This window comes from Zootoca vivipara, chromosome 2, assembly GCF_963506605.1.
Source record: "Zootoca vivipara chromosome 2, rZooViv1.1, whole genome shotgun sequence".
Taxonomy (NCBI): Eukaryota; Metazoa; Chordata; class Lepidosauria; order Squamata; family Lacertidae; genus Zootoca; species Zootoca vivipara.
The window spans coordinates 103329781-103447269 of NC_083277.1; the positions used below are offsets into that span (position 1 = coordinate 103329781).

Sequence of the window (117489 nt, forward strand, 5' to 3'; positions counted from 1 at the left end):
CAAACAGAAATGTTTCTTATGTGAATAAAAACAAATGTACGTTAAAGTCTGTTTTGTTCAGACTTACAAAAGAAAATTCAGTGGGGTGCTAAGGGTCTTGGAAATAAGCAAATCCCACTCCCAACTCTCAGATTGAAAACACCCCTCCAGTACTAATTGTCCCCAGTACAGGCAGCTTACGCATGTTCAATAAGTGCACTGCACAACTGTGTATACATGCATCACACTGAACCCGGAAGTGACCGGGAAACATCATAAAGACATCACTGAGATGTCACTAAAAGAGTGGAACAGGGGCAGGGCGGGTGGAATGAGGTGCTTGCAGGATTTTTCATTGACATGTGCGGTGCCTCAGAACATAACCCCCATGTAAATGGGGGCTGCTTGTATCTAGTATTTGCAGATATCTGGCACCTGGCAGTTTCCTTTAGCTATACAGTCGTACCTTGGTTTCCGAACAGCTTAGTTCTCGAACGCCGCAAACCCAGAAGTGATTGTTCTGGTTTGCGAACTATTTTTGGAAGCCAAACATCTGGTGGGGCTTCTGCGGCTTCCGATTGGCTAGAAAACATACCATTCACTCTCCCAAACTAAGCTAAGGCATGCTATAATTTTCTGACCAGGGTTATGTTTGCAAAGCCATGGCAACTGGCCTGCAGCACACATGGGTTCACGCATCTCCTCAACCAGGTAGGGATCACATTCAGGTGCCTTGTTCTATGCCCCCTTGACAGGATGATGCCAATTGTATATGAGACAATGTGACTGTTGGGGCAGGGATATTTGTAGCTGCTTATTCACCTGTGCAAGTACATAAGTACAATTTCTCCATTCAGTGCATTTAGTGTTTCTTTTAACCTGATCGTTTTTTTTAAATCTTCCTGCTTGCAATATACTTTTTCAGCCATTAGTAAGCTGGATCAAACGGAGGCTTAAATAAAGAGTGAGCTTCTTTTAAGTACAGTCATTAGAGTTAGGAGGAAAAGCAATTATGCATAATAGGGGGAAAGACGCCAAGAATCTTAAACTCACTGACTTGTGAAATGTATGTGGTTTAATGGTTTTTAAAGACATGTTCCATATATAATATGTTAATTGACAGGCCAATTAACTTCATCCATCATTTTTTCCCAATGACAAACAAGTAAACAGATGGATATTTTACCTCAGAGTGAACAGGATACACCATCTTCTTCAATATTCAGAACCATTCTGTACCTTTTTATAGAACAATTTATATATCCCTCTGAAAAAACATACGAACGCCATTTGCAACCTTAAAATCTTAAAACAATCATGCCAAAGTAAAGCCACTATAAAATTTCACCGAGAAATGTTTCCAATTTCCCTTTGAATAGCTATTGGTTTGGTGTTGCTGCTGGTGTGAGGCACAAACTCCTTTTCCTTACCCTCCCTCCATGTCAGTTTCTGGCTTTACAGCAAACAATAGTTTGCCAGGTTTGGACAAAAGGTATACCATGGTTTACCCCCAAACAAGGAACAAAAGTTTTAAATTCCCAGTCATGAGTTGGAGGGGAGGAAGAATGCACTTGAGGGCTTGTGTCTGCTTATAATGTTAAACCAGTTTAACACAGCCTTCCCCAACCAGGTGCCCTCCTGATGTTTTTGGACTCCAGCTCCCATCAGCCCCAGAAAAATATGCCCTGAGATGACCAGGAGTGACAGAGTCCAACAACATCTAGAGGTCACCTGGTTGGAGACAACTCCTTTAGTTCTCACCTGATTTGTGTGGAATGCAAATGTCTCCCTTTAAAACAAAATTTTATACTTGCATGATGTTATGCTGAAGAGCAATAGAGACAATATTTTTCCCTGGCCATTTTTGTTTTCTTAAAAAAAAAGCAATGTATGTAAAGGTTACCTTTGTACAGTACACATAGCCCTCTGTGCTCCATCTCTAGACAAGCGAGAGGCATTATCAGAGTTCAAGGATGCAATCGAGCAAAAATACTCGGGGTGCAAAGGTGGGCCAACACGATTAGCGAGAGCTCAGCAATGGAAGAACCAGACTGAAATATCCCGGACAGTGGCACCGGGGGGGGGGGGCAGAGAGCAGGCGGGGGCGGGGCTGGCACATGTGCCAGGGGCGGGGCGCCCAGCGCAGGCAGGGGACAGCTGCAATGGCACCCCACTGGGATTGCGCTGCTGGGGGCAGGGCGCTCCCCCCGCACTCCTCTTCCTCCACCAGTGACCCCGGAACATAAGGGGATATAATACCTGGCATACAGCAATGTCTGAGCGTCTCACCAGACACAATTAAAAGCATAACGAATAGAGACACCTTCCAAGAAACATGGACCCCTTTCTTTAACTATGTTAATGATCAAAATCAGTATCTTCTTGTACCAACAGCTCAGTATTCTCAGTGCAGAGTTTACATTAAGTAATACAGTGGTACCTCTGGTTAAGAACTTAATTCATTCTTAACCTGAAACCGTTCTTAACCTGAAGCACCACTTTAGCTAATGGGGTCTCCTACTGCCGCCACGCCGCCGGAGCACAATTTCTGTTCCCATCCTGAAGCAAAGTTCTTAACCTGAGGTACTATTTCTGGGTTAGCGGAGTTTGTAACCTGAAGCGTTTGTAACCTGAAGCGTTTGTAACCCGAGGTACCGCTGTATGTTTGAATGTTAAATGTGTAAGTGTATGTCTAAAGATGATGGATAAAACATACTCCTTAGATGTATGGCGGATAAGTGTTTAATGGTTATTGTATTTGTTTAAAAACACACAGATATACAGTATATACATGTGGGTCAGTGAGGCATGTGGCCTAGAGAGCGGCAGTTGGCCTGGGGAGATAAAGGGGCCTGGAAGATTAAACGTGGTCCCTGGTGCCTGGGTTGAGGTTCCCCAGCCTTGTTTTAGGAGCATTATTTTCAAGGAACAAAAAGGCACATGAAAGAGATAATACTGTAGTTCACTTCCGCAAATGCTGTGGAAATTAGGAAAACAAGTTAATTAGAAAAGTAAATTAGCAACGAAGACATGTAATTACCCCTCTGAAATAGAAACAGTTTCTAGATATGAGAAATGACTGTACCCTAAAAAACAATTTGCCTTGGAGCCAGCTAGTGGAGAGGTGAGTCTCAGCTTAATACTGAGTGGTGCCCTTGTTCTGGTGTATGATCTAAGCCAGGGGTCAGCAAACTTTTTCGGCAGGGGGCCAGTCCACTGTCCCTCAGACCTTGTGGGGGGGCCGGACTATATTTTTTGGGGGGAAATGAATGAATTTCTATGCTGCACAAATAACCCAGAGATGCATTTTAAATAAAAGGACACATTCTACTCATGTGAAAACATGCTGATTCCCGGACCATCCACGGGCCGGATTTAGAAGGCAATTGGGCCGCATCTGGCCCCTGGGCCTTAGTTTGGGGACCCCTGATCTAAGCATTGTTAAACCTCCCAGGAATAGTGACTACAGTGCTGTCAATTTAAACATATATGTGTGAATGGTTAAGTTGTCAAAAGGTACAACAGGGTCACGTTTACTTTCATATGAGGAATCTTTTTTAAAGATGAGCACATTCGCTAAAAGGAAAGTTGAACAGGAGAGCTAAGAGGGTCAAAGCTCTTCAAGATGGGTGGAAGTTATTTAAAACCATGTCAAGATAGAATGTATACCTAAGATTAGGAAATGTATCAAAAAGTACTGAAGGAATGCTGGTGTGGTTAACGAGCAGAGTTAAGGAAGCTTCAGAGAATTAGACTTCTTTTTAAAAAATAAAAAAATAAAATCTGATCCACTCACCAAATGAGGAATAAACGGAAGAGCACAAATTATGGCAAAACAGGTGTTGGTAATAATGCAAACAAGACTTCAAGGAGCAAACAGGAAATAAACATGAAAACAGACAACAGAAACTTATTTAACTGTATCAGAAGCAGAAAACCAGCTAGGGAGACTGTTGGGCCACTAGATGACACTTGAGTGAAACTATTACTGAAGGGAGATTGCAAAGAAGCTGAATGAATTCTTTGTGGCAGCTTTGGCAGCAGAAGATCTCGGACAGATACTTCCGCCTCAGCGACTCATTCCTTTGCACCTCCCCTCAGGAAGGCACTCAAAGAACCCGTCAAAAAGAAGCGATGAGAGATAAAGTTCTATGGCAAACCACCAAATTAAAAACGAACAAGCCATCAGGTCCAGGCAGTGCATCCAGCCTGGAAATTCAAATATGAAATTGTTGGGTCTCCTCACATGAGTATACGAAACTTGTCACTAAAATTAGCTTCTGTCAGTGCAGCTAGTCAGTGCCACAGATCATCTTTCTGAAAGGGTTTAGGGATGAGCTGTGAAGTTACCGGTTTGATGCTAGAATTCTTAGACATATGGGCCCTATTCAACTTAGGTCCAAGGTGTCAAAGGTTAGTTGCTCCTCCTCCTAGGAAAAACAACAACAACTGTGACATATGAACTCACCTGTGGCTGCATTAGGCATTGCCCATACTATGTGAAACCCATTGCAGACCAAAGGACTAGAAGCCTGGAGGCATGGTTTGCTTTTTCAACAAAAGTTGAGATTGTCAGGTAGCTGAACATTACATGCAGTAGTCAATTCCAATCAATTTTTAGGCGGCATACAAATAACTAGAATAATCTTTCATCTCTTCCCTTAATATACTTACTGGAAATGTGCTGAAATTGTTAATTTGCTAACTGCTTCGGAATAGCTTATTTATGTCATTACAGAAGAGTAGTCTAGTCTAATACTGTAGTGTGTGAGACATAAAACACATTTTTCATCTCTTTATGCTCAGTATAATTAGAATAAAGTGTTTAAGGATGATTTATTTCCTAATAAGTGGCATAAAATTAGATAGGAAAGATATCAAAGCCCATAGGAGATGACAATAATCAATTACACTGATGTGCTTACAGCTTCGGGGCATTCTTAGATGTTTAATTCACACATGCACACAGCAGGGACATACAGCTAAAAGCTTGGAAAGGGCACAGTAGGAAGGGGTGGGGGAAAGCAGTGAGAAATTAGAATCTTAGCCTTTGATGATGGCCAGACTATATCTACTTCAAAAGCTTTATTTGAGGAAGCAATGATTTCTATTCAGGTGGAGGGAGGGGAGGGAAGAGAAGTCCCTTCTTTATTCTAGCAACGCCTTGCACAAAAGTATCTTTCAGGAAATTTTCTGGACATATCCCCTTTAAGCTCTGAAAGAAGAAAAGCTGCATGTAATACCTTGTTGGAAGAAAATTCCACCAATAAATGTGTGACAAATGGTTGAGAGTAGGAGACAGTTATTCTGAATATTTAAAAGTATTTTTTGCTCTCCTTTCAATACCATAGCCATTTCATCTCTCTCTCACACAGAAAACACTCAGGTGAACAACAGCTATCAAGGAGGATGAGGCTGCCAGGAAGCCCAAAGAAAAACTAGCCAGTGGTCCTATGATCCAGACAAGATGTCCATGTTTGCATGTCATGGTAAGCCATACAGTATGGCTTACTGTGCTCAAATGACTCTTTCAGCTCCTCCTGGGAGTTAACAAATGGCAATCCCTGTCTTAGTGTTATGTCTGAACTTGGGATTGTGGTTTGTTTTGCTAAGAACACAATGGACAACCCTTGGCTCACCCATTGTGATTTGTTTGTTCGAGTGAAACAAACAATGACCCCTGGCCCCAAACTAAGCCAGGGGTCAAGGGCGTACCCACCATGCGGCAAGTTAGGGCAGCTGCCCTACTCTAGAAGCAGGGCTGGTGGGCAGAGGCGGAGCACAGCCCGGCGGAGCGCGAGTTCGCCATTCCCGCCGCACCGCGCCGCACCCTCCCTCCAGCTCCCCGTCGCGCCCTCTGGCAAGGCCAAGCGCGGCGGGGAACCAGAGAGCGCGGCGCGCTGGGCGGAAACGCTGAACTCGCGCTCCGCTGGGCTGGGCTCCGCCTCCGCCTACCAGCCCTGCTGATAGGGAGGGGCACAGCCCGGCGGAGCGCGAGTTCGTCGTTCCCGCCCACTTTGTGGCCCCTCCCCTTCCGTGCCTTGGCCCCTCCCCTTGCCCCCCCCTAGTTTTGATCCTGGGTACGCCCATGCCAGGGGTTGTGATTTGTTTCTGGTCAGCAGAAGTGCAAAGGTGCTAAACTGGTTTAAATTCCATATTGCGATATCGGTTTCATAATTTCTGACCTGGCAATGTATTGCGAATCATGGTGTGTGTGTGTGTGCTATGCAAAAATCACAATGTGGAGGAAACCATGAAGCCAGTCAATGCATCTTCTTTCAGACATCATGGTATATTGGTATAGCACGCTGTTTCGCTGGTGATATATCACAATGTTCTGCCCATAGCGATTCAGCAGACTCCTCCTGATCATCGAATCATAGAGTTGGAAGGGACTCTCAGGATCATCTAGTCCAACCCTCTGCAATGAAGGACTATGCAGCTGTCCCTTACAGGGATCAAACCTACAACCTTGGCATTATCAGCACCATGCTCTAACCAACTGAGCTAATGAATGCTCGGTGAAAACTCCTCTATGATGCCCGGGCTTATGCAGGCAATGAAGAACATTTATTTCCATAGTCGATGGTCTCAGATTTTAATTTTTTTTATGTGCTTTTATTATACTGTAGGTATTATTGCAAGCCACCTTGATATTTTTTATGACATACTGATGTATACATATTGTTATAAATACAGAAATTGTATAACTTCCCTACAAACAAATCAGAATGACTTTTCATTAAACAGCTGCCATCATCTAACTTCCCTGCAAACTTTGTGCAAACAAATCAGGACGAATGCTCAGTAGACAGGTCAACTGCATGCAACCCTAGTTAATTAGAATGAGCTCTGTGCCCATCCTTCTTACTGGCAGAATTAGCAAATACATGCATATTTGCTTAATGTGGATAATTTATATACAGGTCACAAAATTTCACTTCTATTGGCACAAGCTTTAGCTGCTCTGGCACAGATTTCTGACTCCCCCCCCCCCCCCAGCACAGAGTACACAAAGCCCTAGAGTATATGCCAAAACAATGAATCTAAATCTCTAAATTAGAGGGTTGTGAGTATATCCTGCAATAAAACCAGTGCAACTGGTTAATCCAGAACAGATTTGAGGAAGACGGCCAGCAGCATTCCTCAAGTCAGTGGTCCTCAGATATCTATGGTCTTATAAAGTATAAGCTTCCTAAGAAAATACATCAATCAGTACAGTATTATCAACCTTCTTATTGCTTCAACATACTGAGATGCTTTGATGAGTCTGGATTTGGAAAGAACTAGCTGTTTTTAAAATGACAAGTCTTTATCTATGACATTATTAAGAATACCAGCACAGAACTCTGTTTCGGTAAGAATTTTTCACACTTGAGATGGGTCCATTGATAGAGCACATGCTCTGCGTGCAAAATATCCCAGGTTCAATCCTTGTGGCATCGCCAGGTAAGGTTTGTAGAAGGGTGGGCACTCTTTGGTGAGAGAATGCCAGCAGGGATTTAAAATCACAAAATAGGCAAAGTCTTAATGAGTGATATCTTATGCTGCTGTTGTGCTCCTTTGGGTTGATGGACATGTGAAAAGTGTGCTTTATTTCGGGGTTAGGGGTGTACTTACTACTGCTGATTTTTGTTGAAGTTTTGGGTTTTACTGGAAGTTTTGGCCTTGTATTCTGCTTTATAATTGTTAGGAATTGTATATTTATTTCTTACTGCATAATCCCAGACACTGAGGTCCAGCTCCAAGGGCCTTCTGCCAATTCCCTCACTGAGAGAAGTGAGGTTACAGGAAACCAGGCAAAGGGCCTTCTCAGTAGTGGCGCCCACCCTGTGGAATGCCCTCCAATCAGTTGTCATGGAAATATACAACTATCTGACATTTAGAAGACATCTGAAGGCAGGCCAGTTCAGGGAAGTTTTCAGTTTTTGATGTCGTATTGTGTTTCTATTTGTTGGGAGCCGCCCAGAGTGGCTGCAGGAACCCAGTCAGATGGGCAGCATATAAATAATAAATTTGTTGTTGTTGTTGTTAGTTTTACTCATATATAGGTGGCCTATAAATATTTTAAAATAAATTTTCAAATCTGCTCCAGAGGGTTGAACAGTACATGAGGGGAGAAGAAAGGAAATCATTCTCTCTGGCAAGCAGGAATGTTTGTGCTGATGGAACCATCTCCTTAGCGCAACATTGAATTCCACCCAATGATTGCACTAAGAGTCTTTTTGGTCTGGTGTTTTACCAATGCTTGTGAGAACCTGGGGGCTCGAACTCACAGGGTCTTATCCAAGCAGTGCTAAACCTTTGTTTAACCTTATGTGTGGCCACAGCCCTTGTGTTATTTCTGCTTATTTCCCTGTGGTGATCTGCAAGTTACCGCATATGAGATGATGTCGAGAAATAAGGCTGAAGTCAAAGTCAAAGGCATGTTTTGAATCAAAAGTGCCGCACATTAAACGAGATAAATGTTAATCAAAGGTCAACCACTTCAACAAGAGGAAAGACTATTATCAAGCTGAAACCTGGAGTATCTGTGTTTGTAAAAACCTGTTACAGATTCTGTCTGCTCTATGGAGACAGTATCATTATAATTTCTAAAGGAGCTCCAGTGCTAACTCTCCTGCTCTCTGATTCAGACTCAGATATGGCACGTTGCCATAGTCACTCAATCTAAATGCGTTTGCTAAACTGCAATACCTTTCATTCATATTATTTGTAACTCAGAGGAAAGCGCTGATTGACTTGTGACTTCACTGCGCAATCAGACCTCAGAAAAGAAAGAGGAACAACATTTGAAAATTTCTTCCACGGGGCTCGGCTGCATGACAGACCTTTTCCTGACACTCCCCACCTCACCCCCCAAAATATACAGCTTCATTAATGTGTGACTCTGAAATTCCAGATCTCCCCCAAAACTGATGCCAAAGTTTTGCGCTAGCTTTGTGCTGCGACTCTGCATTTTGTGACACCACCACCCCAAACTGAATTATTGACAAAGCAATTAGGAGTCACAAGTTAATGCCAGAAGTTCCAACGTTGTCCGATTGACTCCAAAAGTGGTGTGTTGATTTTGTGCCATTTATGCCGCAAGCCCCACTTTCTGCACAGCCCCTCCCCCAAACCGAGTAATTTGCACACAAACTGGGGGCCATAGGGACACCCCAAAACCCAATCTTGTCTGATTGACTCCAAACTGGTGCAGCTGGGATGAACTGGGATCAGCTGGGATGAGCTGGCAAGATGGCTAGAGAGCTGGGATGAGCTAGCTAGAGAGCTGGGATGAGCTGGCTAAAGAGCTAGTTGTCGGGGGGGCATCCATCTAGACATCTGGGGCCTATCTGGGGCCCAGCCAACTAGATGTCTGGGGGGGCCAGCTGTCTAGACATCTGGGAGACTGTCAGAGGCCTGGCTAGCTAGATGACTGGGGGCCCAGCCATCTGGATGCCTGGGTGCCTGTCTGGGACCCATCAGGGGGGCGGTCATCTAGACATCTGGGAGCCCAGCCATCTAGATATCTGGGGTACCAGCTGGGGGCCCATCTGTCTAGACATCTGGGAGTCCTGCCATCTAGACATATACTCTGGGGATCTGGGGATCCTCTGTCTAGACATCTGGGGGCCTAGCCATCTAGATGTCTGGGGGCCAGTCTGAAGGTCAGTATGGGGCCCCGGCCATCTAGAGAAGACAGTGGGCAACAGCTATGGCATTAAGCTCTGGGTGGTCTCCTTCCACATCAGACAAGGTGAGGTGACCATCTACAGCAGCAAGATGCTATGGAACAATGAGAAGGTACCGTAAGTTCATTTGCTTTGTGGGATTGTGGCTTGAAGGTGGCTGATCTACACAGTCTGAAGCTGCCAGGTGCCTGATGATGCACCTGGTGGAAGCTGGCCGATACTGGTGGGTGGAAGCCAGTGGAGTTTGCATTTGGATGCTGCTGGATCTGTGGGTGGAAGCTGGTTTAAATTCACCTTTGGAAGCCTGTTGACAGAAGCTGTGTGGATATTTGTGCGTTGAAGCTGGGGCTTGTATGTAAACGAACGAGAGTGGCTGATGAGTGGAATGTGTCTGTGTGCGCATGAATGGGGAGTTTCAAATGTGCTTGAGGTGACTCGTGTGTCTGGGTGCATTCAGGGGGTGGCGTGGGTCACCCCTCCATATGTGGTGTGCCTGGGAATTATATATTCAGGGGGTGAGGGAGGTCACCCTCCAGGGTGAATGGATGAACCAGTGGATATTCACGGGTGGAAACCTGTGAAGTCAGGGGTAAAGTTGCCAGGCAGTAGCGAGTGGAGGTGCCTGGATGATGATGCTGTCGGATGGTAGCCATCCCAATCACTGAGCCTGTGGTTGGCCTTCAGTGATCTCAGAAGCCTGCAACGTTTTTCCAGAGAACAACCACGGAAGTAAGGAAGAGAACCACACCTACAATACACAGCTTTCAGTGAATTCTAAAGAGGCGCCTCATTACTCTGGCTGTTGAGACCCAAGTTGTGTGTGTTCATAGAATCATAGAGTTGGAAGGTACCCAAGGGTCATCTAGTCCAACCCCCTGCAATGCAAAAAACCTAAACTAACCAAAGCATCCATGACAGATGGCCATCCAACCTCAATAGGCCCACCATATTCCTGTGACTGTAATCTAACTGCTTTTAATATTGGTTTTAAATTGTTGTGAACAACTTTGGGATCTGATGCTGAAGGATAGTTAATAAATTTAATCACCACCATCAAATGGGAGGTCAAAGACACCAATGAAATACAGCTAAATCATACTCAGTTACTGGATTCCAGACGTCACAGGTCAGACAACACCGTCTTCTTCCCTTGTTGCAACTTTTTACAGCTTTGCTGCTTCCTGACACATGGCACACTTTACAAACTAGTTCAGTGGATTCTCTCCCTCTCCCTCTCCCTCTTCCTTCCTCCTCATTTACCAAAGAGATTTCAAAAAAATAGACTCTACCGCTTTTGCATCCCCTTTCTTCCAGGACTGAGCAGCTGGAGGTCATCTTCCGGCTAGATTTTCATATTCCTCTCTCAAGTACATTTATGTGTGGGAAGCAAGGAAGCATCATTATCATTTCCACTCATTTTCTGCAATTACTCTACTTCTCCAGTTGTCTTGGTAAGGCACTGCTTGTCCCTTAGAAAACAGGCCTTTGCCAAATGTAAATGAAGCTATCCAATCTCTTCACATGCAGGGCACTCTCACCTCAACTTGGAAAGCATCCGGTCCACAAAGGTTTGCATAGGAAAACCTTTGCAAAATTTCCAGAAGCAAGCATGTAAAGGGTGTGCTATGAAGACAAGGTCATCCAGCATTAGGCATCTCATTCAAATGTGGAGTATGGCAGCTGCCATTGGTTGTGAAGCACATTACAGTGGTACCTTGGTTCTCAAACACCTTGGTACTCAAACACCTTGGTTCCTAAACGCCGAAAACCTAGAAGTGTTCCGGTTTCCGAACATTTTTTGGAAGCTGAATATCTGATGCAGCTGTCAGCTATTGTTTCCGGGGTGCTTGCATCAGTCAGAAGCTGTGACTTCCGAACATTTCGGAAGTCAAACAGATTTCCAGAACGGATTAAGTTTGGCGCTTTTATTTTTGCTATTTATTTTGTGTTTGTTTTTGAGGCTCTTTCAATTAATTTGTTTTTGTGACTGTGTGGAACCTAGTCCAGCTACTGATTGATTGATTGTGTGACTGCAGAAATGGATAAAAGCCCCTCATCCAAACAATGACTATCAGTGCAGGTAAGAAAAAAAATTAATTTTAAAATCATCTACAATACTGTCTTGTTTATTTTATAGTACAGTACATTGATTATTGCTTTCATTTTATGGATCAATGGTCTCGTTAGATAATAAAATTCGTGTTAAATTGCTGTTTTAGGGGTTGTTTTTAAAAGTCTGGAACGGATCAATCCGTTTTGCATTACTTTCTATGGGAAAGCACGCCTTGGTTTTGGAACGGACTTCTGGAACGGATTAAGTTTGGAGGAGAACCAAGGTACCACTGTAGTTTCCTTCTCTATGTAAGCTATAGGGGATGACGCTTCTCAATGTCCTGATTTCAGACTAGCAGCATTCCTTAGTTTCCTTGTGTTGCATTTAGTAAAAGAATTTCTTTTGCTGACACCCAACTCGCCTCTTGCTGTAGCTATACACACCATCTAAAGCACAGCACTACGCCCTGCAAAGAATCCTGGGAACTGTTGTTCGCTGGTCCTGGAGGTATAATCCCCAGCACCCTTAACAAACTACAACCCGCAAAAAGTCTGGAAGAAGTCATGCATGACACCAATCCTAAAGGATCTACACTAGCTAGCTCCTGGTACGTTCTGGAGCACAATTCAAAGTGTTGGCGTTGACTTTTAAAACCCTAAATGACCTTGGAGCGTCTCCACCCCCATTATTCAGCCCAGACAATGAGGTCCTCCTCCAAGGGTTTTCTAGCAGTCCCCCACTCAGGGCCATCTTAAGCATGCCCGGTGCCCTGGCGCCGTGGTGCGACGGATCCCTCCGGCGCCCCCCCGGCCCGTTTCCCAGCGCAGCGGGCGGGCGCAGCTGCACTGCGCCACCCAGCCTGTCGTAGGGCCGGCCCTGAGCCAGGGGGCGCTGCACGCCCCCTGTTGCGATGCCGCTGCGCTGAACAGCGGAGGCGCGCCTGGGGCAGCCTCAGCCGTGCCTCTCAGTGGGCGCAGCAGCACCCCCGGTGGCCTGCCGCCCCGCACCACCGGGGGCGGGCCTAGAGCCGGCCCTGCCCCCACTTCTTGAAGTGAAGTTACAGGGAACCAGGCACAGGGCCTTCTCAGCAATGGTGCCCTCCCATCAGATGTCAATGAGATAAAGAACTATACAACTTTTAGAAGACATCTGAGGGCAGCCCAGCATAGGGAAGCCTTTTAATGTTTATTATGTCTTTATATGTGTTGGAAGCTGCTCAGAGTGGCAGGGGCAACCCAGCAAGATAGGCGGGGTATAAATAATGAAATTATCATTACTATTACTATTATGTATAGTGTATACACAGTGTGTGTTATATGTATACAGTGCATTGTTTTAAAAATGAAAACCGGGTACCAAATTGGCCACTAAGTACCAACAGCCAAGCACACCTCCTTCCTCTCAAACTTTTAGCGCAATTGTCTTTCAGTTGAAAATGAGCAGTGCCCGGGCACGGCCTAGGTGCGCGTCAAGTCCCGCGGCAGAAGGAGAGTACCCTTCCAAATTTCGGAGTCACAACGGCGCAGTCCTGAAACAGTATCCTCGAACTCCCCAAAACTAGGCTGCCACCTGTTTCCTGAAAAAATCCCTCCCTTTCGGGGGGGGGGGGAAATCCTTCATCTTACTGGCCCTCTCCCTTTATGTCTCCTCCGCCTAGAAATATTTCCTTCCGTCGACTCACACTTATAGGCGAGCGCCTCGAGGGCTGCTGTTTGGAGAGGTGTTGGCGCGCGCGTAGCCAAACTCGCGCTCGCTTCTCACCCCTCCAATCGCGCGTGTGGGGCTTTTTGCCCAGCGCCTGTGGGGCGGGGTGGGGTGAGGAGGCGGAGCCTGAGCCGGGGAGGGGGCGCCTCCCGAGAGCCCTCGGAGACGCCCCACCTCCTCCTTCGAGGAGTTGAGGCGGCGGGAAGAGGCGATTTGTGGCGGGTGCCGCCTTGCGCGCAGCACGCTGGAGAGAGCGCCCGCGGCCAGGCGAGGGAGCGCCCCGACCCAGCGCCGCCCGAGGGGGCTTGGCGGAGCAGCCGCTGTTCCTCGCGCCCCCGGAGGCGGAGACCTTTTGGAGGAGCACTTTCTTTCTTTTCTTTTTCTTCTTTCCTCTTTTTCCTTTCGGGCCCCTGGGCGCGCCTTTCCCCTGTCTCCTCGCCCCCTCCCCTCCGCCCATGTCTTGGCTTCCTCGCTGCGATCTGCGTCGATGGAAGGAGGGAGGCGAGGGGGAGCCGGAGGAGGGGGAAGAAGGAGGGGAAGCCGCTGCTCGGGCGCGGTGGGGGGAAGGCAGTGCTCGGCTGCGTCTGTGTCTTGCTGCTGCCCCCTGAGCCCGTCGGGGGGAGTATGAAGCACCATGGTGTGGTGCGACCGTGGGGTCCAGTTGCTGCTGACCACGGTGGGTGCCTTCGCCGCCTTCAGCCTCATGACCATCGCCATCGGCACCGACTACTGGCTTTACTCGAGCGCCAACATCTGCAACGGGACCAACATCACCACGGACGAGACGTCGCCAACCCAACCCAAGAAACTCAAGGGGGACCTAACCCACTCCGGGCTCTGGAGGATCTGCTGTATTGAAGGTAGCAGCCGGGGTTGGGAAGGGTTGAGCTGTGGGGCGTGGTGGACGGCGGATGGAGAGGGCTCTCGGCTGCTTGTGTGCGTGCGCGAGCGCGCGAGCGCGCGTCGCTGGGAAAGAGCAGGCGTCGCGAAACAAAAGAAAGAAAAGATTCGGGGAAAGTGTCCAACTTCCGCGGCTTGGAGTGGCGGGCGAGAAACAATGGAACGCTTTCACTCGAAACAGGAGGCTGTGCGGACGCTTCCTAGGAGCGTTCGCCGTTTGCCAGGCGAGGGTTTGGTGACGGCAGTTCCCCAGCCATATCCTTCTCCTCTCTCTATCTCTCCCCCCCCCCAGTACACACCCTCCTCCCCTCCACACACCCTCCCCTCCAGATGCAGCCGGCCGCAGCCGAGTTGGTACCTCTGATCTGATACTGTCTGGGAGGGAGGATGTTGTTGCCTTGGCAACCGATGTCTCTCTGATTGCTATGGGAACCGGACATAGGGAGGTGATGCTTAGCCCTGGGTGTCTGCTTCTCTCCAACCCAGCGCTGCCGAGTCGTTACCCTTTCCTGGGGCACTTCAGCTCACACGGGGAGTGAAAGAAAGGCAGCAGGAGGAGATCTGGGTTTTTCGAGGGGAAAGTGCATGTGTGTGTGGCGGGGGTGGGGAGGAGGAAAGTATTCTGGTAGCACTATTTTCTGGGGTTGTGAAAGCAGAACTGTCACTTTATTCGTGCATGCGTGCCTGTGAAGGAGACGGAGGGAGAGCAGTTCCTCCCGCCCTTCTAGAGTACATATCTGGGACTTACAATGGGCTTTCTTAAGATGCTCGCTTTCTTTAACAGGTCGATGTTTTAAAGATGAAAGTACATAAATACAAAACAATCGTTTTAACTTAGTGCCGGGCAAATTCCAGGTTATGGGGGACTCTTTATCAATATGCCTTTCGGGGGTCCCCTGTCTTCCCTGCTACCTTCCAGCCAGCGCAAATTCCCCCACCTTCCTGCCAAGAGAGAGAGGGCAAGTGGAGGTGGCAGGTGTGCACATTCTCTCTCTCTCTCTCTCTCTCTCTCTCTCTCTCTGGGTTGCATGGTGGGGATAGCAGAGGATTGAGCCCATGGCACTGCCGAGAGAGAGAGAGAGAGAGAGAGAGAGAGAGAGAGAGAGAGAGAGAGAGAGAGAGGAAGTAGAACTTGCTCTTTCTCCCTCCCCCCTGCCACACACACACACACACACACACACACACGGTGCAACAACACCCACCATTATAAAGCCCAAAAAGAGAGCAGATAATAAGCCAATGGGCAGATGCAGATGATCACTCACAGAGCTGCCACCCTCAGCTTCTCCCCTCTGAGTGGCATGTTGGTTGGGATGGGCCAGCTTGTGAGTCAGTTCGCCACACTGAGCTGCCCAGAAAGAGGGGGGTGAGTCAACAAGAGGAGGCTGCCGCCACAGCTGCTCCTCTCACTTGCCAGAGGAGCACCCCTTCTGGGGCACGGCAGCAGTGGGGATTGGGCTGACTCCTGCCTCTCCCAGGTACAGGGTGAAGGCAAAGTGAGAGGAGGAGGAAGCAAACAAGCAAGCAAGCAAGCAAGCAAGCTGTCCTTTGCAGCTGGCTCATATCCTTGCCCTCTCTCTCTCTCTCTTTGGGTGGCACAGAGGGGAGGAATGGGCCCTGTGGTGCCACCCATAGTGTGTGAGGGGAGCAGAAGGTGTGGCTGGTTTCGTTCTGCTTTTTCACCCTATTCCCTCTCTCTCTTTCCCCCTCTGAGCAGCAACGGGGGGGGGGGGAGAGCAGCTTGGTGTTGGTGGGCTCAGTCAGTCCCTACTTCCTGTTGGCCAGAGGGAGGGTGCAAGTGAGTGAGCAAGATGGCTTCCCACAGCCAATCAGTGAGTGAGTGGAAGTCATGGCTACACCATCGCATACTCACCTGCCTTTACTCTCCGGGTGCCACAGAGTTGGGTTTTCTGGATCAAGCTCTCACCAACCGGAGAGAGCAAGAAAGTGCAGGTCAACTGGCAAGAGGGTAGGGCATGAATAGCTCCTCTCCCTTTTATGCCTGCGCAATCTGCCTCTAGGCATAGCAGTGTGGTGGGGGGCTGTGCCCAGGAGGTCCAGTTGTCTCTGTTTCAACACAGAGAGAGAGGGGGCAATTGAGTAGGCAGAGGCAGTTATTTGTGCTCTCTCTGGGCAGTGTCGCAGGGTGAGCGAGGAGAAGGCACTGACAGAGCAGCCACATTTTCTTTGGCTTTTGTGTGCTTTCCAGACAGCCCTATGGGTTCCATGTCTCCCTGCTAGGCTGCCCAGAACTGGGCTAGCAGCAGAAGCAGCCCTTACCCTCTTGATCATACGCTCAACACCAGTGCTCTCTTATCTCCCTCTGGGCAGTGAGGCAGATCCAATCCATACCATTGTACCTCCTAGAGGAAGAAGCTAACCATAGGTCTTTCTTCCTTCATTCATTCCTTCCTTCCATCCATCCATTCCTCTTTTATGGACACTGGGGTGCCAACTTGAATAAAATATTGGAGAGTCCAGGTAAGCCCTGCCCTGCATAATCAATCACATAACGTAGCACATGCACAACATTTGGATGGCAATGCCCATCAACTTTGTGTGGGGAGGTCCCCTCAAATATTATATCGGAGGGACTGACGGGACCTCTGCTCCTAGAAGGTAGCTCCTATGATGAGCACATGAACAGCAGAAATCTGCCACCTGACTCTGAGCAGGAGGAGAAGGGAATGGGGAGGAGGGTGTGTGTTGCTGCTGCAGTTGGCACAGAGATGCTGGCCCCCACCACCACCCTTTGAGTCCCATATTTCCCAGGGACAGCTGGTCCAGCAGCCAACACAAGTTGGGCTCCCTTGAGATCCTGGAGCCTTCAGCAGCCACCCAGCAGAGCCTACTACTCCGAGATGTCACCACCATTGACTTATAATACAGAGTGAAGAAGCCTGAAATCTCAAACACTCCCCACGCCCATTCCTTGCAATGAGGCTCTCCAAGTTTGCTTGCACGGAGATAAGCCCCGGATGGTCAGGAGATTCTTCTTACAAGGAAACACATGGCACGTTGAGAAAATACAGCATTGACAAACTGTGCAAGCCTCACAGAAGCAGCATCTGCTAGCCAGATGCACAAGCCAAGCACCTGACTCTCTGGAAATACGACACATATCCATCCATACTGCATGCAAGGGTTCCTTCTTAAGGAGACGCCACACCCCAGCAGCCCTTAATATTTCTCCCCATTAAGAGAGGGATGACAGATAAGAGAGAAGCTTAGAAGGGAAAGCTGTTGACTTTTTACTTGACTTTAGCTCGTGGAGTGGAGTGGGGGGGGCAGCTTTTCTTTCCACATGAACGCACTTGCCGTATCAGTTTCAGTGCACCTAATTCAGTCGTTGCAACTTAGCACACACAAACTTTGCAAGCCAGGTTCCCCAGCTTATTCTAAATGACAGACGGGTAACACAGTAGCACAAACAAAGCTAGGAATAGTTCAGAGACTTTCGTTCATTTCGGGAGGAGGCTAAGCTGGGCTTCTAAAGCGCTATTCATGCTGTGTGTTTTTCTGCAGTGATTTAGAGACATCATTGATTCCTGAGCTTATTTATTCAGAAGCGACATTTACTTCAGCTGAACTTTATACCCAAGGAAGCATGCAATAGGGTAGTAGCCTTAGCCTACAGGAGAAATGATTATTCAGGCTGCATAAAACCAAAAGCTTGTGATTTATTCAAGAATGTTGTATTCTTTATATATGTACGTTTTGATTTAAAGTAGAGGTGGGTGCATTTCTGCTTGCTTACCTTCTTAAGTAGCCCAGTTTTCCCTTGCACTTTTGGTGAAAACTCAGGAAGACCTACCCCAAAGGAATTTTTCCCCAACCCTCCCTGCTAGTACCCTCCTCTCCCCAGTCATACCCCGTCAACAGTAATGAGGGAGGGCGGTGTGGGGAGATTAAGCAGTGGAGAAATGATTTATAAGACCTGAGCACAGGGGCGGAGGAAAGGGGTGCGGTGGGGGTGGACTGCCCTGGGTGTCTTTGCTTGGGGGGGGTGACATTTGACCTGCAACTCCCAAGCCTACCCTGAGCTGCCGGGGGAAGGGGGGAGCTGCAACGCTTTGCCGGTGGCCTTCCCCCTTCATTTTGACAGCTGGGAGAGGCTGTCCTCCATTGGCGGCTCGCTCCGCACCCCGGCTCCAGGGCACGCATGCCACTCTGTGCACCCAATCGGCTATCCTGTGCCTAGGAGGGCACCCTCCGTGCCCTGCGCCCCTCGGGAGTGCGCCCGACCTGGGCAGCGTGGGCATATGCTCCACCACTGCCTGAGCACACTTGCAGTGCATCAGTTGTGCCTCGGGAGTCTGGGAGTTTCTTGTGTCTCTGAGATATGTAGGGAACTCTACTTCCCAGCTCCCACAGTTGCAATTGATGCTCCTAAGGAGCACCCAAGTCTTGAAGAGACCCTCTGCTTCTACAGAAACCCTCCACACTTGCCCTCTCTGAGGCCACATCACCTTTGCTGGGATAAGCTCTGGGAGGGGGCAGGCAGTGGAAGTGGAGACCACTTGGCGATGTGGAATGCTGATGCTAAGGCCAGTCGTTGTCTACTATATCCAGATTTAAGGGAATTTGACTTTGGCTCATTGTTTTCACAGTTGGCAGATGCCATTTCTTAACCCCCTTCCGTCCCAAATTTCAGTGCCATCACTCAGCTGGAAGATAACTTGAAATTCCAGTCTGGAGAGGGAGGAAGATTTTGACCGGATATGATCGAATCTCAAGGAACCAGACTTTTGACTGTTGAGTGAAATGGAAAATGTGGCATTGTTTCTGTGAATTCATGTCTTTGTGGTAAAATGAGAAGTCATCCAATGGGAGTCAGCTTTGTCCTGGGTTTTGCCAGGTTGTAAACAGCCAGGACACAAAACCAGTTCTAAGCTTCAGCTGCAGTCACTCAATAGCAGCCAACAGATTGTACAGACTCAGTGTACAGGTTCTAGTGAAGCAGCATCAGATATATATATATATATATATATATATATATATATAATCACCAAATGGCACCTGACTCTTTTGAGGTCATATGGTGTGCGGTGTTTTGTTTTGTTTTGTTTTGGTCACAATATTTTCCCCCAGTAATGGGTAAATTTGACATCAGCAGTAGAAGTTCATTCTCTACAAACATCTAAACAAGTTAAACTTTATTCAGTTTCAGAAATGTCTTATTTGAAATTCAGACTTGGCAAACACTAGATTATTATTTTTAACGCTGCAGTTCTGTGTGTGTCTTCTCAGGAGTAAGTCCCATTGAGTTAACTGGGGCATATTCATAGGTATGTCAGTAAAGGATTGTAGCCTGAATTATGGATTTGGTAATTACTTTCTGCAAATCCATTATATTTCTGTATGGGGCTGTTAGTTTTGCAGCCTGGCCCTAGCCATGTTTCTCAGAACCAAGACTCATTGATTTCAATGGGACTTTGCTTCTAAGTACATATACTTAGGATTCTGCCCTGCACTTATTTTCACCTGCAGATCCCTCTAAAAGATAAAAAATACTGCTTAACAGCTTAACATTTCTCAGTCTGCATGATAAACTGATATTGACCTGGATAACAGCAGGAAATGCAAGTTCATTTCAGGCCAACTGACATTTTCTGTTTAAGTGCTTCTTATCCTCATTTATAAAATATTGGTTCAAAAACTGTTGCATAAAAGAAAAATTAACCAAAGGATTCCCAAATGTTTTAGTAAAAAAAGATGATATAACGGCATTATAGAATGGTCTCTGTTTTCAATTGCCCAACATGGTTGGTTTTCCTTAGATGTTAAAAATTTAAAGAGTCAGGTTCCCTTTCTGTTGGGGTAAGATTTGCTCTAGTCAGTGCTACAAAGCCTCAACTATAGCTATTGCTGGATATTAGTAGCCTGTTCCCTAACCTGTCTAGTACCGAGTTCCCCAAGATGGAAATAAGAAACATAGAGGGTTGCTGATAAATGATTTTTACTTATAATTTGGCAGTGGTGTTTCTCTTAATAACTAAGAAAAATGCACTTGCCACTGCCATCTATTCCACTAAACACATCTACTTTATGAATAAACTTGAGCAGTAAGAAATTTACTGTAGGAGCGAAGGATTCCAACCTGCCAGATGAGATACTTCCATAAGTCCAACAGGCTACCAAAAATCTGACCAGCAAACCAAAGAAAACATGCATTCAGATGTTTCAATCAAATTAGTATTACTATGAATGTAGTGAAATACAGATCCATCTTTTCTCATCAGCCAAAGATGCATTCTGCTGTCTCAAAGGCACAGTGTCCTCTCAAAGGATATTTTCGGACAAGTGTTTCCCAAACTTGGGCCTCCAGCTGTTTTTGAACTACAGCTCCCATCATTCCTGACCACCTGTCCTGCTAGCTGGGGTTGATGAGTGTTGTGGTCTAAGCTGGAGACCCAAGTTTGGGAAATACTGTTTTAGGAGAAGGTAGAAGTAGCTGCTGTCCGTGGTATCTCCAAACGTATTGAGATCTAATGTGCTTTCCTCAGTGTCTCCTCACCAGCCAGTCTGTCCCTGACTTGAGTAGACTTAATGCTAACTTACAGCATTAATTACCAGCTACTTTGGGGCTAAATACGGGTGTTTGGGGCCTGTGCAGTCCTTGGGGCAGATTGTTCTGGGCTTCAGGCTGCTTCCCAGGTCTTCTAGCAAACTTGACACAGCAACCTCCTCCCTAAATCAGCATGGCTCCTCTAACAGAAGTATATTTAAGAATGTGATGCTTACATTTAAGAACCACATTTTAGCCGTGATGGTTGTGTTCTGTCTCCACAGTTGGGTGTAGTCATGCTTCTGAATACCAGTTGCTAGAAAGAAACAGGAGCATGGAGTGCTCTTGCACAAAGGTCCTGATGGTGGGTTTTCCCACATGCATCTGCTTGGCCACTGTGAGAATGGGTTGCAGGATTAGACAGACCATTGGCCTGATCCAGCAGGCCCTTCTTGTGTTCTTAAATTCTTGCATCTAGTCATGCTGCAAAATCTTTACAAAACAAACCTGCGGCTTTGATTCCTCCCTAATATTAGCTAGGCCTATCAAGAATGGACAGGGCAGGGGAAATTAAATTTTCATATTGAGATTTTGTTCTTACTCCCCGACACCTTTGCATTTTATGTCAAAACACCTAAGAAACATCTACAGTTGAAAAGCAGCTCATGTATAAACTGTGCTCCTAGCCTGGAAAAATGTATTTATTTTTAGCCAGAGCTAAAATAACCCTAAAATAAGTAGGTGTTGACAGTATACATTCATGTAACCTTAACAAGGGTGAGGAACGTTTGGTCCTCTGGATGATGTTGGATGTGGCCTTCTTCTGTGACCTGGTAGCTATTGGGCACTGGCTACCATCCTCTTCAGAGATGGTCTCAAGGCGTTCCATCTTGGATTTTAGGTCAAGAAGATTTAGGGACCCTGACATCTCTTGACCAAACAATCTACCTCATAGGCAAGGTCTTAAAAAGTGCTAAGAAAAAGCTTGGGAGTTTTGAGTTTCCCTCTCAAACCTCAGCCGCCCACTGGCTGACAGTAGGCTACCAAGCTATCTTTAAGGTCCAGCCCCTCTCCATCTCTAGGATGCCCCATTTAAGTGACTCCTACTGGCCTCTGCTGGGGATCCAACCACCAACCAGCGCTTCTACTCCTTTGGTGAGCTGAGTGAAGCTGAGGCCAGCTTAGCTGGCAGATGTGGGCAGGAGGTCTCCCCTGCCCAGTCCACCAACAACAATCCTCAGCTTGACACTAAGGAAATTTGGATTGCTCTGGAAAGTCCTAAACAGCCTGGGGGCTGTGTACTTAAAATGTCGCTTCATTTCTTATACTTCTGCCTGATCTTTGCGACTGAGGTAAGTCTGCCTGTGCCTGACAGCGTCAGATTTTCCTCAAGAAGAAATTGTGTTTTTAGTTTGGTGGCACCAGAGTTATAAAACTACCCACCTAGTGAAATCAAGCTGCAGTGAGTTTTAGGTGCCAACTTCAGACTATTGGCTATTTTGGCACGCTTTCTTATGAAAATGATTTACTGCTTTTATAATCTTCTTGTCAGATGACCCCTTCTATACTTTGTTTTCTTTCTTGTATTTTTGCTTTCATTTAATTGTTTGTTTGTTTGTTTGTTTGTTTGTGTTGGGATTTTGTATACTGCAGTTGTTGTTTTTTACATGAGCTTGTAGTCTTGAAATGAATAAAGTTATGATGATGGGACTTGTATTCCAGCAACATCAAGTTCCCCACTGCAGCACTGCTGTCGAGACTGTCACCATCAGGAAATGGGTTCCTAAACAACATGCAAACCTGTTGTTTATTTGTTTCTTATATACTCTGCCTTTCCTCTAAGGAGCTCAAAGCAGCACCTGTGTTTTGACCCCAAATAACATCCTCACAGCTACCCCATATGGGACTTTAGGCTGAGATAGGATGACTGGCTAAAGGTCACACAATGAACTTCATGGTTGAGTAGTGATTTGAACTTGGGTATCCCCAGTCTACAGAGGCATAACTAGGGTCCCTTGCACCCTTGGCCACTTGTGACTAAGTGAAGATGCTCAGGTACCAGGTTGGCGCCTGGCATCTCAACCATCTGGAGGTGAACGCCTGGGGATCCTTGGATCTGGCCTGTTTTCACACACCAGCAACACATCCTGCAGAATTCTGATAGTTATATTTTATCTGCACCACACAACGAATTTCAAGAACCAAAATCAGTCTGAAAAAATATGACTTTTGAGCCGTCTGGCCCCAAAATGGGAACTAGACATTCCATTTTGGCAACTAACCCCGATTTAAGGAGCCATTTGGTGCTTAGTTTATATACCTGAGTTTCTAACACTGCTGATAGGAGATTTTTGCACATATCCCTGGGCCTGGGCCCCCAGCAGAGGCTGGTTTTACCAACCCTTAGGTTTGCCTCTGCCAGTCTGACCCTTCTGACCATTACACCACACTTGCACTCATGAATCCATGCTGACATAATTTATTTATTCCATTACTCACTTCCCATGAGGCATCCCAGAGCTGACATGCAACTTCAGTGAGACAGAACACCCTTAATTACTTCACATATTAAACTTTATTGGTTGTGCTAGCAAATGGCGCCTTTACAGTGACATCCTATGCATATAAGCCTCAGTGAGATCAAGTGGCTTGCTCCCAGGTAAGTATGTATAGGATTGCAGCCATAATATATCATTCAGTGCATCTCTTTAGAATCAGGGTGCAAACTGCAGGTTTGGAATGCTTAATGGGATGCTTATGAAGCACATTTAAAACTAGGAATTGGCCATTAACAATTTTCTATATTATTTTTGATCAATCACTGCACTGACTTTTGCATATTGCGCTGGCAGAAAAAAACAATGAAATTGACCAAAGGAAAGGCAAAAACATTTTACTTTTTTGCTACCTGGGAGCCCACTCATGGAATACAATAAGCAGCATATACAAGGACTTCATCTTTCATCTAACTTCCATGAGAATGTGGAACGTTATCTGAAGTGGCTTGTGCCCTCTGCCATTTGGACTCTTAATTCTCCTACTTTTGGTATCCACAAAAGCTTTTAAAGTGATTGTTCTTCTGTGCATGGGTGGGAGGGACTTGCCTGCTTCTATATTGTTGCTTTCTCATGAAAATCATTTGCTTTTAATAATTGCTAGGTTGCAATTAGCCATTTGAACTGTCTCTTGTTTGGCTTCCTTACCGTGCCTTGATCAGAACATCTCTGACCAGACGATGTGAAACATAAATGGACAACAGGAAAGCTTATGTAAATTGTTTGCTGATAACAGTTGCAAAATATGTCTGACACTTGCAAAATTAATGCCTTGCCGCTTGTTTATGTTGCCGAGAAGTGGTGCAAATTAGTTGACGTAAGCAGAATTCCAGTGTATGTAGAATGTCTGTAAAAATGCTGCCTTTTGTGCAAATTTGCATCTGTGCTGGACAATTGTCAACACAAGTACAGAGTAGTTAGTAGTCACAGTTCGAAGCACTATTTTGGAGTGTGTTTGGCTTGATGTGGTTCTTATGCACTTATGAGGAATTATGCCTTGAGACAGTCAAATAGGCCTTGGCACAACATTCGGCTTCCACAGATGTTCTAGTTAACTAAAAGTAATTGCTTGAACAAATGTTTGTGACAAGCTAATGAAATGGAATTAGCAGTAAAGGTGATCCCATCAAGCCATGCTTGTAGATCTGCTCAGCCAAATAAATTCCGGGGAGCTTCTCAAGTATTTACTCGGCAGCAGTTATAAAGCCATAGCTGCCCACAATATAATTTCAAAAAAAGAGCAGCTCCCAACGAAATTCTGTTGGCTAGATTAGGGATGTGACTTGACCATTGACTAGTATTTGTTTATTACATTTATACCCCACCTTTCCTGCCAAGGTGCCCAAGGTGGAGTTCATCCCTCCCATCATGGTATTCGTACAACAGCCCTGCAAAGTAGGTAAAGCTGAGAGACAATGATTGGCCCAAGGTCACCCGGTTGAGCTTTATATTAGAGGGGAGGGGGGAATTGCTTTGATGTTTTGGATAGGTGGTCGGTACACCTTGGTCAACTTTGGGCAAGACCCAGTTTAATTCAGACCAATGTGGGGCCTTGATTTCTGCTCCCCCACCCCAAAAAAGACCCAAATATCTCACTCGTATGTAAGTACAGATTTGAAATGCGCTGTGTCCCTTGACTTTCATAAGGCTAAACAGAGGCTGTACCTCAGCAGTGGGGTGGTGGGTGAGAAAGCCCATCTTTTACCTATGATCCTGCTGCCCAAAATATAATTCCCATGTGTCATGGTGGCAAGGGATGCTCCTGAGCAAGGGTAGGCAATGTGGTGCCCTGCTTTGTGTTCAAAGGGGCTTTTAGTCTGTATAGGTTTCCAGCCTAGAAGTCCAGACCAGCATCAGCAAGCAAGGACCACCACTGAAAAGAGTCTGTCTCTTCTGAACCTCCAGACTAATTCACTCTGATGGCAGGACTGCGAGCCGAGCCACTGTGGCTGACTGGGCAGGTTTATTACAGGTGCAGATAACCTGGTCCAAACCATTTGAGACTTTAAATTGGGCCCAGACGTGCAACCAGTTTCATAGCAGATGGGTTGCCATTACAGTGGTACCCCGGTTTTTGAACAGCTTAGTTCACGAACAACTTGGAACCAGAACGCTACAAAACCGGAAGTAGGTGTTCCCGTTTTTAAACTTTTTTCGGGAGCCGGACATGCTCAGTTTTGAGTCCCCCTGTTTCCTGTTGTGCTGCTAATTTGCATTCCCCTGTGTTTCCTGTTGCGCTGCTAATTTGCCCCCCCCCCCGGTTGTAATTCAAGCTTTCCGTTTCCGATTGCAATGTTCTGAGGTGATATTTGGAGCTTATATTTGGTGCTTTTGTTTTTACTATTTATTTTGCTTTTTTGTTTTGAGGCTTTTTCAGTTAATTTGTTTTTGTGACTGTGTGGATCCCAGTCCAGCTACTGATTGATTGATTGATTGATTGATTCATTGTGTGACTGCGGAAATGGATAAAAGCCCCCCATCCAAACAATGACTATTATCAGTGCAGGTCTTTAATTTTTATCATCTACAATACTCTTTTATTTATTTTATAGTACAGTACATTGATTATTGCTTTCATTTTATGGATCAATGGTCTTGTTAGATAGTAAAATGCATGTTAAATTGCTGTTTTAGGGGTTGTTTTTAAAAGTCTGGAACGGATAAGTTCGTTTTGCATTACTTTGTATAGGAAAGTGCACCTTGGTTTTGGAACGCTTTAGTTTTGGGACAGATTTCCAGAACGGATTAAGTTTGAGAACCAAGGTACCACTGTATCACTCTTCAATGTGTAGCCTCCAGAGAGCATATTGCATAGAATAGGGAAGGAAACACACAACCAGAAGGGAGGCACAAGAACTAAAGAAAACAAAAGTGCCAATAAAATTGACATAGAAGCAGCAAACGATGCGGAGACAGGGCAGGAAAATGCACAGTGTGCTGACCTCATGACAAGAGGTAAGTGATAACGAATTGGAGAGTATGTTCTCGAGGGCAGCCTTGTGCTAACCCAGGCATCCCCAAACTTTGGCCCTCCAGATGTTTTGGACTACAATTCCCATCTTCCCCGACCACTGGTCCTGTTAGCTAGGAATCATGGGAGTTGTAGGCCAAAACATCTGGAGGGCCGCAGCTTGGGGATGCCTGGGCTAACCTGATCCAAAAACACCCATCCATCCCACTGACACACGAAAACAAAATTAATCACAGCCAACCATAAACAGACAACCACACCCTAGGCCAACCCCAACCTCTCTCACCATCAAAGGAACACAAGCAAATAGCATAGAGAACCTGCACAAGTGACGCTGACATAAAACCCCACACATACGTTAAGTAAAATAGAAACATTGCCACCCGACCCCACCCGCACTCACCATGGCCCTCTCCACCTCTTCCCCCGTTTTCTTCCTAATGTAACACTAATGTCTCAACAAATGAAACTGATCTGTAGAAAATGTAACTTGAAAAAAGAAGAAGTGAAGACAGGCGTAACCCCTCACACACCCCCTCCTGCTTTATGCTGCCTTTATTGTAATGCCCTCCAAGCTCTCTGTAGCCAATGACTATTTCCCAATACTCCTCAAAGCATTTCAGCAGGAAAAGCTGCAGGCATGCCAAAAGGGGATGATGTAGACATTTTTTTTAAAGCAAAGGAATTGTCTACAGCACAGAGTTGGAACTCCGGGGCAGGGGCGTACCCAGGATCAAAACTAGGGGGGCAAGGGGCGGGGCCAAGGCATGGGAGGGGAGGGGCCACAAAGTGGGGACGTGGGTGGGCTACGGAGCCCAGGTGAAACTGACTCCGGTCTCACCTAGGCGCCACAAAGTGGCGACCGTGACGGTGGCGAGGCAAAGCGAACGCGGCGGCGAGCAGGCGGGGGCTGTGAGCCAAGCCGGGGGGGAATATTTATATTCTGCAGCATTTATCCCTCTCCTTTGCGCATCTTCCTTCCCCGCCGTGTGGTGAAGGAGGCAGGCACACCGCAGCGGAACCGAGCGCAGCGCAGCGCAGCGCAGCGCAGCACAGCTGAGCGCTTCCCTCCATGCCTGCCTCCCCCCCCCCGCAACCCATCCAGCAGCCGGCACCGCCAAGCGAGCGAGGGAGGGGAGCGTGCCACCGCCTCCCATCCCCCGCTGCCACCTCTCCCCCTTTTCCCACGTTCCCGCCGCGTGCTCGTGCCGGGGTGGAAAGGCGGCCGCTGCCACTGCAGCTCGGCTCCTCGCCCCCCCTTATTTCGTCCCGCCAAAGGAGGGCCGTGGCCGCTCATCGTCACTCACCGGGCTCTCCCGTGCGCAGCGGAGAGGTCCGGGCCACAACCATTTAATTTTTAGATCTTTTTGCTTCTGGGGGGGCAGCTGCCCGCCCCGCGCTGGGTACCATAGCTGCCAAGTTATCCCTTTTTAAAAGGGATTTTCCCTTATGCTGAATAGGCTTCCTCGCGAGAAAAGTGAAAACTTGGCAGCTATGCTGGGTACCCCGTGCTCCGGGGACATCTGTTCCTTTGCAGAAACAAATCCCTGGGCCATTGGGGCAATGACTGTTGTGCCCGTGTAACATCGTCATACAGCATAACAGGGTGAATGATAATATGGCAACAGGAGCAGCTAACACACACCTGATGCAGGTGAGGCCTTGGCTGAGATAACTTCTTATTACATGGCAGTGGGTTGCATTCAACTTAAGTTCTGTTCAGAGCAGACCCCACAAAACGAATGTAGCCAAGTTACTTATGTCCATTAATTTTAACGGGAGTAACATTATATACAACCTCAGTGTCTAGGTGGAGGAACCTCATGTGTGCACGGTTCACAACGTGGTTCCTTTCCAAGCAGCTTCTGCCTGCTGTGAAGATGCCACCCAGACTGACCGTGGGGAAATCTGCTGCTGTGGTGATGTGTGGATCGAATATGGGTGCAATGGATTTGAAGTGCAGGGGCTTTTTGGACCAGTGGATACATTTTTCAAATGCTGAGAGTGCTAGAGCATCAGTCAAGAAACAGGTGCTGTGTGGGGGGGGGCATGGCATAACACAAAATTAAGAGACAGCCCCCAATGGCAACCTTATCTATGTTCTGCTATTCTGGATTGTAGAGATTATGCAATATTGATTTCACACACACATGCATTGGTGCTGTTGCAGTCTAACAGCAGCACAGAGCATTCCTTGGTATGCAAGGTGGCCACACTCACTCTCATTTAACATAAAGGTACCTGCATATTTTGCCCCATAACTGTCTTTCTAGGAGGGCCAGATTTACTTTTTTTTTAAAAGAAAGAAACCTCAGAGTTTGGGATACCAGGACTAGGACACCAGTGAAAACCTTTGCAGATGCTGGATTGGCAACCCCTGATGTAAAGCAATGGATATGAAATCTGTCATGTTGACCTGTCTGCTATAGACTCCTGGACATCTCTTCTGCAATACCTGCAGATTGCAGAGAATTCTGGGGCATGTCCTTGGGTGTGTTCTAAGTTGACATGGGGTGGTAGGTAGACTTGGGCTTTGGGAATTGCTCTTAGGGCTTCATAATAAAACACAAGCCTTGGAAGGCACCGAGGGCTTAGTTACAATTGCATATATTGCAATTATATTTGGAAACTCCCAACAATGCAAATCTGCTCTGTCGCAGAACTATACAAAAGGTATTAGATGACAGAAGATGTAAAACCCCAAACTGCCAAATGGCAATTGAAGGATATGGTTGTGTGCCACTATACACAGCCGATTAAGGAGGAATATAATATTGCAAAGAAAAAGACTAAGCCCCTGCTAAACCCAGTAAGGCACATGGGAAGGACAGAAAGCAGATTTTTGCTCTCTTCAGCAACTCTGCTGTTTTATTTATTTTATTCATTTGTTTGTTATTTTTAAAAAGTTTTTCATCTTCCATAATTTTTTTTTATTGCTGTGAGGGACAGGGGATATCGCGAAGTCCCTCCCCTCCTGAGTTCAAGCCCGTCCCCGAGCAAAGGGGAAAGCAGGGAGAGTTCCGATTCCAGTGGGGAAGCAGGAAGTCGTGTCCGAGGCTCAGGCAAGGTAGAGGAGCCAGGGTCCCAGGTGGGACAGGAAGGGGCAAGCAAGGGGGGAAGACCCATCCCTCCAACTCCAGAATTACGCAGGAAGAGGAGGGGCAAGAGGATGGGTCTGCCAAAGCTTTTGTGTTGGAGAAAGACGCGCCAAAAGCCATTAGGAGGTTCTGAAACCGACTGACAACATCGCTCCGTGTAAATAGCAATGACTTGTGCACTGTAAATACGCAGCACCAATAAAAGAATAAAATGCAGAGCTGCGTAGTGTCGTTACTCTGAAGTAGTCCACTCCGGCCACTGTGACAGCAACCTCCTAATCATTTTTGGGCTACTTCGGAGTTGCCGGGATGAGCGTGTCCGAGGCGGAGAAGTGGCGGCAGATCGCTGAGCAAGCCCAGCTAGAACTGCAACAGCTGTCGCTGCAGGCGCAGGGAGAATTGAAGGCAGCTAAAGAGGAGACTAAGAAGGTCCAGGACGACCGGCTACAACTTGCGGAACAGGTGAGAGAGCTCCAGGAAAAAGAGCAGCATTTAAGGGCGGTGGCGGTAGACCTCCAAAACAAGCTGGATGCAGAGAAAAACAAGGCGGGAGGGGCTCCCCAAGTCCAAGTGCTGCCAGGAAGGAGAGCAGGGACCCTTGTAAGCAAGTTCAATGGAGACCCGAAGGAGTTTCAGGGCTTTGAGACTGAGATCGTGTATGCTCTTGAGCTGCACCAGAATGAGTTCCCCGATGATGAGCACAGAGTAGCGTTTATTGTGGAACATCTCACCGGAGCAGCCAGGGAGTGGCTAAGACCATTAATCGCAACCAAGAATCCTTGCATGAAAAATGTCCAACAATTTCTAGAAGGTTTGAGGACGATGTATTCGTCCGATAGTCATTTGGACCAGACTAAGGAGGAACTGCATAATTTACGCCAAGGAAATATGACAGTTCGCGCATATTGGGCGAAATTCACCATGCTGGTGCACAGACTGGGGTGGGTTTTGGATTCGCCTCCCATGCAAGCTGCGTTTTACTTGGGTTTGAGCGAGGAGGTGAAGGATGAACTCTCGAGAGGTCCAAAGCCCAGTACTATGGATCAGCTGAGCAAAGCAGCTCTGGCGGTGGGGGTGAGGCAGGAATCCCGGTGGAACGACAAGCAAGCGACGCGCGCAAAGCGGGCTTGGTTCCCACGGTCGCAGGAGAAGCCACTCCCTCAACAACCCTTTCAGGCCACGCCTGGAGCCAGCCAGGACCAGGAGCCCATGCAGATTGATAGCGCGCGCGCGCGGGCTTTTCAAACCCCAGCGGCGCCAAGACGCAAGGAGGGAAGGGGCGGGAATTGCTTTCTCTGCAACTCACCCCAGCATCTCGTCAGAGACTGCCCACATCGCAGGGAGTGGCAAGGAAAGGCGGGAACGGTGGTGCCCTCCCCCACTGACGCAGCACCACAGCAGGGAAACGGGAAAGCCTGGCTGCAGGAGACAAGGGGCAGCAGCCAGGCACAGTCAGCAGACAACAGCCCCAGCCCGCCCACCCGCACAGAGAGGTGCAGAGCCAGCCCACCCCTCCCAGAGCAGGAGTGGTTCTAGAAGTGACGCTAACGCTCCCAAATGGCTATCCCCTGACGGTCCTCGCCTTAATTGACAGTGGGGCGTCCGCCAACTTCTTCTCGAGAAGCTTTGCAGAAGAGCACCAAATCCAGCTTTTGCAGTTGGATTTTCCTCTGCACGTAGCAACCATTGACGGCAGGGAGCTGCTGGGAGGGGCCATCACACATCAAACCCCCCCCATGAGAATGACGGTGGGAAGGCACTCAGAGACACTGGCGTTCAACGTCACCACCATCTCAGACCCCCCCATCGTCTTGGGCATGAGCTGGCTGGCGCGCCACGACCCCTCCATCAGTTGGCACCAGAGGTGCATCACGTTTGGGTCAGACTTTTGTCTGGAACATTGCATGCAGCACCAACCAGGGGAGGGGCCTCCGATAGCCACGGTGGCCACCATGCATATAAAAGGGGGTGAGGCAATACCCAAGCAGTACTGGGACCTGCAGGAGGTCTTCAGCGAAGCGGAGTCCGACCACCTACCCCCGCACAGGCCTTTTGACTGCCAGATCAACCTGGTGCCAGGGGCGACGATACCCCCAGCCAAGCTGTACGCCATGTCAGACCAGGAGCTGGAGGATCTGCGCGCTTTCATCGACAAGAACCTCAAGCGGGGGTTCATAAGGGAAAGCAAGGCAGCAGGGGGCAGCCCGGTCTTCTGGGTGGACAAGAAAGACACGCAACAGCGCCGTCTTGTGGTGGACTTTAGACGGCTGAATTCGGTGACAGAGCCCGTGGCTTTCCCCATGCCCAGAGTGGATGATCTCCTGACAGCGGCACGCAGGGGCAAGATTTTCACCAAGCTGGACCTAAGGGGGGCGTACAACTTGATCAGGATCCGGGAAGGAGATGAATGGAAAACCACGATGTTCACGCCTCTGGGCTCTTTTGAATATCTGGTGATGCCCTTCGGTTTGCAAGGGGGCTCGGCATGCTTCCAGGCCTTCATGCACCACGTCCTGGGGTCCCTCCTCTTCAGGAAATGCTTGGTCTTCCTAGATGACATCCTTATCTACTCGAATGACCCAGTGCAGCATGTGAGAGATGTCAGAGAGGTGTTGCAACGCCTGAAGGAGCACCACCTGTATGTGAAGCTGGAGAAGTGCAAGTTTCACACCAAAGAGGTGGACTTCCTGGGCTACAAGCTGTCAGACAAGGGGCTGGCGATGGACAAGGACAAGGTGCAGGCCATCCTGGACTGGCACAGCCCCAGGACGCGCAAAGATGCCCAACGCCTACTAGGCTTCGCTAACTTCTACAGGAAGTTCATCAAGAACTTCTCTCGCGTTACGGCTCCCATCACGGACTGCCTGAGAGGCAAGCAGAAGTTCAAGTGGACACCAGAGGCGCAAGCAGCGTTCGAAAGCCTCAAGAGAGTGTTCGCCTCAGACCAAAACCTGTTCCATGTGGTGCAGGACGCGCCCCTACGCATTGAGACAGATGCTTCTGAAAAAGCTGTGGGCGCAATTTTGTTGCAACTGGACGCCAACAGGGAGTGGAGACCCTGTGCCTTCTTCTCCAGGAAGCTGACACAGCCTGAACGCAACTACACAGTGTTTGATAGGGAACTTCTTGCGATCTACGCTGCGTTCCAGCACTGGCGACACTTCCTGGTGGGCGCGAAGCACCCCATCCAGGTGTGCACAGACCACAAGAACCTGGAGTTCTGGAGAACTGCCAGGGTGCTCAACCAGCGGCAGATACGGTGGGCAGAGTTCTTCTCGAACTTCAACTTCTCCATCCACTACATCCCGGGGGAGCAGAATGTCAGGGCGGATGCCCTCTCCCGCAAGCCAGAGTACATGGAGGAGGAGGCGCCACCAGCCCCAAGGCACATTTTCCCCCCGTCGGCATGGTCCTGCGGAGCAGCTGTGGTGAGCGAGGCAGAACTCACAGCACTGACGGCAGCGGATGAATTTGCCAACCGCATCTTCAGAGAACTGAGAGGGGGGAGGGAGCAGGCAAAAGACTTTGCAGAACGCAGAGGGCTGCTTTTCTACAAGGGTGCGCTGTACCTACCCACCACCCAGCTTCGACGTACGGTCCTCAAGCAGATGCACGACAACCCTACAGCGGGGCATTTTGGAAGGGACAAAACCGCTCACCTAGTCATGAGACACTTCTGGTGGCCAGGGGTGCGGGAAGATGTTCGAGACTATGTAAGGGGCTGTACCACCTGCCAGCGGGCGAAGGTGGTCAGAGCAGCGCCACCAGGGTTGCTGGAGCCCTTAGCCACACCACACAGGCCGTGGGAAGTGGTGTCCATGGACTTCATCACAGATCTGCCTTCGTCCAGGGGTAAGACTGCAGTGTTGGTGGTGGTGGACCTTATGTCCAAAATGTGTCACTTTATACCGTGTGCCAGGGCAGTCTCGGCAGAAGAGACAGCCAAACTGTTTGTTGATCACATTTTCAGACTGCATGGATTACCTTTAAGGGTTATTTCGGATCGTGGCCGCCAATTTGTTTCCAGGTTCTGGCGGCGGCTCATGAACCTCCTGCAGGTGGAGGTCAGCTTGTCGACGGCTAGACACCCGCAGACCAACGGACAAGCGGAGAGGGTCAACGCCATTCTGCAGCAGTACCTGAGATGCTACGTCAGCCAGCGGCAAACGGACTGGGTGGATCGCTTGCCACTAGCAGAATTTGCCTACAACAATGCAGTGCACGTCTCCACAGGGGTGTCGCCCTTTAAGGCCAATTACGGGCGCGACCTCAGATCTTTCCCAGAGAGGGAGAGGGAGGAGGAGGAGGAGGGCCCACAGGCTGAGGATTGGGCAGAGGAACTGGAGACGGTGCACCAGCAGCTCAGAGAACACTTGGAGAGGGCCAAGGAAGCGTACAAAAAGGGGGCAGATCGCCACAGGCGACAAGGGGAGGTCATCAGGGTGGGGGACAAGGTGTGGTTGTCCTCGGAGGGCCTTCCCACCAGAGGGAGGTGCAAAAAGCTGGCACCCAAAAGGCTGGGCCCCTTCACGGTCACGCAACAGGTAAACCCGGTGGCATACAGGCTGGCACTGCCAGAGGACATGAGGGTGCATCCAGTGTTTCATAGATCGCTGCTGTCGCCGTACAGGGAAAGCAGCAGGCTCCGAGACAGCGAACAAACCCCCGAGGGAGGGGGGGAGAGGGAAGGCAGGGAGCAACTCAATGAGGCCACGGCCATCCTGGATTCAAGGTGGGGGGTGGGGGGACTGGAGTATCTCATGGCATGGGAGGATGCTCCACCGTCCCAGAATGAATGGGTCCCAGCCACTCAGATACAGGAGGAATTCTTGGTGGAAGAATTTCACGCCCTCTTTCCCCACAGACCCAAGCCCTGGCACATGGAAAGGGAGGGGGAGGAGGAGGAGGCACGGGAGAGCAGCTCACCATGGCGCTGGGAAGCGGAGTTTGAGGAACCAGAGGATGAGGTATGGGTGTCACCGAGATCCACCCAGTCAGAGGAAGGAGCAGATTGGCAGAACGTTTTTACCCCCACCAGCTCTGACGCCACGGACTTTTTGGGATTCCCGTCCGCCCAGGCGGAAGGGGGGGGCTCGCAGGACTGGGGGGAGGTATTCACACCAACGGGCTCGGAGAGCACTGAGTTCTTAGGCTTCCAGTCGTCACCGACACATGGGGGGGGCCTGGGGAGGGGTGAAGGAGAGCTTGGGAGGGGGGTGGATGTGAGGGACAGGGGATATCGCGAAGTCCCTCCCCTCCTGAGTTCAAGCCCGTCCCCGAGCAAAGGGGAAAGCAGGGAGAGTTCCGATTCCAGTGGGGAAGCAGGAAGTCGTGTCCGAGGCTCAGGCAAGGTAGAGGAGCCAGGGTCCCAGGTGGGACAGGAAGGGGCAAGCAAGGGGGGAAGACCCATCCCTCCAACTCCAGAATTACGCAGGAAGAGGAGGGGCAAGAGGATGGGTCTGCCAAAGCTTTTGTGTTGGAGAAAGACGCGCCAAAAGCCATTAGGAGGTTCTGAAACCGACTGACAACATCGCTCCGTGTAAATAGCAATGACTTGTGCACTGTAAATACGCAGCACCAATAAAAGAATAAAATGCAGAGCTGCGTAGTGTCGTTACTCTGAAGTAGTCCACTCCGGCCACTGTGACAATTGCCTTGCTCGGTTTTTTAATTGTGTTGTTCAGTTGCACTCCACCATTCAGCCTTGGAAACAGGTGCCAAGAAGGGATGCAAGGAAATGATAAGAGTAAACAAAAGAAGCAAAACATTCCTGTTGTGTGTGAGAATTAGCGCTTTGCATCCGAACCATAGCTCTTTAAGTCTAGGCAAGATTCTATTGGTAGGAAAAGAAAAATGCTCTAATTGTTCTGCTGCTCTCAATAAACAAAGCTGAGCTGGAAACTATTGGGAAAATGCAGCTGCCTCATACTGAAGCAGTGGGGCAAACTAGTTGGAGTTTTATGGGCACACATGACTAAAATCTCCTTTGACCATGTATCTACATGGACATTAGGGTTCCTAGAGCCCGGCTTAGATGCAAGGTGTCTAAAGTCTAAACACCAGGTGTAATCCCAGACAAGCAATGCTGATGTTCCCTGCCCCCATAGTACTTCTGCACCATAAAAACCTAATAGCTCTGCTGGATCAGACCAAAGGCCCAATCTAGTCCAGCATCTTGTTCTCACAGTGGCCATGAGCGCAAGACCATTTTCCCAACTTGCACACCCTAGTAAATGGGTTTTGAATGTTCATTCCTTTCAGTACAGCCATCATGACCGTTGTGGTGACAATTACTTTACAGAGTTTTCCAAGTGTGGCCATGCAGTAGATTTGTACAGCAGCATTGTGTTAGTGGCTGTTTTACTATAAATCCCTTTCCTAATGATCCCTAACATAATTCACTGTTTTCCCACTGGGCTGGCATTTTCATTGATCTACCCACCATGATCCTAGGTTCAGCCCTATTAAAGTATAGGTGAGGGTAAGGGTTGTTGTTGTTTTTAAGGTGTTTTTTTTTTTGCTCCAGTATGCATTCTTCACAGTTGTTTACATTGAACTGCATTTGCCATTTCAATGTCCATTAATGTAATGCCCACTGTGAGTATATCCTTTGGGGGGCCCTCACAAATCCCATTTTTGTTCCCGGAACAACTTGGAGCCATCAGCAAAGCTGGCCTTCTCCCTACTCACTCCTAGCTCCGGATAATTTAGAAATGAGTTTAAAAGCACCAGTCCCTTAGGGGACCCAACTTCTTGGGGATCCTCCTTTATTAGAACTGTCCGTTTATGGCAGTGGTTCCCAAAGTGGGTGGTGCCGCCCTTTGGGGGGCAGTGGGAATCCCTCGGAGGGGCACTAAGAGGCAAGCGGGTGGAAGGGGGCGTTGGAGGTGTAAAGGACAATCAGACTTTGAAAAGTTGGTATCACCAGATCAAGTTCACCTATTTGGTTAAATTAATTAAACTAAATAGTTTTAATTGGATTTTGAATAAATGTGCCATTAATTGCTACTGTTTTGTGTTCTTATCTTCCTAGTGAGTCATTCGAACCACTCTTATGAATAATAGGTTTTTTTATAGAGCAAGGGGGCACTGGGGATGAGTTTATGGAACCAAGGGAGCAGTGACCCAAAAAAGTTTGGGAGCCGCTGGTTTGTTCCAACACTCTGCTTCCTGTTTTTGATTCCTAAAGGGACCTGTCTTGCTATCCCAAGATAGCTAAGCTTACTGGGGAGTCTTCAACGAGGGACTTTATCGAGTTTCTTGAAAGTGCAGGTGCACATCAACTCTATCTAAACAAGTTTCCCAACCTATGTCCTGGTTAGAAAGATGCTCGTTTTATATGTTACTTTATATTTAAGGACCATGTTACCAGGATTGCTAAACTGTTGCTGTTTTTAGCCTTTAATATAAGAATTTTCAAACAGAAATATAGTTATGTAAAAAAAAGTATAAACCCCTGACAGTTAAGTCTAGTTGCAAACGACTCTGGGGTTGCAGCGCTCATCTCGCTTTACAGGCCGAGGGAGCCGGTGTTTGTCTGCAGACAGTTTTTCCGGGTCATGTGGCCAGCATGACTAAGCCACTTTTGGCAAAACTAGAGCAGCACACGGAAACGCCATTTACCTTCCCGCCGGAGCGGTACCTATTTATTTACGTGCACTGGTGTGCTTTCAAACTGCTAGGTTGGCAGGAGCTGGGACTGAGCAACGGGAGCTCACCCCGTCGCAGGGATTCAAACTGCCGACCTTCTGATCAATAAGCCCAAGAGGCTCAGTGGTTTAGACCACAGCGCCACCCGCGTCTCATAGTTACGTAGCCCTTGGCAAAACATGCAGTGGTGGTGCTAATGAGAGAGAAATGCTCATTCAATGCAGTCACAGGCCCATAGGAAGCGAACGAGCCCCCCGTCCCAGCTGCTGAGGGTAGGGCCTTCGATCTTTTGCCCAGTTGTTCATATGTAGTAGTGCTACTGCCAATCTATTTACTCATGTGGACTAATGCACATTTGTCTTCCATCAGATCACAGTCCTTCACGCTCTCTCTACAAGACTGCTCATGCTTAATGTATATATTTGTTTGTCCTGGTGTTCTTTCTGTAGTTTGCTATCCTGATTTCCCTAGTCTCCTGAACTGCCATGTACATTGCCCAGCATTTGGTCCTGTTTTCTCAAAATAAGCTTGTTTGCTTTTGCTTTACAAAAGCATACAAAGCAAACAGATGGTTGTAGTCTGTGTTATCATTCAGAATGGCATTCTGAATTATATCAAAGTGACTATTGCTGGTCTGCACTGGATCTGAGGAGTCTATGAATAGAAATGCTTTGTTCTTTCCCAATATGACCATTGTTTGATTTCCTGCTAGCTGTAGCAGCCCCTGGATGAAATTAACGGATGTTAATGAAGTGGCACGTGATTTCTGTAACTTAATTAGGCCCTAATTTTCTTACATCAAGTTACTAGAACGAGCAGGCCAGTTTTGTATTTTCTTTTGTTGCTTCTTGTCGACATTATTCCCCATCCTGCCACCCATGTCAGCAGTAAGATTTGTGCATCTTTAATGTGTGGACTTAGGGTTGCGTCGGCATAGTTGTCTTCACTATGGCCAAAAACCTGGGGGGTGGTTGGCAGAAATCCTTGTTCAGACTTAGTTGAACCCACTGTATCCAGCTCTAGTGTTGTTGTTGTGGAGAATTGTGCATGTAGACTCTGTGTAGAGGGATCACTCTGCAATAAGCATTTACATGGCAAAGTGAGGAGGTGCATGCACCAACATCCCTGAAAGGAATATGTGTTACATTTTGCTTGTTCTATGTGCAATTGCTATTCACACAGACACCACGGGTATTGTGCTTGCAGTGTATGTAAACCCGACAGAACATATAAGATGTGGCTATAGGCTGATGCCAGCAGCAGCAGTTCCTTCCATTTTGAGTCTTCTTCTTTTTTGGCGATCACTCATAGCCGAGTAAGATTGTCTTCCATGAACATGTTCTTAACAGTGAGTCCATAAGTGACTGTGGAGGCCAATTCTGGATCCACGTGTTCTTCCACGGTGGGGATCATGGTGAGGGTTTGCCAAACGTGCCTTCCTCTTAGCACGTTTCTCCCTTTCGTCCTGAGTTCGAGCATCTTCAAAGACTGTGACGCCTTTGGTAAAGGCTGTTCTCCAACTGGAGCACTCACAGGCCAGTGTCTTCAAATTGTCAGTGTTTTGATTGGGTTTTGATTTGGGCTGTTTTAAAATGAGGCTGCATTTTAAAACAATTTTAAAATCTAGATTGTATTTTAATCTGCATTTTAATCAATTGTTTTTCTTTCTTTTATGTTTCACTGTAATTTTATTGATATCAGCCGCCCTGAGCCCGGCTCTCACTGGGGAGGGTGGGGTATAAATAAAAAAATATTATTATTATTCTACTTTTTTTTTTTTTAGTTTTGCCTTGAGAGAGTCTTTAAACCTCTTTTGTTGACCACAAGCATTACGCTTTCCATTTTTAAGTTCAGAATAGAGTAGTTGCTTTCGAAGACAATAGTCAGGCATCTGAACAACATGACCAGTCCAGCAACGTTGATGTTGAAGAATCATCGCTTCGACACTGGTGATCTTTGCTTCTTCCAGTACACTGGCATTAGTTCACCTGTCTTCCCAAGCAATATGTATAATTTTTTGGAGACACCATTGATGGAATCTCTTAAGGAGTTGGCGATGCCATTTATAAGTTGTCCATGTTTCAGAAGCATACAGTAAGGTTAGTAGTACAATAGCTTTGTAAATGAGCATCTTGGTTTCCCTGTGAATGTCCCAGTCCTCAGACACTCTGCACTTCAATCAGGAGAAAGTTGCACTCACAGAGCTCAGGTAATGCTGGATTTTGGCATCGATGTCAGCCCTTGTGGAAAGCTAACTGCCCAGGTAGGAGAAGTGATCAACACTTTCCAACACACCAGGAGACAGAGTTCAGAGGAAATGTTGAAGGAAATTAGCAAGCAAGATAAAAGAGTAATTAATAATAAAAATAAAGCTGTTATAGGATGAAGAATAGATAAGGCACAAGTTGAGTGTGAAAGGAGAATGAGGGAAGTAATTACAGGAGATGAGTAATAATACTTGGAGAGGCATGTGGGGTTGTGAAGGGGAAAGATATAAAAGAAAAAGGTTTTCTCCCTTAAAGCCTCCTGTTTAGCAAATTCTGCCTGAAATGGGGAGGCTGACTTTAGCCTGGGGAAGGCAGAGCTGTGAAACTCCTCGCCACAAAGAAAATGCAGCACAAAAGAGTTTGGCATTCTCCAAAGATGGAATAACTACCAGGAGAAAGTGATGTCAGTAATTACCCAGCTGATTATACCAAACTCTGCCTCAACCTGCTATCATTCTGTGACTGGCTTTGTCCCTACACCACCATTTTGTGGCTGGTGAGCCTCAGTAATTTTCAGACATCTCAAGTGAGCCCAGGGGGTAGGAAGTTTCAGAACCCCTGCGTTATCTGACATTTAGCCTGTATTTGCTAATGGCATGGCATTATTGTCTTTAATCTTAATGACAGCTCTGTCCTTCCAGATGTTTTTGTAAAATGAAGTTATATCCCCAGCCTCAAGCTAATGCCTTCTAAGCTACGTGGGCCCCATTCTTTTCAAATTTTGCCCATGAAATGAACCTTCTAGTCCTGCATAATCACCACCACTGCCTTCTTGTTTGTGCCTTCCTCCCAAAGAAAGCCCAAAGCAGTTAACGTACTGCCAATTTTTTAAATAAAAAAAATCCTATAGCATAATACAAACCGCGCTAAGCATTATTTGGCAATTCTGTTAATCAATACCACAGCCATAAAACAATCAACAAGAGGAGACTGAAACAGCCACCCCTATCTTAGCCAAAATGCACATTTACACCCTCACTCCAGCAGCCAATACATGAAACTGTTCAGCTTTAACGTCAATGACAAATCCACCGTCAAGCCTATGGATTAATCAATAAAGGTTATCACACAGAAGCACCATCCCCAGGGTTTTTGTTCATCCGGAACTTTCCGGAACTCAGTTCTGGCCCCTCTCAAGTGGGCACCATTGCCATTCTAAGAGAATGAGGGAGGTGTTTGTGGCGAGTTCTCTTTTTCTAGAAAAACAGCACCGACCATACTCTACTGTCAGGGACCGTACTGAGAAGGGCTGCACTGAGAAAGAATGGTGGGAGCCACCCCCTCCTCCTGATCCTGATCCTGAATCTTCCCAGGAGCAGGAGGACCGTATAGATTTGGAACAGTGGTTTGCAGAGGGGTATAGTTCGGAAGGGAGAAGCTGGGAAATATTGGATGGGGAACAGCTAGCTGAAGAAACAATAGAAGAGAGAGAGTTAACAGATTCGCAGTCTCTGGATAGCTTCTCCCCCCCCCCTTCTCTAAGGACAAGGAGAGCTCAGAAAGTGTCAGAACAGAAAACACAGAGGCCCCAAGCTCAGATTACAAGACACAGGAGAGACGTACATTAAGAGGGACGGAGGGGGAAGTGAACATAATTGGGAGCACTGCCATTCTAGTTAGACGCTTTCTTTTGTCCTTCGCTGTGTTTTTTAAAGAAACTAACTGGTAAGAATTCGCTTTCGTTTGATCTGCTCATTTACGGCCACAGGGGAGGAAGGTGATTTCCCGAAGCCTGACACCTACCCCCCCCCACCCTCATAGGAAATAGATTCTCTCAGCCACAGTTCGACAAAGGCAGAAAAAGAGGAGGCTGCTCAGAAAGAGAGCCCTCACTTGTGTTCCCCAGCAACTGGCACGGAGAGGCACGATGAGGAGTCAATGATAGTTTGCACTATCCTCATGCCAATCTCACAGACCATGGATGGTAGAGGCAGCGGCTCACCAGAGCCCAGCCACGAAAGTCTCAGCCGCTCACCAAAGCCAATATTTCAGATGGCAGAGGCAGCTTCTCCTACAGGCATTCAAGTTGCACCTTGTTTCTATTCCGTCTTAAATGCCTCCACACTAAACATATACGTCGACCAGAATCGTTTCCCAAGGATTTGTGATTAAAGGACTTCTGATTGAAACATCAGTGGAAGTTTCCCCCCTCTCCCTGCCTTATCTGATCAGGGTGATCTTGAGGCAGGGTGTGAAAGAGAAGGAATGTTATTCTAATCTTATTAATGAGTATGACTTTCCTCCCACCCTTCTCCCAAGATTAAATAATTAAGGCTAAATCCTATGCACATCAAACTACCTTCTGAGGACATTTGCATAGGGGTTGTCGGAGTAGGAACTTGACTTTGGGCATGCATCCTCAGACTAAAGGAGTTTCATCTATCTGTGTCTTGTAGTATGAAAGCAACTTACAGGACAAGGATGAGAAAGGCATAGGAAGGAAGGAAGGAAGGAAGGAAGGAAGGAAGGAAGGAAGGAAGGAAGGAAGGAAGGAAGGGAACGTTCTCTTTTCCTGAAGACTGCTAATTCACTTTTTTAATCTCGACAGTTTTCTTAACTTGGTTCCTGTATTTGCACATCCCACTCCGTTATGCCCTTTGAATTGCTCTTGTTTAACTGATCTCATTGGATTTGAGATGAGGAGCGTTTTCAAAAGAGAGAGCCAGCTTTGGAATTATGTTCCTTCTTCCCATCAACTTCTCCACAGTTGACCAATAATGAAGATTTCAGATCGGCTCTTTTTCTGCTCACAAGCCTTAAATAAAACGTTTTGCTAAGGATACGGATGGTTGAACATTTACTCTTGTCCCAAATTGTAACGTTCAATACCGTTAAGATAGCAATTCTGTTGTCTTTGCTTCCCAAAGGCAAAGTCAGTGAATTATTGCATTGAGATATTAGATAAAAACTGCCGGGTAACGATTAAAACACAAAATAGAATATTGCTCAGAGGTGTCATGCTTAAGTGAAATCAAATCTAAAATGAAACATATCACATGCAAGTTTTATGGCTCAATGAAAGTCGCTAATTACCATCGCCAGCAAATTTCTGGGCTATTTTACTGTGCGATTTTTCTTTCTGCATCACTTCCTGCTATTTATACTGATACTCCTATTGAAATTATTTATTTCATTTATGAACTGCTTTCCACGAGGCATTCTGAAGCAATTCTCAGTGCAACAAGATATATACAACAACATTTATATATACCGTGTTTCTCATATTATAAGACACGTCTTATATTTATTTTTTCCTCAAAAAAACCACACTATGGCTTATTTTCAAGGGATGTCTTATTTTTTTCCTCCTCCTCCTGCCGCGGCCGGCATTGCTGCTGTGCCTATCACTATGTCTTATTTTCGGGGTATGGCTTATATTCCTTGAATGCTTAAAAATCCTGCTATGGCTTATTTTATGGGTATGTCTTAAAATATGAGAAACAGGGGGTATATTAAAAAAAACAGTTCAAACAATTGCATACATCAAAGCAATTATAAGTATAAAAACAGGTTGAAACAACACATACATAAAATCAATTCAAATCCAAAACAGGTACCAACTAAGATAAATCTTTTAGAACCGTAGAATTGTAGAGTTGGAAGGAACCCTGAGGATCATCTAGTCAAACTTCTCTGCAACACAAGAATATGCAGCTGGCCCGTGTAGGGATTGAACCCACAACCTTGGCGTTATGAGCACCACACTCTAACCAATTGAGCTAACTGAAGCTTGGTGAAAGAAGGATGTCTTCAGCAGGTGCTGAAAAGATAGCAGAGAAGGTACCTACCTGGTGTGTTATGTGAAGGAGATCCAAAGGGTGGGTGCCACCAAACTAAAGTTCTGACATTGTGCAGAGTAGTCCTCATCGCTGGATGTTATCTGCCTGATGCCCTCCCCTGCAAAACACAATGATTGATTGGGTAAATAAGGAATGAGATTATCTTTTAGTTAGGCTGGTCCTAAGATGTATATGGTTTTCTACACCAAGACCTTGGACGGCAGCGGAATATTGCATTAATCCTTGGAGGTGAGGGCAAATTCTTACAATTTTCATAGAGGCAGGAGGCTTACCATTACAACTGAGGTGGCTGGTTTGTTTGTTTTTAAACTTGTCAGTGGCTTCTTTTCTGGCAAGGTTTTCAGCATGTGCTTAACTGTTAAGCGTGCAAGATTTGCACGTGGACAGCTTTGGCATCAGATGACATCACTGGAAAAAGACAATGCCATATATGTAGGAGGGCTGGCAATACTGCTCTGGGTCTGTTTTGCACCTGGAAGGGCAGACAAAGTGTGCACCTAACAAAGTTCCTAGGTTTGCAGCACAATTTATGGCCACCAATCATTTCAAATCATGGCATAAATAGGAAATAGACACAGCTATAGATGAGTGGGATATGCATACACAAGGAAGTGTGTGTGTAGTTGTTGTTGCTGATGCTGCTGTTGCTTTTCAAGCACTGATGCACACCTGTTTTGGCATAGGACTTAACCAAGCAGTGTTTTTTTAAGCCCTCTGTTAAAATAGGCACTAGATTCAACAGACATCAAACATGCCATTAGACACCTGCGTGACAGATGCAATACAGGATAATGAACATGATAGCTCCCAATAGTAAGCTTCTTCACCCTTCTTCTTCTTCTTTTTTTACAAATATTCTTGTTTGAAATGGACTAAGAACCAAGTGAGACTGTCGTGTGTCACCAGTTTATAATTAAAATGTAGAGCTTGAATCTAAATGTATTGTAACCTTCAATTAGGCAACACGACCCTGCTTCCGGCTTTACTTCCCACTGAAAAGCAATGATAACAAGCTCACATTTATTATCAGAGTGGGCTCCCCCCCCCCTGGAGCAGTGCATTGAAACATGCTCACATCTGAGCCCTTTCACTGAAGACATTTTTTCGCTTCGGCAGCTTGGCATGCCGTACAAAGGCTTCTCTGATTTTTAGCGATGTTCACCTCCTCCAGCATAAAAATGATTTCTGTTTCACTATACAGGCATATTCATTCGGTGCCCAGGTGCATGAACTACCCACACACTAAATGGGTCATTAACTGTTTTTATTACAGCCCAATAACCAGGGGTTTCTTACCAAATTGGGCATTAGGTTATAATCAACAGAGACAGAAGATACCTGCAGCATGAAGGAGCCTCCTGCCAAAATGCAAGGAAATCCCCTGCAAACTTCTTTCGTGCCACCATTTTGTTAAGAGAGAATGACAAGGGGAGCCTGCAACAAAATGTTGCAGTGCGGTTCAGGATTCCATCCACTCTCCTCCGTTCCCCCAACACTGATTTTCCATTGTCCACACTGCCCACCCACCAGTCAGCCTGTACCCATTGAGCATGTTCAATCTTCATTGAGCTGCTTGGGAAATCTCCATCTTTAGGGTTTCTTTCTAAACATTTTGGTACATCTGCAGACCTTGGGGCCTCCTCTGCGTATCTGGTGCCCTATTGGCTATGTCAGAGATCACTCACAGCCTGAACACTGAAAATACAGGGATCGGTTATTTATACTAAAAATGCATTCCTAATATCAGTATTTCTGTTCTAGCTAGTGGATCAACTAAGGCTGCAGTTCTAAACCCCATTTAGATGAGCATGCCAACTTGAATAAAATCAGGGCCATCTTTAGCAAATATCCACCCAGCACCCCCATTTTTTTGGGGGGGGGCGCTAGGTCAAAGTTGTTGTGCTTTTTTAAGGGGACCAAGTCAAAGTTGTTCAGCTTTCTTTAGGGGGTCAGCTCAAAGTTGTTTAGCTATTGGAGCAGCTCAAAGTTGTTGTGCTTTTAAGGAGGGGAACAGTGAAATCCACTAACACGAAAAAATAAAAGGCAGCAATAACTCCGTTTTCACGTTTTTGTGATCATGTGGAAATGAAAGACACCCCTAGGGGGCGGCGCTGGATATGTTGATTCTGCAGCTCTTCCGCAAAAAAGAATGGAAATGACCCATCGACCGCAATCACCCAGGGATTTGTGGTTAAGATCTTAGGCGGCTTCAACGGGGGGCGCCCCCCAGAATTCAACACCCTGGGTGCAACGCACCCCTTGCACCCCCGGGTAAAGATGGCCCGGAATAAATTACCGGAGAAGGCAGGTAATTCTTCATTTTGCAACACTGCATGAATTAAAAGGAACTCTTAAGCAATAAACCCTTACAGCCCCTAAATGTAGCACTTGCTGTTGGAAAGAGCTGGGTGGAGACTTGCCACAGCTGCCCCCTTGATCTTCAACCCAAATGACTCTTATTTTAAGGCTGCAGGCTGCTCTTTAAAGCAGGGGGTGTGAGGGGGGCGGAAATCATTTTGACCTTTAAGATTTTTTTAAAAAACACCCCCCCAAAAAACTGACTTGTGCTCTCATTTTTGGTTCAGTGAGTGATGAATGGAGTGGGTTAAAGTTATGGATATGCTGGGTTTCATTTGATGTTATATTTGCAGAGGATAGGAGAATGACCTCTACAGCACATGCCAAGCAGCAGCTATCTCTCTTGATTGCATTTAATAACTAACCATGGAGAAAATTACACTTTACTGAAAAGGCCAAATTCATCCTTGGCTTAACCCCATTGATACTGGCAAAATTATACACAAGCAAGAACTCAGCCTGAAACTCTTCCTTCCTTATGCTGATGCCCAGCAGGTGTCCTACAGTAAGATTACTTACTGAGAAACGAGATATAGGAGGAGTGGGGTAGGTGGGTGGGATCACACATGCTTTTAATGGCAAGGCATTTACATTACAATCTCCCATGCAGTGTGGAATTTCAGCTCTCTAGTGCTGTGGGGTGATCAGTAAATATTCATACAGCATCAGTGTCGAGACCATGTTAGCACATTTCGAACCCTACCTTTCTATTATTCCAAAGGAGAGTTTTAATTTTCCTCCCTGTGTTGCCTTGTATCATGTATTTATGCTATCTGGAGGGGGGGGAAACCCCGCCGCCGCCATATATGTAGTACGGAACAATGAAGATGTCAAAATGATGCTCGGGGCATTGGGGAAATCTAATTCTTGAAACACCACTGCTGTTGCCATGGAGGAAATGCGCTCAATGGTGCACTGTGCTTCTTTGCTAGCCAACAGGATTAAAGGGCACGCTGCCTCCCCTCCACTGCACCCCTGGTTTCTCTTAACATGCTTCGTCAAGGCATCAGGGCGTTGTAAGAACATGTGCTATTTAATTAGCAGGGGTCCATATTTTCCTAGGGTGGGGTGTTTTATGGAAACTGGATGAAAACTGCAAACTAAAGATTCTTGCTCAGGATAGTTATTATGGAAAGGAGCACCGAAGGGGGTGCTTATTTACATTAATGCAAATAGTGTTAATGTGGAATCCACGTGGGCATTGATTTGGGCTGGACACGTTGACCTCACAGCATTCCTGCAATAAGATTTGGGGTTTTTTTTTTAATACCCTCACTTATCAAAATGGAAACCTATCATTTAAGTTTGCTCATTTAAGTTTTTGTTTGTTTGTTTTCCATTTATAATACTGGTGTGTGCAAAATAAACAGAACCTTTTTCATATCTGGGATGCTTTTGAAACGTGGCCCTAAAAGAAAGAGAGAGAAGGGTGTTAGGAGTGGAGAGGGAGGAAAAGGGAAAAGTAACCTTTCTAATCTTTTAAAAACTGTTTTTAAAATGTTGCTTTCTTGAATTATTTATATGTAAAGTGTCCAGTTCATTGTTTCCCAGGGAAAAGATGGCAAGGAGGGGTGCTCCGATTTGCACAGGGCATGAAGGAATTCCTGAAGCATAAAGCCTGTTGTGAATGTTTGTGTGTGTGTGTGTGTGTGTGTGTGTGTGTGTGTGTGTGTGTAAATGCAGAGTGGAAAGCTAATTGATTGTAAAGGCTTTTTATACTGTTTTGAAATTTATCTTTTAATGGCTGATATTCACAAGGCCAGACTATGGTATGGGCTTGTGAATATATTTTCAATTTAAACACTATAGGTGAGAAATAGTTTCCATATTCCTATGCACTGTTTTTTTAAAAAAGTGAATTTTGGAGCTTCATAATCTTGTAGCTGGAGTTTATTGCTGGCTGCTTGAGCTCCAGAGAGCAATCTGCAAGGCATTCCCAGGTGTCAAGAACTGAAAAGGATGTGGAAAGGAGGAATTTCCATCAAATCAGTGGAAGACTTTTATCTGTATTGTTGGGCAGCCTCTCTGCCCAGCCTGATGTGGCTGATCCTTGGGGTGCCACCTTATTACTCCCATGCTAGTGATGGCCTAATATGGCATCAAGGGATGTGGGTTGCGCTGTGGTCTAAACCACTGAGCCTCTTGGGCTTGCCAATTGAAAGGTTGGTGGTTTGAATCTGTGCAACGGGGTGAGCTCCCATTGCTCTGTCCCAGCTCCTGCCAACCTAGCAGTTTGAAAGCACGTAAAAGTGCAAGTAGATAAATAGGTGCCACTGTGGTGGGGTGGTAAACGGTGTTTCTGTGCGTTCTGGCTTCCACCACGGTGTTCCGTGGCACCAGAAGCGGTTTAGTCATGCTGGCCATGACGCGGAAAGCTGTCTGCGGACAAACGCCAGCTCCCTCGTCCTGAAAGTGAGATGAGCGGCGCAACCCCATAGTCGCCTTTGACTGGACTTAACTGTCCAGGGGTCCTTTACTTTTTTTAACCTTTAGTATGGCATCAAGTGACATACTGAAGACTCTTAGCATTCCCAACGCAGGTGCACACATGCTAAGGAGATATGACTTCAGATTCTCATTGAGCCATGAAACTCTGCGGCCCTGGAAAAATCTCACAGGGTTGATGTAAGAGGTAAACAGGAAAATCCATATATGACCTCCCGCCCTCCCCGCCTCAAAGGAAGAGTAAGATACAAATGGGACTAGGAGAAATTATCCCAAGTTCTGATGCTGAACATAGTTGGGTTTTAAAGACATTGAAATCTAAGCACAGACCTAGAGCTGCATGCATAGTTTATTGCTATTTATCATGCAATATGTAAGAGGTTCAGCAGATCACAGCATTTATGGTTTGTTGTTCGTGAACAATTTTGTGGTGCATGCTGTTAATTTTTCACTTTATGCAGCAGTGAATTTGAGGTGGTGGTGAAGATGCCTTGTCCAAGTAGGTCAGTAGCGAGGTTTGGATTGAAACCCAGGTTTGGTACTTCAGCTTGCATGCCTACTTTAGAAGACATTGGGTGTTAGTCAACTAAGTTTTACTCAGATCAAGCCTGTTAACATAATGAACACGACTAAGTTAAGATCTGTTAATTTCAATGTGCCTGCTCTGAGTAAAACCTAGCTGATCACGACTCTAGTGAAAATGGAAACCTGCCAAGTCTAAACACAGTTACTTCGATTTGGCAACCTGTATGTGTTTTGCAATGCCTGATGTGCTCAGCACTAGCTAGTCAGTGCTACATAGAGTAAAAATCCTTGTGAATTAGGTCCACTCACACATCTCTTAGCAGATGGTCAGTTTAGATAGCTGTGACAGCTCTGATCGTGTGTGTTGGGGGTAGAAGGATTTCCATTCTCTTCCTCAGCAGATTAATGCACTGCCAGAGCTGATTCACACTTGCATTATTTAGGCCTGAATTATATATTGTGTAGGTGGTACAGTGGCTGCTGAGAAATAAAACTGCATTGGTTCTAATGCTCTGCATATACTAGCTTCGTTAATCCGTAAACTAATCTGCCATCCCTTAAGTCCAAATTTATTCAGGGTGAATCATATCTACTCACAGATTTTCATCAACATTTTCCGGGACATCAAAAAAAGAAGTATCCTTCCCCCACCCCAACCTTTTTTCCACCTACTGCCCTCTCTTGCTCTTGCTTTCAGTTGCCTTCCCTTGTCCTCAGTAAGGTCATCTTTTAGCCAAATTTGATTGGCTCTGTAGAATCATGAAATCATCCTTTTCACTATGTGATTGGTTGAGATCACTCCTGTTACTGATCAAGGAAGCAGAAAGAAGCAGCCTGAGAGGGGGACAGAGCACCAAAAAGAGCTGAAAGGGGGGGGAATATTCAGACAAAAGTGGTTTTCAGTGTTTTCCCTAGCTTTAAGTAACACCATCTTTTTAAACAATGGAACTAGTAAATTTGCAGTGCTTAAGAGGCTTCACTTTGGATATCACATTGCACTTTTCTCAGCCAGTTAATAAATAAATCACCACTTGTTTTGCTAGAGGGGTCAGTGCCCATGGTTTTTAATAAGAAAAACAACAAGAGAATAGGGCAGAGGAACATTGTCATCCTGGCATAATCACGTTTTATACATTTTCATTTTTCTTTCTTCCTCTGAATATTGCAAAATCATCAGTGTCCAACTGCACTATGGAGTGAGCCCACAAAAGCCTGTAAATGCGTAATTAAGCCTGCCACTTAAACATTTGCCTTGTTGTGCTTCTAAATATTAACACTATATTCTTCTAATAATAGGCTCTGGGCACAACTCCAGCCACATCATTGCAAAAAACATTTCAAAGCATTTGCACGCTGCTGTTGCTGATATCAGCGCCTGGTGCTACATGTGCAAATTCCTGAATTTGCCACAGATCTTTTGGGAGGAATTCAGCACCATGCCAAGGTGGTTATTCATCAGGATAAGCGTTTCAGCATGCTGAGTGGAGTGCTTTTCCCTCTTCCTCCCCCCCCCCCCCCAGTGCTGTTCCACAGATTTTCCTGACACATAGACAGTGGTGGTGGGCCTGGGAGGAGGAAAGCCCCATTTTGCAAACAGATGTCTTTGCAGAGGGCTTCCACCGGTGGTACTCTTTAGCTGAATCCTGCCCTGTGCCCTATGTCAATGGATTGTCATGAAAATAATATGTGCTTCTATAGAAACATAGCTTGTGCAGAGCAGTTTACTGGGCCTTCCTATAAAGAGATACAGCTTTAGCTGTGAAATACAATGTGAATTGTTAGAAGTTCAGAATATGCCTTGTCACAAGGACCCTGTAAAAGTATTCTGGAACACCCTTCCATCAGATATCAATAAGATAAAGAACACAGCTTTTAGAAGACATCTGTATCAGAAAGTTTTGACGTTTAATTATGTTTTTATATGTGTTGGAAGCCGCCCAGAGTGGCTGGGGCAACCCAGCCAGATGGATGGTGTATAAATAATATTAATAAGAAATAATAATAATAACAATAATTATTCATTAGTTGCTCACTAAAAAAGAACCTCTAAGCAACTTACAGAAAACTACGAGACAAAGGCATAGCACGAGAATCACACCCATTATAGTAAAACCCTTGCAATAATCCATAAACAGACCTAGAAAAACTTCAGCAGTGAAAAACTAGTTAGCAATAACAGCAGTACATGCATCTCAGTCCATCAAATGCCTGACACTGAAAAGATATTAACGATGGCCTAATGGTATATTACACTTTCGAGTGTTTAAAAACATCTTTTGGGAAGCTGACTTGTATTAAATAAGACCATTAGTCCATCTAGTTCAGGACTTTGGACAGGAATCTTTCCAAAACATACCCAGAGATGCCAGGGATTGGACCCAGAACTTTCTGTGTAGAAAGTATGTGTTCTGTCATCAAGCCATGACCCCTCCCAATCTTAGAGACTGTAATTATTTTGGTGAGGTCTTCTCGTCAATGGCATTGGCCTCGTACATTCTACCGTGGTTACTCAGCCTGTTCTCTACTGTGGCCTCAAACCACTTTCTGGCTTCCATATCATATCATTATCCACAACTTTCCTATTGGACCATCTTAGACTGATGACTTCAGTATGCTTTCAGCGCAGCCTCCTCCTGCTTTCTGTTTGTGCTAGATCCTGCTCACCATCAGTTACAAAGCTGTAGCTGAAATAAAAGCATGAGCACCATCTCACCACAGAAGGGAATCCACCCAGCACTCATGGGAAAATGTGGTGTGATCTCTTAGAGCAATTTAATGAAACGTTAACACACGGCATGGTAAAAGTCGGTGGTTCTTATCAGGATGAGTTGCTTATTGTTTACTGTCATAACATTTGGTTTTCTCAAAATTTATTTTCTGTACCATGAAAATAGGACGCGGGTGGCACTGTGGGTTAAACCACAGAGCCTAGGGCTTGCCGATCAGAAGGTCAGCGGTTCGAATCCCCGTGATGGGGTGAGCTCCCATTGCTTGGTCCCAGCTCCTGCCAACCTAGCAGTTCGAAAGCACGTCAAAGTGCAAGTACAGTCATACCTCGGTTTAAGTACGCTTCGGTTTGAGTACTTTCAGTTTAAGTACTCCGCAGACCCATCTGGAACGGATTAATCCACTTTCCATTACTTTCAATGGGAAAGTACGCTTCAGGTTAAGTACGGACTTCCAGAACCAATTACACTCATACTTCGGGTTAAGTACGCTTCAGGTTGAGTACTCTGCAGACTCGTCTGGAACGGAGTAATCTACTTTCCATTACTTTCAATCGGAAAGTTCGCTTCAGGTTAAGTACGCTTCAGGTTAACTACAGACTTCCAGAACCAATTGCGTACCAATTAAACCGAGGTACCACTGTAGATAAATAGGTACCACTACAGCGGGAAGGTAAACACCATTTCTGTGTGCTGCTCTGGTTCGCCAGAAGCGGCTTTGTCATGCTGGCCACATGACCTGGAAGCTGTACGCTGGCTCCCTCGGCCAATAACATGAGATGAGCACCGCAACCCCAGAGTCGGTCATGACTGGACCTAATGGTCAGGGGTCCCTTTACCTTTACCATGAAAATAAATAAAAACAGTATTAAAAGAAGAAGTGCAACATCTGTGTTGCTTATACTGTTTTTGTTTCGGTTTCTGTGCTGTATAGGAAGACAGACATATACATATGAAACAGACAATATTAAGAGGAAAGCATTCCATCCTAGTTGTTCATCTACATGAATTTTTAAACATAAGTGGAGGCTGGTTCAGTAGGAGAAATGAGACAGTGCCCCACCCAATGTCAGCCTATCTTCAGCCATCTTCCCACCTGCCTATCGTCTCGCTTACAACCAGTCTAAGGCATGGCACTGCCTGCCAGCTTCCTACTGCTTAGTGTCAATGCTGGATGAGGACAATACCAGAGATAGTTGGCTCTGCTTGCCATTGGTTCTGCCTTAGGGTTGCCACCATTGTTCTGGCAAAATACAGGATAGGGTGGGGCAGGGCACTTCTTTTCCTCACCTGGTGTTGAAGTGACGCCAAAGCAATCCATTAACATCTGTTGCAGCCTAACAGGATGGTCACTCTGGAATTTGTCACACTCACATGTGCGCGCGCGCACACTCACATACACATGAATGTGCAAATCTGTCTGTGCTTAGCTACCCGGAGCTTAAATACATGACCTTTCATGCATCCTTTCGAACACATGCATTTGGAGAGGATCCCTAACTTGGCAGAGATGGAGGGGGGGGACCTGAAATACAGGATAAAACCGTATCAATACAGGACGTAGCATTATACATTGAAATACGTGACAATCCAGTATTAATACAGAACAAGTGGCAGCCCTGCCTTCCAATGGGTGCCAGCCACCACTGGGAGACATATGGGTCAAGTGGGTGTTCATATATGCTATGAAAGAGCATTTAGTCACATAAGCTCCACCAGTAATTTGAAATGGCACAGGTTTAGTACCCCAGTGAGCATTAAGCCTTCAGACTTGCCCTTTCCTTGTCAAAACCACTAGGTAGTAGATCAGGCATCCCCAAACTTCGGCCCTCCAGACGTTTTGGACTACAAATCCCATCTTCCCTGACCACTGGTCCTGTTAGCTAGGGATCATGGGAGTTGTAGGCCAAAACATCTGGAGGGCCACAGTTTGGGGGTGCCTGGTGTAGATCCTTCAGGATGCTGTGAACGTTGCTCAAGACAAGCCTGATTTTGCATCTCAGTGCAAATTCCTCCAGGCAGCTGATTTATAACGTCAGTAATCACTCACCATCCCTAATTGTGGCCATGGGTACAGAGAAGAGGTGGCCACATCAGTCAACATTCGTTATTTGATGGCCATGCGCATGAGTTGTCCAAGGCCCAGCAATGACATTTTCTGCGTAGCATTGAATCACGAAACGGGACATCCTGCCTGCATTTCCCTCATCTCAGTTATTTACTCCGCATCTTTTCTAATACTCATTAGTTCAACTGCACTTCATTAGACTGTGAATTATAGATACTTGCTAAACCCTCACCTGCAGGATCAGCTCTATGGGATCAATTAATTGGGAATATGTTTAGTTTCCTGATTAACTTAAACCCATGGGCATATTTATTTGCTGTTCAAGGAGCAGTTTCCTAAGGCGTCATATTTGAGAAATGGGATCATGTTTGTTTTAATAATTGTAATGAGGGAAGGACCACCATAAGGGGAAAGAAACAGGGGCTTTGCTTCCAGCGCCCTTGCACTGTGTGTGTGTGTGTGTGTGTGTGTGTGTGTGTGTGTGTGTGAGAGAGAGAGAGAGAGAGAAAACACACAAACCAGAGAGTGAGAGAACTACTCTGTCATTGTGAGGCAATGTTTTTGCACAGTCCTCACAGTGAGTTCCTGATGGAACTAGGTCATCAGCAGGTATCAACATGAGACAAGCAGCTTTCAAAACTGATGGCTTCCCACCCCATGTTGGATAACGACTGAAATATTTTGGAAGATTTTCACAGCTAAGAGAGAGAGAGAGAGAGAGAGAGAGAGAGAGAGAGAGAGAGAAATAACCTTGCCGCTGAAGATCTGATAGTCTTAATCACACTTAGTTACATCTTTTAAACAAAAGGCTGTTGGCATAAGGTGTTTGGGATGCATTTATTACATCTTCATATGATATGGGATTCTCCTGGTTCCGCATGCCTTAACTTTCTCAGAGGTCAAGTTGTTTCCAGGAGAGTGAGCTATGCTCCCTTTTGCTGGTGCAAATCCAAGCTAGCTTCTTGGGGTTTCAATAAGTCAGCCTGTGTACTTTGATGGCAGAATGCAACTGTTTCCTTACATATGCAGCTGTAAACAGAAAGCTACTCCGAGTTGTCAAAAAACATGACGAAAAATGGAATAAAATGAATGCTAAAGCTGAGCAGCAACCTAGAATATATTCATCCATTTATCATTTCTGAAGTTCCTGTCTCTCCTGTTTCTGTGCCACAAGGCTTAAACTGCAGATTCCCCTCCCCCCATTTTATATTATGTTTACTTTTCTAAGAATAAAACTCAATTTGTGTGCATGCAGAAGGACAGTACCGCTGAAAGAGCATTTCTTTTAGCACACTGACTTACAGTGTACATTTCTTTAAAATGCTTCTTAGACCAACTTTTAAACTTTTGAAACACATTTTGCTGAACTGGTAACACACACACAAAACTGCAGCTTGCAGGTTGGGATTTCTTTGGAAAATCTCCCAAGGAAATCTATTTATAGTTCAAGCCTCAATCTTAAATAGTCTCTTGTATCTCCATCTTCCAGGTTGATGGACTAAGAAATTCAATCCAGATAGGAATCCAGAAAGTAGTATGGGATATGGAAAGATACTGGCTGAGCAGCGCCTAGGGTTGAATAGGCAAGTGAGACCAACTGAATATTAAGTACTGTACAACAAACCCTTTATGCCTGAAGACTGCAAGGACAGAGACTATAACTTTAGAGAAAAGTCTTGACACATGCGGTATTTCCCGTGTCTGTTGATTGGCTCAGAAATAATGGCGTCAGTTTGATTCATTGCATTGGATTCAAAGAGGAATTGAACTTGTTTGTGAGGGTGCAAGGTGTTTTAAGTAGAACAAGTTAACCTACTCTGTGGTAACTTATCCAAGCTTTGTAATGCAAGCCAGGCACTGCCATCCCTCTTGACACTGTTGCTGGAGTTAAGAGAAGCATGGCAGGATGTTCAAAAGCATTGCTGTAACAAGGGTAACATGTGCAGAGATGCAGCTGTCATGCGGAGTGGATGTGAAAGACAGGCCTTCCCAGATCTGAGCTGCACTCTAAGAAGGCCCAGCACGAAGTTGCACTCTTATGGTGTGGTGCTAAGATTTTTCAGTACCAACAACTGAATGCATATTGAACAGGTATGTGTTTACTTACATGTGAGCACACTGCTACAGAGGATCGTAAAATCCATGGAATTGTAGAGTTGAAAGGTGCCCCAAGGGTCACCAAGCTCCAACCCCCTGCAATACAGGAATCTCAGCTAAAGCATCCATGACAGATTGCCATCCAACCTCTGCCTAAAAACCTGCAGCCTTCCAAGGGAGACCATTCCACTGTCAAACAACTCTTGCTGTCAGAAAGTTCTGCCTGGTGTTTAGTTGCAATCTCCTTTCTTGCAATTTGAATCCATTGGTTCCAGTCCTATCCCCTAGAGCAGAAGAAAACAAGTTTGCTCCCTCTTCCATGTGACAGCCCTTGAGATATTAGAAGATGTCTTTCATATATCCTCTCCTCTTTTCCAGGCTAAACATACCCACCTCCTTCAACCTTTCTTCATAAGGCTTGGTTTCCAGACCCTTGATCAACTTGTTTGCCCTCCTCTGCACACGTTCCAGCTTGTCAATATCCTTCTTAAATTGTGGCCCCCAGAATTGGACACAGTATTCCAGGTGTGGTCTGACCATGGCAGAATAGAGTGGTACTTTATGGTATTATTACTTTCCTTGATCTGGACACTATACTTCTGTTGGTGCAGCCTAGAATAGCATCAACTTCTTCTTTTTTACTGCTGCTGCTTCATCACACTGTTGACTCATATTGAGGTTGTGGTCCACTGAGACCCCAAGATCCTTTTCACATGTACAGCTATTAAGTGAGGTGTCCCAGAACTTATATATGTGCATCTGATTCTTCTTGCCTAAGTGCAGAACCTTACATTTGTCCGTATTGAAATTAATTTTGAAAATAAGCAGATATGAATATAGTCAGCAAGCTGGATGGGAAGCCAGCAGGAGCTCTGCATAAGATACAATATTGCTTTTAAAAATAGAATTGAAGGTGCTAATCTTACTTTTACACAGAGGCAGGTTAAGAATCAGGAAGCGGTGGCTACCTGAAGCTGTAGATTCACATCTCTCCCCATTGCAGGTGATCACAATGGAGCTACAGTGGTGCCTTGACATCCGAATGCCTCGACTTCCAAAGGTTTCGACTTACGAAGTCGACAAACCCAGAAGTATTTTTGCCGCACGTGCGTTCTGCGCATGCGCAAAATGGACGCTTCAGCATCCGAAGGTTTCGACTTACGAAGAGCGCCGCGGAACAGATCACCTTCGTAAGTCGAGGTACCACTGTAAATTCTAGTTTCTTACTAGAACAATAGCAAAGGAACAAGAGACCATTCTTCAGAACAAGGAATAATAAATTGGATAAAGACACATATTTCCAGGTGGCATTCCAGAGAAGCTGGTCCCAAGCAAATCAGGCACATTCAATTATTTGCTGGCAGGTTAAGATGGTCAGTGCAGAACAGAATTATATTTTGAAGAATATGCAAGATTCCAGCCCAGTATGTTACCCCCTTTCTACCAAAGAATAGTTACTTATTAATGAATGTTGCAGTGGCTGGAGAGTTACAAATTCCTGCATAAATCCTGCCTTTCCTTTGCCTACGTAATGGCCAGTTTCATACATATGATTTGCATACTTGACAGGATACTGTTCTCAGAATAACTTCATTTAAATCTTATGTTTTCAATCACACTGCAAACCATCTCATGGGGAGAAGGTGATCAGTAGCACAGTCTAGCCAGCATCCTTTCCTGTAAACACCTGTGTTATTCTGGGAAAAGATGACAGACCATACTCGTATCAACCATGTTCAAGAGGCAAATTATCCCTACACTGATGCTGGACCCCGTGGAGAGAGAGTAACGGCCTCTGTGAGTCACTGCAGTAAGTGACCACACCGCAGTTCACGTCATAATCGCTTGCTGCAACTTTTAGAAAAGGCACCCTGACTTTGGAAAAGTTGGGTAGTCTTGATTGTTAGGAAGATTTAAGGTCAAAGTCTGGCCTACTCCTCACTTTTATTTTTCTATATGGAGAGGTAGGTGTGGGAATTACAGCTAGAAATCCACAAATGCTCACCTCTGCTGTGTGCAACTTTTAGTCTAGGAAAATAAGACAGATCAGACAAGCCTGGGAAAACTTGTGCCATTTTCCAGGCTTAGGAGATCTTACTGAAACATCATACTAGGCCTCCCAGGCATTGTAGTGGACCTCAGGGAGAACTGAAAAACAATGAGGCTGCTTCTAGCACACTAATGCAATGTTATAAACTTCTTTTCATTCATTGCGCACATTTTTTTTAAAAAAAAATATGCAAACAGCATTTTAAAGGGCTGGTGACAATCAGGATCACAGCAGGACTGAATGAGAACTTTAAGGGAAAAACCTCCTCTGAAGCTGCTGTTTGTGTTGTGAATAAATCCCCTTTAAAAAAGGTAAAGGACCCCTGACAGTTAAGTCCAGTTGCAGACGACTCTGGGATTGCGGTGCTCATCTCACTTTATAGGCCGAGGGAGCCGACGTTTATCCACAGACAGTTTTTCTGGGTCATGTCACCAGCATGACTAAGCCGCTTCTGGCGCAACGGAACACCGAAACCAGATCAGCGCATGGAAACTCCATTTACCTTCCTGCCAGAGCAGTACCTATTTATCTACTTGCACTTTTTGGTGTGCTTTCGAACTGGGAGCTGGGAGTTGACAGGAGCTGGGACCGAGCAACGGGAGCTCACTCCATCACGGGGATTCGAACCACCAACCTTCTGATCAGCAAGCCCACGGGGCTCAGTGGTTTAGACCACAGCGCCACCTGCGTCCCTAAAAATCCCCTTTGTGTACCACATTTTGATGCTTTCAGGGTGTTTCTGATTTCAGATCAACTTGAGGGCCATGCCCCCACTTCTCATTAAATCAGCGAAAGAGCAGAAGGGTAGATACTCGTCGTCACAATACCTAATTATATATGAAGACGTAATGCAAGAACCATATGACACAAGGCTGTGAGGACCACTTCTTGTGGTGCTTTTCCTACCTGGTTACCGCTGTGGTTTTTTACTTGCCCTTCACCCCAAGGTCCCTGGGTAGGTTACAACATCAAAGTACAATATTGCTAACACCCAAGATGGTCTGTAGGGAAGGAGGTGTTATTTCAAGTATTTGGGTCCTGAGTCATTTATGCTTTAAGCACTAATGAAAGCACCTTAAAATGGGCCCGAAAATGAACTGGGAGGTAATGCATCTGTTTTAAAACAGGGGTGAGTTGAGATCTAATGGAACCCCATCCAATAATCTGGCTGCTGCATTTGGGACCAAGCTGAAGTTTCTGAGACATCTTCAAGGGGAGCTCAACATGGAGTGCATTATAATATTCCAAGACTTTGCCACTGGTGCATTGCTTGTGCCCTCAAGGGACCTTCATTCCCAATAATGGGTTCATCCACTGGATGAACTTATATCTTATATCTGGATGAACTTATATCTGGATGAACTTATACCTATATCACCTATAGAAGGAGATCTGAGGCTGCGCAGCTACATTCAATTACTGTACCTGTCTTCTGGGAGATTCTGACCTAAATAGCATTAGAGATCCTAGCAATAGCACGGCAGATTTTTCACAAGCTTGTTCTTCAGAGACGAGAGATGAAGTCTTTATAACTCAGCAGGTAATGTTACAGAGGGACCTTTGTGGCTTAAACAACTTTATATATCTTTATAGCTCAACATTTTTTAAAGCCACCCTATGGTGTAGGATTTTTTTTAAAAAAAACAACAAAACCTTGCATTTGCACTGACCTTTGGCCCTGGTTTTTTGTTGTTCCCATTTGATATCTGGATATCACATGTGGCAGATAGGAAAGACTTTGAAGGTGGAGAGTAGAGAGAAAAGCACTTCCAAGTGCTTCCTCTGTCTACTAAAAGCATCTTTAAGGGTCACAACTCAACATGAAGCTAGGAGAATCAGCAGGTTTATAGAAGGTATTATTTTCCCAGCATAGGTGACATTTTGATTCACACAAGCATTTACGGATCCTCTCCATAATATCAACACCCCAGATTTTATAATTTCTGGCATTTTTATAATCACAGGTTGCAACTACCATATCCTTGCAATGTTGTCGAAGCAAAATTCCAAGTATAGTTGATACTTAGCCAATAAATTATTCTATTCTGTTCTGTTCTGTTCTATTCTTGGAGAGGGGAAGTGGATCCTCCATTCCCTAGGCAGTGGTCTGTGGGGCTGAAAGCATTTGTCCCACAAATTAACACCCTCACAAATGGTCAGGCTCCGTAATAACGCTGGAGCCATCTAGCACCTGTGTAAGGAACAGATACACTCAGAAGCTGAACCACTTTACATACCAATATTTACATATGGGAAACAAAATGCAATGAGGGATGCAACATTTCAAGATGGAGCACCTTCTTTCGTACAATTTTTAATGAGCCATCCCAGGGAAGCTCAAGCTGAACTTGGTTTTCTTTGCTGGAGAGATGAAGGAAGACCTTACTGAAGTATGTGTGCGTCCAATTTATTTACCAGTGTGCAAGCATAAGCAGAGACATTTCTACAAGGCAGCAGATCTGGTAGCCAGCAGTAGATTCCTGGGCATTCAATGCCTTCAGCCAACCCTTTCTAACTCTGCTTCTATCTCTCTCCATGTCACCTTGCCAAACTGTGAATACGGCTCTTTCTCCCCGCCCCCCCCCCCCACGGACACAGCTGCTCCCCCTCCACTCCTTAGTTGGAGGGAGCAGGGTGTAACCCCTTCCAAGTGCTCTGATAATTTTCCTGTTCGAACTCACAAACAGCACCCTGTCTTCTTATAAATGTGCAGGGACGGCTCTAGGGGCAGGCTGGGTGGCGCGGGGCGCCAGGGTGCCGTGCCACCAGGGGGCGCCGCGCTGCGCCCGCCCACCAGCTGTGGCAAGAAACGGGGCAGGACGGGGGCGCTGGAGCGATCCCCGCACCACTGCGCCGGGGCGCTCAACATGCTTAAGACGGCCCTGTAAATGTGACCTCTTGAAGGGTTTTATCTCTTAGAGTTACCCTGTCATTGGGCTATCAATCCACTAAGAAGATCACTGGAATAGGGAAGAGAAGGAATGCCCAAACAGTTTTAAATCTCACCTTCTATTTCAATTTGTGTGGCAAGCTTTCAATTTTTAATTTTCTCTACCAGTCTAATTTTTCTTATCTCACGCTCATGCAAGGAGGAGGGCAGCCCCATTTGTAGCTCTTCAGTCTTTTCATCCTTTTGGTGATGGTGGTAGTTCTTCACTTGGGTGGGGAGTTGATGTGAGCCAGTGTTTCCTCAACCTTTCAGTCCTGTTGTTCTGTTTCCCCTCCAGACCCTAAACATTTGGCAACCTTTAGAACAGTGTTTTCTGTTATCCAGACCTCTGAGCTGCAAGACTTCTCTTTCCAGCTGTTCTCAAGTGGTAGCCTTATCTCTTTCACTTTCCATTCTCACCATTGTCCTATTCTGGGCCCTCTAACATCTCCCACTAGCATCTCCTAAAGAAGCCTTGGCATAGCATCATGCTTGTTTAGCTCCTTACCTGCAGCCCGTTCAGGGGGAAAAAAACCCTCTTACCTACTCTAGACCCATTCTATCTTTATTCATTTCACGCTATAATGGTTTTTGCATGTGTCCGTCTCACAAACATTAACTCCCATGAATAGACATCAACAGACCATTCTGTAATGAACCAGCAGAACACTCAACAAAACAAATCCTGGTATTTTCAAAAGATAGCTCTAGTTGAAAGCTCTTTGTTTCTCTCCACCAGTACCCAGCTTGCATGGCCTTGGACCAGTCAATTCTTCATTGTTTCCATTTCCTTTTTGGTTGTTTTTTCCCTTTGTTTTCAACCTTGGCCAAGATACCTTTTACCCAGTCAGTGCTTTTTTCTTGGGGGGAAAGGTACTGATACCCTCTTCCCCCTTTTTTCTGTCTCACACACACTCCTGTCCCCCCCCCCTCAATTAATTCAAGCCCCACTTTGCGCACCCCTCTCCCTTCTCCAACATCTCCCCCCCCCCCCGCACCTTGCCCTGTCTGCTCTCCACATCCACCAGCATCCTGCCCTCCCCTTCTCCTCCCTTCCCCTCATCCCAGTGCCCAGCCGCACCATCAGCTCTATAGCTTGCCTCAGCCAATGCTAGCAGCAGAGGCTGCTTCCTCCTCTCCCTTCTCTCCCTCCCCCCTGCCCCGCAGATGTGGAAAGAGCGAGCAGGGGTGAAAGGGAAGCGGCACTTGGGGTTTGCCCGGCTGCTCCTGGCGCAACGAGGCAGTAGCATAGCAGCTACTCCAGCAGGAGTGAGCGCTTTGCGGACAGCTGAAGGGGAACTGTGCAAACTATTGGGTGAGAGCCACAACTACTGTCGCCTCAGCCTCCTGCTTTTTGCAATCCCCTTTTTAGCCACGTTTGCTTGCTTGCTCCCTCCCCATCACTGTCCATTTACCTTATCTCAAGATTTGTGTATCGTTGAGCACTACCGGAGTGGGGGTGGGGTGGGGAAGCACCTCTATTGTGGGTTTGGAAGCTTCCACAAACACCATCATTAAAACAAGTTTTCTTATAAGCAATGGAAGGAATAACTTTTCTCTAGCAAATAATATCTTTACAAGACTGCATCCTTTCTCAAACTATACTGCTGTCTCATCCCATCCATTGACTCCCTTACGATGCCACACTGGCCAAATTCACACCATACCTTTAAAGCACTATGTAAGGGGGAAGCTCATCTCAGAGCACCGACTCCAGCGAAGGGTCAGATGACAAGAGCCAGGAAATGGAAAGGGAGTGCCGGCCCTCGAGCAGCATCCAAAAGCCCTTGCTCCATAGGCAGGAATAGAGGGAGGGGGAAAGAGGGGGCAGGAGTCAGTGAGTCAGCAGGCCATTCCCACACACACTTGAGGCTTCGGAGAAGAAGAAGGAGACGCTTCACGGTTCCAAGGCTCTTGTGCTGGTCGAAAACCTGGAAATCGCCTGTGCAGGAATCTGATTCGGAATGAGCAGGCATGAAATCTGTGGGACCTCACACTGTAAATAAGGTGCACTAATAAAAGCATCTAAAAGACAAGCAGATGTGGAGGGTCGTTACTCAAGAGTAGCCACAACAACCCTAACACACTATGATGTCACTATGAATGGTCATGGAGTTTGCTAAGGGTGCTGAGAGTTGTTACAAGACTCCTATTCCTCTCAGAGAAGTACAGTTTCAAGAGATCCCAGAGAAGAAGGATGAATTGTTAATCTTGCTCTGGGAATTATGGCTCTGTGTTGGGAGCAGAGTGTTTCATAACAACTCTCAGCACCCTTAACATACACCTCCCAGAATTCTTTGGAAGAAGCAAGGAATGTTTAGAGTGGTATCATAGTGTATTTAAACGCATTGCAAGAACAGAAATATTGGGGTTCTGTGTGCATTGACTACCACACAGGAAAGAACAACTTTACCTATGTTAATGGGGAACAGCCACAGTGGCTGATTCTGGGGGGCCTTTGTTCCATTTTGCCTTTTGTTACTGCCTTCTAAGTTGCTTGACAACCTATTCTTTCTCTGTGGTTTCAGCATAATAAAAGTGGGTGAAAAAGCATTGAAAACAATAGGTTAACGTGGCAAATTCATCTGGATTTTGAAAGACAGATCCGTATGTAGCATATTAAATTCCTGCAGAATCCAGCACACTGATCTTTTCTGAAAGACCATATGGGAATTTTAACCCCAACGCAATGGTTCCATGCAAGGTTTCTTTTCCCCCTAATGTTTTCTTTCACGCTGTTATGTCCTAATATAGCTCTGCTATGCAATTGTCTTCATCTCCCATTTTCATATAGGTCTGCACTTAAACTCAGCAATAGCCACACTGGAGACAGAACCAGCCTATTTCTCAGGAGCTTAGGGATAGAGTATTACTTACACCTTTCCCTCAGCAGTGTAGTAGCAAATTCAGAACTGCAAGGTCCCTTCATTATAGTCACAGCCACACCCTCCGACAGCCATGCAAAATTGTACAACCTTCAAAGACAATCTTATCTTACAATAATACAGTAACAATAATTAGGGAGGCGTTGCAACAATCAATGCCGATCTCCATGTGTTGCCCTTCAGCTGTAGTGGGGTAGGAGAGCTGGGGTGGGGGTGGGGGAATCACATCTGGCAACCAATGCACCCCTTTGGTTTCAGGTAGAACATGGGTAAGCTGAGTCTAAAAAGCCAGGGAGACAAATGGCTATCTAGCGGCTATGGTGGCTCATTTGCCAGAAGTAATGTATTTGCGTGCCCAGGCGGAGACCCCCCTGACCCCAGGTGACACACAGTAGTAGTAGTAGTAGTAGTAGTAAATATATTATTTATACCCCGCCCATCTGGCTGGGGTTCCCCAGCGACTCTGGGCGGCTTCCAACATAATATTAAAATACAATAATCCATTAAACATTACAATGGGTTATAGGATTAAAATTGGCCACAACTTTATTAAACTTTCAGGTGTATGATGACCTTGGTTTAGGCATTGACCATTTATCCCTCCCAGTCCCCAGCCGGGGATCTGGGGCACATCAAGGTTATCCAATCTGCTTGGGGATTGGGCTGGCTCTGGAAGACGTATGTTTAAGCAGAGAGTCTCCCCCCCCCCCATTTCGTCGCTACACAGGGGAGTGCAATGACAACCTTTCAGCGTATGGCCAGTGACTCCCCTCAACACAACCCCTTTAACAGGGAACCCTGGGATCGCTGCCGCAGGAGGGGCATGTGTCACCACTTCACGCCACACCCCCCATTTCGGGAAGATATCTCTGGAGCCGACTGAGAGATTCCAGGTAGGCTCCACCCCCTATTTATGCTAAAAGAGCGGACCCAACCCTTACTTGGCCCGCTCCTCTGGCTACGCCTCCCCAGTCGCGATTGGTTCTTTGAACTGAGGTTTGGTGGGAACCTCAAGGTTTGCAACTTGGGGAGGCGGTCTGCCAAGAGTCACATAGGATCGGGGGTGCTGCATGCGGGCACGCAAAGGGTGTCCTCCATTTGATGTGGAGAGCGGTCATTCCCACGAAGTTCCATTGTATGTATCATAATTCTCTCACCATTCTCTTGAAACTGAGGCACCTTGCATTTTCAGTGTTCCTAGCAGCTTAGCTTTGGAGCATACTGTGGCTAAATACCTCCTGTTTCATGCTGATTGAGCATTTCAAGGAAGCTGAAGGCAGGGACCGTACTGCAGAAAAAGTAGCAAGTCTTTGACACCCTTCCCTGCAACTACTGCATGACAACTTCCCCCGTTCTCATGGTGAAACAGTGGCTATACTTATTTCAGAATTAAAATAATTTACAGCACTAGTTCTTTATTCTGGGGCAGTAGCCACAACTGTTCATGTGACAAACTTGAGTGTGAGACTGCCTTTGTGCCCTCCTCGTAAGCACATATAACAAGAGGCCTGCTGGATCAGGCCACAGAGCTGCCACTGCCAATATGGCACCCTCCCAAGTGTTTTGGACTACAACTCCCATCATCCCTGACCACTGGCCATGCCGGCTGGGGCTGATGGCAGTTGATGTCCAACATATCTGATTGGAGAAGATTGCCATACATCAAGCCCAGCATCCTATACTAAGGTCACCAGTGACTTCTGGTCGGCTACTGTTGGTAACAAAATACTGGGCTAAATAGAAGCTGGTTTCACCTAGCAAGTCCTTTTATGTTAAGCTGTGCTTGATTATATTCTTGCAAATGAATTAGTTATATCAACATCTAGTAATGTAGCAAATGCATGCAAGTGATTATTCAAACTCACGGTACTCTGTGTCAATAAAAAAACAGATATGGTGCGTGTGCTTTGAATTCCAATAGCTCTGCACCCTGAAGAACATGCCTTTTTTGAGTGGGCTGGGAATTTAGAAGTCTGCTCTTCTGCTGACTGATCCTAGTAAGGCTGTCTGTCAAGACAATTAGGAAGCAACAGAGTGAGGGGGTTGTGCCCTGAAAGAGTATATGTGCTGCTGTTAGTCTCAGCATGTGGAAACCTGAACATTTCATGTGCAGCCTTTCTATGGAGAAAGCAAATCTGTTATACGTTGAAACTACAGTTGCTGCAAACTTGGAGAAAAGTTTGGAGGAAGAACTATTATTCCCCTTACATCCTTGCATGTGTCTTTATTTGTATGATCACCCCACCCCAGTCTACCTGACCATCTCTTACTAACACAAGCCAAGCTAAATAATATTTATCTGATAAAATAAAATGGGGCGCATGGTCTAAGCAAGCTATGGGGAGGAGTATTTATTGATTTTAAAATGACATTCTTTTTAGATTGTTAAGCGTTTGGTTAAATGTTATACACTTAATTAGTTGTTCTTTCAAATACAAGAAAATGGGGTTTTATGAATTCTGCACAAATTAAGGCGGACCACGAACTATCTGAACAGGAAGCTGTCCACAATACCCCAGCAAAGAGAGATGTATGAATGGGATTTTCTTTCAAAATGGATAGATCATTCTGCTCTTTCGTAATGAGCCAAGCACACACAATATCCATTAAACTAAGTGGAAAAAGCACTACATGATGGCAAGAGGGTTGTGGCTAGGATTGCCCAATATCCCATAGGCATTGTGCTGCATATTTGCAGGAGATCAATAAATTCACATAACAAAACTAGGCAGTGACCATTAAAAACTAGGTTGATTTCAGCTATATGTAAGTATAGTTTACCTTCCAATATGCAATATGGAATCCTGCTATTCTGAATTAATTCATCAGGAATAACTACTCCCTCTGACTGTTCAAGCAATCATTATCATAGACCCCAATCACTGCATGGTGATTGGAAGGAAATCCATCATCCATAATCTTACCACTCTCAAATAAACACAATCACATATGCCTAGAGATGAGAACTGTCAGATACTGTAAGAAATCTCAGACAAGCCATCATTTCAGGTCAACTGATTTATTATATCTGCATACTTTTGCCCATAAGAATCAATTAATTGAGTCCAACTGCAGCCCTGAAAGCCCCGTTGAACTCATGAGACATCTGAGTGGACGCACATAGAAATGCACTGCAAGTGACAATGGGACAGCTCTAATTGAAGAATAAATACTCTGTGATTATTTTGTTATGAAGGGTGGGATAGAAATGTATTAAATAAAGACAAAGATAATTCTGCCACTCTTCCAACTTCATTTATTTGAGTTCAGCATCATTGTTTTTTAGCTGTGCTGATGCCTCACAAAAAAAGTCATGGAACATTCCGGAATGGTGAAACTGCCGGGTCAGCCGGGGGGCAGGAACGATCCACAGGCATATTGGAGGAACGAATCCAGCCCGTCTCTCCCATCAGCGTTCAGCTGAGGAATAGAAACCTAACAGAAACCTGGTTTTAGGGAAAGCACGCCATAGATCTCCACGGTGCAATCCTATGTTGATGAGCCCCATCTGCCCCTCATTTCCCTCTACAGCATGTTCAGAAACTACCTTCTTGACTATTAGACCTACTATTGGCCATACCATACATTAAGCCCAGCATCCTACAGTAAGGTAACCAGAAACTTCTGGCTCAATCCGTCAGAACCTGTATTCACATGTAGGGGAAGTGTCTCACTCACCAAGGATTTGAGACCCCTTGGCTACCCTCCCCTGGTTTAGCCAGCCAGTTGAAGGTGTTACTTGGCTGTGGCCACTGCCACACGCTGACAACTTCTAGGAGCCACATGTGAGAGGTGAGTGCAGGGTGGGCACCGAAGGTGGACAAGCTACCCCAGGAGCCCAAGAGGTAAGACCCCTCCCCTAACATGCCATACACCCCAAAGTCTCTCCATAATATATCATCCTAGTTACTTTTATCAAATATGAAAGCATTTGCTAGTTGATTCTGGCACAAAATAATGCAAGAGGAGGGACTCTTTATAAACGCTTTGTTTTGAACTTGCAAGTGTAGCACGTTACAATTCACTTTTCGTGCCTTACTAACTTGCGGCTAAAATAGACTGATTTCATTGATTAGTTATATTTATTTGTCATCTCATAATACAGATTCTCTGGGTGATAAGTACAATCAGTTCTCATTTCAGAGGCATTAATGATGATTGGGAGGACTGCTTCAGATTAATCTAATAATTGTGGAGCGTTGAATTTCTTAGTTTGTTAGCAAACAACATGCAGACCCAGGAACAGCATGCTTAAAAGCAATGCTCTGAATCCTGAATCTGTAAAGGGTAAAAAAAAATGCATCCAATGAATAATTAAAACTAAAAGGGCACATGCTGTCTTTTTGTTGCCTTTTGTTCATATTTTGAGCACCAGAGCTTGCAATAAAAGTCAGCAAGGACTTCAATAAGTGCTGTTCCTTAAAAGGAGGGGGGGGGACACGAACTTATTGGCCATGTGCGGTCAACTGTTGTTTCACTTGTTAGCTTTCATGGTTTAATGTAACTGTCAGGGCTTGGGGAATTAAATGCTTCAGTTGCAGATTGTTAATTAGCATTGGCCAGGAACAGTTACACCTAGTGATTCACAACGCTATGAAAAAAGCATTGGGGGGGGGGGTGTCATCGCAGAACAGTGGGATATGGTATATTCACACACATTTCTGTACACACGTTCAGATCGCAAGAGGCAGCCAGATAAAAAGAAAAACCCGAGATCAAAGACTGCCATCTGGTTGCGCCTTCTCCACAGGCTCTGCCAATCTGCCACATTGTCTTGAGCTTTCCTCTTTCGTATAGCTATTAACATCTTCCTCCTTCTCCCCATACATCAGTGAAATATGGCCGATGTGGATTTCATAATGTGGAAAGTGAATGATGAGCAACTATCGTCACAGCCCCACCTGTACCCAATGCCCTGGATAGTATCCCCAGCATGCAGAATTCCTAACTACGGTAGATGGAAGTTTAGAACAATCCAGTTATAAAAGTATTTTTTAAATCTTGTTTTTGTTCCTATAAAGCCTTGCTGAGAACTGTGTTATAGGATGGCATGTGGGGTACCTGGAATAAGTAAGTCCTGCTTAAATAACTTTACTTTAGTGCCTTTGTTGCACTTCATCCTTGAGAATCAGAATTAGGGCAAAAGCCACAATTCAAGGCATTACATAGCATGGGTTGCCATGTGGCCTACAGATGCTGGACCATAACTCCCAAATATTGGTCATTCTGGATGGAGTTGGTGGAGATGTAGGTTGCGATCCTAGACATCTCTATTCAGAAGTAGGACCCACTGAATTAAAAGGAGTTTAGGATGGCAGATATAGTCCAGAAACATCTGAAGGGTGCTACCCTTGTGGTATAGAGTGAGTCCTGGAGAAGGAACATTCTTGACCTCATATTTTATGTTAGCACTTGGCAAGGAAAGTTGTTAGAAGGGAAAGGCATGGGAGGGAGGGAGAACATGTCGTTCTACCTGGTGTTCTTAGGAAGCTGCTTGTCCCTTGAGACATGTCAACTTGGACTGGTTGTTTCTGGGTGTTCTTTGCAGTGCATCCAATCCTTACAAGCCACATACAGAACAAAAATAGGTGGAACACGTCTGCTCAGCTCAAGAACACATCGATGTTAAAGATCAATAATTCTGCTGCCGCATCGTTATCTTCATTTTCATATCCTTATTGAGCACTCCCAGTTTATGGAAGCAGGAGCAGAGAAATATCAACACGCTTTGACTATATTTTAGTAACTGCCTCCGATTATTAGCTACTGTTAATGTATCAACTGTAATCCTGTGACAAATCAGAGGACGGCTTTACATCTCTCTCTTGTCCACAGTCCCCTTTTAATACTTGTATGTGCATTTAACTTTCAGAAGCTATTTGGTCCCTGTTTTCTTTTTTCCTGCACAAGAGTAATCCAATTGCTGCTGCAGAAGAGGGCAGATTTGGCATAGATTCCCATGAGCTAGGCCAATAAGGAGAAGCGATGTGAGATTTAAATCCCATGCTGCCACATTGATTGGTTTATGCCGTTTCACAACGTTTGTTTTTCCTCGCAGAATATCTTATGTCATTTCTAAGACCATGCCCCTTTTGGGCGAAAACATGCTTTGTTGTGTATTGCATTGATTTCTACTTAAGCCCTCTTGTGTGCCCCAATAAGTAGGTAGAGTATAAATTGAATAATAATATTAATATACAGAAAAAGCACTAGTGAAGTACCTGGTTATCATATTTGTGTGGGGGGTTTGTGCACTTAGCACAGCTCTCCGAGTGTTTGCAAACTTTTAGCTCCCTAGTTCTGACTATCAACATCAAGCTTGAAGCTTGGAAACCATTAGTTTCTTCCCCCCTTCCTCTAAACTTTAACCCACCTATCTTCATCCACATTGTGCCATCAATCCCCAGGGATTTTGCCAACAGGAACATAAGACAATGCCTTAGATCCGGAATGAATGGAGGCCCCAAATCAAGGTCATTGCATTATGAATCCAGACTGCATGTTGAAAGTGTTCCTTTCAATTAAAATGATTTATGGTATGACAGCTTCCTCTAACTTCTTGAATGAAATAAACCTTTCAAAAAGGGCTGGTATCTGGTGATGGATTGCTTAGGGCTGGGGAAGTTTCATAGGAATCCAGGAGTATCCAACCCCTTCCTAATCCGATGATGGATGTCCTTCTACATGTTCTTAAATTTAGCATTCCCACGGTAGTCTGTTACAAACTGCAAGCATATATATATATATGCTTATATATATATATATATATACTAGCTGTTCCCGGCCACACGTTGCTGGGGCAATCATTAAAAAAACCCCACCACGCGTGTTCTGTTAAATCACCCCGCCCTGACCCATTCATCCTCCCCAAGGGCACGGACCTCCCCCACTCAGCGCCCCCATCCCCCCCACCTTCAGACTCCCCCACCCATGCATGTCCCCCCCACCCCACTCACCCCTGTGGTGAAACCCCAGCCCGCCCCATTCATCCTTTCCAAGGGCACGGCCCACCCCCACTCAGCGCCCCCCTTCCTCACCCCAACCGTGTGACGTCACAACACTCCTCTCTCTGGTCCTCCTGCTGCATCTTCCTCCCGCGTGATGGCACTCGTCGCCCCGACCCCTCTCTCTCTCCCACCATCACACCCCATGTGCATCTTGGGGTGGGCCTGCTCCCCTGGATGGGCTATGTTGAGCTGGCTGGGCAATGCCATGTTATTGTGATGTCACAGACATCCTCAGCTGTGCTGCTTTGACATCCAGCAGATGTTATCCATTCTAGAAATCGTGTTCTAACTTGCCACAGGTGAGACATCTATATAATCTAACTTGAAACTGTAACCAACTCTTTCAGTAGGTCATGCATTTTTAAGCCTCATTTTCTAGAGTTCTATTGAATATATTAAATAACTTTCCCACCCCTTACATATTTTCCCCTTTGCATGCTTTTACCATTTGCGGTTTCCTTATTCTGACTACATGCCATGATGCTGGATCTTAGTTAGTCAGGGAAATCAAGAGGCCCAGTTGCCCTGGGACCAGGCACTGAGGGAAATCCAGCAAGTAGGTGAGCAGAGAATGCAGCAAGTCCACACAAGAGCCAAGTCTAGCAGCTGCAGTCAAGACTGACAAGCAAAGGCCAAGTTTGAGCTAGGAAGCATTGGTTATCCCTGTATTGCCAAGGAAATTCAAGAGGCTGCCAAGGAACAGGGGGCTGAGCATCTATAGAAGCAAGAGATGGCATCTTAGACTGAGAAACCTTCAGCTCTGTAGCTTATGATGGCTCATCACACAGAGCAAAAGAGAACCCAACCAGAGGTTCCAAAATCTAGCATCTGTAATTTCCCAAAATATACTTCACCAAGTCTAAATGCTCTAAAACTAGGTATTTGTTTAGGAAAAAATTATATGCCCCTTTTAATGGCCCATCCTCCCTCACACTGCCTCTTGAGTACTGTATATTTCCGTGTATAAGATGATGTGTTGATAAATTTTGGGGTCATCTTCTACACGGATAGTAGATAGATGGGCAATTGGTGGCAGCCGCAAGCTGGAGATTGTCAGCGGCGATTGGGCTGGTGTCTGAGGCAAGGCGTGCAATTGGCAGTGGCGGTCAGGTGGGTGAGCGATTGTAGGCAACCTCCCCCCCCCAAAAAAGCTCAACAACTGTGGGCAATCCTCCCATTTCCTTAATTTCGAGTCCCAAAAAATAGGAGTTGTCTTATACACGGGGTGTGTTATACACAGAAAACTACTGTAAGTCAGAAGCAAAGTGCTTACACTCATTTATTTCAGTAAGCCTGTTGTTGTTGTTTAGTCGTTTAGTCGTGTCCGACTCTTCGTGACCCCATGGACCATGGCACACCAGGCACTCCTGTCTTCCACTGCCTCCCGCAGTTTGGTCAAACTCATGTTCGTAGCTTCGAGAACACTGTCCAACCATCTCATCCTCTGTCGTCCCCTTCTCCTTGTGCCCTCAATCTTCAATCTTTCCCAACATCAGGGTCTTTTCCAGGGAGTCTTCTCTTCTCATGGGGTGGCCAAAGTATTGTAGCCTCAGCTTCAGGATCATTAAGCCTAAGCATGCCTAACTCTATATAGGATCTGTCTGTGACTTGCCTTGGGAAGACCCATGATGACCTCGTTTGCAAAGTCCGCAAAATAATTTCGTAAGAAGACTGAACTTCTAGGATTTTAGGAAGTGGTTCCTGGAAAAGGTGTACTAGCTACTGTACTTGAAAGAATGAGAGTTGTAGCATTGCAGCATAGACAGAGGGAAGACCTATGACTACTTCCTCCCATTGCATTCTGAGCTCACCCACCAGGCGGCTATTGCTTCCAATAGTGGCAATGCGCAAGTGTGGCTTGTGCACTCTGAGCTTGGTACATCCTGGCAGGCAGCAGTTGCATGATCCCACTAAGAACGGGCTGCTGGGCAGGGAGTCAGGGTGGACGGAGTACTGTCTGCAAGCAGCCATGTACGGAAGGAGACATTTTGCTTGGCTCTGAGCTGCAAAGCAGGAGGTGGAGGCAGATGGCTTCAAGACATGTATGATAACATAAGAAAACAAGGGAATGCGAAAGTATGGTAACAGTGCGCACTGTGCGCTTCAGAAGGTGGCAAGCCATGACTGGTGAATAGAGAAAACAACGATGACTTCTGGAACGACACAGCTGTCAATTCATTTATCTTTTCTTCTGAAGAAATGATGGGCCTTGATGCAGGCTATAGAGACAAGCCCATCAGATCATGGGTGATCACCATATTAATGAGAGAGAAAGGATGAGAGTCTGGGGGATATGAAACCAAATGGATGACAGCCCATCCCAAAGGGAGGGAGAACTCCAGTACTGCTGTCTCAGTGGATTCGGGACACAGTTTGACAGCATGGAAATAAACTTGGATTGTCACTCGAAGGATATGGATGCTTCGTCAAGCAAGGAGACTACCCACAGTTTGATATTTCAGGGTTTTCTTATATCTGGTAGACTTGCAGAAGGTGCAGCTTCTACACAAAATAATAATGTGGATGCAATTAGACATAAAACAAGTCCGCCTTCAGAAACTAGTGAGAGCATATTCCAGTCTCCCATGACTCTCTGTTGAGGACATAATATAAGAAGAGTGCTGATGGATCAGCCCAAAGGCTTAATCCAGCTTTCTGTTCGCTCAGTGGCCAACCAGATGCCTACAGGAAGCCTTCAAGCAGGAGGCTAATGCCACACCCTTCTCCCTACTTGTGCTCCCCAGCTGCTGGTATTCTGAAGCATTCAGCCTCTGATACCAGAGGCAGTATGCAGCCATCTTGTTATTGCTCTCTAACAACACCTGTTAAACATAGCAAGGTTATGAATACAGTGGTACCTTGGTTCTCAAACGCCTTGATGCTCAAACAACTTGGAACCCAAAGACTGCAAACCCGGAGGTAAGTGTTCCAGTTTGCGAACATTTTTCGGAAGCTGAATGTGCTCCGTTTTTAGTGTTATGCTTCCAATTTGAGTGCCATTCTTCCGTTTTGAGTGTTATGCTGGGGTCTGCCTGTTTTTGCTATTTATTTTGCATTTTTGTTTTTGAGGCTTTTTCGGTTAATTTGTTTTTGTGACTGTGTGGAACCCAGTTCAGCTACTGATTGATTGTGTGACTGCAGTACATTGTTTATTGCTTTCATTTTATGAATCAATGATCTCGTTAGATAGTAAAATTCATGATAATTGCTGTTTTAGGGGTTGTTTTTAAGAGTCTGGAATGGGTGGATCCATTTTGCATTACTTTCTATGGGAAAGAGCACCTTGGTTTTGGAACGCTTTGGTTTTGGAACGGACTTCCAGAACGGAATGAGTTTGAGAACCAAGGTACAATTGTATTGTACTGCATTGCATTTTACTGCCATTGTGAATTTGCTTACCGGACACATCGAAGCATTGCACAACATTGTGAGAGGACACACAACTTTTATTTCATGGTCATTTGAAAGCACCAATTACTATTTTTCTCTGTGCCTAGGTGTGCATAAATAGTATTTGTAAACCATAATTTCATCCTGCTTTTTACTTAATGGATTTTTAAAATTGGAAAGTTTTTGGTTGTTTTTTAAAAAAAGGAAAAGCATTTTTAGTTGTTCTGCAAATATTTTTCAGTAAACAGGTGAAGCAACACCAAGCTCATTTTACTTTTTATCCTATGTAACAAAGAATTTGACAGTGGTTTTATTGCATATGGAGTGACTGGCAATGTTTTTGGCTGGTGCCATGGCCTTTGGCTAGTGCAGGCATCCCCAAACTTCAGCCCTCCAGATGTTTTGAACTACAATTCCCATCATCCCTGACCACTTGTCCTGTTAGCTAGGGATCATGGGAGTTGTAGGCCAAAACATCTGGAGGGCTGCAGTTTGGGGATGCCTGGGCTAGTGCAATAAAGTTTGTGGTGATGGTACCAAGCTCCTACATTTTTCCAAATTCATGGAGCACGTGCCCTCCTGTGCAGAAGGCGCCATTCTCATGTATCTGGAACTGTGATGCAAGGATATGTTCATCCTAGGTCTGCTTTGTTAAGTACTGGAAGCCACACAGTCATAAGGCTCTCCTAGTGTCAGAATGTGACACTGAAATCAAGATCAATCCATTCCTGGATCTAAGAACATAGATACATCTTTTCCATCCAAGCAGTGAAGAGTTACAAGCTGGGAAATAAAGGGAGAGGAGGCGGTGGCGGAAGAAGCACCAGGAGGGCAACAGCTGATGGACACAGTGGCTTTAGAAAGCATTCCAGACCCACCCACCCCTCCCAGAACCTGGCAAGGCTTGAAAGTAGTAGAGCAAAGAGCTCAGAAGCAAAGGGCCCTCAGCGTCACTCATAGGGGAGATGATGACGAATGAGGAAGTGGGAGGAAAAGGGGGTGGGGAGTCACTTGGTACAACGCCATTATTCTAAGAGGCTGTGTTCCAAGCCTCTCTGTGTAAATATTGAATAAAAAGCAGATGGCAAGGACTTTTCCTTGTCTTATCTGCTCCTGGCAACCTGCAGTGAGGGTTGTTTCCTCTGCCGTCTGACACCAGGAGTATTAGGGGGACTAGAGTGTTTCCTCCATCAACAAAAAGCTGTTGTATCAACAGTTCCTATCAAGTTATAGGCATGGAGGGAGCACAAAAAGATGTTGAATCAGAAGGGGGAGGAAAGACCAATTAAAATGGGGATATAATAACAAAAGATCCTGAAGGCAATCTTTGAAGAATGAAAGCATAAAAGGAATGAACCATTGGAGAAGGTTGGCCCACGCATAACATGGCAAGCCAATAGGATACCCTCATCACATTTTGGGTGTTGTCACATATTACAAGCATCTTTCTAAATGTGAAGCTGCTTTGAACGTATATCAATTACATTGCCAGTCCCTGTTAACTAAGAGGCTATCCTTCTGCAATTATGCTTATGGCAACATTGGTCCAACTCTGAACCACGGTTGCCCATGGCACAATTGCAGAAAGAAGAATGTTTTGATAAAGCATGCATTAGCAGTGTAATGTGATTTGTGTTTTTAGGTCAAAGCAGCAAATACGGATCAGCCCAAAGCTATTCCATGTTTAGTAAGAGAATGACTTCACTGCCCAACCATAAACATGTTTACTTGGGGGATTGCCTCACTTAATTCAATAGGACTCAGGTCCCCAAAGCCCCCAGCTTTTATTGATGGAATGGTATTAATATCAGTTGCATACAGTACATAAAAAACAACAACATGGGCTTGCCAATCAAGAAAAGGACTGGGTCTCTCCCATGGAGTTCATTAGCAAGAAACTTGAAAATTTAGACATACGTGTGCTTTTTTTACGATTAATGGTGCAATTTATGTTTTCCTACATAAACTCAAGCATCCTTCCGATATAAAAATTCAAAGTGTGAAGTGGCTCTTAATTGCAGGTTAGTATGGGCAAGGCTGTAGCCATATTGTTTTTGCACTATTTAAGTGACTGTTGCTTAGGGTCAATTGAATCAAACAGTGTTAATTTTAATTTAGTGTGTTTTCTTTTTGTATTGAGGGGGATAGAGATCAATTGGAGGAAAAGGTTGCCATGCTTCAACTACGTAAGCTGATAGAGCATTAAAGAGAACAGGGAACTCGTGAACACAGTGAATTATGTATCACTTTTTTGTGTTTTATTGTTATTGCTGTTGGCATTATTGTACACTGTCCTGGGATCCGCTTGGACAAAGGACAGCACAGGAATGTAATTAAGCAATGGATCTGCAGCCCAGCTCTATGCAAGTTTACTCAGAAATGAGCCCTATTTACATTAGTTGGACTTTCCCCAAGAACAAACAACAAAGGCTGCTGGCAGCTTAAAAACTAACAGATTCATTATGGCATAAGATTTCAAGCTGCTGCCATAATAAATCTGTTTGCCTGTAAGGTGCTACAAGCCTTTTCATTGTTTTGCTAACACAGACTAAGGCTGCTACCTTTGTGGAAGTTATTCCCAAGTAAGTGTCTGTAGGATTTCAGCTGTAGCCTGTTGCTCTTTATGTCTGTGAGAGTTGTGCGTCTGAGATAAAGGTAAAGGTAAAAGGTAAAGGACCCCTGGATGGTTAAGTCCAGTCAAAGGCGACTATGGGGTTGCGGTGCTCATCTCGCTTTCAGGTCGAGGGAGCCGTCGTTTGTCCACAGACAGCTTTCCGGGTCATGTGGCCAGCGTGACTAAACTGATTCTGGTGCAACAGAACACTGTGATGGAAACCAGAGCGCACAGAAACGCCATTTACCTTCCCGTCGCAGTGGTACCTATTTATCTACTTGCACTGGCGTGCTTTCGAACTGCTAGGTTGGCAGGAGCTGGGACAGAACAACAGGAGCTCACCCCCTCACTGGGATTCAAACTGCTGACCTTCTGATTGGCAAGCCCAAGAGGCTCAGTGATTTAGACCACAGCACCACCCACATCCAGCAGACATGCATCTGAGATAGCAGGCACAGCACTTGTGAAACATGGAGTTACAATCTTAGTCCAGACAAAGTAACAACAGTAACTGAGATTTACACATTTAATTTTTTTTTAAAATGGACTATAAACTCAAAACTCCTTTAAGCTCCACCAGAAACCTTAGATTCTTAATTAGAAATACATAAACCGGTGTGATATGGTGGTTAGCCCAGGACTTAGAAGACCAGGGTTCAAATTCCCACTGGCTAAGAAGCTCACTTGGTGATCTTGCGCCAGTCACTGTCTCTCAGCGAGGCCAGAATTGGAAGGAGGAGAACTATGTTTGCCACCTTGAGCTCCTTGGAAGAAAGGCAGGATATAAATATAATTAATACATTTCATTTTAATTTAACTTAATTAAGAGGTGACATTTGCCTTGCCAGGATATGGAAGTGTGAGTAAGTTGACCAGTTTCCAAGGGATCATTTAGTCAGGTGCTAGCTGGTAAAGCCTGGTGAGGAGAATTTTATACTTCATGCAAAGAAAGTGCAGCAAAATAGTTAATAAGCATTTGATCCAAACCATGCAAATAATTGTCCTGTACAAACAGAAAAACTAATGGAGGAGAACAATGCATTCAAGCAGAGCAGGTAGACCTCGGCTGTGTACACGCCATAGGTTTAAAGCACATGACACCCCCCCCCCAAAAAAATAATAATCTTGGGGGCTGTAGTTTGTTAGTGGTGCTGGGAATTGTAGCTCTGTAAGGGGTAAACTACAGTTCCCATGATTTTTTGGAGGGGGGGTTATTTCATGTGCTTTTAAATGTATGGCCTTTAAGTAGCCTGACAGATAAGGACTCCTAGGTGTTGTGTATTGAGTCAAAGGATTTTATATCTGTATTACTATTGTTATGTATTTGCATTAGGGTAAAGTAACTGTCTTTTGGTTCCAGAAGGTACAGCTACTATTGGTTCTTTAACCTGCTGTATTTGGATCCTCTGTCTTATTGGTTTCCTCCAAAAGGCAGCACTGTGATTGCCTGATATTGTTCCCTCCAAAATGTATGCCTTTCTAGCTAGTCCCCCGTCCTCCTCAGAGCTTAGTCTTGTTTGCTTGAATAAGGAAGTGTTACTAGAGAACTGTCTCCAGCATATTATGTCAAGAGAGCTGAAATCACGAACCCCATGTCACAACACTAGGACTGAACAAAATTTATGAAATAAGTAGATATACACAGTGTTATTTTTCTAGGAAAAGAGGTGCCGGAACTCACCATGGCCTCCCTTGTTCTCTTAGAATGGCAATGGCACCCACCCGAAAGGTGCCAGAACTAAGTTCCGGCGAGTTCCGGCTGAAAAAAGGAGCCCTGGATGTACATATGTAAAAGAGATTAGCCCTCCTTGTCAGCATTAGCCAATTTACAACTCATTTCCAGTAAATGGGGCAAGACATATCTACATCCCACCGTGCTACGATGCAGCCAGCCTGGACAAAGTCAAAGTGAGGTGTTAAAGAGCATTTGAAGTAAACATTTTATATATATATAAAAAGAAAAGAAAGATGTGAAGAGAAAGATAACAGGGGTAAAGATATAATAGCTTCTGACAGTGAGCCTTTGTGGCAGAAAAGGCTCACAAGGAAACATTCAGCTGAAATGAGAGGAGGCAACCTTCTCAACCCCTTCTCAAAGACTTGATAGATCTGGGAGAAAAAGACGAACTCAGAATGGAATGTATCAGAATTAGAAATGGGCGTGTAACGGAGGCCAGGCAGCTTGGGGTCAGAATTCCAACATGGAATGCATTTGCTAATAAATGGGACAACAGAAGAGATGAGATACAGCTGAATTCTGAGCTTTGGTAAATCTGGTTTAGTGTACTGTAGTATAACGGGGATTTTATGAGATCAGAATGCAGCGTTGTAATGTCGGTTGCTGGTGCCCAGAGTGGCGATGTGCATGCACACATACTGGGGGGCAGGGGGTGCCAGGTGGGTGTTAGCCTAGCCCTCACACCCATTGGAGCAAAGCGGGGCTGTGCTGAGCCGCTTGCCTCCCCACACAGAGTGGGGAGCCCAGCCGGCCAACACAGCCCCGTGCCAAGCCGCATTGGGGGTGCCCGGGAGCACCTGGTTCGTGTCCCCTCAAAAATTGTGCACCCAGGGCCATGGCACCCCTGACACCCCTCATGCTACACCCCTGGCAGAATGAATTCCATTTGCACCATAAAGCTTTCCATCCCAAATCTGCTCTGGGATATGGTTGGATTCCACCCACCACCAATGCTGGCACACTTTTTCTTTCACGGATTTTCCTTTCTCTAATATCATTTTACCAACCCCCAGGACAAGCTGTTTAAAAAAAAAAAAGGTGTGCAGAGGAATTTTAAAATTCAGGGGCGACAAGGAAGCTACTGAGAGGAATTATCACAGGATAATCATCGTGCGTGTGCTCACTTTTAGATTGAGCCTAAAATCAATAATCTCATTACATGCAATGAGCCATGACGGGTTTCTGCATAGGCAGTCTCTTGATGTGTATTCAGTAAATGGAAAGTAAGGTTCCAACATGCTAGGTGGGCAATGAAGTATCTACTGCAAACACCCCCAGTAAACACCACTGCATTTACAAAAGTTCCAGCAAAGATAATGAAGGTCTCAGAAAGACCCTGCTGTTCAGGCTGCCTGGAATCAACCCAAGACAATGATGAATACAAAACGAAGTAGGTCACATATAAAAAGGATTTAGTTCATATGCAGCAGATCACACTCTCAACTTGAGATTTTTAAGACAAGCAAATGCTAGGCAGATGAAATGATCCTCTGTCCCTTTCAGATGCAAAGAAATAGCAGTAATATGTAGGAGGACATGACAAGTGTAATTGGTTTTACTAGTGAAAGAACACACACAAAAACTGTCAACACCTCAAGACAACCAACAGACACGATGGCCTTCCCACAATCTATTATAACTGGTATTATTGAAAGTTCTGAAACTTGTGGGTTTGTGTCATCATCACCATCATAATTTGTATGCCGCCTTTCCATATCTAAAACCACACCCACAACATGAAAAGATTTACATAATTAAAACCATGTAGTCATAAGCAATAAATAAAATACATCAAATAGCACACAACCGTAATTGAGCAATTCCCACATAAATCATTATAAGATCTAAAAATAAAGATACAAAAAACTAATATCAATTAACAACAACAAAACTCCCAACAAAAAAACCCCAAACCACATGTGCATATAGGTCGAGTTCTTTTCTATCAAGAAGACGAAGGCATAGTTCCCTCTTATTTCCAATATTCGGAGGAGGTTGGTGTGTATGCAGCCCAAATGGCACTGTCCGGACAAGAGGGATGTATTGGAAGGTTCAGGGAAACATCAAGAATTGCAGGAGAACGGTTTGTTTTTTTAAAGAGTGGGAAACCCACAAACATCCCAGCAAGCAGCAAGTGACCTCAGAAGGCTGGGAAACCAAAGGGGAGAGGAAATGGAATTGCCTATTTTGGAGCAGGGCATAACTAACTAGGGCAATATACAGGAGCCCTCAATGCTGCAATATTTTATTGCAGCTCTGACCTGTCAGATAAATCCATCATTCAGGATTAATTTGAAGTTGTGTTTGATGCACTTTTAGGAGAGGGTGTGTAAACTATTTTTGCTTTCACCAGGAATGAATTTGATTCCGTAAGGCTAGAATTTTGTTTTTAGTCATAATAAGACTTTGCAGTTTTCAACTTTCATCAATCAGTTTACGGAACTAATATGCACAGCTGCATGAACTCAGGACAGTGTGGAAATGTTATGCCACCTCAACTACAGTCGTAACAGCAAGAGGAAGGGAGGGAAAAAGCACAACAGGTTTTCTGGGCAAAGGGGTATTTGTGCAGGTGTGTGTTTACATGCACACAGACAATATAAGCTAAATTGGTTGGAGAATGGTATGCTTTTTCAGAGAAATGATGAGGTAGAAATACTGAGGATGTGTTTTAGGAGTTGCTAGACACATTAACTGACCTAGCAGAACATTTGCATAGTTGGAAAAAATAATACAATGCTTTGTGACAGGTAAATGTTGCTTTGGTGATGTTATGAAAAAGCATTACATAACATTATGAATGGGGAGGAAATTCAGTCTGTTTTGTCTTTTAATGTGAATCGATCTAATTACTACTTCCTGAAACAATGTGTGAACTGAAAACAGCTTTAAAATTCACACTTCTCAGGATTTCTTGTGATACAGTTCTCCAACCAAAAACTGTATACCAAAATATAATGAATTGAAAGAGATGTTTAAAAATAACATTTATAAAACAAAAAAACAAAAAAAACCAGAAGCATTTTTTTCTAGGAATGATAGGGGTAGAACTACCTAAACAGTAGTATGCAACTGCAGCGGCAAGAATGTTATTTGCTGAAAAATGGAAAGAAGTAGTCCTAGCGAAAGAAGAATGGATACAGAAACTTATGGACTATGCAGAAATGGCGAAACTTGCTGGAAAAATAAGAAATTAAGATAACATTTCCATTCTGCACTCCATCAAATATTAGAATTACAAACACAGCAAGAACAGATATTGTCGGTAACTCGCAAACGCTTGTCGTTCTTCTCACTGCTGTGCTTTGTTCACCCCCTGACAATTTCCACAATCATGTCACCAGCATCTGCAGGCTGCACATGTACACTGTCTGGCAGCCCTCTTCCTTCAGCACCGATTGATCAACCCACTAATCTCAGAGCCCAAGGGACAAGCTGACTGGGGGAGCAGCAAGCAAGCTTGTAACAGCACAGGGCTGTATTTCTTGTCTTGTGAGGATCAGATGCAAAGGAATCCCAGCATTTTTGCATCCGCATAAGCGAGACCTCTTTCAGATCACAGTTAGTCTTCTTGGTGAATCGCCAGAATGAAGTCACATGCTCAGTTTTAAGCTTCAGCTTGTACGTTATCTGACATAACAACAGAAAGAAAATTAGTGGATTGAAATCTAATGACTGCAAGAGTGGAAGGCAGCTTGCCCAACCAAATTTTCTCCTTCCCTCCGCCCCCTCTGCAGCCCCACCACTCCCTGAGAAGCTCCTCAGTGGGTTGGAGAGGATCTTCCTGAATGGTGTGGACTGTGCTGTTATGTGGTTTGCGATGAGAAGAGGAAATCACCTGAAATTGGGTAGGAAAATATTGTACAAGCAGAGCTCTGCAACTGCAAGATTCCTTTGCCCGATTTCAGGGGATATCCCCCCTCTCATTCAGCCCCAACAAGACAGCCCACACTGTTCAAGAGGACTCCCAATTCTCTGGGAGGACTCCTAATTCTCTGGATGGCCCTTGTGGTCTCTTCCAACTCTATGATTCTATGACTCCTCTTTTCCAGGAGCTGCAGATGGGGAAGTTATTGATTTCAATAAAACATTGATTGTGTGAGGTGCCTTCTGCTTGCAAAGCCATAGGAATCAATCCAAGGTGCTTAAATATTTCAATCCAACTCTGTAATTGAAAGGAAGTGCATGGGGTTCCATTTAAACATGATAAAGACCTACAGTTTATAGTTACATGAACAAGCCTCAGGCTTATCAGACCCTTTCCTAAATTGTGTTCACTCTGAACTATGGTTTACTGAAACAAACCAGCTGCAAACTTATGAAGCTGGCTTTCAATAAAGCATACCGGTAGTTATAATTAACCACAGTTTAGGGTTTGGGCTCAATGCTAACTGCAGTTAATTGAAAATGGCTTCCAGTGGCCTCGCAGTTGCTCCATAGGGAGTGCACTCATCGAAGGAGTGGAGTGGAGGCCTCTCAACATTTCTACATCAGTTTTGTTTTGTTTTATAAAGGCCTCCTGAAAATTCAACAGCATTTTAGTATGCAATCTTGCCTAAGGTACAGTTTTACACAAACTTTCACGCTTATGTAACATGTTTTTGTATGTTGTTTTCACTAATATATGCATTTTTATTATTGCACGCTTTACCCTAAATTCAAAGGTTGGAGGTCCTTGAGTTCTCATATTGATTTGGAAAGTGCAGATCCTGTAACTTTGCATTTAAATGTGAACTGCATTCAATTTCCCCACTCTCCCTAGTTATGCAAATCCAAGAGATGCAGTTAACAATGTGAAAGCAGGAGCGTAAAAAGGAAAGGAAACGAAATGTGAAAGCAGAACTAGATCTGGATGAAAAAGACAGAGCTACTCTCAGAAATTGCATCCTCCCTTCCCCGTGGAATATGTAGGTGTCATGATGGACTAATTCAGCCCAAGATCCCAGCCTCACAGGAACCATTTTATGCAAGCTTTAACTCCCCTTGGTTTGTTTAGCAGGGGACAGGGCAGGCATGAGGCGGGCCTCATCTAAGCAAACTCCAATCTGTTTCTTTTGTGTTTTTCTTCTTTTCCAGGGATATATAAAGGACACTGTTTTCGAATTAACCACTTCCCTGAAGACAATGATTATGATCATGACAGCTCTGAATACCTTCTCCGTAAGTGAAATATCCAGCATATTAATCGTTGCCGTTCTAACTTCATCTTAAATCAGTTTTATACACTGACATAAAGGAATAGTTCTAAATTGTTGGACTTTTCCCAGATGCCCATAGCACTGAATGGGAATAGGATTTCAATAACTTGGAGACATGAAACCTAATATTAGCCTGGCTAGTTTTAAACAAGGGGCAAATGGGGCTCATCAACCCGGGAAGGTAGGTCATCTAGGAGAAGGAAAACTGACCCTAAACCCATAGCTGCCAAGTACCCCATTTTCCCCGGGAAACCCCCGTTTTTCCTTACCTTTTCCCGGCGGTCCCCTGTATCATGGCGTCTCCCGTTATTCTCCCTTATATTCTCCTGCCGGCAGCCATTTTTTTCCCTGATTTGCCCATCTATGGGCACCGAAAATGGCCGGCGCCGGCTTCGAAAGTCGCATCTACGCATGTCCGGAAGTGCGTAGACGCAACTTCCGGTGTCGGCAGCAGCCATTTTTGGTGCCCATAGATGGGCAGAGTGACACCGGAAGTTGTGTCTGCGCACTTCCGGACATGCGTAGATGCAACTTTCGAAGCCAGCACCGGCCATTTTCGGTGCCCATAGATGGGCAAAGCGACACCGGAAGTTGCGTCTACGCAGTGGCTGCCAGTCCCAGATTCTGCAGTCCAGGACTTGGCAGGTATGCCTAAACCTCCTCTGCATTGTGGCACATCTTCAGGTAAAGAAAAGGCTAAGGAGTAAACCCTACACCAGGCATCCCCAAACTGCGGCCCTCCAGATGTTTTGGCCTACAACTCACATGATCCCTAGCTAACAGAACCAGTGGTTAGGGAAGATGGGAATTGTAGTCCAAAACATCTGGAGGGCCAAAGTTTGGGGATGCCTGCCCTACACAAATCCAGAGTGGAGTCCCTAAGACGGTTGGATGGTGTCTGATACGTCTCCTTCCAGCAACTCCTGCAGCCAAGCTGGTGCCAAACGTATTGCACTGCTTTCCTTTGAACCATATCAGTGAGGCCGAGAGGGAGGTCTTGTTGCCTGGGCAGCCCAGGAGCTCCATAAACACTGCCCAGGCTTGCACCCTGGGGAGGTCACTTCAGGGCTTCACCCCTGGAGGTGCACTCCATTGTCTCTTGAGACAGATGGATGCCAACAAATTTAGAACAATACTCATCATTCCCCCATCACTACTACCTCTGTCTCTCCCCACATAATGCTACCTGTTTAGTCTGGTCCCCAGATTTCCCTCTTGCCCTTGTATGAAGTCCCCCCCCCGAAATATCTCCCTGAGTTCATAGTAGCATTCTTTGCGCCTACTATTTCCTCCCAAGTTTCTGCTCCCACCATCCTTCTTTCCCTCAAATCCTTTCTTCCACATGGCAAGTTATTTTCCGGGCCAAACTGATTTTTCACTTCCCGCACAGATTTGCTAAATATTTTTTCAGCATTCTGCCACCGACAGCTTCACCTGGAGAAGTTAGAATGTTTGTGAGCATTCCACAACACCCTAGAAGCTCGACTTTTTATGCATAAGGTAGGAGGAAAGGAAGTGGCACTTAACAGTTGGTAGCAGTTTTTTTTTCCTTTTTTTCCAGCTAATTGTATAAGATAGTTATAGCTTCCTTAATACCAATGCCCCAAGAGAGCACCAAAAGCATTTGGAAGGAGGGGGAGAATAGACAATGAAACTGAAAGATGGTCACATAAATTGGTACAACTCTAATTGTGTATCCAAGTTAAGACAGTTGACAAATAATCTATTCCATCTCCTTAGCTGCTTAAGCTTGTGTGAATGGTGAAATGCAGTCCTGTTTATTTGTTCCTTTCTAATTCAAGTTTAATAATGAGAGTAAGATGCTAATCAAATATATATATATATAATGGTCATTTTCTGTCTTGCTTGGATCTGAGGATATAAGTGTATGGGCAATGATATGAAGGGAATAACATGCTGTGTCATAAAATTGAGGATATTGAGGTGAAGAGACATATAGCACACAGATCAGCAACCAGTTTGGCCTTGGGCCACTAGTCCTTATGAATGCTGAAAAATAGAACCATGTGCTTTCATTATGCTTTCAAATCACTCAAGAGTCTTCCAAATTCAAGATGAAAGAATAGGACAAAAGCGGAAAAATAACAAACTCTCCTGCCTGCAGATATCCTATTAAGTTCCACATGTTCCATTCAATAACTGCAGTAAGAACTGCCACTTAAGTACAACCAAAAAGATTATTCTTTTGAAACGGGAAAAAATACCTTTAGAAAATTAGAGATTCCCTAACTCTAATATTCTCTTTTTTTCCATGCCAGTTGATATAGTGCACATATTGCACAATGGGAGAACACTTGCCTTTCCTACAAAACATCCAGACTCAAGTCCAACTGATGCAAGGTCAGCTGAGAGTAAATTTTAATTTTAGTAATAGGAGCAAAAAGCTGCACCATCAAATAATCAAGTTTTGATATTTGCTAGAGAAAGATGGTAGTTTCTTCAGAAAGGTTAAAAGCAGTAAGATAAGAGGCATTGAAAGACTCATTTTCCTGTTCGTTTAAAGGTCTTCCAATGTCCTCTTTCATCCATCTACAAAACAATTCAAGATGAATCACAACTGCACGCCAAGCTGATTCTCTTTCCAGGCACACAATGGCCACCATAGATTCTAACAGATTATTCTCTTCAGTGTACTGGAACAGACATTCACTATGCGCAGTACCTAAAAGCAGCTAGTTCTGTACTGCAAAAAGGCAGGAGCAGGTCCTTTTAGTTTAGCTAGGCCACATATTAAAACAAAAATGGAATAATCAAAATACAGTTTTATGAAATAATTATTTTCTACAGCATAGTCATTCCACTATTATCTCTGAGGGCCAAACTGGGTGTGACATCTGTCTCACATACTTAAACATATGCCGCATAGTTTGATCTTTGTAGGCTTTTTATACACTGAATAGCTAAATGAGGGGAGGCAACCATGTTGTGGGGCAGAGAGGGGTTTAACCATTTGCTCCACTGTGTTCCGAATCAGAATGCTCCCACCCCATGGACTTGGCTATTTGTGATGGGAGAAGATCTCCTATTGGCCCTAGACCAGACATAGTTCCCATCATCCCTGACCACTGGTCCTGTTAGCTAGGGATGATGGGAGTTGTAGTCCCAAAACATCTGAAGGGCCGAGTTTGCCTATGCCTGCCCTGAACACTGATCAGTGGATTTCAGTCTCCTTATAATGTCATACCTGGTGCCAGAAACCACCCGACTCATTACATCCCTGCCGGATTACTGAGGTCTTTAGAGGAGTCACTGTTGGGGAACCTCCACCCCCCCCCATGGCTCAGATGCATGAATCATAGCTGTTCAGGTTTATGGAACTCCCTTCCAGCTGAGATCAAATAGCCCCTCTCCTCGCTGAACATCTCACACCTACTGAAGACTTATTTTATTGCAGCGGGCAGTATAACTGAATTCTAATGTTCTCGTTTTAACCGATTTTTATCTGTGGACTCAGCTACACTAGCTATGCTACAATGCTATAACTGCATTATAAGCATGCAACACCAAGTGGTGGCGTAGAACACAAAGAGGTGGTCCCCCCCTTTTTTTTGTTATAACAGTTTAATTCATGACTTATTTATAGCGGGGTTTTCCCTGAGTGTAGATCCAGCTGGTATTGTATTGAGTAACTCAAACACTTCTTGGGGGCAACTGCAATTAAATGCCATGTCAAAATCAACTAATAATGCTGGAATAATGCACAGGTGGAACATTCTTTCATTTTTATAAATCCATATTATTTGTAAAATGCTTGTTTCTATGAGTTAATAATTTGCTATCCCTTTGGAGCTGTGCTGTTTCTTTGTATTTTTGTTCTTCCAGGTGCCGACCCTTTATGGTTTAAATATATGATTCTTTGCTTTCTTTCTTTCTTTGCCCCCCCTTTTTTGGTTAACAAATCAATAAAATCTTAAGCAAAAATCAATCAATGCTTCTAGCTAAATAAAACCACCAGTGGCAGGTGGAGCTGTGGTTCGTATGTGCACAGGAGCATAAGGAAGATATATTCGTGCCCAAAATACATCTGGTGATGGGTTTGTTTCCAAACAAATGGCTCTCCATTCCCTTGCCTGCAGGGAATAAATAAGATTTAGCCAATGTTATTGCAATGTTGCACTGTGCTTATTAGACTGCAGCGTGATACCTGAAGGAGCCTGAGCAGAAGTGATGATAGTGGACACATCGTGGAGACTGAGGCCAAAAGCTTCTTTGTGGCATACAATGTGAAAAGCTTTATGGAATGATTCAAAACATCAAAACTAACAAACTGGTCTCTGAAAGTCCTTAAATGAATCACGGTGCCAGACTTTACCCAGCGGAGAACAAGCTGTGAAGCTTCGTATAATCAGCAAATGTCCAATTCTGATGTCCAACTCTGAACTCTGCTGAATTCTGTAATTTCTTCATTAATCAATCTTTTTTTGAATAGATATAATATACATGCGAATGAAAAACACACTCTGGAACAGTGCTCATGCGATTACGTAGTCACAGTGACTACATAATCGCATGAGCACTGTTCCAGAGTGTTTTTTTATTATTATTCACATGTATATTTATTCGGAAAAAAGATTGGTTAATGAAGAAATAACATATCTTTCTACTTACGAGTGTTGAACTAATTGGCTGATGAAGAATTCAACGAAACAGTAGTTGTTCAGCAGAGTTCAGAGTTGGACATCAGAATCGTGTTGCTTTTGATATTTCTGACACATATTTCGCAACATGGGGGCTTGTTTGTTTACTGTTTGTGGTATACAGCAGGTGCAGCTACACTGAAAACAATCTTCTTTCAATTGTGACCAGCCTATCACCGGCTTTAAAGAGCGAGCCTCAGCAAGCCTTGATCGCTCATCTTGCCTTTTTGTTGTAGCCTGGAAGCAGAGTGGAATGTGCAGCTGCCACATTCTGCCACAGATGTGTAATGTACACCATAAGCTTTATTTGGACATTTACTGGAGTGTGATTTGCACGCACACACCCCATGTCATTTGCCATCGATACATACCAAAATATCTGCCCTGCAGCTGTTTTTAGAAGACGTTGGTCGGTAATATGCATTCCCCCCCCCATGCGTACACAAGCAAGAACTGCAAACCAGTATGGGGGGGACCCCAGTCATGGTGGTTGTGGCCCTCATCATCCCCATGGAAAACTGGAGCATTTCAACTGCAGGCGCTATGGGTTGCTTGCAGAACAGGGACACAGCTCCATGTTTCTGTACCCTCTTCCCAAGAGGCATAATGAATAAGTGATTCTAAAATGTTTGCAAGGAGGAGGGAATGGAGGAGGAAGGGCTCTCTTTACATTTTCTGGTGTTTTGACATTTTATTACCAGTAAGGAGAAACATGTCGTGCCACACATCTCAGTTACTTGTGAGCTGATGTAGACAGACTCAAAAGATTGAATTACTATAAGATTCAATCAAGATCAGGGTTCAGAATTTTACATCAGCGCTCACAAATCCTCTGTCCCCACTCACTCCTAGTACTTGGACACACTCCTGTTGCATCCTGGACTTTTATTTTTCTCATAATTATGTAGGTGCCGCACACAGAGTCACAACCAGAAAGCAATTACTACTGTTATTATATTTATTAAGTACCTAAAACCTCTAGGTGCTGCACAAAGATTAAAACAGTTAAACAGGATTGCCCGGAGGCTCACAATTCTGATTTCCATCTCTTGCACAAATGTTTTGACAGCCGTTATAATACTTCGGGGGCCGTAAACTCCATCCTTCAGGACAATTTCGATATGACAGGAATATTAAACATGGTTGAGCATCCCAACAGTTATTAGTAGTAGAAAGCAATGGTGTATCTCTCACACTATCCGTAGGAAGGTTTACCCCGGCCAATGCAATTGTCTAATACCACTGGTGATAAGAAAACCACAGCCCCAGCAGACTTGTTTCAAATGAAATCTCCACCACCGTTAATCCGTTTATGCAAGCGACACGTCGGGTATTTGCTTTGGGTCATGAATATGAGGCCTAGGGGTTCTCTGGTTGACAGGCAACCTGATTATAATGCAATATTCAGACACAAAACCAACGTATAGCAGATCACCAGGCTGCTTCCTCTTAGGATGTTTGACCATTTACAATATTTAAATACAGCCATGCTGTATTTAGAAAATATATCACCTGTGGAATCTTAATTCTGGTGGCCCTTTGTAGATTTCAGTCTCTGTGTCCCTCACCATGGCAGGTGTAGCTAAATATCTATGATATTCCTTAACATGCATATCCCGCTGTGTTGCTACCAGAGGGTCAACAGAATTATCATTAGTATTATCATACACAGCAGTTGCCATCTTTCTACATAACGAACAAGGCATAAAATAGCCCTGTAGCCAAGCTAACCCAAGGCCATTTTCAGCCATTTTGTGGTACCCTTGGGCCTTGTGTGCCCAATACATTTCCACCCCCATTGCAGAGCCAAGATATGAGTGTGGCTTAGCCTCCGGGTAGCTGTGCGTCTTCCACTGATGTACTTCACCTGAAAACCAGTGAGCATTTACCGGGATAAGTACAGCTTGCCCTTCAGATAACAGACACAAAGATTCCAATTGACAGCCATCTGTCAGGAATGCTTTGATGGTGTTTCCTGCTTGTCAGGGGGTTGGACTGGATGGCCCTTGTGGTCTCTTCCAACTCTATGATTCTATTATTCAATTGCCCCATGGTAAAATCCATGCAAAAGAACGCTGTGAAAAAGCGGCAGAATATCCTCAGGAGTATTGATCCCTCTTGTTATGGTCCCATTCCTAAGCTTGAGATATATTTTCTCTCATCCTTCAAAGGATGCTGTTTTGCTCTCTGCCACCTTTTCCTGTATCAGCAATCCTCACTGCAATTCATTCTCTCTCTCACCCACCCACAAATACATTCTCATTCTCCCTCCCTCCTTCTTTGCCTGTATCTTGACTCACTCCTCCTCTTCAGTCATCTCCATTTCCTTTTGCTTCCACCCTTTGAGCAGGTAAAGGTAAAGGACCCCTGGACAGTTAAATCCAGTCAAAGGCGACTAGGGGGCTGCGTCGCTCATCTCGCTTTTCAGGCCGAGGGAGGCGGAGTTTGTCCACAGACAGTCTTCTGGGGTCATATGGCCAGCATGACTAAACCGCACACGGACGACAGTGACAAGTGCCAGAGCGCACCAAAATGCCTCCAAACACACGCACACTCCGTCCTCATGCTTCCACATCCTCCAACATGCCTCAGATGAAAACAGGGACATTTCTCACTCCCCTGCAACCAATGCCCCTCAACCTCCCATTCTTTGTGGTCCTGGTCCCCCCCCCACTGCCACCACAGAGCCATTTCCTATCAAAAGAAGGGTGAGTGTGCCACCAGTGCTTGAGTGTGCCACCAGTGCTTCACCAACGGGACACAGCACACATGCTCTCCACTGTCCTGACAAATAGAAAGGGGCAATATTCAATGCTAACGCACAAAGCATTTTTTTAAAATCAAGACTCCTGATGCTCCGCTTGTGAGGGATTCCCCGTTTCCCACCCCTCACTGCTTTAACAACAGAGGCTCTCCCTGTGCTTCTATGCAAACAGGAGTAAACCTCCAGTGTCCAAATTGGACTTGTCTCCAGGGTACCTCAGGGCTGTGCGTTCGAAACCTATTGCCACCAGTAGGGACTCCCTCCCGTAGATCCCTACTGCTACAATTTGCCTCTCCCTTAGGCAACTATGTGGCTCCCTTGGCCAGGGCCGGCTCTAGGTAGACCCCCGGAGGCGCGGGGCGCCAGGGCGCCGGGCCAGTGGGCAGGGCGCCACGCAGCAAAGCCGCACGGAAACCATACTGCGCCCTGCGAGGGCGGGGGCGCCAGAGCGATCTCCGCCCCTCAGCGCCAGGTCAGCCAACCTGCTCGAGACTGCCCTGCCCTTGACTTCACTAACCAGCCCTTTGTATGACAGGAGAAAAAGCAAACAGTTTCCTCTTCCACAGGAAAGCTTTGTTCTCGCCTCTTAGTCACACCTCTGAAGGTACTGAGACACTGCCCGAGTCCACGAACGTTTAGACACATTTAACTTTATTATTTAACTTGAAAACATGGATTTCTCTGGCTCTTAAAAGTGCATATCTTCTTTTCATATAATACAGACTTGTTAATACATCTCCTGCATCTTGATAATAACGGTTATAACCTTTCTTCCCATCCACCCGAACCTAACCCCCTGCTCCCTCTCTAACCCTCCACTCCCCAACTGCCAACCCCCAACTGCCTTTCAACGGTTGTTCCCCCTTCATTTAGAATGCCGACTAGCTCCACCTCCCAGGGAACACCTGCCTATCATGGGAGGTTAACCCATGTTGAACCGGAATCATCATCAGGCACTATTCCGCCACATTGCTCCACTCCATTCCTCCTTCCTTCCTGCTAAGGGTGTTCCTGCCCCACAGAGCCAGCGTGTCATGTGGGGCTGGGCCTCAGCAGCAGCCTCCTCTCCTGCTCTTTGCCTGCTCTCTAGTAGCCACTACAAGCTGCCCAAGGGAGAAGGCCAGCAGCAATGGCCAAGGAGAGGCAACAAGGAGGTTCCCTCGCAGGGCCAGGTCATCCCCTTTACCAAGCTCAGCGGAGGAAAATAGGGGTATTCCAGGATCAAATCCGAAGCTGGGACGGCTTTCATAATTCCAAGACTGCCCCTGGAAAATCAGGGCATTTGGAGGGTCTGTGCTTCTGTTGTGCAATTCACTGAGGCAGAAAGGATCTGGCCTTAAAAGTAAAACACCGAAATAAGAGACTGGATAGAATTATACAGTAGAGAACAAAACGAATCTGTGTAAGTATGGACCTTGCAACAACTGAGTAACAGGTGATCCCAGTTACGGTTCAGAAAGGAACTGGAGCAGCGCGGGGCGCGCACAAGAGATGCACATGCACCAAATGCTCTTTTTGCATCTTCAAGCCCAAGGTGTTCTGGCTTTGTTACTTTTGCAGAGGAGATGAATAGAGAGGATGCAGGGAGATTCCAGGACAGCTGTCATATAGTCAGTGAGCTTGATTACCTACATTCACATGTATCAAGTGGCAGCTCACAGTGCGTTTTTGCATTACCCCGTCAGAAAAATGCTCATACATTTTTCATGCCTCTTCCCTGCATTAATTTGTGGGTTATTCTTTATAACCTCTCTAGCTGGTAGCTTGCCAGAATATGTTTCCACACAAGGCAGCTTTGGAAAGCTGATTATGGTAATGACCCCAAATTTTCCGGCAGAAATGACAGAGCACATTAGAAAAACTAAAGGGGAGGCGCATTTGCCCTTGTGGAGACTCCCCGCTTGTTACCCTAGTCGTTCCCCTCAAAGGACCATGTTTATCCAAATACTGTATCAGACATAATTTCTGTTGATGTGTCTTCTGTGAATTCTTTCAACATCATTTCTAACGCTTCTTTTGCAGATTTGCCATTTGCAGCTTATTTTAAGGTAGTCAGTGTTTCAAGGTGTGTTTAATATCTTGTCTTTGGTTGCCTTGGCAATAAGTTTAAAGGGTGAGGTATAAATCTTAATTACAAATAAATGGTCCACAGGGATAGCTGTTAACATTTCCAATTGCCACAAAAGCTCTTCTTCTTCTTCTTCTTCCTTCTTTTTTCACCGTAAGGAAACAACAAGTTGATAAATCATCTCTTGTGCTTTTTCATTTCTCTCCTCCCCGGGTCTCAGGTATTGTCCGGGCCTCCAGCGTGTTTCCGATTCTAAGCACAGTATTACTGTTGCTGGGAGGGCTCTGCATCGGAGCTGGGAGGATTTATAGCAGCAAGAACAACATTATCCTCAGCGCTGGGATTCTTTTTGTTGCAGCAGGTAGGTCATCATTTATTCATTTTACTGATGAATCGCTTCCCACGAAATGCCTCAAAGCAAGTTAACAATAGAAGAAAGCACAATTTCTGTAGGCCAATGAAGATTAAAAGCTAGGAATAGAAATCTCCAGTTAAAAGGCTTGTTGGAAGAGGAAGGTATTCGATACATTTGAGAAAAGGCAATAAAGATGGTGCCTGTCTCATAAGTAATGGGAGGCGGGGGTCCAAAGGGCAGGTGTCACCACAATAAAAATCCTCTCCCTGTAGCAAAGGCTACCTGAGGAGATTGTATCTTCAGACAGCCCTTTCCTGCATCAGTTGGGTGATCAGCCCTCAGTGATTAGCTAGCTGGGTTTGTAGGGAGTGAGGGGATCATTTGGGTATCCTGGTCTCAAGCTGTATAAAGCTTTGCATACCATCACTAATGCACTGAATTCAGCCCAGGAGCTAACTGGCAGCAATTATTATTATTATTATACCCTGCCCACCTGACTGGGATGTCCCAACCATCTGAGTGGCTTCCAGCACATACAAAAACATAATAAAACATTACACGTTAAAAAGCTTCCTATCTAAGGGTTGTCTAGTTACTCATCTCCTTGACATCTGGTGGGAGGGCGTTCCACAGAGAAGGTCCTCTGCTTGGTTCCCTGTAACCTCATTTCTTGCAGTGCGGGAACCACCGGAAAGCCCTTGGAGCTAGAGCTCAGTATCAGGGCTGGATGACAGAGGTGGAGAAGCTCCTTCAGATATATGGGGCCAAAGCTGTTTAGGACCTTAAAGGTCAGTGCCAACACTTTGAATTGTGCTTGGAAATGTACTGGAAGCCAACATAGGTCTTTCAGGACTGGTGTTATGTGGTCTCGGCAGCCGCTCCCAGTCACCAGTCTAGCTGCCGCATTCTGGATTAGTTGTAGTTTCTGGTTCACCTTCAAAGTTAGCCCCACATAGAGCGCATTGCAGTAGTCCAAGCGGAAGATAGCCAGGGCATGTACAACTCTGGCAAGACAGTGCACAGGTAGAGGCGTACCAGATGGAGCTTGAAGACAGCTGCCCTGGACACAGAATTGACCTGTGCCTCCATGGACAGCTGTGCGTCCAAAATGACCCCCAGACTGTGCATCTGGTCCTTCAGGGGCACAATTACTAGTCTTTCTGCAGTGGCATTGCATGGTGGTGATATTCTGCCCCGCTAACTGCATTCCCACGCAGAGTGCATTTCTGTAGTCCAACCTGAAGCTTACCAGAACGTGGACCAAGGAGGACCTTAATTACATACAGTATTTTGTCTTCCTTTTAATCAAAGGTGTTGGAGAAGAGAATGCAGCGGAGAAGACCAATAACAAGTGTCTTGCAATTACTTACCTTCCCCCCCCTTCCCTATTTCTTCTTATTATTATGTGAGTCCCCAAGAGAATGGAGCATTCAGTGCAAGTCTCACTCTCTTTTGTCTTAACAAGCAGACCACCTCAGCTCCTCATTAGGGGAGCGCTCAGAGATTAGAACATCTCCCGCTCGTGCTAGAAGTGACCCCAAATATCAGGGTGCTTATTATTCTAGGAACACATCACTATATTTTTTCAGAGCACAGGACTTTTAACATACACCGCGTGGGTGTACGAGCTTCGCCTCCAGTTGCCGGGGGCTTGAGAAATCTCCCTGGATAATTACGTAACAGCAGCGACTGACACACATAAAAGAGAGGATGTTATTCCTCACCGTCCCCAACAAGGTGCTTGTGCATCTGGGCTTGGCTGTCTTCTCCGTGATTTGCTGTGTGACACACTTTCCAAACGCAGCAGATGGGTCGCTGTTTATCAGACAATCTGACTGTGCCCGTTTCATGGATTTTCTTCACACGGTAGTATGGGCAGGGAGGGGTTGGGGGCTGCTTTCTGCATTTGTATTTACTATGGAAAGGCAGCACGTGTCTTTGCAAAGTTTCTACACTGAAACTTCCTCTTGGGGTCAAATTTCTATCCATCCTTCCCCAGCCCCAGGCCATGCTCTGACAGATAGAATAACAAGAATGCAGCTCTTGCAATATATGCAGAGAACGAAAGCAGCCAAGAGTTTCTCCTGTTCAAAAGCATCACCTTCTTCTCGAGAAGAACTTAAGAAGCACTTTAAACATCTGCTGTCTGCTGTGACAGATTTAAGATATAGGTTTCATTTGGGCAGCTCAATATCCCACAAGCCTGATAACACCAAGATTGCAGGTTTGATTCCCATACAGGGCCACCTGCTTCTTTTTGCAATGCAGGGGGCTGGACTAGATGGCCCTTGTGGTCCCTTCCAACTCTACAATTCTCTGATTCCACACTATCCTCCACCAACTTCTACACATCCTGCAGGCTCCTGCTCAGTCAAATCAGGTGGGCAGTGGCTGGAGTTGCTGGACTACAACTCCCATTATCCCTAGCTAGCAGAACCACAGGGGTGATGAGAGTTGTAATCCAACAACAGCTGGGGACCCAAATTTGAGAAACACTGCCTTATAGCTTGGTCAGGCTACCTTTGAAGGTGAACCGGAAACTACAACTAATCCAGAATGCGGCAGCTAGACTGGTGACTGGGAGCGGCCGCCGAGACCACATAACACCAGTCTTGAAAGACCTACATTGGCTCCCAGTAGGTTTCCGAGCACAATTCAAAGTGTTGGCGCTGACCTTTAAAGCCCTAAACGGCCTCGGCCCAGTATACCTGACGGAGCGTCTCCACCCCCATCATTCTACCCGGACACTGAGGTCCAGCTCTGATAGCCTTCTGGCAGTTCCCTCACTGCAAAATGTGAGGTTACAGGGAACCAGGCAGAGGGACTTCTCAGTAGTGGCATCCGCCCTGTGAAACACCCTCCCATCAGATGTCAAAGGAAAAAACAACTACCAGACTTTTAGAAGACATCTGAAGGCAGCCCTGTTTAGGGAAGCTTTTAATATCTGAAGGACTATTATATTTTTATATTTTGTTGGAAGCCACCTAGAGTGGCTGGTATAAATAATAATAATATATCATCATCATCATCATCATCTAGTTCAAGGTATCAGTCAAGGTCCTCTTATGAAGTAGGCAGCAGGTCCTGGGGGTTGTGGGGGCAGCAGAAGTGGCAGCTCCCCAGCCTAGCCATTCCTCCTGAACTTTTGCAGCCATTTCCCTCCATTGTGGAACAGGTGTGCATGTGTCGTATTCAGCCTGAGGTGCAATGCAGGCATAAAGCCAACTCTTAGGCACCAATTAGGCAATTGATTAGGCAGGGCAAGGCTTACCTGGCTCCCCCATATTTTGTTCAAGTTGGCATTCCTGAATGTAGGGTGCTGTCCCATTTCCAGTGATACAGTGAGGCCGAATGGTTAGCCTGATTGTCTTCTGTATGTGGAATTGGTGTGGGGGCCACACAGGAAGCTGCTGCATACTGAGTCAGAATGATTCTACCTAAGCTCAGTGTTGTCTACACTGACACGCTGTGGCTCTCCAGGGTTTTTCATGTGAGGAGTCTTTTCCAGCGCCCCCTGTAGATGTCAGGGACTGGGGCATTTTGCATGCAAAGCAGGTGCTCTACCGCTGGAGCTGCAGCTCTTCCCCCTGGCCTACACCTTTGCCACGGGTACCAAAACAAACCCAGCCAAAGATACAGGAAAGACAGAGGCTCTCAGCCGATGTTTTGGGAACATCGCTGCTCTGAGGGACTATGGTGAAAGTGGGGAAGAAGAGGAAGGGACATAAAAGGTCCTTTGCTGGATGTTGGAATCATCTGGGTCACCGACTTAAGAGAAACAGCCCAGTAGGGGAATGTGGGAAGGTTCGCTTGCAAGATGAAATCCTTTCAGTGAGCGGGCAATGGATGGTTGGAGTAGATGCTGGCAGTGCAAGAATCAGCAGTGAAAAGACATGTGGAGTTCTCTGGAGGATGACTTGCAATGTGCTTGGGAGAAGGTGTAAGCTCGCTGAGTGAAAAGCTGTGTTTTACTGCCTTTATGTTTTGATTGCCGTATTTTTCCATGTATAACACGCCGTTGTGTATAAGACAACCCCCAGAGTTCTTGGGCTTTCGGGAGGGGAATTGCCGACAATCACTCACCTCGCAGAAGCAACCAATCGTCTGCCCGATCACCTGCCCAATTGCCACAGTAGCAGCCAATCGTCAGCAGGCCTTGCCGCACAATCACCTGCCCAATCGCCGATGGCAATCTCCTGCTTGCAGATGCCACAAATCGCCTGTCCCCCCTCTGTGTATAAGACGTGTATAAGATGACCCCCAATTTTTAACATTTTTAATAATAATAAAGTGTCTTATACATGAAAAAATACAGTGATTTTAGTATGTATTTTGTGCTTTGATTGTTTTTAATATGTATTTTGTGCTTTGTATGCTGTAACTTTGTGCTGAGACCTACGGGTATAGGGCGGTATACAAATAATAATAATAATAATAATAATAATAATAATAATAATAATAATGGTCCACCCATGCAACAGACTGCTGGTCCTATATTGCTTCACTCTGGTTAAATCGTATCCTTACCAACCCAAGGGCTTGCGATGAGGATAATTTCGTTATGGAGGTATTTGAGCTGGCTAATTTCCCTCTTTCTTTCTCCCTCTCCAGGATTAAGTAACATAATAGGAATCATTGTCTACATATCCAGCAATGCGGGTGATCCTAGTGACAAGCGGGATGAGGACAAAAAGAACCAATACAATTACGGCTGGTCTTTTTATTTTGGAGCCTTGTCTTTCATTGTGGCAGAAACAGTTGGCGTCCTGGCTGTGAACATCTATATTGAAAAGAACAAGGAGCTAAGGTTTAAGACCAAGAGGGAGTTCCTTAAGACCACTTCTTCTTCTTCCCCTTATGCCAGGATGCCAAGCTATAGGTACAGGAGAAGGCGGTCCAGATCTAGTTCTCGATCTACAGAGCCTTCTCCATCCAGGGATGTTTCGCCCGTTGGCCTGAAAATGGCAGGTTCCATTCCCATGAACGAAATCTCCATGTACACGCTCTCCAGGGAGCCCTTGAAGATCACCACGGCCGCAAGCTACAACATGGAGCAAGATGCGGGTTTTCTTCAAGTTCACAATTTCCTTCAAAAGGAATACAACGAAGGACTTCATATCAACATGGTCAACAGGAGAACAACGCCTGTTTGAAAAGGGGACTGTTTGCTTTTCTTAAAACTACAACGTGAAGCAAAATCCAGATCTTTTTATACGTGAAAAGCGTGTATTTTTTAAACAAAAGCTCTTGCATACCTCAAGAGAAAAATCATACAGAGAGGTTGAAGAGATGCTGAAATGACCTGAAGATACGGAACTATACATTTCTAGCTGATTTTTATAATAAGCTCTTTCAAAAAAACAAAATTTGTTTAAAGTTCTCAGTGTCACCAAAAGGGAAGGGAAAAAAATTAAAATCAGCAGCTTCTTTCCCTGCACTTTTGTAGTATGTGTAGTGTAAGTTGTGAAACGGAAAACATTTTAGCTATTGTAAGGTTCTAAATTTTTCAGTGTGGGCTTTCCCCCCATAATGCTGTTTCTTAGTATAAACCCAGAACAATCACAAACGCTGCCTAGTGCTCCTGTTTCCTTTAAACTGACAAAAGAGGGATTCCCCACCCAAACACACTCTCTCTCTGCTGGGGGGGGGGGGCCAGGGTACCGGAAACCAGCATGAGCTGGGAAACTCTAGCATATCATTTTTGCTCTGGACAGCTTCAAACATTGCAGAACTCTTGACAGGGAACCAAGTAACACAAAAGTCATTTTGAATCACAGTTCTGCTAATGAGCCGGGGGGGGGGGAGGGAATAGTCCGGGTTCTTAATTAAGCTGTTTCTCGCAGTATAAAATCCCTGTGGAGAGTGAGATTTGCCTGAAATTGGCCTGGTAAGGTGAACTTTGTTTCCCTTACCTCTCCCCCTGCCCACTAGACTGTTAAAACACCCTTTTGGATTTTGTACAACTTTTTGGCCTATTCACACTGGAGTAAATATTAGTTCTTAGATGAGGAAGCTCTTTTTAAAATTATTATTAATAATAATACTGTGCATCGCCCACCCCATCCGTTAATACACACGTGGCTGAAACAGATGGCTACCTAAACCCAGCTTCACAAACAAGCAGGCACAGGAGAATGGAACTAGAACCCCATGCCTATCCAGTCCTTTCTAGGGTCTTTGGCAGATAAGTTTCCTCCGGCTCAGCTTCCTAAAATTCTCAGCTGTTAACATATCGAATCATGCAACAAGGCATCTAGCATCATTGAGCAGTAGCCCCACTTCAGTCATCAGTGAAGTGCTTAAGAGACCGCAATCAGGAAACCCTCTCGGAAATTACATCAGTGGCTTAACACAGACTAGTACCACTGCAGCTTTATTGAGGGAAAGTAGAATCTTCCCCATTCAGTTACTAGGCTCCCATGCAAGGCCTTTTGAGATCACCCTCGAATCCTTTTGTGCTGAGTTCTGTTTCCACTTTGTAGTAATATAAGCTGACTCAGAATGAGGCAGTTTTAGAAACATTCACAGAGCTATGCTTGTTTTTTCTATATTGAGCTACTTTGACAGCTCAGAGATGCCTTTTTTAAAAATAAAAAAATATGAAATAAACTATGACTGAAATGAATGTCAGGGTGGTGGTGCATCTGAAGAGCATAAAAATGCCCCACCAGATCAGGCCAAGGTCTGTTGACTTTAGCGTTCTGTTTATCACCGGCCGGCAATGCCAAAACTAAGGCACAATGAAGCTATCCCATGTTGCTAGTCCTCAGCACTTAATAAATCAGAGAGGTTTCTTGCCTCTGACCATGGAGATTCCATCTAGATATCATAGCTGAAAGTCATTGATAAGACTGATCTGCCATGAATTTATCTAATCCTTTAAAAATGAAAGCCATCTAAATGAGTCGCTGATACCATATTTTCTAGAAAAGGATTCCCTGTGTCAATTTTCCTGTCTGTCAAGAAGTGCTCTCTCTTGTCTGTCCTTATCTATTTTCATGTTTAAAACAAAAAGTAAAAAAAGTCTCTTTGCAGGAGGGGAGAAGTAGGTTTCATGATTTGTTAAAAATGCTAGAGATCTGTTTGTATACATGTCTATGCTTTCAAATTATAAATTATTACTTTCTTTGGGAGGCTTCTCTAAAAAATTAAATAAGGCTTATGATAAGGGTAGACGAGTACGTACAGAAGCAATTTGTGTCACTCGTGTGTCATACTTAAGTGCTTACTATTTTATACCTCTTCTAGTCATTGTATTTTCAAGTGCGAGTTCCCTGAATTTCCCCACCCCCATTGTGTTAATAAACTAACAAGTAGAATTTAGTCCTCGTTTGTATTTGCTGTAATTACAGTATCCATGTTTATAGATATGATTCCCTTTCCAAGCAAGAGACTGATGTAAGGTTGTCTTTCTAAAGTTTTTCTGCATTGAAATGAAAACTGACAGTGTGAAATTCAATGGATTTTTTTCTTAAAGAAAAGAAAGAAATATACAAAACATATCCTGCCAGTGGGAGTTTTTATGTTAATGTTTTTAGTAGAATCTGCAAAATCGCATACATACACACACATGTATGTGTGTGTGTGTATCTGTCCCATTTCTTTTTCTCTATTGTCTAGCGAAAATCTTGCCCGGGTACTCCAGAATTCATTTGTTGACCACTGTGTGTCTAACATGAGCAGTTATTTGTCTATGCTGTGGTTATTATTTATTGCATTTTTGAACTGCCCTTCCTCAAACAGAGACCAGAGCGATGTGCCTCACAAGAGAATCAACAAATCAACAAGAGAATCAACAAAATTACATCAGTGATCAAAACAGATGCAAAACTAAAATACTCATAGAGTAAGACACAGGGTAGTAGAAAACTAAGTTTTACTTACAGCAGACCCACTGGAATTAATAAACATGACTATGCCCATTAATATATGTGAGTAAAATTTAGCTGAACACCACCGATACTTCACAATGCTGTTCACGGCAAATATTACCATACCAGACTGAAGTGACATGGGTGAATAGCTGACATCTAAATCCCAACAACCAAAAAGATCCTTCCAGTAGCACCTTAAGACCAACTAAGTTTGTCATTGGTATGAGCTTTCGTGTGCATGCACACTTCTTCAGATACATAACCTTATTACATTCAAAAGATTTCAATCATAAATATCGCTCAAGATGTCATGAGATGCAACACACCCCAAACTGTCATTGCCTGATTTCCTTTTACTAGGAGGTCATTCAAATGATCAGAGGAATGTGTGGTTTTTTCCCAAATGGAGCAATTCTCAAAAGTTCCCCAAGTTTGAACCAACGCCAATGTTCCTGGCTAAATGCTATTGAGTTGGAATTTTGGAAGACACAAAAGATTTGGCAGGTGCGTTCTTCCCTTTGGTGAGAAATTGTACAATTGCAACCTTTCTGTTTCATTCTAATCATAATTTGCAACCGCGCCTTTCCAATCCAATACTTGAAATAAGAGCCATTTGGGAAACCCACATTGGTCAATCAGGGAGGTTTTAAATGATCAGCCTTGCTCTCATCTCAAAATTGTCCAAAGGTTACACCAGATGTACGGGAACATTTGAAAAGTTGTCTTTTACATCTTTACTTTTTGTCACATGTTGGGGTGGCATTTTCTGTTCTTGACTGCATCCTGATTGTTAACTATTGCCTACAAAGGAAGTTCACAATAGTTAAAGCAGAGAAAGCAATCACCAGTTGTTAAAATAATCTTCTGTATATTGTTAACCTGTTTAAAGTATCTTCCAGTACAGATAATGCATTGTTGAAGACCCTCAGGGTTGTGAGGTTAGCAGCTGACCAATATCAAAAGAAAGGAGGAAGGGAGGAAGGCTAATTGGACATCTGAAGGCAGCCCTGTATAAGGAAGTTTTTAACGTTTGATGTTTTACTGTGGTTTTATAATTGTGGGAAGCTGTCTAGAGTGGCTGGAGAAACCCAGTAAGATGCTGATGTTGATGAAGATGATTCTTATTTATTGAATTTATATACTGCCCTATACCTGGGGGTCTCAGGGCGGTTCACAGAATAGAATCAAGATATAAAATCACAAAATACCTAATAAAAATAAAAACAACAACCCAATAGGTAAAGGTAAAGGTACCCTTGACCGTTAGGTCCAGTCACGGATGACTCTGGGGTTGTGCGCTCATCTCGCTCTATAGGCCGAGGGAGCCAGCGTTTGTCCGCAGACAGCTTCCAGGTCATGTGGCCAGCATGACTAAGTCACTTCTGATGAACCAGAGCAGCGCACAGAGACGCCGTTTACCTTCCCGCCAGAGCAGTACCTATTTATCTACTTGTACTTTGACGTGCTTTCAAACTGCTAGGTTGGCAGGAGCTGGAACCGAACAACGGGAGCTCACCCCGTCACGGGGATTCGAACCGCCAACCTTCTGATAGGCAAGCCCTAGGCTCTGTGGTTTGGGCCACAGCACCACCCGCATCCCTCTAACAACCCAATATCCCCCCCCCAAAAAAAGAACACATTTTAAAAGAGCATAGGATGTAAATTGGATCAACCAAAGGCCTGGTTTAAAAGGAACATTTTTGTCTGGCACCTAAAGGTGTGTAATGAAGGCGCCAGGCGAACATCCCTGGGGAGAGCATTTCACAGATGGGGATCCACTGCAAAGGGGGCCCATTCTCGTGTTGTGGCATAGAAAATTATTATTATTATTATTAACCACAACATTTGATGAATTCTATTCATTCATTTGGACAAGCTATGGGTGTTTAGCTTGAAATTTGATCAAAGGATTTGTGATTAAATGATATACATTTGTGTGAGTGTAGAAGACTTCAACCTCTCCTAGTAATCCTGTTACTGAAGATTGCCGGCACTGTGGCAAAAACCTGGCATATAGCCTGTCACTTGTCAAGTGGTCCTGCAGGACTGCTCAGATAAAGTGCAGCTCTTTGGTGGTTTTGCTTGATAATTAATTGATCAGCCTCAAGTGAATCCTGTGGTCCTTGGATTGTATCTGCAGTGACAGGCAATGACATTTCTTTTAAAAAAGGAAAGAAAATACAACATGTGATGCTTTTTGAAGAAGGTTGTCAATATTTTCCTTTTCTGCACTTTGTTTTGAGATGACTTGATTCCTGGGTTTTTTTGGGCTGTGTGTGAAATATCAGGTTTGTTTGAGAGTCTATTTGAAGTAGGCATTCTTTCTCTTTAGAACATTCAGCCCAGTGCGCAACGTTTAGTTGTCAGGCCTTTCCAAATGGGAGAGAAACTACAAATGGGTCTTTTATTGATCTTTTCATGGTGGCTCACATTGACTTTACAAACACTTTCAAAAGCGGTAAGAAGCTAACTGCCAGGTGCGTGATTGTATGACGATTGGTGTAGGAAAGACGTTGATCCCACAGGGTTGTCCCATAGTGCATTGCAGCATCTTCTTCCTGCTGGTGGTATGAAACAAAGAAAAGGGCAGCGTATTTTCAGACCTGCTCTAGCCTTTCCAAGACCTCAGTGGCATCCGAACAGAATTTCACACAAGCCGAATAGGGGTCGGACTTTCAGAGACAGATTAACATTGTGAAAGCACGTATGTATACGGTTATTATATGGGGGGTCAGATGTTCTACAGCAGCACGCCCAATCCCCCCAAATCACATGAGCCTCCAGCCCATAGTACTGGCCATGCAGTTTTCAAAACTTCTTACTGCTGGCAAGGGAGTGCCTCACCTGGGAAGACCCATGCCTCTCAAACAATTCTGCGAGAAAGCTCGGGAACACGGGATTGATTATCAGGAAAGCCAGGGGGAGCTGGCTCATCACTCCTCAAAGATGTTCTACTGTACGCTCAAAAGCCAGTGCTTCCAGTGCAACTAAAATTAGCTGTGAGTGACTTAAGTTGAGAACAAGGGAACCTGCCTTAGGCACGATGATGTGTTTGTTTTGCTGGTTTGAAAGGAAACTGGTCACAACAATAAACTTTGGCTGAACCAGGGCAATGTACATATTAACTAAAGCGATCCTCGCCTCACACACCCACACTAATATAAGCATCCTTCCACCATGTTAGCAACATGGCTTGATATTGCAGACACCTTAGAAACCCCAAGTTCCAGGGTTCCACACTGTATATGTAAGTTTCACTCTACCCACCAGCTTCCATCCACTCTCATCTTCAAATGGAACAGCATAGCCATTAACTCCAGCACATGCCCATACAGCTAATGTGCCATAAAACCACGATTCATTTTGTTTTTCATTTCGTAAGGATATTTGTCTTTTTTGTTGGTACTGTATTGTAATTGCCAGTAGTCAACTTTAAATATACAGTGGTACCTTGGTTTAAGAACATCTTCGTTTATGAACAACTTGGATTAAGAATGCTGCAAACCCGCAAGTAGGTGTTTTGCTTTGTGAACTTTGTCTTGGAATAAGAACATGTTTCACTTCTTTTTTAATGTGTTCCATTTGTAAATTGAGCACCCCACTCCTATGGAAAAGTATGCCTTGGTTTAAGCATGCTTTGGTTTAAGAACGGACTTCCGGGACAGATTAAGTTCGTAAACCAAGGTACCACTGTATATAATTTGCATCAGATATCGGGACGAACAGAAGTTTAAGTAGGCACAATTTTTACTCCGTTTCTTATTGCGACCAGGATTTTAATGGTATTGGTTCCCTCGGAAAGTGTACATTGCTACTGTCGCAGCTCTGCTGCTGTTACTAATACTATTGAGAAAGCACCTGTGATTCGGGCAAGGTTCTTGGTATTGGTCCCCTTCGCTGCCGACGCTGTTGTGACATAGAGTCTCTGTAGAGATTTTGACCCAGACAAGGCTTAAATGCAAAAAAAGCAAAAGCTGCACAACTAGTTCCATGTACTTAGATGAGCTTAGGATGTGATTTTCAGAGGCAGGAATGCACACACACACACCATCACCGGGTTCCACAGAGCAAACCATAAGCAGTTTTGAAAGCAATCCGTGTGATGGCAACCACTGTTCAAAGGAAAGAAGTCAAAAATTCCACAGGGTATTCCTAAACATTGACTAAACCTTTGATCCAGCATTAGAGATACAAGCAACAATTTCCCATGCCTCCTATTTCAGTAAGTGGCTTGGGGGCAGGAGCTACATATCACTCCTTGGGAGGCTCAATAGCATCCAAATCTTATACTGGACCAGCCCTACCATCGGGCAGAGCAAGGTGGCCAATTCAAGCGACAGAAGCTGGGGAGTGGAGAAGTGGTAGTGAAGTGTTGGGAGTACAGAGCTTTATGTGTCATGCATGACATGTCCTGTGCTCCCTAAACCAGCCTATGACCCTCGGATGAAGCGGAAGACGTTGTCCTGCCGCTGGTGATAAACTAAAATTCCACTAAGAATCCAGCTGGCTTCTGTATGTGGAACCAGAGAGACACGCTATAGTGCCTGCCTCAGACGTCGAGATATCTTGGGCTGTAGCCCATGTAGGTATCTATGGGAAACTGTGTTCTTCCTGTGCTCCCTAAACTAGCCTACCATCTTCAGATGAAATGGAGGATGTTGTCCTGCTGCTGGTGATAAACTCAAGTTCCACTGTGAATCCAGCTGGCTTCCATATGTGGAACCAGACAGACACGCTATAGTGTCTGCCTCAGACAACGAGATATCTTGGGCTGCAGCCCATAGTAGGTAGCCAAGGGAAACTGTGGTCTTGGTTAAACACGCTGAATAATTTCATTTCGGTCCTTAGATTTACATCCATTAAAAGCAAGATGATTTGTTGTCTGCCAGCCAAATCCTCTTATTTATTCCCTACACCAGCATATGAACGATCAGATGAACCACTTTTTTTATTCACGGCAACATCTCACACCATATTGTTGCATCAACGCTCTGGGGATGTGACTCTTGATTGCAGACAGGAATGCCAGCCAGCACAAACATTTAGGGCCAGACTACTCCATGTTCGCAGTTGGTTGGCATTGTTTCTTTCCTTTTTTTATTTCTAAAGATGTAAGGTGAAATTAGAAGGTCGGGGCTGGTTGGAGTCATGTCAAATTTTAGGTAGTGTGCCCAGGTACACTGTGTGGGCTTCAAAATTGTTACTTATTGTCATTATTAATCATTGTAAGAATCGTGGTCATTAACCAATCTTGCCGTTTCCTATTATTTCGAAGTACTCGAGATCGCCGAGAAAAAGAAAACTCTATAGAGTTTAGTCACCCATTGGCTCTCATTGTAGGCACAGCAGGAAGGAATGAAAGCCACACATAAGGTTAGAATCCAAAGTGAGCCAGACTTCATTCCCATTTAAAATCGGTGCAAAGTTGTTAGAATATGCAGGGCTGGACTAGAACATCCTCAGGGTTCCTTCCAGCTCTACAGTTCTGTGATTCTATGACTGGTGCGATCCTGGTTCAAATCCTCACTCTACCATGAAATTCACTGAGTGATGACTCTGTACTCCGACCACTCCTTGGCAGAAAGGTGGGACACAAACAAGTAATAGTCATAACCTCTTTCTAGAAAAAGAGGTGCCAGAACTCACCACAAACGCCTCCCATGTTCTCTTAGAATGGCAATGGCGCCCACCTGAGAGGTACCAGAACTGAGTTCCAACTAGTCGTTACTATATCAAGGCCCATTTACTTTGTTGGGACCTGTGACCAATTTAGGACAATATTCAACTAAATCCTTGCACTAGTCCAAGGATTAGTGTGCTAGCCCCTCTGTGCATATGTTCTGTGCCATCCAAAACTGCTCCAGAGGGGTGGGGGAAATGCCCAGAACAGGTTTAGGGGGTTCACAGGGAGGAGAATGGGAGCATGTTCTATTGCAGAAGTGGAAACCATTGTGCTGACAGAACGCTCAGCATAGTGCTACGTAGACTACAACCCTTAATCCTGATAGAAATTACATTTCCTACATAAAGGTAATTTCTAGACAGGAATGTGTATTTGCCAAGATGCCTGGAGTATCATCCACTATGAAAACATGCTGTTGTTGAGACTGTATGATAACATATACAATTTCCTAAGCGGAAGATTGCATCGGGGTGGGGCTGGGGTTGATGTCATGTGTGAAGCAGTCCTAAGGACAATTGTACACCATGATTCATTTTGTGAACCCAATGCTCTCGTACAGCACATCTGGCACCAAGGTGCCGGGGACAACTGCAACATTGATGGAAACGGGCTGGGCACGGCTTTCTACTGCTAGCATGTGGGCGTCCCAAGAGAAAGGGCATTTGCTTGTTCATACTCCACATTTCAGTCTGTGCCGCATGCCAGTCAAAACCATCAGCAAGCGCATCAGCCACATAGGTGTGGTCGAAAGGAGCACCAAGTTGCATTGCGTTCCGCATTTTTCTGTTGCATCAGATTATTGGGGAGATTCCTCTACTGTTCTTCCTGTCATGTTATCCACAAGGGCTAATCTGTTATTTCCCCAAAGGCTACCGTTCCTTTCCAAGTTCTGGTATGTTGTTTTCAATGTGCTTCGGGGATTCCCACCCACCCCACCCATCCCCAATATAACCACAATGTGTGTACATACTGTGCTTATTTTTTAAATAAATGTATTTTAAAATGTATTTCTCTCTCTGTGTGTGTGTGTGTATGAAAGACCAACATTGTTTGAAACTGGGCAACTCTGTGTGGCAAATTTCTGGCAACGAAAGTGTTGACTTCAGCCCCCTCCCCCCCTCCCCGTTTCGCTTTTCCAGGGTCCCTTTAAGAAAGAACATTTTAAAGCAGTTGATTTTTCACCCCGAAGTAACCTTCGCTCTTACCCGATCAGTTCCAGTCACAATGGCTATCCAGAACGAAATCTGATTTTCAGCTTGTCGGGTCATGGAAATTAAGACAAAGTATTTCCATATCTCAGCACCCACCCATTTTTCTCACAGTTTGTTGCTTTGACTATTTTTAGCTTCAGCGTGTGCCTATGAGACAGGATGGATGGATGGAGGTTTAGCCTCAGTGGCACTCGGTAGGCACATGAAACCTTTTTAATCCAGTTGTTTGCTTCCCTGAGCAGCCTGCCACCACTAATTCACAGAACAAATCACAGAGGTGGAAAATTCAAAGGTCATGGAGCCGCAGCACCTCACAGTCACGCAGGAAGAACCAATCACCAGTCTCAGCTCGCTTCTTCCTTCCAGAACATAAGTTCCACGGATCTAAGATCAGTCCAGACCCTCCAAGTGTCCCTATTTTCCAGGGACAGTCCCTAGATTTACAGAAGCCGTCGCAGTTTACGATTTGATCCCAGAACATCCCACTTTTCCTCAGGATGTCCCTATTTTCATTGTAGAAATGTCAGAGGGTATGGAGTTATGCAACCCCTGAGCCAAAGAGATAAGTAACTATACAACTTTTAGAAGACATCTGAAGGAAGCCCTGTATAGGGAAGTTTTCAATGCTTAATGTTTTAGTATGTTTTTATAAATGTTGGAAGCCACCCAAAGTGGCTGGAGCAACCCAGTCAGATGGGTGGCGTAGAAACAATATTGTTGTTGTTGTTGTTGTTGTTGTTAAACAGGACGTCCCTATTTTCATCGGATAAGTGTTGGAGGTGTGGGAACATATCCACTGGGAGCAGTCAAATGCAACATTCAGGGCCGTCTTAAGCATATCTGGCGCCAGGGTCAGCTCTAGGGGAAGGCTGGGTGGCGCAGGGCGCCAGGGCTGCCAGGGGGATGCCACACTGTGCACTGAGCCAGCCCACCAGCCGCGGCAAGAAACGGGGTAGGGCAGGGACACCGGGGCGATCTCCGCACGACGCCAGGGTGCCCGACATGCTTAAGACAGCCCTGTCTGGAGCCCTGGCGCCGTGGTGCGAAGATCCCTCCGGCGCCTCCCCCCGCCCCATTTCCCAGAGCCCGCCACGCGGCTGCCGCGGGCACAACAGCACGGCACCCCCCTGGCGGCCCTGCGCCACCCAGCCTTACCGTAGGGCCGGCCTTGACAACATTCATTGTTTTCCTAGAGTGGACATGCAAGGGGATGTTTGATCCAGCCAGTTGAAACTTCCTGTTCCTCCTGGCCTGGAGCATCCTTCCTTGCATATAACTAGTGGGTGGGGATGACCTTTCCAGACCTGGTAAAAGGACAAGGCATCCTACCACTCTCTCTCTCTTTTCCATCTTCCTTTCGCCGTGTGAACTGCTGGACTGCTAGCCTGCAGTCACTAGGTAAATCTCACTTATGGGGCAAACCTGTTTGTATATGTTTGAATCTTTAAGCCTAAAGCCTGACTTAAGCGATCACACTGTGCTCTGCCTGATCGTGAGTAAACTTTTTTTTTTGTTACTTATGAATAAGACCGTGGTGTCTTTATTCTTTTAGGAGGGATTTAAGGGGTCTTACCAGGGAAATATTAGAACAGATTTCAATCTGGACAAGCCAGATTGATTTGCGTATTGTCTTAAGAAACTCACACGAGTTTGCAACACGTTTTCTGCTGTGTAAAGGGGAATGCACTCTGTTAAGTAAAAGAACTTGCTAATGCAAGTTAGGAAGAATATTAATAAACAATGTATCTTCTCCTGCCACCCTGAACATTCCCACAGGAGGGTGTGTCAGCCTGCTTAGATTCTAAGCACCAGCATGCTTTCTGAATGGAGTTGGCAGGTGGAATTCAAAATCACACTTCGATGAATTTTCCACCTGCGCAAGCACTGCAGCTTGCCAGACGGAAGGATCCTCCCTCTCCGCCCACACACCCTTCTGGGGGTTATTCCAACTCCCCTCAAGGAAAGCCCTTGCATAGGGCTTCTGCTGGCAGAGCTCATTAGATGACCCCCCCCCAAGGAAATTCAGTAGGTATTAATCCCAGGTAAATATGGGAGGGATTGCTGCCATGCAGCCTCTAAATTATTTACTCCAGTCTCAAAGTCAGCAGGAGTGGAGTGATTCCAGAGTAAGTGGATTGTTGATTGCTCTCTTGGACATGCACTTACCTTTCGGCATGTGTTTAAACCATTTAATGAATTGGACTTGCCCAGAAGAATATTTGCAAATACTGAAAGAATTCACAGCGGGTCATTAATTTCCTGTGAGACGGAGCAAAGGGCGGGGATTTGGCCTAAGACATCTCATTTAGCATTTTCTTCAGGAGAGAAACATAATTGCATGTCACACACACAGCTGTTAAAGTTCAACTAATTATATCCCCCTCTATGCTTCCCAACAGGTACTCATTAACCGTATGTTTATATTTGACGAGGTATTGATTTTTAAGTGCAAGCACTTGCCAATAAGAAAAAGGCAGCGGCTGGAACATTAAACTGTCATTTGCTAGTGAAAGCTTTCCAAGAGATCAGCAACTGTCATTGTCTTCCTTCTCTTGGCTTGTTTACACTTCAGAATAGTAGCAGAAGCTAGCCGGGGGGGGGGGGCAGAGCCAAAAGTGGATGGGGCCATGTCCATTTCTCTCTCTTTCTGGCATCCCCTTCTCCATCCCTCCCTCCCTCCCTCTCTTCGCCCCTGCAATATGCTTTCCAAAAGGCAAGCTCTCCACCTTCCATCTTTCATATACGGAATGTCCTGTTGTACAAATGGCTGTCCCAAGAACAGTCTTCAAATGACATCAGAGAGACTCCACCAGGAATGTGGACAGGTAGCGCATAGTTTACATGTGATGGTGGCGCTCCATGTGGAACAATGGTACAGTTGGTGGAAAACCTGTAGAAGGCCAGATGACATCTTGGCACAGCCCCATGGCTGTCATGGCAGCCATGAAGTCCTGAACTCCTCCAGACAAGGTGGCCTCAGCAGGAACGCTGACATCCCCCACAAACCAGCATCATGGGAATAGTTAGGACTAGGTGACAGACCACATCTTATCAGCTCAGGTAGGGAGACTACTGTGCAGCAGAGTAAGGAACATGGAAGTATGGCAGCCAAAAAATAAATAAATCCCCTTCCCACTTCACACCAATTGTCTCTTTCATGAAATATTATTATATGATGAACACACGAACTATGAGCAACAGAAGAACCTAAAGATTATAGCAGTGTTGTTATAAAAGATAGCAGATAGGGTGCAGCAGGAGAAATATAAACACCATGGAAAAGGGGTGGGAATTCAACAAAAATAACAAAGAAAAAATGTTTTACTATGTATTGAAATGTATGCGTTACATTTTTGGAAAACTTAATAAAAATACGATTTAAAAATTGTGTCTTCCATGGAGGTGAGATCTCTGGAGTTTGCTGCCTATCTGTATATATTACGCAGATGCATCATTTGAGGGGAAACATTTATTAACTTTAATAACAAGTGATGCCCACTAAAGACTGGCAGAAGAAGAAAATTACTTAGAACTCTGTGGCTTAGAACTGCGGAAAGTATAAAGCACAGTATTACATCAGTTTGCATTAATGCCAAAAGGAGGTAAGTCCCAGAAAGCAACACTTAAAAGAACTCAGTGCATCTGAAATTGAATTAATTTCACACATACCCCAGGTAATTTATTCCGATACAGAAGGAAATCTTGGGCAGGATTCCTGTATTGTTTGGGGCACTCATTCTGCCGTACATAGCTGCCAAGTTATCCCTTTTTTAAGGGATTTTCCCTTATGCTGAATAGGCTTCCTCGCGAGAAAAGGGAAAACTTGGCAGCTATGCTGCCGTACCAAATAATGTAGTCAAGCCCATTGAGACGGCAAGAGCTGATCAGGAACTGCTAGCGTGATTTTTTGCTGGTAATGGAGAAGGTGCTGACACCAGCCACAGCTGGAAGGAATAACTTACGGTGTAACTGGTAAGACGCAATTAAACTAAAAGCAGATTCACTGGCAGCCTATTTTTTCAAATGCTGAAAGCTTGCTTGAGAGCAGACGCGCTGCGCCTGCAATTGCAACACACAATAACACTGGTAAGCCTTGACTTGCGACGAACTTGAGTGTTTCCAGCATCAAGGACCGTTAAAGCAGAATGAGCAGGAATGTGGCTCATAAAACCGACTGATGTCTAGAAAAATTTAACAAGAGGCTAGTTCAAAAGGAAATATCATTAAATCTTTAATGCGTTCTTGTTCTGCTTCAGACTCTACTCCCTTTAGGGTTCCCCCACCACCACCCTCCGCTTCAGCTTCCATGAAAACTCTTAGTTGCAGTTAAGAAAAAAGAAAAAAAACAGGAATGTAAACTGCCATAATCTCTCTCCGTGTTTATCTGGCATGATTCCATTTTTATGCCTCGAAAGGCATGGGGCTGTTCAGCCACTGGAAATATCAGGGGGGTTTTTTAGCTAGGGGGCAACAGATTGTATATATGCATTCATGGCCATCTACAGAAAGGCCTAAGCGAGATATAAGATAGGCTCCTCCAAGCCCTGGGAGAACTGGCACGTCACCACAGCAGAACTGGGCAAGACCCATTTGCAGCATGAGCTAATTTGGATCAGAGTTTTTGGGCTATAGCACAAGTTACACAGCAGCAGAGGGTCTTAAGAACTGGGCAAATAAAAGCCCCTGCAAATAGGCTAAAAGGAAAAAACCTATAATCCCAATTTACAAATTGAGAGCAAGATATCTAGCAAATAAACATTTTGCCTGGGGACCACATAAAAATACATATAACTGTCAAATTAATCTAGGAACTTGCATGGCGAGAGGCAGGGGGTGGAAATCATTTTCATTAGCTTCGTTGCAAAGGCCAGGACCATTTCCCCCACTCTCACATGGAGAAGAAACATTCTGCACTTGGAACTTTTATGTAAATTTGCACTGAAAAGCACTGGGGAAATGTGAATTTCACACATGCACACAACTGTAATCTGGACTTTTCATGCTTCCTTGAAAAAAAAGAATCCACACAAAACAGGACAGGGCAGAGCTCATATTAAGTGGCAGTGGAACTGAAACAGGATGGAATTGGGCCTCTCACCCAACCTCTGCTCAAAAGAAGTGCTAAGAAGTTAGAACTCTTCAACATAGAAATCAGATGGGTGGGAAAGGGACTATTACATATTTCCTGAAACCATAATAAAAACTATGTGACAGCATTCCTTATGAAACATCTGTCCGTCCTTCATTCCGCTTTCATTTGAAATACGGGGAGGAAACAGATACTTGAAACAGAGTGTTTCCTTGAATCCTCCGAGAGCTGGCATTCCTACTGACTGTGATGGGAATGAGTATCCACTGCCAAACTATGCTAGGGTTCTTCTGATATTTGAAACTGGTCATTTCAAGACCCCATGGTGCAATCAAAACGGCTTAGTCTCCAGTTTGGCTTTGCAAACTCCAACACGACTTGGTACCCATTGAAGACCATCATGTATATAGAATACTTATTTATATATATATAAAGGCTGGAGAATATCAAACTTAGCAATTTATTTTGAGGCACCCCAGCTATGCCATTTGGCTCACTTCATCTTGAAGGATGAAGATGAAGGCATCCAATAAACTCACCTAGAAAGTGCCCAATGGATTCGCCTAGGAAATCACATCTCCATTGTGGTCTAATTGGCTGCATAAAGTGGATAAGAGATTCACTAGAATGACGTTAAAAATCTGGGTAACAAGGAAAGAGAAGCTGGCTCCAGCAATATCTCTTCTGATGCCCTTAAAACATCTTTCTGATCTTTATAACGCATGCAGAATCATGGGTGTAGGCAGGGGGGGCAGGAGGGGACAATTGGCCCCCCCCAGAAGCAAAGTCTGAGGGGCGCAGCTCCCAACGCGAGCCTGGGGCCGCCTCCTCCGAAGACCTGGGAGGCACGGAGGACGCAGCCACAGGCCCGCGTTCCCTGCGCGACTCTGGAGCTTCGCGCCAGGAGCGGGAGCCTGGGGCCGCCTCCTCGGAAGACCTGGGAGGTGCAGGCCACGTGGCCCCACCCACATTTCCGCTATGGCCCCTCCCCTCCCGCCCCTTGCCCCCGCCCCTTGCCCCCCCTAATTTTCATCCTGGCTATGCCCCTGTGCAGAATCCATGGCTTTGAAGGCTGGAGCAGCCAGGGTCTCTGTAGGTTGATAGATTTCTACATAGTGGCAGTGCTCTAATGGAATTACAGCAGAAAACAAAATCACAAGGTATCTCCATGCTTTTGTTATTGCGGAGAAAGCTTGTTTTTGGAGAAATAACCTGCTAATGAACATAGCAAATGATAAGGGACAATTATGCTGGAGGCATACCCTTGACGAGGTGAGCTCCCGTTGTTCGGTCCCTGCTCCTGGCCACCTAGCAGTTCGAAAGCACATCAAAGTGCAAGTAGATAAATAGGTACCACTCCGGCAGGAAGGTAAACGGCATTTCCGTGTGCTGCTCTGGTTCGCCTGAAGCGGCTTAGTCATGCTGGCCACAATACCCGGAAGCTGTACGCCAGCTCCCTCAGCCAGTAAAGCGAGATGAGCACAGCAACCCCAGAGTCGTTCGCTACTGGACCTAATGGTCAGGGGTCCCTTTACCTTTATGCTGGAGGAGACTCTTGAGAGTCCCATGGACTGCAAGAAGATCAAACCTATCCATTCTGAAGGAAATCAGCCCTGAGTGCTCACTGGAAGGACAGATCCTGAAGCTGAGGCTCCAATACTTTGGCCACCTCATGAGAAGAGAAGACTCCCTGGAAAAGACCCTGATGTTGGGAAAGATTGAGGGCGCAAGGAGAAGGGGACGACAGAGGACGAGATGGTTGGACAGTTTTCGCAAACATGAGTTTGACCAAAATGCGGGAGCCAGTGGAAGACAGGAGTGCCTGGCATGCTCTGGTCCATGGGGTCACGAAGAGTCGGACACGACTAAACAACAGCAACATCTTTATTATACAAGGTTGTATTGGACATACAAAGGGGCAGAGGAACCAGAGACCAAATAGCAAACATGCGCTGGATTATGGAGAAAGCTAGAGAGTTCCAGAAAAACATCTACTTCTGCTTCATTGACTATGCAAAAGCCTTTGACTGTGTCGACCACAGCAAACTACGGCAAGTTCTTAAAGAAATGGGAGTGCCTGATCACCTCATCTGTCTCTATGTGGGACAAGAAGCTACAGTTAGAACTGGATATGGAACAACTGATTGGTTCAAAATTGGGAAAGGAGTACGACAAGGTTGTATATTGTCTCCCTGCTTATTTAACTTATATGCAGAATTCGTCATGCAAAAGGCTGGACTAGATGAATCCCAAGCCGGAATTAAGATTGCCGGAAGAAATATCAACAACCTCAGATATGCAGATGACACAACCTTGATGGCAGAAAGTGAGGAGGAATTAAAGAACCTTTTAATGAGGGTGAAAGAGGAGAGCACAAAATATGGTCTGAAGCTCAACATCAAAAAAACCAAGATCATGGCCACTGGTCCCATCACCTCCTGGCAAATAGAAGGGGAAGAAATGGAGGCAGTGAGAGATTTTACTTTCTTGGGCTCCTTGATCACTGCAGATGGTGACAGCAGTCACGAAATTAAAAGACGCCTGCTTATTGGGAGAAAAGCAATGACAAACCTAGACAGCATCTTAAAAAGCAGAGACATCACCTTGCCGACAAAGGTCCGTATAGTTAAAGCTATGGTTTTCCCAGTAGTGATGTATGGAAGTGAGAGCTGGACCATAAAGAAGGCTGATCGCCAAAGAATTGATGCTTTTGAATTATGGTGATGGAGGAGACTCTTGAGAGTCCCAGGGATTGCAAGAAGATCAAACCTATCCATTCTGAAGGAAATCAGCCCTGAGTGCTTACTGGAAGGACAGATCGTGAACCTGAGGCTCCAATACTTTGGCAACCTCATGAGAAGAGAAGACTCCCTGGAAAAGACCCTGATGTTGGGAAAGATTGAGGGCACTAGGAGAAGGAGACGACAGAGGACGAGATGGTTGGACAGTGTTCTCGAAGCTACGAACATGAGTTTGACCAAACTGCGGGAGGCAGTGCAAGACAGGAGTGCCTGGCGTGCTATGGTCCATGGGGTCACAAAGAGTCGGACACGACTAAACGACTAAACAACAACAACAACAACAACAAATGTTTGGGAAAAGGACATTGAGTGTGAAACAAAGGACAAACAATAGTTAAGGGCTGTGGTTCAAACCCCCATTTAAGAAGGCTCAAAAACAAAGTGTGTAATACAAAGTGTGTATTATTTTTGCAGGTGTTTGTAGGGGTTCTTTTTGTAGAGAGGGGAAACTCTTGGTTGTTCTATGAAGCCAGTCTCATTCAGTTTAACAAGAGGGCTTAAAATATTGAACAAACCTGTCTGGAATGGCAGGCAAGCTGAAAATCAGATTTCAGCCAAGTGTGAATGGAAAATATCTAAATTATTTAATCTCTAGAAAATTAGGATTGATGAAAGATGTGCCAACTCAACCTTGGCAAAGGAAACACTGCTGGGACCACTGTCAGAAAAGTGAAGCTCTGACGGATTGTGGAGGTCCTGTCTTTGTAGGTGCCTTTAAAAAATAGGCTTGCTTCAGTTGCAAACTTGTGCTAACTAACCCTTGGACAATATGCTGTGGAAAGGAGAGAGAGAAAAAAAACTAAATATTTATGGCACCTTGTGCTAAGCTTCATGTGTTTACCAAGTTTCACTAATGCAGAAAGTGAAGGTAATTAATTTATTTTTGCTCTGTATAACAGTGTTGTGCACTGCATTTGGACAAATCCTGACTCCTAAACTAAGGTTGAGCATCTTGGAGGGATTTGATGCTTGCCCCAAAAGAAACATGGTCTGCACAAGGCTACACAAGTGAAAGCAGGAGTCTGAAATGCTTTGTGGTGCCTCGGTGATTCAGACATCAAAGAGATACTGCAGACAGGTGTCTACTTAAAAGCAAAATTGAGTCTCCAAGCAAAAGTAGTGCAGTGTGCAGGGGAAGACAGAGCAACCAACAGCTCTAGCTTGTGATAAGAGAGAATGAATTTACAAAGCCCTCCAATCCCTGTGTTTTGGGAACAAAAGCAGTTTTACAAGAGCAAAACACATGTCTCTAAGGTTAAGGAAGATACCAAGATAGGGAGGGGAGAGGTTGGATGGAGAGCTCTATTGGTCAAGCTTCTAAGCAGAAGATATGGTTTTTACCCTGAAAGTGAATCCATTTTAGTTCTCCCCAGCTCAAAATCAACTTTAAATATGCCTGGTACAAACATCCTTAGACTTATTTGTCTGCAATTTGGCAGGTTTCTTATGCAGAGGCACCTCTCTCATGCCTCCAATTTCCAGAACAATTACCCGTGAAACACTAGGGCAGATTCAGCCATTGCTTTTTACACACCATAAAACTGTAAAGGCTGCCCTTGTGAGAAAATCACTCTAGCTATCCTTCTGCAATTTGGCAGGATGCATGCCGTCAGAAGGGGTGACCTTGCATGGAAATTTCATCCAGTTCTCCCCAAAACTAATAAATAAATAAAAAGTTATAGATGTTTTCCCTTTACAAAAACAGCTTTTGAAGATCCCCAACACAAAAGCTCCTGGACCTATCTGCCTGCAACTTGGAAGGCTTTATCCAGGCTGGAGGGGCCACCCATCAGC

The 117489-nt window shown here is 45.2% G+C and overlaps 1 protein-coding gene and 1 non-coding gene across 2 annotated transcripts; one reads left to right on the top strand and one right to left on the bottom strand.

Annotated features, from left to right (window-relative positions):
- The first annotated feature begins 14028 nt into the window (after positions 1-14028).
- On the top strand, positions 14029-98219 carry CACNG4 (calcium voltage-gated channel auxiliary subunit gamma 4). The gene is made up of 4 exons (XM_035104013.2): positions 14029-14273; positions 83071-83154; positions 92903-93043; positions 97649-98219. Exons 1-4 carry the CDS (start codon positions 14048-14050, stop codon positions 98188-98190), a joined length of 993 nt encoding a protein of 330 aa, XP_034959904.1. The 5' UTR covers positions 14029-14047; the 3' UTR covers positions 98191-98219.
- On the bottom strand, positions 43018-43093 carry TRNAM-CAU (transfer RNA methionine (anticodon CAU)). The gene has a single exon. It is a non-coding gene; the product is annotated as a tRNA-Met (tRNA).
- Positions 98220-117489: the final 19270 nt, after the last annotated feature.

Coding starts and splice junctions, on each gene's coding strand:
- CACNG4 (XM_035104013.2), top strand. CDS start 14,048: ATGGTGTGGTGCGACCGTGGGGTCCAGTTGCTGCTGACCACGGTGGGT. Junction 14,274..83,070: donor GAGGATCTGCTGTATTGAAG/GTAGCAGCCGGG, acceptor CTTCTTTTCCAG/GGATATATAAAGGACACTGT. Junction 93,044..97,648: donor GATTCTTTTTGTTGCAGCAG/GTAGGTCATCAT, acceptor CTCCCTCTCCAG/GATTAAGTAACATAATAGGA.